Below are 144,179 nucleotides of genomic sequence, written 5' to 3'. Positions count from 1 at the left end.
TTATAGATGAGAAATTAAAAATGCAATCACACCACCTATATGTAGGCTAGCCGTAGTCTCACTCTCTTTCTCTCTCTTTATTTATTTATTTATTTATTTTAAAAAAACATGTGTATGTACAGGTAGTTGTGATTGTGGCTCACATCTTTCCTTGGTTTTACGTCCAAAAACGGCTTAAACGCCCTCTATGGGTCGGGGATAGGCTTCCCATCCAGTTTTCTTAAAAACTGGCAAACAGGGTCTTTTTTAGTCAGATTCCCAAGACTAAGTCGAGCATGTTCTTTATGGAATTGGGGCCATAAATCATAAATTGCATGATGCACATCTCCACTAGGGTGCGTCTCAAGAGTCAATAGAAGATTATCTAAAGACCCCTTACTCAGGCCATCCTTAATGAATTGTATTTTATCTTCACGGTTTACAGATACCATTCCTAAAGAACGACATGTCGCATTACAAGTCCATCTGGCACATCTATGACAGACTTTCAGTCATTTTGCACGACGTTTCTTTGCAAAAGTGCTTTTACTTGTTCCAGGCATGTGTGAAATGAAAGAATTGGAGGACTCACCTAATAACCGGACCTTTGCTTCAATCAGACAACGAATATCTTCAGGAATTCCATGGTTCATTAACAACCTTAATCTTGCACATCTAGCACGGTAAATTTTTGCAATCGCATTTTGAGGCAAAGCGGGAAAATACTTTTTCAATTTTTCAAGAGTGGTGTCCATTTTCAAATGAGAATTGGGTGAGAGATTCAAAGAAAGAAGAAAGAGCAGAGAATTGCACAATTATATACACATATATCAGTTATCATGGGAAACTGAGAGAACCAACTTAAGAGTCACGGAGTACCGTTATCTGCCATTTAATCGGGGTGAGAGAGACTAGCAAAACAAAAGTCACACCAAAAAGGAACACAAAAAAAAATGTGAGAAAAACAAAATAATCAACATTTATCTAAAAGATCATTCAAACCAATGGATTCATTTTCACTAGGAAACTCATCAAAGTAAGCTTTCAAACGATGTCCATTTACCTTCAAAACATTGTCATTCTTTGAATTCTCAATATCAAGAGCCCCATAAGGATACACATGTTTCAAAATAAATGGACCGCTCTATCTTGATCTTATTTTTTCAGGAAATAAATGGAGTCGAGAATTATAAAGCAAAACTTTTTGACCAGTATCAACTTTTTGACAATTTTCACAAGTTTTGCAGAATGCATACGTGTCCTTGAATATGGTGGGCCAATAAAATCCTTTTTGTAAGATTTTTGCAATCGTCTTTCTTGATGAGAATTGACTCCCACATGCTTTAGAATGACAAAGTTTAATGACACTACTTACCTCATTGTCAGGAATGCATCTTTGAAATTTTTTATCAGGACAATATTTGAATAAGTTAGGGTCATCCCAATAAAAGTTCTTCACTTCGTTCAAAAACTTTTCTTTGTCTTCACTACTCTAGTGAGCTGGCAAATCTCCTAAAGCAAGAAAATTGATATTTTTAGTAAACCAAGGCATTGAACTAAGAGAAAGTAGGGATTCATCAGGAGAGTAATCATCGATTGGTGGGATGTCAAATGTCAAATCTGTTGTCACTCTTGACAAAAGATCGGCATCAATATTTTTGGTGCCTTTTTCATCTGTGGTTTCTTCATGAGAATAAATCATTTGCAAATCTTCAGATTCATCCAACTCAATTTTACTCAAAGTAGATTCAAGTTGATCATGAACTAATTCTTCAATATGATCTACTTCTTGTAAATCATTATCATCTCCAGGCTGCTTGCAAATGTTGAAAATATTCATCTCCAATGTCATGTTTCCAAATGATAGCTTCATCAGTCCATTCCTACAATTAATTAATGCATTATAAGTTGCAAGAAACGGACGTCCTAAAATAATAGGAAATGAATTACATGCTTCAACAGGTTGCGTGTCCAAGACAATAAAATCCACTGGATAAATGAATTTATCGACTTGTACTAACACATCTTCAATTATTCCTCTAGACACTTTTACAGATCTATCAGCAAGTAAAAGAGTTACAAAAGTTGGTTTTAACTCACCTAGATTGAGACTTTGAAAAATTGAATATGGAAGTAAATTCACACTAGCTCCAAGATCAAGTAAAGCTCTTTCAATTTTATGTTCTCCAATAAAGCAGGAAATTATAGGACAACCAGGGTCTTTATATTTCAAAGCATTATTGTTATGAAGAATAACACTTACTTGTTCGGCTAAAAAGGCTTTCTTTTTCACATTCAGTTTTCTCTTCACAGTGCATAGATCTTTCAAATATTTAGCATAGGAAGGTACTTGTTTAATAGCATCCAACAAAGGTATATTGATCCTTACTTGTTTGAAAGTTTCAAGGATTTCAGAATTGTGATTGACATTCTTTTGTTTGGTCATGACATGAGGAAATGGAAGTGTTGGCGGAGAATCAGTCTTTTCTTCACAATATTCAACCCCTTCCTTACCCTCAGAGATTGACTCATCATCTTTCTCACAAGGTTCAAGAGTGGGTTTTTCAATAACCTTACCACTGCGAAGAGTGATGACTGATTTGACTTGATCCATGTGTTGGCTTCCGGAACTACTTGCATTTGCATTGTATTGCCCCTTTGGATTTTGTTGTGGTTGAGATGGAAACTTACCTTTCTCTTGAAAACTGAGAGCAGATGTTAACTTTGCAAGAGTATCTTTTAAATCTGTCTTGCCTTGAGCAAGTTGAGTGTTGATTGTCTCTTGCTTTTCAATGAATGCATGCAATGTTTCCTCAAGATTTCTTCTAGGAGGTGGAGCATAAGGAGGTGCATATCCATGAGAATTTTGGAAATTATGGTGTGCTTGAAACGGTGGTTGTGAAGTTTGTGCATTATTGTTATCACTCTTCCAACTGAAATTTGGGTGATTTATCCAACCAGGATTGTATGTTTGCGAGTATAGGTTATGATTGGGCCTTTGAAAACTGTTTAAAGCATGGGATTGTTCATGGAGGCATTCCTTGAAAGAAGGCAAAGTTGGACAGTCATTGGTTGCATGTTCATTTGTTTCACAGATTTGACACACAATGTCTTGAACAGATTTTAATTGACCACTCTTTTTCAATTCTAGTGCCTCGACTTTTCTAACTAAAGATGCAAACTTGGCTTGGAGGTCATGATCTTCTCTAAGGTTATGCATACCTCCACTAGATGTATGGGTTTTACTTGGTGCCTCATAAGTACCTGTTGTGTCCCAATTTTGCGCATTTCCAGCTAGCAAGTCTAGGTACTCCATTGCTTCATTAGGGTCTTTATCTTTAAGAGTTCCATTGCACATCAATTCAACCATTTGCCTACCTTTAGGTGTTAACCCTACTGTCATAACCCAATTTTGGGTTATTCCCCAAAATTCACTTTTTTTCAAAATAAAAATCAAAAAATAAAATAAAAGCTGGAAATGTGGAGAAAGCTGATAAAAAAGGACTGCAAAAATAGGCAAAAATCGAAGGTCAAATTAAATGCAAATTCGAAGGTCAAATTAAATGATTATTGGACGAATTTGCATAAAAATTAAGTCCAATGACGTAATTAAATTTTTAATGGGCCAATTTGATTTAATCATGGGCCAAATTAAATTTTAATTATGTTTAAGAATTAATTTAGGTCCAATTGAAGGATTTAATTAAGTGCAAGGACTTAATTATACTTTAAATGGGTCAAATTGATTTGGGGGCTTAGTTGGTGAAAAATTAAGTTTGGGAGCCTAATTTGGACTCAATTGAAAAGATTGAAATTTTAAGACACCAAATTTAATTTTTACCAAGTGAATTGATTGAAATTAAGGGCCAAACACAAAAATTAAAGGACCAATTTTGAGGCCCGAAAAATACTTTGCCTATAAATAGCAGCCTACAACTCAAATAAAGGGGGGGTAATTTTGGCACTTTCAAAAGAAAAAACACAGAAACCCTAACCCTAAAAAACTCTTTCCTTCACACCAGCCGCCCCCCGCTGGTTTTCATTTTTGGGGCTCCCTGAGCCGCCCCCTGGTTTTAATTTTCTTCTTCCTCAAACCATTTTTTTTCCTTCCCTTCCTTCTCCCTTAGCCCGCGAACCGAACCGTTTCTCCATCCTCATCGATCTCATCCTCCAGCTCACAGAAAAGCTCCCCCATTTTTCCAGGACTCCGCAGCCTTCTCCTCCCAAAAAATCAGAACCGGCCAGCCTCCCCTTCCTTTGGAAACCAAACCGCTCACCTCTTCCTTCCCTCAGCCCCACATACCAGCAGCTAGACCGGCGTCCACCGAACCTCAAACCTCAGCAAAAACGCAGTCGTTCCCCCACTGATTCCATCTTCATCTTCTTCCTCAGCCCTTGCACAGCCCACTGTCCCTCTCCTCTCTCAGCCACAAACCGAACAACGCCCCCTGGCCTTGATTGTTCTCCAGCCGCCGCGAGACAAGCCCTCCACTGGGTGTCGCTCCCCTCGCAGCCAGGACAACATCGCCGCCCGACCTGCCATCAGGGAAGGAGAAAGGAGCAACGGACAGAAAAACTCCTCAGCACCGTCACCGATCTCCCCACAACTGAAGAACCCAGTGACGGCCAAACAACAGCCTTCAACGGTGCCCACGAACGACTGCGTCGCCACCTGATCTGCCACTGGGGAAGGAGAAAGGAGCAACGGGCAGAAGAAGAAAAAAAAAATTAAAAACAAACCTAAAACAAACTAAAATCAACTAATTGTTGTGTCTTGGGGTTGTTTTGTAGGTCACCACCGGCGAGGAAAAGAAGGGGAGAAGAGGTTGAGCCAGGTCCCACCGTTTCCAGCTTCTTCTTCGCGGCGGCGCGTGGGAGGACGCGCTGCTACTGTTCCTGTGCACTGTTCCGGCTTGCAAAAGGGTTTCCCTGTAATTTCATATTGTTTTGGGGGCTATTATTGTAATTTTAATGTAATTTTTGTTTATTTGTTTTGAATTTTGTATTTTGTATAAATATGGATGTAAAAGAAAAAGAAAAGAAAAAAAACAAATAATAAAAAAAAGAGAGATTTGTGTGTGTTTGTGTTTTTTTTATGTCCGTTATTCAATAAGAAAAAGGAATTTAATGTATTTCAATTTTACATGCACAAATATCTAAGGATAGATAAAATCGTGTTGTATTTTCCATGAAAATTTAAGAACATGTTTCTACATATATTCTGGGAATTAATAACCGATTTATCAAAGCCTTAGAAATGGGCTAAAATTTTATTTTTTAAAAATTACATCAAGCTCACGAAGCTTGAACGTGAATGTGTGGTGTGTATTTTGTTTGTGAATGTTTTTTTATGATAAAACTGCAAGAATAAAGAAGGATTTAATGTTTTGATTGGATCACGGTGTAGAAGTACAAACTTGTACGAAAGTTGTAATTCTAAAATCCGATGAAAAACGAAATTTTTAAAACTTCTTTAACACGTCAAGTCCACGAAGCAGCTTACCTCAGGTAGGGTGCATTAGGGGTGCTAATACCTTCCCTAACCACAACTAGTCCCTTACCCGCGAATCTCTGACAAGACCAGTACATCCGGTTTCCTAGTAGCCCTCAATAAATTACTAGGTGGCGACTCCTAACGAACCAATTCCAGCAATGCAACAACGAGAAAAATCACCAGCCGATGCCGCGCGGGATTTTCTGACGTGCGACAGAATGGCGATTCCACTGGGGAGGTACTTTTTCTGACAATATTGGACTAAGCTTTGTGTATTTGATGTGTTTAAGTTTTGCCATTTTTGTCTTGTTCTATTTTATCCATGCATTTTTGGAATTGTTTCATGCATCACTTGTATTTATTTTTGAAAGCACACACAAGCTTCTACGTTAGGTGGGGAGTAGCGGTCTGCCTCATGACTTTCAGTCGAGGTTCAGATTTGTGAAACATCCAACTATGAGCTGAGTGTTTACTCGGTAATGGCGGTCACATTGTGCCCAACCATTCCTTGTAAACCCCTATACTGCCTTCACATGAGGTGGTCACTAGGCAGTTCATAGACCCTTTTGAGACCAGGTAGAAAACCTACCCATGTTCATATAATGAATAGAACCTATCCTTAGGATGTATGTGTTATCGTTATTTACATAAGGCCGAACCCTTCTTGAAGCATCTTGAACTCAAGACTTGTGGGTGACATAATGACCGTCACTTTGAAAATTTTCATTGTAGAGTTTGGGCAAGAATCAAGATTCTTGTTTCATCATGCAAGAGTTGCGATCATATGTCACCCCTTGAAGGGCGAGTTCATCATATAGACTTCATGTTCATACATTTAGCATGCATGCACCTGGATGAAAGATAGGTCCCCTATGAGTCTACAACACCCAATTTTGAGTGAAAAAACATTGGAGATAAAGAGCGTGCTCGCCGCAGCATCCATTTTCAAGAAGAGTTGAGTCTCTGAACAAAAGCTTGACTCACCTCTAGCTTACTCGAGCAAATACTGAAAAATACCTCTAAGGAAGTTCCTTTCAACCGACTTATCATCTTTGTTCAAAACCCAACAAAGACTCAACCCGAATAAATTGGGGGTCAACATGATCAAGAGTCTCAACACAATCTGAAGGGGAATTGCATCACCGTTGCAGAATGGAGCATGTTCTTGTTCTGCCAAAAATATCTACCCCTGTTCAATCATGCCTCCAAAAACTTGATTTTTTGTTTCAACCTATTCCAGTTTTTGTTAGTAGTTTGGCTCAAAATTCCACAAGACTTTCCCTGTTCACTGAGCCTTTCTTGTTAATAAGATCATGTGTTTTCCTGTGTTCATCACATGCCTTCATTTTTGTTGTTGTTTCATGCAAATAACACATTGAGCATAACCTTTAAGCATGAAACCATCGCACCCAAAATCTTGTGGTGCGTTTCCCTTTTCTTCCCAAAACAATGCATGATCATACATGTTCACAAGGATTTTTGGGAATTCAAAGCTTAGTACAAAAACAGAACTCATGCTGGTATTTGTCTGAAACAAACAAGTTCTAAAAATTGAGGTGATTCCTTAGAGAGGTAACCATACACGTAGAAAACCAAAAAAAAAAAAAACACCATGAAGTGACTCTAAAGCTGAGTTTTGATTGCATGAATAATGAGAAATCACTTTGCATACTAGCATGAAAGCAAGGCTTACCGATCCTAAATGCATGCATTTGAGATGAAGAAAGGCCATCTTTGATAATCCTTTCACAAGGCTGAAATATATCATTTGCAGTCCCCTTTTGAGCCTAATAAATTTTTCTTGAAAAAATAACATTGGCTAGGATCACACCCTACACTGGGGGGCAAGTGCAAAAATCCATAATGATTGAAAGTGCCCAAATAACTTTTAGGGGCATGAAAAAGTCTTCAACGATGAAAGTGCCCAAACAATACTGGGGGGCATAAAAGAAAATTCTCAATCATCAAAAAGTGCCCATACAAAGCTAGGGGGCATGAAGAAAAATCCAAAGGATCCAAAAATTTTGAGCAAAAAAAAAACAAGGCCAATGCAATGATGCTCAAAATCAAATGAAGAAAATAAAAACAAAGAGAAAGAGCCCAAGCCCAACACTGGGGGGCACCGTGGACCAATTTACAAATCAATTCCAAGGTCCAGAAATGTATGAACAAAAGAGTTTGGGATATAAGCACTTGTGATCCTTAGTTTTAAAGTCCCTTAAACACCTTTTGAGCCTATAAATATCATTTTCTTCATAGCCAAAAGCCTAAGCTTACATTACGTGCCTAATTAAGCCCTTTCTTATCAAAGGCAAGCAATCTGCATCGGTAGGCAGTGCTTTCTCATGCGAAATAAAATCATTATTCATGCAAATAAAATGAATGCTTTGAAAACGGTTCTCAATAACCCTCAAATTGAAATTTAAACCTTTTGTGACCAACCAGATGTCACTTCGTGTTCTTCACATTTTCACCAACGGTTCTCAATAACCCTCAAATTGAAATTTAAACCTTTTGTGACCAACCAGATGTCACTTTGTGTTCACATTTTCACCAAAATCAAAACAAAAAGTTTTCATCACTTCTGAAAACCTCTCCATAGGAATCACTTGATTTTCTTTAGAATGAGTTTGCTTTGAATCGATGTCAAAATGATTTCTATGTCTGGAATAGCTTTGAAATTAAAAAATTTGGCATGAAAACAACTCCTTGTCAAACCTTCCTTCACATACCTCATCCCTAAACCCGAATTGAATACTTGGGGGCATGATCAAGCTAGGAGGCAATCAAAAACATCTGGTAGAGCTGGCTCCATGATTCCCTTTCTAAGAAATTATTGGGCAAAATTGGCAACCCTTGAGATAAAAGGGGCGGAGAGCAAAGAAGTATGATGATATCAAGTCCTTCCAAGTGGTCAAGATCACAAGATATGACTCAAGTAAGCAAGAGCGAAAAGAGCCATCAAAGCTTACTATTAGAGACTCAAACTTCCGAGAAAAGGAGAACTCCATGAAGAAAAGGGGACCTATATTTCTCAGGTAAGTATACATGCATATTGATCATGATGCATTACTTTCATCCTTGACAGATCGGTGTCTCACCATCACCTCTTTTTGAGTGGGTTGTTGAGTCCTTATCATTTAGATAGTGTGCTTTCTAGCCCTATCTACCTCCTTTTGAGTGCGCTTTAGAGCCCTTAACCATCTTAGGTAGTGTGTTTTCTGACCCGACCTCCCCTTTTGAGTGTGCCTTTGAGCCATCAACCACCTTAGGTAGTGTGTTTTCCAACCCTACCCCCTTTTTAGTGTGCCTTCGAGCCATCAACCATCATAGGTAGTGCGTTTTCTAACCCTACCTCCCTTCCGAGTGCGCCTTTGAGCCCTCACCACTCTAGGTAGTGTGTTTTCTAACCATACCTCTTTTCGAGTGCGCCTTTGAGCCCTCACCACTTTAGGTTGTGCGTTTTCTAACCCTGCCTCCTTTCGAGTGCACCTTTGAGCCCTTGACCACTTTAGGTAGTGCGTTTTCCAACCTTACCTTCTTTCGAGTGCGCCTTCGAGCCATCACTCCTTAGGTAGTGTGTTTTCTAACCCTACCTCCTTTAGAGTGCACCTTGGAGCACTCACCTCTTAGGTAGTGTGTTTTTCTAACCCTACCTCCTTTCGAGTGCGCTCTTCAACCCTCATTCCCCATCGAGTCCGATCATGTTGTCCCTTTTAGACATTTTGCCTTTTCGCCCGGGTAGGTCACCCATTATAATCAGACCTCTTTCAAAACTCTTTTCATCTTCCATTTGGGCCGGTTGCCCATAACAATGAAACCATTTTGAGAAGTCCTTGCATTTCTCCCCATCGTCAAACTTCTTCCATTTGGGTCGGTTGCCCATAACAATGGAACCATTTTGAGAAGTCCTCGCATTTCTCCCCATCTTCAAACTTCTTCCATTTGGGCCGGTTGCCCATAACAATGAAACCATTTTGAGAAGTCCTTGCATTTCTCCCCACCTTTAAACTTTTTCCATTTGGGCCGGTTGCCCATAACAATGAAACCATTTTGAGAAATCTTTGCATTTCTCACCACCTCCAAAATTTTCACCAGGGCAGGTCGCCCATCACAACAAGACCACTTTGAAAAATATTTGCATTTCTCACCACCTCCAAAATTTTCACCAGGGCAGGTCACCCATCACAACAAGACCACTTTGAAAAATATTTGTATTTTTCACCATTTTAAGAAATCTTCACATTTCTCACCACTTTGAAAAATCTTTGCATTTTTCACCACTTCAAAAAAATCTTCGTGTTTTTCACTTGGGCAAGTCGCCCATTACAATAAGACCACTTTGAAAATTTTTGTATTTTTCAAAACCTTTCACCTGGGCAGGTCACCCATTACAATAAGACCACTTTGAAAATTTGTGTATTTTTGAAAAATCTTTGTATCTTTCAAAACCTTTCGCCTGGGCAGGTCGCCTATTACAACAAGACCACTTTGAAAAAAAATCTTTGCATTTTTCACCATTTTGAGAAATTTTTGCATTTCTCACCACTTTGAAAAATCTCTGTATTTTTCACAACTTGAAAAAAATCTTCGTGTTTTTCACCTGGGTAAGTCACCCATTACAATGAGACCACCACTTTGAAAAATCATCATATTTTTCATCTCTTTGAATAAAAAAAAAAACTTTGCGTTTTTCACCTGGGCAGGTCACCCATTACAACAAGACCACTTTGAAAAATCATTGCATTTTTCACCACTTTGAAAAATCTCTGTATTTTTCACTACTTTGAAACATCTTCATGTTTTTCACCTGGGTAGGTCACCCATTACAATGAGACCACCACTTTGAAAAAACATCATATTTTTCATCTCTGTAAAAAACTCTTTTCGTTTTTCACCTGGGTAGGTCACCCATGACAATTCGACCATTTCAAAATCTTTGAATTTAAAAAAAAAAAAATTCTTCCAGTTTTTACTCTAAGTGCGCTTTCTAGCCCTCAAGAGGATTCAGCATTCCTCAACAAGATGAGTCAATCATATCTCATCCTTTTTTTCTTCTTTACAACGCTTATTATCTAAAGTCTCGTAAGAGACTTTCTATCATAAGCATTGTAAAGAGGGGGGCAACTGTCATAATCCAATTTTGGGTTATTCCCCAAAATTCACTTTTTTCAAAATAAAAATCAAAAAATAAAATAAAGGCTGGCAATGTGGAGAAAACTGATAAAAAAGGACTGCAAAAATAGGCAAAAATTGAAGGTCAAATTAAATGCAAATTCGAAGGTCAAATTAAATGATTATTGGACGAATTTGCATAAAAATTAAGTCCAATGACATAATTAAATTTTTAATGGGTCAATTTGATTTAATCATGGGCCAAATTAAATTTTAATTATGTTTAAGAATTAATTTAGGTCCAATTGAAGGATTTCATTAAGTGCAAGGACTTAATTATACTTTAAATGGGTCAAATTAATTTGGGGGCTTAGTTGGTGAAAAATTAAGTTTGGGAGCCTAATTTGGACTCAATTGAAAATATTGAAATTTTAAGACACCAAATTTAATTTTTACTAAGTGAATTGATTGAAATTAGGGGCCAAACACAAAAATTAAGGGACCAATTTTGAGGCCCGAAAAATACTTTGCCTATAAATAGCAGCCTACAACTCAAATAAAGGGGGGGAATTTTGGCACTTTCAAAAGAAAAAACACAGAAACCCTAACCCTAAAAAACTCTTTCCTTCACACCAGCCGCCCCCCGCTGGTTTTCATTTTTGGGGCTCCCTGAGCCGCCCCCTGGTTTTAATTTTCTTCTTCCTCAAACCATTTTTTTTCCTTCCCTTCCTTCTCCCTTAGCCCGCGAACCAAACCGTTTCTCCATCCTCATCGATCTCATCCTCCAGCTCACAGAAAAACTCCCCCATTTTTCCAAGACTCCGCAGCCTTCTCCTCCCAAAAAATCAGAACCGGCCAACCTCCCCTTCCTTTGGAAACCAAACCGCTCACCTCTTCCTTCCCTCAGCCCCACATACCAGCGGCTAGACCGGGTCCACCGAACCTCAAACCTCAGCAAAAAAGCAGTCGTTCCCCCACTGATTCCATCTTCATCTTCTTCCTCAGCCCTTGCACAGCCCACCGTCCCTCTCCTCTCTCAGCCACAAACCGAACAACGCCCCCTGGCCTTGATTGTTCTCCAGCCGCCGCGAGACAAGCCCTCCACTGGTCGTCGCTCCCCTCGCAGCCAGGACAACATCGCCGCCCGAACTGCCATCGGGGAAGGAGAAAGGAGCAACGGACAGAAAAACTCCTCAGCACCGCCACCGATCTCCCCACAACTGAAGAACCCAGCGACGGCCAAACAACAACCTTCAACGGTGCCCACGAACGACTGCGTCGCCGCCCGATCTGCCACTGGGGAAGGAGAAAGGAGCAACGGGCAGAAGAAGAAAAAAAAATTAAAAACAAACCTAAACAAACTAAAATCAACTGATTGTTGTGTGTTGGGGTTGTTTTGCAGGTCACCACCGGCGAGGAAAAGAAGGGGAGAAGAGGTTGAGCCAGGTCCCACCGTTTCCAGCTTCTTCTTCACGGCGGCGAGTGGGAGGACGCGCCGCTACTGTTCATGCGCACTGTTCCGGCTTGCAAAAGGGTTTCCCTATAATTTCATATTGTTTTGGGGGCTATTATTGTAATTTTAATGTAATTTTTGTTTATTTGTTTTGAATTTTTTATTTTGTATAAATATGGATGTAAAAGAAAAGGAAAAGAAAAAAAAACAAATAATAATAATAAAAAGAGAGATTTGTGTGTGTTTGTATTTTTTTTATGTCCGTTATTGAATAAGAAAAAGGAATTTAATGTATTTCAATTTTACATGCACAAATATCTAAGGATAGATAAAATCGTGTTGTATTTTCCATGAAAATTTAAGAACATGTTTCTACATATATTCTAGGAATTAATAACCGATTTATCAAAGCCTTAGAATTGGGCTAAAATTTTATTTTTTAAAAATTACATCAAGCTCACGAAGCTTGAACGTGAATGTGTGGTGTGTATTTTGTTTGTGAATGTTTTTTTTATGATAAAACTGCAAGAATAAAGAAGGATTTAATGTTTTGATTGGATCACGGTGTAGAAGTACAAACTTGTACGAAAGTTGTAATTCTAAAATCCGATGAAAAAACAAAATTTTTAAAACTTCTTTAACACATCAAGTCCACGAAGCAGCTTACCTCAGGTAGGGTGCATTAGGGGTGCTAATACCTTCCCTAACCACAACTAGTCCCTTACCCGCGAATCTCTGACAAGACCAGTACATCCGGTTTCCTAGTAGCCCTCAATAAATTACTAGGTGGCGACTCCTAACGAACCAATTCCAGCAATGCAACAACGAGAAAAATCGCCAGCTGATGCCGCATGGGATTTTCTGACGTGTTGGTGCCTCATAAGTACCTGTTGTGTCCCAATTTTGCGCATTTTCAGCTAGCAAGTCTAGGTACTCCATTGCTTCATTAGGGTCTTTATCTTTAAAAGTTTCATTGCACATCAATTCAACCATTTGTCTATCTTTAGGTGTTAACCCTACATAAAATTGTGAAACCAATCTCCATGTTTCAAAACCTTGATGAGGGTAAGTATTAAGTAAGTCTCGATACCTATCCCAACATTGATAAAATGTTTCACTTGGTTTTTGAGTGAAAATAGTGATTTGTCTTTTGAAAGAGTTGGTTCTATGAGATGGAAAAAACTTCTTTAAAAATTGTTGTTGCATTTCATCCCAAGCACGAATGGATCCTGACCTAAGATTTTGTAGTCATGTTTTAGCTTTATCTTTTAATGAAAAAGAAAAAAAAGCTTTAATCTAATGGTATTCATGCTACAATTTAAGTCATTATATGTGTTACAAACTTTTTCGAAGTCTCTCAAATGCAAGTATGGATTTTCTAGATCTAAGCCATGAAAAGAAGGTAAAAGTTGAATAATGCCTGACTTAAAATTAAAATGGGATGCATCAGGAGAGAAAACAATGCATGAGGGTGCACTTGTTCTTGTGGGATTCATGTGGTCTCTAAGTGTCCTAACATGGTTATTCTCATTATTCTCATTATGAAGTGATTGGTTATCTTCTTCGGCCATAATTTCTAAAAATAATGAGGATACCCTACAAAGTCTACCACTTAATGTACGTGACCAAACATTCATGCACGTGTAGAAAAAGAATAAAAGGAAGAATAAAACAAAACAAAAGGAAACAAAACAAAAGAAACAAAGTTAGATACAAGAAAAGTGAAAAGAGAAAACAAAATAAATACTATAATTTGTACAAGAATTTACCTCCCCGGCAACGGCGCCAAAAACTTGACACGGCCAAAAGCTTGATGTCTTCTCCCAAGTACAAGAGTGTCGAAGTAATAAATAATCCGACAAGACCGGGGTCGAACCACAAAGAGGTTAATTGTATAAATTATAAATAACAAGACAACAATAACAACAACAATAATAACAACAACAATAACAATAACAATAATAATAACAACAATAACAGTAATAGTAATAGTAATAGTAATACTCAGTACGTGGCGTTGTTACACCTGAGAATGATCTAAAAGATCGGGTCACAGGTTTCCAGCCTATATACTGAGTTTATGAAAAGATCAAAGAGATATATTATATAATATAAATATAATGTAAATAATAATAGTAGTAGTAGTAGTAGTAGTAGTAGTAGTAATAGTAATAATAGTAGTAGTAGTAGTAGTAGTAGTAATAACAATAATAATAATAATAAAAGAAGAAGAAGAAGATGAAGAAATTAATGAGAACTTTGAGATGAAAGATTAATGTAAGGATTAAACAATAATAAAAAATAAATGTCAAGGTTAGAGGATCCACCAATGATATTTCAAACAAGTATAGTATAAACTCTTATTACTCAATTTGGAAACCACACACGAAGGAGGTTCCAATCGGCTGATTTGTCATTAATAACTCATTATAAATTATTAACATGATCATATTAATTATCTTATTTACATAACACCAAACTTTTAAATATTGTCAGGAATTCATGATGTTAACTATGTTAACAACAAATCAAGTTCCTTTCATAGCCCAGGTGTAGGTAATACCATACGGTTGGGCTATGAGAGTGCCAAGCATTTGTTGTACCAAGTATTATACAACACAAATCTAGATTAACCATTTAACAAGCAAGGTATTAAGAATTAGTAAGATAAAAAGATAAGACATGTTAATATTAAACATTAAGATCCATATTGAGTTTACACTATATTTATTCTTACACCATTAGTGGAACCTTTTCACCTTGACATAATAAACTTAGCTAAACATAATGAAGAAGAGAAACATAAATAAACAAAACAAGAACATAAAGAAAATACAAGTTAACTAAGTAAAGGAAAGGAAATGAAAAGCATAAACAAGATATTAATGAAAGCAAAACTTAAAAATTACAAAAAAAAATATAAAGAGAGAAATAAAGAGCATGAACTTGATTTGAACAACCAAGCCCTCAAATACATGGCAAATGCCTCCTTTTATAGGCCAAAATTCAGAATTATTGATTTGATGACTAATTGTTGAGTGGGTGACCAACCTTTGACTTGGTGAAAATCCTTATCTTCTTGTCTGAATAAAACAAAATGCTACCATCTGACTGGGTCCACTTGAAAACATGAAAGTTATAGGAAATTGTCTTAGCTTTCCAGAAAAAAAAAAAATGGAGGTCATTTGGACTTCTAGAACTCCAGATATGGGCCAAACATTGAACAGTGTTCGGCCTGCAGGACAGATTCGGACTTCTCCATTGTTGCTATAATTTGGACTTGAAAACGACCTTCTTAGATCTTGATGTCCAAATGAAAGTTGTAGGCCTATGTCTTAAAAAATCTGTGTAAAAATTTGAGATCATTTAGACATTTAGAACTCGAGATATGACCCAATTACCGAACAGTGTTCCAGTTTGGACTGCACCAACGTCTCTTTTCTAAGCTTCACCCTTCTTTATCTTCAAAATTTCAGTAGTTGAATTCATCAATCAATCCTTTGATTTATGTGATATGCATGCATTTAAGATGAACATTTACCATATATTTGGGCATTTTATAGTATTAGACTTGTTATTATAAAACATACTTTAGTTAAGGAGTTATTGATACTTTAAGTGTAAAATGATGATATAAAACCTTGATAAATATGCACTTTTAAATACTAATCATAATCCTATCTCAAGTGGAATAGTTCCGTAGAGTGAATTGTTCGAGAGATTGAGAGCGAGAAGATTAGGGAAGGATGAGAAGTTGAAACTGGTAGAACAATCTAACTAGTTGTTTGTCTGCAATCAAGAATCTCTGAAAGTTCATCAAGACACCAAGTGGAGGAAGCATAGCCCTTAGAGAAAACCACTATCGAAATCTTGGACTCTTTAATTGCTTTGAGGAGGTGTGAGGAGATTTCTTCTCCTTTAGGAAGTTCGTTATCATCTCGAAATGTATGGATTCCTGCATTTTGTAAGGCAGTGTAAAGATGATCCGTAAAATTCTTGCGAGTATCTTCACCTCTAAAACTTAGAAACACATCATAAGGCCATCCAAGTCTAGAGAAAGAAGAAGAAGAAGAGGAAGAAGACATGAGCATCTAGCAGTGGTTTCTGCAGGTCAGAGATAGAGATGGGGCAGTGTGGCTGCTTGTTACAGGTGTGGAAGAGAGAGACACCGACTATGGTGATGAGTCGATCGTTCTGAGGTTGCTGTTTTGGCCTGAAAGGGAGCTGACGCTGTGTTTTAGAGTGTGTTAGTCTTATGGTAAACAAAAGAAGCAGTGGCGGAATTAGGGAGATACGTCTATAAATTAGAAAGAGTGATGAAATGGAGGGGGGTGAAGTTTGAATTTTTTAAAAAAATTAATTTTTTTTATTGTTTTATTATAATGATGATATTAAAAATAAATTTTAAAAAATAAAAAATATAAATTATTTTAATATATTTTTTCAAAAAAAACTTTAAATTACAATAACAACCACACCCATCATAATAAACTTTTTTTTTCTATAGTTGTTACACAAACAAAACAGTAGAACAGAAACTATCACAGCAATTATTTTAATGTTAATAAAATAATAAAAGTAAGAATTTTGGGCAAAGTTGATTAATTGAATCCAGCTACTAAAAAGTTGCTTACAATTATTAGAATATTATACTATTGTTTATCTTGACTTTAATCTAATAATTTATATTATTAAAAAGTTGCTCCACAGCATCGTGCAATTAAAGCTTCACCAGCCAATAACCTGTTAAATATAGTGCTCACTAGGTTATCAAAAAAATTCAACAGTTGGTGAACTTCCTTGGCCCCAGATCGATTGTGCCATGGAAGTCATGTTCTCTTTGGTTTTTCTTTAGTCCAAAGAGTTAAAAAATGATCAAGAGTACTTGTTGAACAGGTGAAACTTTTATATAAAATAACATAATGATCAAGAGTTAAAAAATGTCGGGAATTTGTTGAACAAGATATTACTTGTAAGCTTGCAACTTAGAATGCCTTTTTCCTAAAGGTAACAGTACTTCTTACATATGTTGAACAAGTGAAAACTTTTATATAAAATAACCAAAAATGAATTATAGCAAATGTTGAGATGCTACCCGGGAAAATGATAATCTTATATCAATTAAATTAAAGCGCATCATGAATATTAATTTATAATAAATCAAATGCTCAAAGATTAAATTAAAACAAAAAACAAAAAAAAAACATAGAATTCCCAACATCCAAGAAGGATGAAGGAAAAAAAAAACAAAGAACTAAATATATCTTTAATTGTTAATTTTTGGTTTTGCCCACATATATATTAGATTATGTATTTTGTTACAATTGTTTTTTTTTAATAATAAATTTTGATTAACAATGCGAATATCTAATGAAATAAAATTCATATGCGAATATCTAATGAATTATTAAAAGAGAAAAAAGCCAAATGATTTCTCGAGACAAAGTTGTCATCAAAGATTTTCAAAAGCAAACAAAGTTGCTTTAAGAAAAATGGATTCTATCCGTTTTGATTAGTGGGTTCAAATTATAAACATTGAAAATTGCGTTACTGTAAACAGAGAGCAGCAGCTCTGTATATTCCCCTTTTGCCTTATGTTTAAAACGTTACAGAGTAGTTTTTTTATAGAGAAACCCTTCCCAAGATAATTGTCTAGGTAAATAACATTAATCTCATATATGTCGGGATATATACAATTACAGAATATTGAAATATAATTCTAATATTGGATTCTACAGCTTACACTAACATTAATTCTTAAACTGTATAGCGCATGCTAACACTCCCTCTCAAGTTGGTGCGAAGATATCTTCAATGCTCAACTTGTTAAATGAGTCATGAAAGTCTTTGTTGGAAACAGTCTTTGTAAGCATATTAGCAAGTTGATCTTTTGATCTAACAAGAGGAACGCAAATCACTCCTTCTTCAAGATTATGTTTAATGAAATGTCGATCTATCTCGATATGCTTTGTCCGATCATGCTGAATTGGATTTTGAGAAATTGCAATTGCAGCTTTATTATCACAGTAAAGGTTCATTCTTGACTTAGGAGTGAAATCAATTTCAGAGAGTAATCTTCTAATCCAAAGAAGTTCGCAAAAGCCTTTAGCAATTCCTTTGAACTCAGCCTCAACGCTCAACAAAGCTACTACTTTTTGTTTTTTACTCCTCCATGTAACCAAGTTACCACCAATGAAAGTGAAGTAGTCAGATGTAGATTTTTTATCAAACAAATTTCCTGCCCAGTTAGCATCCGAGTAACCTTCAATATCCAAATGATCATTCTTCGAGAACATCAATTCATAATAAATCAAATGCTCAAAGATTAAATTTAAAAAAAAAACATAGAATTCCCAACATTGAAGAAGGATGAAGATAAAAAACAAAGAACTAAATATGTCTTTAATTGTTAATTTCGTTTTGCCCGCATATATATTAGATTATGTATTTTGTTACAATTGTTTTTTTTTTTAAATAATAAATTTAATTTGATTAACAATGCGAATATCTAATGAATTATCAAAGGACAAAAAAAGCCAAATGATTTCTCGAGATTCGAATCTGCGCCAAAATAAAATATTGATTGCCAAAATTTTGTATTTAACCAAAAGGATTAAAAATTAAAAAAAAAATAATAAAAAAAAAAAACAAAACAACACAGCACATTGCCTCTTGTTACCTAGAATCTTTACACCAATGTGTTGGCAGAAAAATTAGGAAAGAAGATTTTTGGCTTTTAACTTGTTTTCAATTATTTTTATTCAAAAACACATAAAACATGAGATCCAAATAAAACTAGTCTTCAACTCCCTTAGTTGCTTTACAAAGTTGTTTACAATTTCAAGATAATAGTTTTCTGACATGTTAAAACAGTTGATCAAAAATTGTTCTATATTTTAACATACGCATTTAAAATTGTTTAAAAATAACATATAAAAGTTTGAGGAATAGATTAAATTCAAGGAGAGGAATGCTTGTCTTTGGAGTTGAAACTGTATTTTATATATTTTTAAAAAAATATTACTTAAAAATAATATTATTATATTTTTAAATAACTTTATTGATATCAAAAAATAATTCTTAAAACTATTTTTGAAATTGGTTGCATTACTTGGAAATCAATCTTCATTACCCTTGTTTTTTGATCAGGTACTAAGTTGTATTCACGCAATTTGAAATTGCTGGTTCCTTTCTTCGATTGTCCATCAATTGGATTACAAAATAATCTCTATAAACTTAAAATTGATTTCACAGGAAATAAAAACTGCATATTCACATAAAGTCTCGACTTTATATCAGGTCATTCGAGCCAATCCTGATATATTTGACAGTGAGAACTATTTTAGGGAACATATAGTTAAATCATCACCCCAGCTTATAGTCCAAACAGCATAGTTTGGGAAATTTGATGTAGTAATTGAGAACTGGCTGGATAAAGCTGTTTTCATTTAAGAACTTCTCTTGCCTATATAGAATCTCAAGTTCTTTGATCAATTGCCCAAACTCAACATACTACTTCGAAATTTGTCATAAAGTTCATGGTTTGCCTCAAGTGTTTCAGTGCTTACTCCTAAGGAAATTTTGTTAGCTGAGGGTTTTGTAGCAACACAAGAATATACCCCCTTGGTTTCACTCCCTTTAGCCGATTCGCTTGTTCACTCTGTTTTTTTTAGGCAAATGCATTTTGACAGTTTGCTATTGTAGTCCTGTAATCTAAGCTGCACAGAGGATTCTTCAAGAGTTCAGTGTGGAGAACTCTGTGTAGTTGATAGTTTATGTTTTTGCAGCATGATCAGTGTGGATTCATAGTTTAAGTGCAGATGCATAGGATGTGCTGCAATTCTTGGTATATCTCCTTCTAGCAGCCTCTCAGGCTAGTGCTAATGTTTTAGAACATCTTAGGTTGTAGTAGGAGATTATATCTGGACTTGTTTTCTCTATTGATTCTGATTAATCAGTGTGCCAAAATCACTCCTACCATCACCACCATATAGGTTATATCCTATGGGGAAACCATGTGGACAAACGCATAGGTGTCTACGAGAACAAGAGTTGCTGTCTTACAATTTGCTCTAAACGCATAGGGGTGTCTGCACTGAAGAACACATGCAACTATGTCCTCTAAGATCGCTAAACCTTGTCCTTTTCTACATAGAACTATTCACTATTTGATGTTGCTGATAACAATGCCCAATAATATGACTTTGCATGCATATATCCTCACTAGTTAGTCATCAACATGTTCTGAACTCTTATTCACCCAATTACGAATTAATTGAGTGCACTTGTGCTTACAATTTATACATGTTTATTCATTTCAGCTCAATATTGTTTATTACAAGGGATGAAACAGAATCTTGAAACCCAGGTGTCCTCATTATAGCAGAGAGCCTTTATTCACTTTGATTGATAATAATACTGTACTAAAACATATTAATCGTTGAAGAAACAAAATACAAAGCGGAGAAATAATATATAACAAACAAAAGTACATAAGTTGAAACAATCACACTCTTTTGGAAAATTCTCAGCCTGTCACAGCTGTTTGAGGCATCAGATCTTCCAATGTTATTTCAGAGAATGACTTTGGCAGTGGAGGCCATCGAGCTATGAGCTGCGAAGCTACCTGTCGCATGGTTGGCCTAGATTGGGGAATGGCAAGCAAGCATGCAAATGCTATTTTGATAATGTTGACCACACCTTCTGCAACTCGATTTTCCGGAAGTGGGATACGTTGGTCTATCACATCCTTCAACAATGCATGCTGGTTGATTTGAGAGAACGATGAGGAGGAAAAAGCAGATGCAGAAAGAGATGAGATGAGATCACCCGGATGCATTCCCATTATTACTTCCATTGTGACCACTCCAAAGCTGTAGACATCGCACTTCTCGTTCACTCTCATTGTGTAAGCTAGCTCTGCAAAAATTCTAGTCATTGTTTCATGGTACTGGCTGTATCGTACTGCTAATATGACAATTTATTATACATAACCTTTAGAGCATCCGAAAGCAGCCCTCCGTTTTCATCCTTTAGCAATTGATTCATATATATATGTTAAGAAAGAAATCAAGTATGTACCTGGAGCTGTGTATCCGAAGGTGCCAGCAAATGAGGTCCAGTTGGTTGAGTCAGGCATCAAGAGCCGAGCTGTCCCAAAATCCGAAACATGAGCCTCGTATTCCGAATCTAAAAGAACATTGCTGCTGGAAATGTCTCGATGAATGATTGGAGGCGAGCAATCATAGTGCAAATAGGATAATGCATTGGCCACTCCTTTAACAACATTAAGCCTTCTGTTCCAATCCAACTCCATTGCATGTTCTTCTCTTGATAAATTCATCTTCAAACTTCCCCTTTCTATGAACTCGTAAACTAAAAAAGAGTGCTCTATTAATGTACAAAATCCATATAACTTCACAATATTTCGATGTCGAATATCTATTAACATGCGAATCTCATTTCTAAAAGTTTTGAAATTCATAAGCCCGCCATCTCTCGATGGGTGAAGTTTCTTCACAGCAACCACCTGACCTGTTGGCAACATGGCTCGATAAACAATTCCATATCCCCCTTTCCCAATGCAGTTATTGAAGTTGAAATTATTAGTGGCCTGGATGATAGTTTCATGTAGGATCTCTTCCTCATGGCCCCATACTCCAAAACTGTGTGGACTTTGTCGCTCTCCTAAACAGGAAATTCTTTCTCTGCTTCTTTGGTGGAGAAAGTATAAACACCCAACCATGATAAGTAGTAGAAGTAGACTGCCCAGGAGAGGAAAAAGAATCAAAATGATAATTTTATTGCTCTTTCTCCTGCTTGTAAGAAGTGTACAAGGCTTTAGACCACTGGCATTTCCACAGAGACCACTATTATTGATAAAAGCTTCAAATGGAGCTTCAATGAAGCCTTTTATTTTGGGTATAGGGCCCTCTAGTTCATTGTAGGAGATGTCTAAAGTTGTCAAGCTCACCAAATCTATTAAAGCAGCTGGAATCAAACCGGAAAGTTTGTTGTGAGAGAGGTTCATCGTTTCTAACTGTTTCAATTGCCCAATTTGTGATGGTATCTCTCCTGGAAGAAGATTCTCACTGAGATCTAGATTTCCAAGAACATGCAAGAAGCCTATCTCAGATGGGATGCTCCCTATGAACTTGTTATGACTCAAGTTCAACTGTAATAAATTTGAGTACTCTCCCAGTTGTTTTGGGATTGATCCGCCAAGATTATTAGAAGCTAAATTAAGGAATTGAAGTTGAGATAGCATTTGGATTTCAACGGGAAGGACACCAGAAAGATGGTTGTTATGAAGAGCAAGGTTGAACAACGCCTTCAACTGCCCCAATTCTTTTGGAATTGTCCCCTTCAGGAGATTTGACGAGAGATCAATTATTTGTAGCCCAGTAGCCTTTCCAAGCTCTGATGGTATCTCACCTGTGATATTATTGTTTGATAATTTTAGGCTCTTCAAGTTGTGAAAACCTCCCCATTTCCAAGTAAGCTCACCAGACAAATCATTGTGAGTTAGGTCCACATAGTTCAAGTTTGGGTACAGGCCAAAATCTATAGAAATATTCCCTGTCAATTGGTTCCGGTCAAGCCTTAATCTAAATAGACTAGTGCAATTTCGCAAGCTTGGGATTGGACCAGAAAAATGATTGTTGGCGGCTGTAAAATTTACAAGTAACCCACCAAGGCACAGGTCTCTTGGTAAATGGCCAATGAAATTGTTTGAAGACAATTTCAATTCGACAAGGGATTCAAGGTGTCCTATTTCCTGAGGAACAGATCCAGATAAATTATTCTCGTTCAAAACAAGTCTAGTGAGCATAGTCATGTTCCCAATGGAAGAAGGAATAGAACCAGAGAAATTGTTACCTCCTAGATGAAGAATGGATAGGTGTTTCAGAGTTCCAATAGAAACTGGGATCAATCCGGTGAGATGATTTTTATCAAGATAGAGAACGTTAAGACTTGTTAACAATCCTATCTCAAGTGGAATAGTTCCGTAGAGTGAATTGTTCCTGAGATAGAGAGCGAGAAGATGGGGGAAGGATGAGAAGTTGAAACTATGAAGCGTACCTCTCAGACCAAAATGTGGAAGGCTGAAATGCGCGACACTTCCAGAATTGTCACAAGTGATCCCAAGCCACTTGCAAGGGCTGCTGCCAACCCAAGAAGACAGGACAGCTTGGCTGTGGTTGTCATCAAGACTTGCTTTCCATTTTAGGAGAGCCTCCGCTTCTTCATTACCTTCAGCAGCAGCAAATGAAGTTGCAGAGGAATTAGGAGGAAAGGCAAAGAAAGAAGTAATGAACATTAGAAGGAGAAACTTTGAGAATGGTTTCTGTAGTAAGGACATGATCATGTCTAAGGGATATGGTTTCCTATGGCAGATGAAGATAGGTTTTTATAGAAAAAAAAGAAATGGAATGTTTATTGGAATTTTTAATTGTCAAATTTCGTATTCATCTTTGTTCTTATTTTACAGAATTTGACATATATACGCCAACAACAGTGACCTGTAATTTCTAAATCTTAGGAAAACTCATTTCCAAGTCCTGTAATTTCTAAAGATGCTTAATTGTTGGCTCATTTGTTCAAAATCCGTAGCTCATTTCTAAACTAAATAAAAAAATAAAAATAACTAAGAAGAAAATATTTTGTTTTTTTAAATCTCCTGCATCAGTTTTCTCTCCTTTAATTGAATCGGTGAAGAAATAATGCTTAATTAAACGCGGGCTCTCTGAATTAATTGGAATTGCAAGGTAGAGGAATCTTTCATTCTGAAATTTCTAAATAATCTTTGTTCTACCTTTCCAAAGAATATTGTGGGTCATCGTTCCAAATTTGACTTGTCCAAATTTGACTCCCTATTAAAGCTTCACCAACTAATTTTTTTTGTTTAAAATTAATATTATTTTAGTATTTTTAAATTATTATAATACATTAATTAAAAAATATTATTTTAATATATTTAAAATATATATATATATATATATTTTAAATCATAACAATCTCAAAGTAAAGTTAAGCAAACATCTTTGACGAGGCAGATCATTAGTGGCTACCAGTCCTCGAGTAATGACACTTGCATGGACTGATTAACTGATTCCATTCCATGTCTGTTACAAAAATGGCGGGAATATGCTCTCTTAATCCAACAACCTTAATGACTATTAAGGTAACAAAGCAAGGGACCCGCCCTTCCAATTATTCATTCTGTCGAAGTTTCAATTTTCAAGTTGAATTTCTCTCTTCTTTCTGGCCAATTTACTAGCATTAATTTTGCAGAGAATTCATGGAATTAGATGCTGCTCAGGAGCAACAGATAATGAAAAGAAGAGCCAAACTAGAACTAAAACCCCACAGATTTTGAAATTGGTTGTAAGTGGGGTCACAGAGCTTTTAAGGGTTTTCTCCTTCTCAGGCAAAGAGAGGTATCTTCCTTATTATTCTCCCTCTTCAAATTTGAAATTGGATTTTTAGGGATTATGCTGTGTGTGTGTTTGAATTTTCAGGTTTTGATTGTTAATTAATTGTTTATTTTCTCCTTTTGGTTCTGTAGATTAGAGAAAGTGAACAATAAAGATAGAGATGAGATATCTGTTTCTGGTATTGATGATGTTATAATGATCCTCAAGTCTGATTATGAGAATGCTTATTTCGTCACAGGTATTTATCTGCTCATTGAATTGTCTACTGATTGTTTGGTTGCTTTCTTGATTTCCCCTCTCAGTTGAGTGAAGTTTGCATTTTGGGAACCAAGATAAAAACTGGGTTATGGCCTTTTCTAGCAGCTAAGTCTACTCTTGTTTTTACTTTAATGATTAAACTTAAGTTATCTTGATTTTTTTTATTTGTGAAATCCGAATTAGGTGTTGTTCAGCAACTTTTTCCTTCCTGTCTTTAGTGTGCTGGTGTTACTGATTTTGGATTTCTTGGTTTGATTTGAAAGGACTTCATCTCCCTGCATTTTTTTAAGAACAAAAATCAGCTATGCTGTGCCCTTTGTGTTCCTTCCTTTACCTATCTGATTGCTAATTTGATGATAACTGCTGGTTGTGTGTTATTGGGTTAATTTCTATGGAATGAGATTTCTTGAGGGCTGTTGGTTTCTATGTAAGGGGATGCTCTACAGGGTTGTCAGTTTTTTGGCTCATCAGTATTGTGTTTCTTTGCAAGGTTCTTGACATTTTGTCTATTTAGATCTTGCCACGGACCATTTTCTTGCTGCTGAATGACCTTCTCTCTTGTTCCTATATGTTTTTATGTCATTTTTTGTGGGCTGTAGACTTTTTGTTTTTGGATATTACTCTTCTTTCCTGTTTTGGGTTACAGCCACTTCCTTTGTAGCCTTGTCTGGTTTTGGCTTGAACTTTCTTTTTCATTCAGGCTTAACAAAAACGCACCTTGTTCATCAAAAATGAAATAGAAAAGAAAAAACAAAACCTCAGTTTTGTTTGCATTTTATTCTCAAGCATAAGTTTTGGGATTGCATTGGATATGATTCCATGAAAATCCCAACCCTGCTCTCACTAGAAGATCCAGATAATTACTCCTTTAGCACCAAAATACTCATACTGATGCCTGTTTTAATTAGTGCTTTATTATTTATTAAAAGCAGGGGTTTTCACGTCAGCAATTTATGATGAAGATTGTGTCTTTGAAGATCCAACCATTAAATTCCAAGGTATATAAATCATTGAGCTTTTATGTGATTATACATCTTCAGCAGTTTCATTTATGTCAACTCATCAGATACTGAGGAGTTCCCTAACGGATCTGAAACTATATTCAATCAAATTCTCGTCTCTAATTGTTCCATGATGTGCTACATCGTTGATGAAGTCTATAATAGTTTGCTTGCATTACTTGGAATTCAATCTTCATTCCCCTTGCTTTTTGATCAGGTACTAAGTTGTATTCACGCAATTTGAAATTGCTGGTTCCTTTCTTTGATAGTCCATCAATTGGATTACAAAACATTGAGAAGGTAAACATACTCTATAAACTTAAAATTGATTTCACAGTAAATAAAAACTGAATATTCACATAAAGTATCGACTTTATATCATGTCATTCGAGCTGATCCCGATATATTTGACAGTGAGAACTATTTTAGGAAACATATAGTTAAATCATCACCCCAGCTTATAGTCCAAACAGCATAGTTTGGGAAATTTAGTGTAGTGATTGAGAACTGGCTGGATAAAGCTGTTTTTATTTAAAAACTTCTCTTGCCTGTATAGAATGTCAAGTTCTTTGATCAATTGCCCAAACTCAACATACTACTTTGAAATCTGTCATAAAGTTCATGTTTTGCCTCAATTGTTTCTGTGCTTACTTTTAAGGAAATTTTGTTAAGGGTTTTGTAGAAAAATAAGAATATACTCCCTTAAGCCAAATCTCTTGTTCACTCTTTATAATCTTACGTTCTTAGGATTTTAAGGCCCTTTTGGGCATTTTGTTTTGTGATTTGGCTTTACGTGGTCCCTGTGCTTAAGCATAAGTTTTTCCTCGCTTTGCTTTATTATATAATCATGCTAAAATACATATCACTTACCATACCATATACTTCCACGATGCTTATGTTATAAATCATTTATTGGAGACAATGATTTATTGAATTATCAGTAAATTTCTGGATATAATTGAGGACACTACAAATTTGGCTTAAAAGGAGTTTAGGGTTGCCCAGACCTTAAATTCTTAATACATGTACAAGACTTGGTTGGCTTCATCCATTAAAAATGAGCAGCAGTGCTTGGCCCTCCTCCAAGCTTGCTTGTAATGGATTTGGAACTTCTTGTTGTTCACAAAATAATTCTCAGATCTACATTTTACTGCAGCATTTCTTCAACTAACACTCCTTGGTTCCATACTTGATCCCACATGCCCTTTTTTAGGCAAATGCATTTTGACAGTTTGCTATTGAAGTCCTGTAATCTAAGCTGCACAGAGGATTCTTCAAGAGTTCAGTGTGGAGAACTCTGTCTAGTTGATAGTTTAAGTTTTTGTAGCATGATCAGTGTGGATTCATAGTTTAAGTGCAGATATGTGCAGCAATTCTTGGTATATCTCCTTCTAGCAGTCTCTCATGCTAGTGCTCATGTTTTAGAACATCTTAGGTTGTAGTAGGAGATTATATCTGGACTTGTTTTCTCTATTGATTCTGCTTAATCAGTGCTGCCAAAATCACTCCTACCATCACCACCTGATGTAAATGTCACAAAAATGAGAGAATGAAAGATGAAAGGTATCCTATGGGAAACCGTGTGGACAAGCGCATAGGTGTCTACGATAACAAGAGTTGCTGTCTAACAATTTGCTCATGCTAGTTTATAGTTCTAATATGCCCTAAGGGGGGGAGTCTGAACTATTTGATGTTGCTGATAACAATGCCCAATAACTTGCAGGGTGTCAATTCCGAAACATATTTTGTGCTGGCAAGATGGAAACTAAGGTGCTTAAATTGGTTTTGATGAAATCTCCCTTTCCTTTATTGATGGTTTTTATTTGGAATTTCATTTTTGCTTGTAGTGGTTCTTAAAATAGCAAAGAGAATTTTGCCTCGAAAAGAAGAAGAGTTTTGCTCTTGAAATGTTCTGTTTGCATGAGAAATCTAATTATAAGGCTGTCTTAATCTTTTCTAATTTGGAGAAGGGTTATCGATCAGGCATCAATTGAAATTTAACCGCAGTGAATATGTGAATCTGCATAAGCACTGTATGTGCATGTGTCCAGTAGGTCATATGCTACTCTTCAAATCAGGAATCCCATAGATGGTTATTTCACTGTATGTTGCCTTTATAGGTCTTCCTAAATCAATTGTTAGTCTTGTCAAGCTTTTCATTTTATATTTCACACCATCCACCATGGCTCCTGCTTAATTACTGTACTAACCAGTTCATCTAATCTGCAGAACATACCTGAAATTCCCATGGAGGCCTCTCATTTCAATCGATGGAAGCACAGTCTATGAATTAGATAACAAGCTTAAAGTGAGATGAAACCTTCTGCTTTTGACAATATTATTTCCTATGACATGTTTCTATATCGTGGCTCCATTATTAATAAGGGGTTGCAACTTTCCATTTGACAGATTGTTAGGCATGCTGAGAGCTGGAATGTTTCTGCACTTGAAGCTATTGGTCAGATATTCACCCCTAGCTTTGATAGACCTGGTGAATGAATTTGAGGAAACGTCTGGAAATCTAAAGCTGGTGTAATCAGATCTCTGCAATTTATTAAAAAGTTCTTGTGGTTTTAAAGACAATGTAGACTTTCGTATGGATTAAGTTAGCAACCATCTGCTCAAAGCAACTCCATGGTTGGATGGAAAAAAAAAATGAAAGCTATTCCGTTGCCGGGACTACAACGGATTCTGCTAATTCTCCTGTGGCAACTAAAATGCAACTCTTATTGAAATTGCATGGTTTTTTGTGGAATAAAAACACAAAAATCACCGCATGTTCTCTTGCTGATAGAGCATGAAATATGACAGACGGCTGGAGCAGGAGGCAAAGAGAGAGGCTGAGGCTTGTTAAGAACAGAACATTTTCTGCTTGTATGTTTTCTTTCGAGGCTGGCTAGATTATTATAAAGGACAAAAGGTATACTGTTGCAATGATGGTAGGAGCATGGCCACCAAGCACAAGAAGAATATTTGCGTTGTGCGTAAAAGTAGTAATGAGAGCTACTCATGTTTTGGCGCAGAAAGTCTTTCATCACCTTGATAACAAAAAGGAACCAACCTCCTCGAAATTTTCTGTTCTTGTTTGGAGTGAGTGTCTGGGAATCCTAGGTGCTGTGGTGGTGGAGATGGCGGTGGTGCATGCGCGCATGGTTACAATATTCCCTTGCTTTTCAGTTGCTGGTCATGAATCCTAGGTCTTGGTGCCCTGTTTCTTCCTACTTAACGACGGGATTGAAAGAAGAAAGTTATAATTTCCAGTGAAAAGGGACTGATGATTGCTTTCCTCTAGTCTCTGTCGTTCTTAAAATACTCGAGAAAGATTTCTCATCAGTTAGTTACGACAGGGTCCATCAACTGGAAGCCTTTAGGCGAAGGTCCTTGTGTAACCTTTTTGAGCTATGATTTTTATCTTGAGAGCTACTTAATCAGTTTTTTTCCCCTAAAGTTTCAATCACATCCCTGCAGATGTTTTAATATTGAATCAATTAACAAAAAAAAAAATTCAATCCCTAAACTTTCAAAATGTGATCAAATAGAAACTTTTGTGAATTAATAATTAGACGAGATAAAATACTTAAGTTGCAGCTCAAGGATCTAAATGATGCCACAATATATATCATTTATGTTAAAGATATAATTACAAAAATCATAAAAAATAATTTCATGTGTATCAGACTAAAAATTTGATGTAAGAATAAAAGTTTAAACTATGTAGCTCATTAAAAAAACAAATAATTATTCTATTTTTACTTTGATGAGTCAGAGTATTTTACACATTAATTAGTTAATTAAATATATTATTATTTTGTTAGTTGTTGATTATACCCTCGTAGCATTACAAAAGTTTAAAAGTCGTTTTCTTTTTAGTATTAGGCTTTGTAAACTTAAGGTTTTTATCTTTGATGGTCTATCTAATTTAATATATATTCTTAAAATTTTAAATTATCTTTTTATTTTTCCACCATATTAAAAAAGGATAAATTTTAATTTTGTTTTCTTATATTTTTAAACATAAGTGATATATGTGCTATCATTTGAACCTTTTAATCAAAGTAAATATTCGATCACATCAAATTATTTTAAAATGGTTCTATTTGATAAGAGTTTAGAAGTTTAGAGATTGAAAAAAAAAATTTCTCTTACTTTTGGATTACTTGAAGAGGGACATTAATAGTTGATTGAAACTTCAGGATGACATTGCAGCAATCAAAATCTTATGGGGAGAAACCGAATTTGCCTCAAACCTCAAGGGGAAAATTGAAATTAACCTATTTTGTATGCAACATCCTTAAATTTACTATTGTGTTTATGTCAATTATTTATTTTATCTGTGTTTTTAATTTAGTTAATTAACCTTTGAGTTTGCTGAATTACCCCTTGTGGTTTCTAAATTTGTCGAATTAATTCAATAACCAACTTATGATAGTATTAAATATTTTATATCTATGAGATGCATTTTATATTCATCCAAGGCTTAATATATTACCGAATAAATTATCTCACAAAAAATAAATTCAACACAATTCAAAATAATCTACCAAATTAAAAACATAATTGAAATAAATTTTTTTTGCTTTAACTACATTTTTGTTATGAAATTGTGGTGGGATTAAGAATATTCCCCAATTTATGCAAGGGTTCGCCCTTACCAATGTATTAAAAATCTTAATAATCGCTCCTAATTATTGTTTGATTTTGAATTCATCCCATGACTAAAAATTCATTTAATTCATTGCTGTGATTTGAACCTAAGATGATTGAACACTGAATTGTTGACCCTTGCCAATTGCTTTCCTTCAAGTCTCTCTTTCTGTAATATATTTATCTCTATGACATCTCTCTCCAATAATGGACAGACAGCCAATTTAAAGGCTAAACCCGCCAATAGATAGAAACCAAGATTTCTTAAATTTTAATATTATAGTTAAATTGCAAAAAAAAAAAAAAAAAAAAAAAAAAAAAACCTCGACTTTTGAATTTTGATAAATTCTAAATGTTGATAATTTTAAATTGTTCTAAAAATAAGCTAGAAAATCTAAGATCTGAATCTGAATCTCTGAAATTCATATTGAAAGTTATAATACAACTAATATATAATCCAACTAATTCCTTAATGAAGTTATACAATAAAAATCATAACTTGCTTAATTACAGTAGTACACTTCTGTACAATAGTATCATGGCCTGGCTTGACAGACACTTCCAATTCGTCTCCACCTTCTATTGCACCTTGAATCCTGCTAAATGGGATATAGATCACCCAAGAATGACCTCCATCTTCACCTTTATCCCATGAAGAAATGTCCAAGCATGGTCGTGTATAAAACAATTCGTTATCATCTTTCTTTTTTCTGATAGAAGCAGAACAAGGAGAACACCTCGTTGGAAAAGAAGTGCTCCAGGACGGTGGTATCCATCTCTTGGCTGCATAGACAGTCCAAACAATTAGTCCTGGACCTAAACCAGCTGAAATGGGTGGTATACGAAATGTTGAGGAAGATCTATCTCTTTGATACTCCATAAACCAATGCGGTACATCGCTACCCGGGAGAACAACGTCAGGAAGCTTTCCCTTGGACAAAACCTGAAGAAGAATCTCCTTAAAATTGTTTGACAAATTGTAACAGTTTTCCATGCGAATGACCGGTTTGTTTTCTACACTCTCCAAGCCTTGAATCTCAGCTAGTTTTCCACAGCCACCCAGTAACAGATCCGGCGCTGTTTTTGACTGAATTGACACCTTTTCCAATGATCCGCAATCACGTGCCACCAAAGCTCTTAAACTAGAGGGGATCTCTGAGATAAACCGAAGATTTCTACAGCGTGACAGGTCCAGTTTCTCTAGCTTCGCAAGGTTGCCAATGCCGGCAGGCAACTCGGAGAAATAATTTGCTGCCAAATTCAGATCCTGGAGAGAAGATAAACTCCCAAGATTGATGGAAATATCATTGTTAGATAAATCGCGATAACTAATATCGAGTGTTGTCAATGAGCTTAAACCAGAGAGGGAGGGTGGCAGGAAAGGGTGTTGCTTGATAACAAGCACTTCTTCTTCCGAGTAAACGTTTCGCTTGCGAACCGAGCTGTGTCCATGCACCAATAACTTTTTGAGCTTCTTCAAAAATCCAGTGGTAGAGGGTAGATGATGAACTGCGGTTTCATCTAATAGAAGATCAGTTAAGACTCGCAAATTACCCAATCCCTCTGGCAATTTCTTAAGACTAGTGCAGCGCTTCAGGTTCATAGTTTCAAGAGATTTCAACTCAACAATGCTTTCTGGAAGATTCTTTAGCCTGGAACATCCCTTTAAATTCAAGAAAACAAGTTTTTTCAATTCCCCAACAGATTGGTGAATATCAGCTAAACTTGCACAATTTTCTAGAATTAGTCTCTCCAAACCAAGGAGTCCAGAGAAGTTTGGTGTTTTAGCAAAGAACCTAGAATTGCTGAGATCGATGACTTTCAGATTGTTTAGACACTGTCGAAGCCAGAAGAAAAAAAAATTCGAAGTGAGCAAGGGAATAGAAACATAACTTCCACTAATACAAACTATTTAATGGAAACAAAAGACTTATCATCTGCTTCATACCTTGGTCTCCTCCTTCCAGAGTTCTCTGATGTTGCTGTGCTGCATGTCAAGAACAACTAGGCTGTCTAATCGAAATTTGTGTGGTAAGGTTTCTAAAGAGAATTTATGCCAGCAAAGCCATATCAATGCCTTGGAAATATGTTCGTAGTGTCCGCGGACTAGTCCTCCACTGAATTTGAGCAACTGCAAAGACGTCATTGGCGCAAATGATGTGCTTGGAACTACATCTTCTGATTCCTGTGCGTCTAGCACGATACCCTCCACTACCTCTGTGCCCTAAAAAAACAACAAGAATTAAACAGGGAACAATAGTTTATTATCATGGGAAAGCTTCTGTGGAAAAAGTTTTCATCAAATGTTGCCTAAACGAAGAACAATTAGTTATTACCGAACAATATTCATCAAGTACAGCCATTATATCTTCGCGATGCCAAAGTCTGCTACGCTTTCCGGGATGGTTTGGAGCCATTTGATGAATGATCTCCCTTCCCATGTCTCGTAAGAGATTATCCATCTGTAACTCATTCTCACTGTTGACTGTTAGAAGGGATCTCTCCCCGAGAATATCAAAACCCATTTCTGGATAAAAACCACGACCATCGAGTATTTTTCTCACGTAATCTTTATCCATACCATTAAAGAAACACGCAATATCAAGGAACATACCCTTCACTTCACCATCCAAATCATCCAAACTAGTTATAAGTTGCCTCTGAATTTGATGTGGAAGATGTTTTTGCAGTTTCTCTATAAAACTTCTCCAGTGAGTGATGCTTCTTTTAAACAAATTAGAGCCTAGGACTTCAAGAGCCAATGGAACTCCACCAACATAATCAACTACAACTTTAGACAGCTCAACATATTCTTTCATTGGATGGGGTTTCTTAAAGGCATGCCAACTGAAAAGTTGAAGAGACTCATCATTGTTCAGTCCTTTGGCGTGATATTTTTTTTCCACTTCAAGTCGTGTGAGTAAACGTTCGTCTCTAGTTGTAATTACGATTCTACTTCCAGGACCAAACCAGTCTCGCTCTCCTGCCAATCCACGTAAATGTTTCAATTGATCAACATCGTCGAGAATAACAAGTACCCTTTTACGACAAAATTGGCTTTTGATGCGATTGATTCGTTCATCATCATCACCGTGAAGCCAAATATTTCCATCGAAAGCGTCACAAAGAAGCTGTCCTTGTAATTGAACCAGACCTGTGTGTTGATCAAACCTCTCTCTAATATTCAAAAGGCAACGACTTCCTTCAAATTGATGACAAATTTGGTTAAAAACAGCTTTTGCTATGGTTGTCTTCCCTGTTCCTGGCATCCCATAGATTCCCACAATTCGAACTTCATTTGTACCAACACATAACATGGAAATGATATCTTTGACTTGAGAATCAATACCTACTGGAAATGTGGCAACTTTCATGTATCTGGGATTCAATTTACTTATAACTTGTTCGACAATCATTTGAATTAATTTTGATTCATGCCTGTGCATAGTAAAAGAAAGTCATCACTCATCAACGAAACATAAGCTGATTAATTTGGAAATAAGATGGTGAATATGATGCTAGTTTAAATTACAAAATGTAATTGGAGTGAAAGTTATAAGCATCTGCGATCGATATAGGGAAAAGAAAGAAGTACCCATTTGCGATACTGTGAAGATCAAACCCAGATAATGTTCCAGCCTCCTCAAGAGCTTTTCTCCACTTTTGGACCTTCTCCATTTCTTCCTTAAAACGTTCTTCATGTCTATCAAAGGCTTCAGCAAAACTCCTGTTCTGTTTTCTAATATCAGAAGGATCAATATCATAGAAAACTGGTAGAACAATCTGACCAGCTGTTTGTCTACAATCAAGAATCTCTGAAAGTTCATCAAGACACCAAGTGGAGGAAGCATAGCCCTTAGAGAAAACCACTATCGAAATCTTGGACTCTTTAATTGCTTTGAGGAGGTGTGAGGAGATTTCTTCTCCTTTAGGAAGTTCGTCATCATCTCGAAATGTAAGGATTCCTGCCTTTTGTAAAGCAGTGTAAAGATGATCCGTAAAATTCTTGCGAGTATCTTCACCTCTGAAACTTAGAAACACATCATAATGCCATCCAGGTCTAGGGAAAGAAGAAGACATGGACATCTAGCAGTGGTTTCTGCAGGTCAGAGAGAGGGTGGGGCAGTGTGGTTGCTTGTTACTGGTGTGGAAGAGAGAGACACCGACGATGGTAATGATTCGGTCGTTCTGAGATTGCTGGTTTGGCCTGTAAGGGAGCTGACGCTGTTTGTTTTATAGTGTGTTCGTCTTTGTGGTAAAAAAAAATAAAAAACAGCGGCAAAATTAGTGATACCCATCGATAAATTAGAAAGACTCAAATTGGTGAGACCATTAATAAAGTGGTGGTGACAACTTTTCCTTGTGAGATTAATGTGATAGCTTTCTCATTTTTTTTTAAGTTTGTTTTTTATTAAAAATTATTTTATTTATTTATTTTAGTGTATTGATATTAAAATAAATTTAAAAAATAAAAAATTATTTTAATATAATTCTAAATAAAAATACACTTAAAATTGTATGCACAAATATATTTTTCAACAGACTTCAGCATGATAACCTTTTGTTTTTTCTTTCTATAGTTATTACACAAACCATATACACCGCAATTATATAACTGATGCGTGGTTCCATGTTCACAGTTCATGAATGCCGGCCCGAAGCCTTATCAAATGAATTATATACATAATTATAAAGTTGCAGCAAGTTTAATAAAACAATAAAAATAACATTTTAATGCTGTGTTGCTCTAAATATGATATATTAATAATTCAATGCTCAATAATAAAATTCAAAATTATAAAAGTAACACATGCCATTTTTATTCATTTTATTATTAAAATCACTTTTAAAATTTTTTTAATGTATATTTTAAATTCAATCACCTAATTTTTAAAAAATTTATTTTTAAAAAAACTGCAAGATTATAAGCTCCACAATTTGAAACACGTTTTTAATTTGGTGAAAGAGAGCAGTGTTCATTTTGTTAAGACTTTAAATCATCACAGCCTTTGACTTTCAGGGGATAGCATATGGTAGCTTGTTGATTAATAATAATACTAAAACGTGCAGTTAAAGTGGGAGATGTGCCCGTTTCTTTTTGCATTTAAAAAAAAATTATTTTAAATTAATATATTTTAGTATTTTTAAATTATTTTAATATGTTGATATCAAAAATAATTTTTAAAAAATAAAAAAAATTATTTTAATACATTTTAAAATAAAAAAAAACATTTTAAAAAACAACCACAACCATATTGAAATTAGTTTCCTAGCTTTGCTTGGTGAATCAGCCTAATAATTTATTAATTTATAATTTAACTTGAGTTAAATCTCAAAATTAAATTAGATATAAATTAATCATTACAATCCAGTTGACTTTATATAGGTAAATTGGAGAATTGACCTGCACGAGCAAGACTAAATTTCATTTTTAAATTTTTAAATAGTGTGAACGTTATCATGTTGGTGAAGAATTTTGTGCAAAGTTTAAGAACATTTTGATTAATTGAATCCAGCTACTAAAGGTTGATTTGTATTATTTAGTTAGCTACAATCCCATTCTTTATTTCTCTCACACCCACCCTTTCACTCACGTGATTAAAGTATTGGTTTGAGTTCTTTTCTAAATTTTAAAAGGTTATTGGTTAAATTTTAAATTTTTTTTTAATAATTATGAGTTTGAATTTCTTTAAAATCACTAAAAATTTATATAATCATTAACTTTAAAATTATAAAATTAATTAAGAAATACACAACTGACTTAAATATTCATATTAATATATAAAAATGTTATTGATCAGACCACTACTGTTAAAAAATAAATTTGACAATGTGATCATTATAGAATTTTAGTGGAAGGTTGTAAGGCCTGATTTGAAGATCACTAAATACATGTTGATAATGTAATTTTTAATTAAAAAATAATAAATTAAAAAGAAAAATTATTGTGATTTGAAATAAAAATCTCTAGTAAATTAACTTAAAATTCAGATGAAATAAAATAAGAAAATTGGTTAAATAGTAATAAATCGCACAACCTTATTGTAAAGGAATAATTTTTGTAAATCTAGAGTAAGGATATTTAGAAAAATACAAGGAACCTCAAACAAATTAATATATAATTACACACAAATAACACTAATTGTTGGTATAAATTATGTGCTATGACGCAGTTTTTAACCCAAAGAAAAGGAAGTACAAGGGAAACATTTTTTTTATCATGAACAGGGACGAATTGAAGATATTGACTATTTAAATAAATATAGCAACAACCTAATCAAGTATTTCTGTATTTGTTTTGTAATTAAATTAAAAGTTTCACTATCTGTGATATAAAAATAGTCAATAAATTAAAAGGTGTTTGGATTGAGAAAAATTAAAGTCCACACGTCATCACATGCACATTAGATTTGTATTAGTGATGAGTTGCATAATATCCTCAATGCAGCGGAGTTGACGGGCCGGCGCCGACCCCACATTCTCTCTTAGCTACCTGGGCTTCAATTATTTAGCGCCCCTGCGCTTCTCGTGATTTTAATTAATTAATTAATTATTATAACCCTCTCTCCTAGCATCATTCATGTTAACATATAACCCCTTCATGAATATAAAGTTGATAGTCAGATTAATTGTATTTGTAGAATTGTGATAGGTATTGTTTTTTAAATTTTAATATTAAAATGATATAAAAAAAATTTTAAAATTAAAAAATTAAGAATTCTTAAAAACACTTTAATTAAAAATACCATACACTTATCTCGCGTGACATTCATCAATTAAGTTTGTTTTTTAGGAGTTGATAAAAGTTATGCTTGTTAAGATATGTTTGAAAGTATGGTTGTTGTTGTTTTTTAAAATATTTTTTGTGCTGAAATGTATTAAAATGATATTTTTTATTTTTAAAAAATTATTTTTAAGATCAGCGCATTAAATTAATTTAAAATATATAAAAAATTAATTTTTTAATAAAAAAAAATTAAAATTTTTTAAAATATAATTTACATCATATTTTCTAACCGTGTATATACACTATTGTATAAAAGTCAGGCTCGCATAATTAAGTAACATGCATCAATGTAATTAAAAAAAAAAAAAAAACATAGAAAAACGAAGAAGTCAACGTAAAAGAACATGCAAAATGGCATCCTTAATTCTTAGAAAAAGATCAATAGGGCCGACCAAATCTGAAAAGGATCTTTCACAAGATTTTACAAGGATTGAGAATTTGGCAGCTGAAATAAGGTGGCAGCTGCATCAGACGACTGCTCCTTTTTACAATTAACAGCAAGCATTTCCCTCCCCCAATTCCCCAATCTCTTTTATTTTAACCCATAAGTCAAAGGTTAAAAGAATATTTTAATTAACAATGCGAATATCTAATAAAATAAAATTCATATACCCTTTTTTATTTTGATGCAAATGTCCTTTGAATTATCAACCGAGAAAAAAGCCAAATGATTTCTCGAGATTTGAATCTAGGCCAAAATACTAATTGCTAAAAATTTGTATTTAACCAAAAAGATTAAAAATAATAATAATAAAATAAAACAACACATTGCCTACTATCACCTAGAATCTGAACACTAATGTGCTAGTTGAAAAAAGAGGAAAGAAGATTTTTGGCTTTTAAAACTCACCTTCAACTATTTTTATTCAAAAACACATATATAGAGATCTAAATAAATTAATTTTAGCTTAAAATACAAAAAAAAAAAATCATTCTTAAATCCGAAACTAAACTCATTCTCAAAATCTTTACGAGACAATATCTAGTTTTTTAGGCATGATAAAATTCAAATAATATCTTAATAGAACTTTTTTTTATTTAAAAGAACCTTTTTACACTAATACTAAAAAAATTTATTGCTGAAATTTGTTCTTATAACAAATTTTCTCTTTTTAACATCATTTTTATTGAGTCTTTTTTATCCAAGTATTAAAAAATACAGAAAACAAATTTTTGAATCAAAATAAACTTATTTTGTAAATATCAAATTGAACATTCCTTTTCTTCGTGTTTTTAATGTAGTAACCATTCATTGAATTCTTTCAATTCGTTTAGCTAATTGGTCATTAATTAAAGCATATAATAGCGCAATTAAAAAAAATAAGGATGAAAAAAAAATTGCTACAAAGCATATAATAGAAAAAGTGTCAAGCTTGAAGGAAGAAGGAGATTTTTGGGGAAATTGGGCAAGAGGCATAGCAAATTGGGTAAGGTATACTTTTTTTTTTTCTTTTTTTTTGCTTTAACTACATTTTTGTAATGGAATTGTGGTGGGATTAAGAATCCCCAATTTATGCAAGGGTTCACCCTTACTAATTATTGTTTGATTTTGAATTCATCCCATGACTAAAAAATTCATTTAATTCAGTGTTCTGATTTATGCTAGTTTAAATTACAAAATGTAATTGGAGTAAAAGTTATAAGCATTTGCGATCGATATAGGGAAAAGAAAGAAGTATCCATTTGCGATACTGTGAAGATCAAACCCAGATAATGTTCTTCATGTCTTGCAAAGGCTTCAGCAAAACTCCTTTTCTGTTTTCTAATATATTTTTCAATTTTTTTGCTCCTGATTATTTTTAAATTCAATGTTCAAAAGTTATGAATACAGAGAACTTATCAAATTTATTATGTACATGATAATAGTTTAATAAGATAATAAAAGTAATATTTTAATGTTGTATTGCTGTAAATATGTTATATTAATAATTTGATGCACCAAAATGAAATTCAAAACTATAAAAGAATATATGTCATTTTATTATGAAAAATCACTTTCAAAAGTTGTTTTAATAAAAAACTTTTGAATTACTTTTTATTTAACAATAATTTTTATTATAATTTAAAACAAACGCGTATTTTAAATCAATCACTTATAACTAAAAATAAATTTTTAAAAATTACTTTTTTTAATGAAAGATTAAAAGCTGCCATAATTTGAAACACACTTTTAATTTCGTGAGAGAGAAAGAGAGAGCAGTGTTCATTTTGTTAAAACTTCAGATCATTCCAGCAATATTTAATTTTAAATAGCCAGTTTAATAAGATAATAAAAGTAAGATTTTAATGTTGTATTGTTGTAAATATGATATATTAATAATTCAATGCACCATAATGAAATTCAAAACTATAAAAGAATATTTATCATTTTATTATCAAAATCGTTTTCAAAAGTTGTTTTAATTAAAAAACTTGACTATCAGGGGTTAGGAAATGGTAGCTTGTTAGTTAATAATAATACTAAAAAATGACGTGAAAGTGGGAGATCTAAAGCTCATATGGTAGCTTCCACAATGTAAACAAAGGCACTATTAAATTTGGCTCGCTTATAACATAGCAATTTATTAATTAATAATTTAACTTGAATTAAATTTTAAATTAAAATAAATATAAGTTAATTGGTTCAATTCAATTTACTTTATAAGTAAACCAGAGAATTAATCAACCCGATCAAGATTAAATTTGATTTTTAATTTTTTAAAAAACAAAGTTGTTTTATTTTATTCAAAAAAAAATCTTAAATCAATATTTTAATTTAATTGACCTCTCAGCCATAATTGTTATACAAGTGATAACAATAAAACACTCAAGCTTGTTCTATTAGAGAAGACAAATAAGATGCACAGCAATTAATTATTTTGATACCATTGATTTTTTAATCAATGTGGTTTGATGTTCACATAGTCATGGATACCGGTAGCTTTCTCGAATAATTTAATAATTTAATGCACAATAATATAATTAAAAACTACAAAAGTAATACATGTTTATTTTAATTATTGTATTATCAACATGTTTTTTAAAAATCATTTTAACCAAATATTTTTAAACCACTTTTTATTCAACAATAATTTTAATCAAATAAATATTTCAAATCAACGAATCATAACTAAAAATGATTTTTCAAACTGCAATATTAAAAACAATTACAACATAAACACCCTTTTAAATTGGTGAAGGGGTGCAGTGTTCATTTTAAAAAAACTTTAAATCATTACAACCTTGACTTTCAAGGTTTAAAATAGCTAGCATGTGAACTAATCATAATAAAAAATGACGTGAAAGTGGGAGATGCAGAACTCATCTGGTAACTTCCACAATGTAAAAACAGCATATATAAGAATATATTATTAAATCTCGGGATCAACCCAGTTACTAATATATTCTTATGTTGTTAAGTTAATGTTAACAACATAAGAATATATTATGTTGTTAATAATTTGTAAAAGCAATTAATAATAGCTTCCACAAATTATTAATTAAGTTGTTACTTAATAATATTTCAAACTAAACTAATTAAAAGGAGTTCATCGGTGCAATCCAGTTAACTTTATGGGTAAATTGGAAAATTGGTCACCTGATCAAGACTAATTTGATTTTTAAATATTTTTAAGCAATGTTTTATTAAAACAAAAACAGCTTAAAACAATATATTTTTTTAATTGAGCTAGATAAACCATATATTTTTATGGTATTTTGATTTAGTACCTTATTTGATTAATTTTAAAAATCAAAAGTTAGAGTCCAACTTGCGAGGACAATCTTAGAAAAATAGTGATGCGTAGTTTCATGGAAGCATCTTATTAAGAAAACATTGTTTCGTGTACCACAAAAAATAGTGTGGTATTATATGATTAATTGAATCCAACAGCTACAAAGCTGTTTACTTTACAACAACTACAAAGGGTGTGAGAAAATGCTTTAAAAATATATCAAAGTCAACCTAAGCTAAGCAAATCTTAAAAAATAAAGAAGTAAGATTTATAACCAAATAAATATTGAAGGAAAAAATTAAGGAAAAAAACAATGCAAAACAAAACAAATAGCAATTAAAAAAATTAAGATCAAATTCAACATAAAAACCAACTAAAATTAAATGTTAAGGGAAATTTAAATGAAATCAAAAGTTTATGGATGGAATTAAAAAAAAAAACAAATCAATTAAGCAAATGATTAAAAAAAATAACAGTTAAAAAAACTGACACCACCAAACTTGACATAAAAATTCAATGAAAAGAAATGCTCAAGGAGAGAATTGAAAAAAAAAAAACAAATTAATCAAGAAAATGATTGAAAATAAAAAACAAATAGCAATTAAAAAAATATGATTAAATTAAAAAAAAGAAATAAAATCAAATAGCCATGGACGAAATCGAAAATTAAATTCAATTAGAAATAATCAATGTAAATAGATTAAATGCAATTAAGAGAAGAATGACTGAATCAAAAGAAAAAAGAAATGGAAGGGCTGGTATAATTTTTTACATGGCTAGCACATAATCCGAGTAAGAAAGAGAAGGAAAAGAAAAAAAAAATCAATCAGCGTCAAACCATATCTCAAAATTGTACACACTCCACTCAATAAGGAAGAGGACGTTGAGACGCATTAAATGATGTGGTGAAAGCTTGATTTCAACTACCATAGTCAGCCGCACGCACGTTAGCATCTTTTTTTTACTTGCTCAAAACCAAAAATGTTTCAATGACCAAATAATAATAACAAAAAACAACCTTATAAAATTACAATCAAGCCTTTGAATTCAAGGCTAACAAATTCGCATAGTAAAGGTAACGGTGCAATTCAACTGTTCATGGCAAAACTAAAATTACCACACGCCTCCTGGATCAAAGGTTTTGATTGTTCACTCTCCAAAGACAACATAATAATTACACTATTATTGAAAAAAAAAAAACAAATAGACTATATTGTCCCCAAATAAATCAAGAATGATAAATTGGTCACATGCGAAGACCATCTTACTCCTCCAATAAAGCTTTAAAAATTATAGAATAAAGGGTAAAAAGATAATTTTACTATAGCCCAAGACACATTTCACCATGGATGTGCTATAGTGAAAAACCCACATGGTTTAGTAAAATTATAATGTTTGCAAAGAATTTTGTAAAAAGTTTAAGAATACATTGATTTATATTATATGATAGTTTGATTAATTGAATCCAACAACTAAAAAGTTGTTTCCTTTACAGTTTGTTTACAATTAGAATATTACTAGTTAGGTTGTTCGCACTATGCAGCTGATCAATTTTTTTTTGGCATTAAGAATATCAAAAAAAGCTAAGATTCAAAAGCGTTAGGTCTATCTGCAAAGCTAGACCCAAGAGCCTTGGGTCTGGCTGTAACGCCTGATCCAAGAGTAATATTTATAATATTAATTATATTACTAATAGTAATATTTATAATATAAATAATAATATTTTTAATATTAATAATATTAAACTTGTCTGACCTACATTCTTATAGTTTTTATTCCTTAAAATCAAATATATGGTTTTTCTTCAATAATAATAATATATTTTCTTCAATAATACTAATATATTTTTAAAAAATTTTATTAGTAGTAATAACAATAATAATTATTATAAATTTGGGTCCGACGCTTCATCTCCAAGCTTCTAGGGCCTAGTTCTCCTAATAATAATAAAATAATAATATTTATAATATTAACCTTATTCAAATTAAATTTATGGTTTTTCTTCGATAGTAATAATAAGCTATGTTGTGCCCTTTGTGTCCCTTCCTTTACCTATCTGATTGCTAATTTAATGATAACTGCTGGATAACTGCTGGTTGTGTGCTATTGGGCTAATTTCTATGGAATAAGGTTTCTTGAGGGCTGTTGGTTTCAATGTAAGGGGGCTGCTCTACGGGGTTGTCAGTTTTTTGGCTCATCAGTATTGTGTTTCTTTGCAATGTTCTTGACAGTTTGACTATTTAAATCTTGCACCGGACCATTTTCTTGCTGCTGAATGACCTTCCCCTCTCAGTATTGTGTTTTTTAGTCTTTGTTTGTGGGTTGTAGACTATTTGTTTTTGGATTTACTCTTCTTTCCTGTTTTGGGTTACCGCCACTTCCTTTGTAGCTTTGTCTGGTTTTGGCTTGAACTTTCTTTTTCATTCAGGCTTAACAAAATTGCACCTTGTTCATCAAAAATGATATAGAAAAGAAAAACCAAAACATCAGTTTTGTTTGCATTTTATTCTCAAGCATATGTTTTGGGATTGCGATGGATAAGATTCCATTTTCTTGCCACAGACCATTTTCTTGCTGCTGAATGACCTTCTCTCTTGTTTGTGGGCTGTAGACTTTTTGTTTTTGGATATTACTCTTCTTTCCTGTTTACGGTTCGCCACTTCCTTTGTAGCCTTGTCTGGTTATGGCTTGAACTAGAAAATTGCACCTTATTCATCAAAAATGAAATAGAAAAGAAAAAACAAAACCTCAGTTTTGTTTGCATTTTATTCTCAAGCATAAGTTTTGGGATTGCGTTGGATATGATTCCATGAAAATCTCAACCCTACTCTCAATTGAAGATCCAGATAATTACTTAAAAGCAGGGGTTTTCAAGTCAGCGATTTATGATGAAGATTGTATCTTTGAAAATCCAACTATTAAATTCCAAGGTAAAAACCTTTGATCTTTTATGTGATTATACATCTTCAGCAGTTTCATTTATGCTAACTCATCAGATACTGAGGAGGAAACTATATTCAATCAAATTCTCGTCTCGAATTGTTCCATGATGTGCTACATCGTTGATGAAGTCTATAAGAGTCTGCTTGCATTACTTGGAATTCAATCTTCATTCCCCTTGCTTTTTGATCAGGTACTAAGTTGTATTCACGCAATTTGAAATTGCTGGTTCCTTTCTTCGATTGTCCATCAATTGGATTACAAGCAATTGAAAAGGTAAACGTTCTCTATAAACTTAAAATTGATTTCACAGTAAATAAAAACTGCATATTCACATAAAGTCTCAACTTTATATCAGGTCATTCGAGCCAATCCTGATATATTGACAGTGAGAACTATATGTTTTTGGAAACATATAGTTAAATCATCACCCCAGCTTATAGTCCAAACAACATAGTTTGGGAATTTTGGTGTAGATATTGAGAACTGGCTGGATAAAGCTGTTTTTATTTAATATCTTCTCTTGCCTGTATAGAATGTCAAGTTCTTTGATCAATTGCCCAAACTCAACACACTACTTTGAAATCTGTCATAAAGTTCATATTTTGCCACAAGTGTTCCAGTGCTTACTTCTAAGGAAATTTTGTTAGCTGAGGGTTTTGTAGCAACACAAGAATATACCCCCTTGGTTTCACTCCCTTAAGCCGAATCACTTGCTCACTCTCTTTTTTCAGGCAAATGCATTTTAACAGTTTGCTATTGTAGCCCTGTAATCCAGGCTGCACGGAGGATTCTTCAAGAGTTCACTGTGAAGAACTCTGTGTAGTTGATCAGTGTGGATTCATAGTTTAAGTGCAGATGCATAGGATGTGCAGCAATTCTTGACAATTTTTGAAATTGCTTGCATTACTTGGAATTCAATCTTCATTACCCTGGCTTTTTGATTGGGTACTTAGTTGTATTCACGCAATTGGATTACAAAACGATCTCTATAAGCTAACGATCAACTGCATTCAAACTTCATTATTGTGAAGATAGTTGGCCACTTGCCAACTTGGCCACTTGGCCAACTTGGCCACTTGGCAACTTGCTCCTTCATGGATGCTTGCCTATAAATAGGCAAGCATCCAAGCATTACACACACACAAAAAAAAAAAAAAGAAGAGAGAAGGAAGAGAGAGTGAAGAGGGAAATCCCACTAAATTGTGAGGAATTTGTGAGAGAGTAAGTGAGGTGTTTTCTCCTAGTAATAGAGAGATTCTTAGTTGTTCTTCTATTATCTGAGAGAGGTTGTAATTCCCACATTACTAGTAAAATCCTTCTATACTTGCCCGTGGACGTAGCCTAATTGGGTGAACCACGTAAATTCTTGTGTGTCTCATTTCTCATTTATCTTGTCCCTTACCTTTTGTCTTGTCGGGTTTGCATGCCAGTATCCTAACAGTGGTATCAGAGCCTTCTTGGTTGGTGTTGTTAACACACAAAAGTTATTCGTGTATACGGTCACTATTCACGTCTACGGTACTATTCACCTATACGGCACTATTCATACATACGGTACTATTCACTTACTGTTGGCGTATATAGAAAATCAGTGCGGTGATTAAATACAGTCTAGGAAGTTCTGTCTAAGGAGATTGGGTTTTAAGCGGGACCGTTTGTGACCCCTCCAATCTTTCCTGGGAACTTACTTAGTGAAGTATTATTCACACGATACTATTTCTATATACGTTACAGATCTGTGAAACGGTGATAGCTGAATAGATCTCGGTGAATACAATGGCAGCAAAGTACGAGATTGAGAGGTTCAAGGGGAGCAATTTCTCACTGTGGAAAATGAGAATCAAGGCAATCTTGGAAAGACAATTGCTTGGCAGCAATTAGGGATCGGCCCGCGGAGATCACTGATAATGCAAAATGGAATGAGATGGATGGCAATGCTATTGCTAACATACATTTAGCATTAGCTGATGAGGTATTATCAAGTGTGGCGGAGAAGAAAACAGCTAAGGAGATATGGGAGACTCTAACAAAGCTATACGAGTCCAAGTCTTTGCACACTAAGATTTTCTTAAAGCGGAGACTTTATACCCTTCGAATGGCAGAAACCACGTCAGTGACTGACCACATCAACACAATAAGAACTCTATTTTCACAACTCACTACGTTGGGTCAACAAATAGAGGAAAATGAACGTGCAGAGCTTCTACTTCAAAGTCTTCCTGATTCGTATGATCAGCTCATTATCAACCTGACCAATAATATCCTCTCAGACTATTTAGTCTTCGATGATGTTGCAGCCGCTATCCTGGAAGAAGAAAATAGGCGCAAAAACAAAAGAGACAGAAACAGTTCAAACCATGCAGAGGCGTTATTGGTGTCAAGAGGAAGATCAACGGAACGTGGCTCCAGTGGGAGTCAAAGGCAGGGGAGGTCCAAATCAAGAAGTAAGAAGATGGTGAAATGCTACAACTGTGGTAGAAAAGGGCACTTCAAAAAGGATTGTTGGTTTAAAAAGGGTATAGAGAATACTGCAGAGTCATCAAGACCTCAAGGATGTGTTGCAAGCACCTCAGAAGATGGAGAGGTTCTATATAGTGAAGCAGCAACAATCTCTACAGATAGAGAAGAGCTCGCTGAGGTCTGGCTAATGGATTCAGGAGCAACATGGCATATGACCCCTAGACGAGATTGGTTCCATATATATGAACCTATCTCTGGAGGCACGGTGTTCAAGGGTGATAATCATGTTGTAGAGATTTCTGGCATTGGCACCATCAAATTGAAGATGTATGATGGCTTAATTCGTATTATTTCAGGAGTGCGACATGTTTGTATTAATGGGAGAAACACATCAGGGGGCAGAAGCATCAATCGCATCAGCCAGTCCTGCAGAAGAGAAGACGATGATGTGGCATCAAAAACTAGGCCACATGTCAGAGAAAGGTTTAAAGGTTCTCTCTGATCAGAAGTTACTCCCTGGGCTTACAAAGGTTACTTTACCTTTTTGTGAGCACTGTGTTACAAGTAAACAACACAGGTTGAAGTTTGGCACGTCAACAACTAAGAGCAAATGCATCTTAGACCTGATTCACTCTGATGTTTGGCAAGCACCGGTTGTATCCTTGGGAGGAGCAAGATACTTTGTATCATTCATAGATGACTTCTCTAGGAGATGTTGGGTGTATCCGATTAGAAGGAAGGCAGATGTGTTCGCAGTTTTTAAAACCTTCAAAGCGCGGGTAGAACTTGAATCTAAAAAGAAGATCAAGTGTTTGAGGACTGACAATGGAGGAGAATATACCAGTGATGAATTTGATAACTTCTGTCAACATGAAGGTATCAAAAGGCAGTTCACAACAGCATACACTCCACAACAAAATGGAGTGGCAGAGCGGATGAACAGAACTCTATTGGAAAGAACAAGAGCAATGTTGAAGGCTGCAGGTCTAGAAAAGTCATTCTGGGCAGAAGCAGTCAATACCGCCTGTTATGTGATAAATCAATCTCCATCTACTGCAATTGAGTTGAAGACACCAATGGAGATGTGGACTGGAAAGCCGGCTGATTACTCTCGATTGCATATATTTGGAAGTCCTGTGTACGTGATGTACAATACTCAAGAGGTCAACAAGCTGGATTCAAAATCCAGAAAATGTGTATTCTTGAGATATGTTGATGGAGTGAAGGGGTATCGCTTGTGGGATCCCACTGCCCACAAGGTAGTCATCAGCAGAGATGTCATATTTGCAGAAGATAAAATGCAAATGGAAGAAAATAATAGCATTTTAAAGGAGACTACAGAAGTCCAGATGGAAAATACTCAGAATCGTACTTCTCCTGAAGCTGTACCAGAGCATGAAGAACAAGAACAAATAGAGTCTGAAACTCCTGAAGTTCGACGGTCAACTCGTGAAAGAAGACCACCGGCTTGGCACTCAGAATATGTTACTGAGAGCAACATTGCATACTGTCTTCTAACAGAGGATGGAGAGCCATCAACTTTCCATGAGGCTATCAAAAGCACAGATGTATCTATGTGGATGACAGCAATGCAAGAGGAGATTGAAGCTTTGCACAAGAATAACACTTGGGATTTTGTTCCACTACCACAAGGAAGAAAGGCCATTGGCAACAAATGGGTTTACAAGATAAAGCGTGATGGCAATGATCAAGTGGAGCGGTATCGTGCAAGATTGGTGGTGAAAGGATATGCTCAGAAAGAAGGAATAGACTTCAATGAGATATTTTCTCCGGTGGTACGACTTACTACAATCAGAGTAGTCTTGGCAATGTGTGCTATATTTGATCTTCACTTAGAGCAGTTAGATGTGAAAACTGCATTTCTTCATGGAGAACTTGAAGAAGAAATTTATATGCTCCAACCAGAGGGTTTTGCTGAAACAGGCAAGGAGAACTTGGTTTGCAGGTTGAACAAATCTCTATACGGTCTCAAACAGGCGCCGAGGTGTTGGTACAAGAGATTTGATTCCTTCATAATTAGCCTTGGGTACAACAGACTCAGTTCAGACCATTGTACGTATTACAAGAGGTTTGAAGAAAATGATGTTTTCATCATTCTGTTGTTGTACGTGGATGATATGTTGGTAATAGGCCCCAACAAAGATCGAGTCCAAGAATTGAAGGCACAGTTGGCTAGGGAGTTTGATATGAAGGACTTGGGACCAGCAAACAAGATTCTAGGGATGCAAATTCACCGAGACAGAAGTAAGAGGAAGATTTGGCTTTCTCAGAAGAATTATTTGAAGAAGATCTTGCGATGCTTCAACATACAAGATTGTAAGCCAATTTCCACCCCACTTCCTGTTAACTTCAAATTATCCTCAAGTATGTCTCCTAGCAATGAAGCAGAGAGGATGGAGATGTCTCGAGTACCGTATGCATCAGCAGTGGGAAGTTTAATGTTTGCCATGATATGTACAAGACCAGACATTGCACAAGCAGTGGGAGCAGCTAGTCGATACATGGCAAATCCTGGTAGAGAGCATTGGAATACTATCAAGAGGATCTTGAGATACATCAAGGGTACCTCAGATGCCGCATTATGTTATGAAGGATCAGAATTCACTGTCAGAGGTTATGTTGACTCAGATTTTGCTAGTGACCTTGAGAAAAGAAAATCCACTATAGGCTATGTGTTCATAATTGCAGGAGGAGCTGTGAGCTGGGTCTCTAAACTTCAGACTGTTGTAGTGTTATCCACAACAGAAGCTGAGTATATGGCAGCTACACAAGCTTGTAAAGAAGCAATATGGATGAAGAAACTTATGGAGGAACTCGGGCACAAACAAGAGAAGATTCTTTTGTATTGTGATAGTCAGAGTGCCTTGCATATTGCAAGGAATCCGGCGTTTCATTCAAGAACAAAACATATAGATGTTCAGTATCACTTTGTTCGCGAAGTGGTGGAAGATGGAAGTGTGGATTTTCAGAAGGTTCATACAAAGGAAAACCCAGCAGATGCTTTGACCAAACCAGTCAACACTGATAAGTATATATGGTGCAGATCCTCTTATGGCCTAGCAGAAACGTAAGCAGCATGAAGATGGCAAGTATTGAAAAGATAGAAGAATCACAATGATCAAGTGTGAAGACTTGATTAAATCATCAAAGTCTTCAAGTGGGAGAATGTGAAGATAGTTGGCCACTTGGCCACTTGGCAACTTGCTCCTTCATGGATGCTTGCCTATAAATAGGCAAGCATCCAAGCATTACACACACACAAAAAAAAAAAAAAAAAAAAGAGAAGGAAGAGAGAGTGAAGAGGGAAATCCCACTAAATTGTGAGGTATTTGTGAGAGAGTAAGTGAGGTGTTTTCTCCTAGTAATAGAGAGATTCTTAGTTGTTCTTCTATTATCTGAGAGAGGTTGTAATTCCCACATTACTAGTAAAATCCTTCTATACTTGCCCGTGGACGTAGCCTAATTGGGTGAACCACGTAAATTCTTGTGTGTCTCATTTCTCATTTATCTTGTCCCTTACCTTTTGTCTTGTCGGGTTTGCATGCCAGTATCCTAACAATTATTGGTATATCTCCTTCTAGCAGCCTCTCATGCTAGTGCTAATGTTTTAGAACATCTTAGGTTGTAGTAGGAGATTATATCTGGACTTGTTTTATTTATTGATTTTGATTAATCAGTGTGCCAAAATCACTCCTACCATCACCACCATATAGGTTATATCCTATGGGGAAACCATGTGGACAAACGCATAGGTGTCTTACAATTTGCTCTAAACGCATAGGGGTGGTGGGGAGGTCTGCACTGAAGAACACATGCAACTATGTCCTCTAAGATAGCTAAACCTTGTCCTTTTCTACATAGAACTATTCACTATTTGATGTTGCTGATAACAATGCCCAATAATATGACTTTGCATGCATATATCCTCACTAGTTAGTCATCAACATGTTCTGAACTCTTATTCACCCAATTACCAATTAATTGAGTGCACTTGTGCTTACAATTTATACATGTTTATTCATTTCAGCTCAATATTGTTTATTACAAGGGATGAAACAGAATCTTGAAACCCAGGTGTCCTCATTATAGCAAAGAGCCTTTATTTACTTTGATTGATAATAATACTGTCCTAAAACATATTAATCGTTGAGGGAACAAAATACAAAGCAGAGAAATAATTTATTATAAACAAAAGCACGAAAGTTGAAAGGAACATGAGTCGAAACAATCAAATACTAATTTATTCATTTCAGCTCAATATTGAATTGAAGATTTCTTTTATTACAAGGGATGAAACAGGATTTTGAAACCCAGGTCTCCTCATTATAACAAAGAGCCTTTACTTAATTTATTTGATAATAATACTGTCCTAAAACATATTAATCGTTGAAGAAACAAAATACAAAGCAGTGAAATAATTTCTTACAAACAAAATACATAAATCGAAACAATCACATACTAATTATAAAAAATCTTTTGGAAAATTCTCAATCTGTCACAGTTGTTTGAGGCATCAGATCTTCCAATGTTATTGCGGAGAATGACTTTGGCAGCGGAGGCCATCGAGCTATGAGCTCCGAAGCTACTTGTCGCATGGTTGGCCTCGATTGGGGATTGGCAAGCAGGCATGCAAATGCTATTTTGATAATGTAGACCACACCTTCTGCAACTCGATTTTCAGGAAGTGGGATACGTTGGTCTATCACATCCTTCAACAATGCATGCTGGTTGATTTGTGAGCTCGACGAGGAGGAAAATGCAGATGCAGAAAGAGATGAGATGAGATCACCCGGATGCATTCCCATTATTACTTCCATTGTGACCACTCCAAAGCTGTAGACATCGCACTTCTCGTTCACTCTCATTGTGTAAGCTAGCTCTGCAAAAATTCTGGTCATTTTTTCATAGTACTGGCTATATCGTACTGCTAATATGACAATTTATTATACATAACCTTTAGAGCATCCAAAAGCAACCCTCCATTTTCATAGTACTGGTTGTATTGTTCTGCTTATATGTGTGTGTGTGTGTGTGTGTGTGTATTAAGAATGAAATCAAGTATGTACCTGGAGCTGTGTATCCGAAGGTGCCAACAAATGAGGTCCAGTTGGTCGAGTCAGGCATCAAGAGCCGAGCTGTCCCAAAATCCGAAACATGAGCCTCGTATTCCAAATCTAAAAGAACATTGCTGCTGGAAATGTCCCGATGAATGATTGGAGGCGAGCAATCATGGTGCAAATAGGATAATGCATTGGCCACTCCTTTAACAACATTAAGCCTTCTATTCCAATCCATGTCCATTGCCTGTTCTTCGCTAGATAAATTCATCTTCAAACTTCCCCTTTCTATGAACTCGTAAACTAAAAAAGAGTGCTCTCTTAATGAACAAAATCCATATAACGTCACAATATTCCGATGTCGAATATCTATTAACATGCGAATCTCATTTCTAAAAGTTTTCAAATCCCCAAGCTCGCCCTCTCTGGATGGGTGAAGTTTCTTCACGGCAACCAGCTGACCTGTTGGCAACATGGCTCGATAAACAATTCCGTATCCCCCTTTCCCAATGCAGTTATTGAAGTTGAAATTATTAGTGGCCTGGATGATAGTTTCATGTAGGATCTCCTCCTCATAGCCCCATACTGCAAAACTGAGTGGACTTTGTCGCTCTCCTAAAAAGGAGATTCTTTCTCTACTTGTTTGGTGGCGAAAGTATAAACACCCAACCATGATAAGTAGTAGAAGTAGACTGCCCAGGAGAGGAAAAAGAATCAAAATGATAATTTTGTTTCTCTTTCTCCTGCTTGTAAGAAGTGTACAAGGCTTTAAACCACTGGTATTTCCACATAGACCACTATTACTCATAAAAGCTTCAAATGGAGCTTCAATGAAGCCTTTGATTTTGGGGATAGGGCCCTCTAGTTCATTGTAGGAGATGTCTAGAGTTGTCAAGCTCACCAAATCTACTAAAGCAGGTGGAATCAAACCGAAAAGTTTGTTGTGAGAGAGGTTCATCGTTTCTAACTGTTTCAATTGCCCAATTTGTGATGGTATCTCTCCTGCCAGTAGATTCCCACTCAGATCTAGATCTCCAAGAAAATGTAGGCTCCCTATCTCAGATGGGATGCTCCCTATGAACTTATTATGACTCAAGTTCAACTGTAATAAATTTAAGCACTCTCCCAGTTGTTTTGGGATTGATCCACCAAGATTATTAGAAGCTAAATTAAGGGCACGAAGTTGAGATAACATTTGGATTTCAACAGGAAGGACACCAAAAATATGGTTGTTATGAAGAGCAAGGTTGTACAACGCCTTCAACTGCCCCAGTTCTTTTGGAATTGTCCCTTTCAGGAGATTTGACGAGAGATCAATGACTTGTAGCCCAGTAGCCTTTCCAAGCTCTGATGGTATCTCACCTGTGATATTATTGTTTGACAATTTTAGGCTCGTCAAGTTGTGAAAACCTCTCCATTTCCACGTAAGCTCGCCATACAAATCATTGTGACTTAGGTCCATATAGTTCAAGTTTGGGTAGAGGCCGAAATCTTCAGAAATATTCCCCGTCAGTTGGTTCCATTCAAGCCTAACTCTAAATAGACTAGTACAATTTCGCAAGCTTTTAGGGATTGGACCAGAAAAATGATTGTATCCGGCTGAAAAATTTACAAGTAACCCACCCAGGCACAAGTCTCGTGGTAAATGGCCAGTGAAATTGTTTGAAAGCAATTGCAATTTCATCAAATGTGTGAGATTATTCATCTCAGGGGGTAGAGAACCATTGAGATTATTAGTGTGCAAACCCAATTCAACAAGGGATTCAAGTTGTCCTATTTCTCGAGGAACAGATCCAGATAAATTATTCATGCTCAGATCAAGTCGAGTGAGCATAGTCATGTTTCCAATAGAAGAAGGAATGAAACCAGAGAGTTTGTTTTCTCCTAGATAAAGAACGGATAAGTGTTTCAGAGTTCCAATAGAGGCTGGGATCAAACCGGTGAGATTATTTTTACTAAGACGCAAATCAATGAGCTTATTCATGTTCCCTATAGAAGAAGGAATGGAACCAGAGAGTTTATTATCCCAGAGAAAAAGAATTGATAAGTTTCTCAGATTTCCAATAGAAAAAAGGATACTACCAGTTAAATCATTACTCGATAAGTCAAGGAAACTAAGAGACTGTAGCAATCCAATCTCTGGAGGTATCAAGCCAATGAGTTTGTTACCCCATAGATAGAGAACAAGTAGGTGTTTTAGATTTCCAATAGAGGTTGGGATCAAACCGGTGAGATTATTTTCATTAAGACGCAAGTCAATGAGCTTAGTCATGTTCCCAATAGAAGAAGGAATAGAACCAGAGAGTTTGTTTTTCCAGAGATTGAGAGTGGATAAGTTTTTCAGATTTTCAATAGAAGAAGGAATGGAATCAGAGAGTTTGTTATCCCAGAGAAAAAGAAATGATAAGTTTCTTAGATGTCCAATAGAAGAAGGGATCCTACCAGTTAAATTATTGCTTGACAAGTCAAGGGAACTGAGAGATTGTAGTGATCCAATCTCTGGAGGTATCCAGCCAGAGAGTTTGTTACCCCATAGATAGAGAATAGATAGGTTTTTTAGGGTTCCAATAGAGACCGGGATCAAACCGATGAGATTATTTTCACAAAGGTACAAAAAGTTAAGACTTTTTAACAATCCTATCTCAAGTGGAATATTCCCAGTGAAATGATTATCACACAGGTCTAAATAGGTGATTTTGGTCAGGTTACTAATGTGGGATGGAATAGTTCCATAGAGTGAATTTTTTGAGAGAATGAGAGTGAGAAGATTGGGGAAGGATGAGAAGTTGAAACTATGAAGCGTACCTCTCAGACCAAAATGTGGAAGGCTGAAATGCGCGACACTTCCAGAATTGTCACAAGTGATTCCAAGCCACTTGCAAGGACTGCTGCCAACCCAAGAAGACAGGACAGATTGGCTGTGGTTGTCATCAAGACTTGCTTTCCATTTTAGGAGAGCCTCCGCTTCTTTATTACCTTCAGCAGCTACATATTTGGCAGCACCAAATGAAGTTGCAGAGGAATTAGGAGGAAAGGCAAGGAAAGAAGGAAAGCACATTAGAAGGAGAAAAAAAAGGACTTGGAGAAACATTGAGACTGGTTTCTGTAGTAAGGACATCATGTGGAATGGATATGGTTTGCTATGGAAGATGAAGATCCTAGGCTCCAATGATAGGTATTTATAGAAAAAAAGAAATGGAATATTTGTTGGAATTTTTAATTACAAAATTTCCTATTCATCTTTGTTCTTATATTACAGAATTTGATATACGTCAACAACACTAACATCAGTTTTTTATTGGGAGGAAGATTTGGTAAATCCTGGGAAAATTCATTTCCAAGTCTTATAATTTCTAACGATGCTTAATTGCAGGCTCATTCGTTCAAAACCTTCAGTTGTTCATACTAGTAATTTTGTAGGATATTGTTAAAATTCATGCAGATTTTTAATTATTTAAATTTGTCTGTTAAGTTCATTTTTTTTATTTGTTCATTCTAACTATCAATTTTTTTATCCATGATTTTGTACTAATTCAATAAGTTGTTTTCGTATAAGAGACTGCATATATTTATATATAAACCCTGAAAATAAAGTAAAAGTAGTAAACAGGCTAAAAAAATTTAAATTATTAAATATAATATTTAATTTTCTAAATTAAATAATAAAAACAAAACTAAGAAAACATATTTTTTAACCATAGGTTAACTTAGGTTGGATTTAGGTTGACTTGGGCTTGGATTTGGACCAAAATTTTGAATCTTACATGAGCAGAAGCCACAAAAAAAGTCATCAAAACACAATAATGAGGTTAAAAAATAATTTAGAGATGAAAACTTCTCATATACTTGAAAAAAGATGGCAAAGAGGTCTACAAACCAAGATCCAATTCAGAAGGATGTGGCATGTGAACAATATGCTAGTACAAAAGAATGATGCTAAACAATACATCTTACAAAGAGAATAAGTTTTGGAATCATAAAAGAATAGTCCTCTAATAAAAATCAACAACAATAAACACTTGTTAGAATATTAACAAGTTGTGTTAATGATTGATCATGAACACAATCATTACAAGATAAGATCTATTACAAAAACAATCTAACCACATAGTTTAATGGTCAATTTATCAAATAATTGAAGTATAAAAGATAGATCACTGTTTCTTCATTTATCTTAACTAAAGAAATATGGGGTTATTTTTCTAAATGAAAAAAAAAAGCATCCAAACTAAGTAAGACCAGTAGTTATTCATTAGCAAACAAAAAATGAAAGGCTAAAATTCATTTATTGTGATGAAATCAACCAGTAGTCATACCAAAGGTCAGATGATAATTTTGGTATTATAAAAAAGATTTCGATGTGATAAATCCAACATTATTGAAGAAAGTTACCAATTGTATTATTTCCTTAAAATCTTCTTATCTTTGGCTTCTATTATTTTGAGGAAACCAACTTCTTCCTTGTCAAGTTTTTTTATTTTCAAGTTTCAAAATTAGTTGTTCTTAACAGTTGGGATGGTTTGGTTTTTACAAGGATCGTCTATTGGTGAGTATTGGATGTAGCTATTAATGTCAGTAGGATAATAGTCTTATGACATGTTAAGACAGTGGATCGAAAATTGTTGTATGCATGTATATCTACACTTAGGATTAGTTATCTCTTCTATTTATATCTATTTTTTCTTTAAAATAAATCTAAAAGATAATTAATAAGATATTATTGCAGGTTAGTCTCTTGGCAGTATAAAGTTTCCGATATTGCCTGTGATATCATGTGTGGATCTGTTGTAAGTTGTTTTTGTGCGTAATTAGCAAAGATGAATAGATCGCTAGCTAGTGTTGAATCAGTCAAGAAAGGTCACAACTTGTCGTGTTAATTGCTTCTTGTTACGTCACAGCATTATGCCATTAAAGCTTCACCAGCCAATAACCTGTTAATCATGCTCATGGAGTAGATGCATCATGAACATGGAAATGCAACAGCTAGTAAACTCCCTTGGCCCCAGATTGTGCCATGGAAGTCATGTTCTCTTTGGTTCTTCTTTAGTCAAGTGGACGGAACGTACGTATCACTGCCAATCACGTTAATTTTGGTTTTTCTTTTTCCTTTTTTTCCAGTGCAGCTTTATTGTGGTTTTCTTTGCTTTCACATTCCAGAATTTGACAGCTTTGTAGCTTTTTTATCGTGGTTGAATGGTCCGAGACGACCTTTCTTTTCTTTTCTTTTCTTCTACAATGAAATGTCACAAACTGTCGCATTGGCGGCCTCTCTGTATATGACATGAAAGCTTCACCAACCAATAACACGTTTATCGTGCTCATTGGGTTTGAACTTGCTAATTAATAGAGTAGATGCATCATGAAGTACTTGGAAATTCAGTAGTTAGTATGCTCCCCTTCATTTGCCACAGATTCCGGTGTGGATTCTCAGCAAGTCATATAAAATAGCAAATGTTAAAACATGTTCATACGATACCATATTACGAATCAAATTGAAACATATTACGAATATGGGTTCAAAATAAATCGAATGACAAATTCAAAAAAAATATAAGAATCCCAACATTGAAGAAGGATGGAGAAAAAAGACAGAATTCAGTATATCTATCTTTAATTGTATAAGTACAGAAACAAAGAATTTAACGAATTGAATTAATCTGTGGGCTTAACAAAGAATCGTTTTAAGATTTCAAGAATTATTTTATATTTCTCTTTAACAACATAAACACAGAGATATTATTGAAAATAGAAACTCATTAATGCATCGAGATATTTATAACAATGATAAAGTGTTTATGGAAAACGTGTTGTGATGGAATCATAATGTATAATTGTATACAGTCAAGCTATCTATTCTCACATCCGACATGTGGGCTGTTGTTTTCCGTGTCTTTTTCTACCACACACACACACATATATATGTGTGTATCTTATTTTATTTTAATAAATTTATAGATGTGGTCAGTTATAGTGTGATTCATGATGAACTACTTTAATTGTAGGTTGATTGGTTATACTTTCTTTCTTTTGCAAGTGTAGGTTCACGGGAAGTCATATAAATCAAATTGAAATATATTAAGAGTCAGTGGTGGAGCCAGAGTTTTTAAGATGAGGACACAAATTAATAAGAAATATTATATAATTTTTTAATATAATTTTTCTTTGAAGTTGATTGAGTTACATAATTTAAAATTTTAAAAGATTTTTCATTCTTAAAGTATTTACGCTTGAAATACTTGTCTAATGATATGTTAATTTTATTTATGAATCTTCTAGTTTTTTTATTATTATTAGTGTCTACATAATAATTAACAGAACTACACAATAATTCGTTGTTAAACAATAGTCAATTGAGTTATACAATAATTCTAGATTTTTCATATGAAATTCATAGCAAAATACACATCAATTCATCAAAACTCATTTCAATTCATATCTATATGCATATAATAAGTATGTTAATTAAATTATACTTAATCATTTCTAGACATTTAAATTATTTCTAAAACACACAAAAGTTTTATGAACTCACCAAGTCAAATATATAAAACAAGTTTTAATATTATATTCTAGTTTCAAATAAGAGAAAATGCCGAGAGAGAAAAATTATAGCTTATAGAATTTAAACTTATGCATCTCCTAACTCCAAGCATCTCATTAACAATTAATTACAAACAAATATGTGATATAAAATGACAATCAATATATGTACATTATAAATTAAGAGACCTTAATTAATAATTAATCCAAGATTATAATGAATTAAGAGATCTCGGTTAAATAATTTCAATAATATACTCTATCAATACACGAGATGTCAAAAATAATGGTTTTGTATGAACATTAATTTATTCATTTATAATAAAAAAGAAAATATTTAATTAATTAAATTAGTAAATTCAAACATTTATTTTGAATACATTCATATCAAAACCCCTAAATTATCATAAATCCTAATGTTTTTAATGACTAATTATAAAAAAAAATATAACTAAAATCAGATAATGAAATAAATTTAAAAAAAAAATTACCTCATAAAGCTAAAAAAAGAGAAATTTGCATGAGAGTGAGAGAGGCATTCAATAACATATCAAAATGTAAAGAAGCTTTATGTTAATTAGTGAAAGAAAAAAACAAATTGAGTGAACTAGCTGTTTATAAAAATTTTGAGTCAATGAGCTGTACATATATATTATATTAAAATATAATTCAACAATAACTTTTCATTTTTTTTACTTTTCCGTGTATCAAACTCTCATCAACCTATTATATTAATATCTTAATATTAAAAAATTAAGGGGGCAATTGTCCTCTTTTGTTTCTACGTGGCTCCACCACGGTCAAGAGTGCAGGTTCAAAATAAACCGAATGATTAAATTTGAAAAAATCTAAAAAAAAATACAAAAATCCCAACATTAAAGAAGAATGTAGAAAAAAAGACAAAGAATTTAATATATATATATCTTTAATTGTTAATTTGGTTTCGCACACATTTAGATTATGTATTTTGTTACAATTATTTTGAAAAAATAATATATTTTGTAATTTTAGCCAATTTTTTATTTTGATGAAAATACCCTTGACTTTAATACCGATATTTTTTGTCACTGAAATTGTTCTAATTATCAATTTTCTTTTTTTAATGCTATTTTTCAACGAGTTTTTCTCATCTAAGCACTGAAAAATACAAAAAAATAAATATTTAATTCAAAATAAACTTATCTTATGAATTTAAGATCCGACAATCGTTTTCTTTGTTTTTTCTAATGTTTTCCTCATTCATTGAATTCTTTCAATTTGACTAATTATTGGTCATTAATAAGAGCATATATAAGGAATAATGGTACTGGCAAATTAAAATCGAGAATTTTGATTCTTAAGAATCATTTCTTATTTTTTTAAAAATATTAAAATACCAACAATTGGTTGTCAAAGATTTTCAAAGACAAACAAAGTGGCTTTAAGAAAATTGGATTCTAACCGTTTGATTGTGGGTTCAAATACACATTTGTCTTCGTTTCAAGCTTCTTTTTTTTTTTTTTTTTTTTTGGGGCCTAGACTGCGGCTAACTGTGTTTAAAAAATGGGTCTTAAAGGCCCGTGTAGAAAATTTTGTTTCATGGAGCAGGCCCAGTTCATGCCTGAGCTAGGACCACACACGCAACCCAATATTTTATATCATTTTCTTTTTCTTCCTTTGTTTTTTTTTTTTTTTTTGTCATTGATTGATTCATTTATTTATCAAAAATTAAAAAAAATATATATTCTTCCTTTTAAAATATCTTGATTCAGTTATTTTGATATGTTTTTATTTTATTAATTTTTTTTTTCAAAGAATCTTATACAAATTCATCAACTATATTAAAGAAATAAATAGATAGATGGGATATGGGAGTAGATTCGTTATACTTAAAAAAAAAATACATTTCAAATAAATATATTAAAAATATATATTTTAACACAAACATTTAACATTATTAAAAATTAACATATAAAAGTTGGAGGAATATGTTACATCCAACTAGATGAGTATTTATTTGTGTGATTAAAATTGTATTTTATATATTTTTAAAAAATATTTTTAATTGAAAATAATATTTTTATTTTTAAAATTATTTTGATATATTAATATTAAAAATATTTTTTTTAAAAAAAATAATATTATTATCTATTTTCAAATAAAAATATACTTTAAAAAATAATAACTTTCATACTCCCCCAACAATAGCCGAAAGAAAAGCTAAGCTTCCTTTTTGTTTGCTGGAAAGTAGTTTATTTTTGGAAAGTAAATTCTGGGAAAAGTGAATTCCAGGAAAGTGAATTTCGAGAAAATATTTTCCGATATTTGGTAGTGTAATAGAAAATAAGTTGGAAAACACTTTCTAGTGTTTGGTTATGTAATAGAAAATGAGCTAGAAAATAACTTATTAATATTTTATTTTTCTCAAGTTTATTAAAATAATAAGGAACAAATCTTACAAATTAAAAAGTTGAATGAGAATGAAATTGAAAAAAAAATATAATTTCATAAATTATCTCAAATAAAATAAATAATAATCAAAATAATAGAGATCAAATTTAAAAAATTAAAAAAAAAAATGAAAGATGAAGAAATTAAAAATAATAATAATCAACATTTCATAAATTATTTCAAATAAAATAAGTACCAATCAAAAGAATGAGGACCAAATTTGATAGATAAAAAATTTCAATAAAAAAATGATAAGGAAAAAGCAAATAATAATTGTAAAAATAAGGACCAAAGTTAATATAAAAATAAAATTTTAAGAGATGAAATTGAAAAATAAATATTCAAAACAAAATATATATAGTAATCAAAAGTTTGAGGATCAAATTTGATATAATCAACAAATAATGACATTTCTAAATTTTTCACAACATTCGGAAAGTGTTTTCCACTTAAAGTTTTCAGGAAAACACTTTCCTGAAAACCAAGCCAAATTTTACTTTTACTGGAAAGTATTTTCCATTGACCAATTTTTCTAATGACAAACAAACACAAGAAAGTTTGGAAAGTGATTTCCCGAAAACCACTTTCCGGAAAACAAACACAGCTAAAGGGAAAATATTTTCTTGAAAACTAAGTCAAATTTTTCTTTAACTGAAATTGATTGGAAAGTATTTTACCGAATAATGTTTTTCGTTGATTAACTTTTTTAATAATAAATAAATACAAAAAAATTTTAAAAATAATTTTTCAATAACTACTTTTCAAAAAACAAACAATAAAAAATTCTTGAACAGGCAGCTCATTAGTGGCTACCAGTACTCGAGAACTACCAGTACTCGAGAAATGACACCTACATGGACTGACTAACTGATTCCATTCCGTGTCTGTTACAAAAATGGCGGGAATATGCTCTCTAATCCAACAACCTTAATGACTTTTAAGGTAACAAGCAAGGGACCCACCCTTCAAATTATTCATTCTGTCAAAGTTTCAATTTTCAAGTTGAATTTCTCTCTTCTTTCTAGCCAAACTAGCATTAATCTTGCAGAGAATTCATGGAATTAGATGCTGCTCAGGAGCAACAGATAATGAAAAGAAGAGCCAAACTAGAACTAAAACCCCACAGATTTTGAAATTGGCTGTAAGTGGGGTCACAGAGCTTTTAAGGGTTTTCTCCTTCTCAGGCAAAGAGAGGTATCTTCCTTATTATTCTCCCTCTTCAATTGCGTTTTCTGGTTGTTTCTTGGGAAGATGTCCGGAAACAAACAAAATGAAACAAAACCCTCTTCCAAAATTGCTTCTTTTAAATGTTGTTCTTCGTGTCGAAGATGAATTATGACATTGACATGTCAAAAGGATGAACTTTGATTATGTTTTTTTTTTTTTTTTTCTAAGAGGGGACAAGGCCCAAATCTACGGATGTTGAGGGGTTATGTGTGTGTAGTTTAGGGTTTTGAGAAAAAAATGGAAACCAAACAAAGAAACTCAAAGCCCTCTTTGAAAAAATTGCTGCTTTTGGATGCTGTACTTCGTGGGAAAGAAAATTGATGACATTGGCAACATAAAAATATTGACTTTTAATTAGAGTTTTGTTTCTTGTTATGAGGTGTTATTTTCGTGGATTTTTAGGGATTATGCTGTGTGTGTGTTTGAATTTTCAGGTATTGATTGTTAATTAACTGTTTATTTTCTCCTTTTGGTTCTGTAGATTAGAGAAAGTGAACAATAAAGATAGAGATGAGATAACTGTTTCTGGTATTGATGATGTTATAATGATCCTCAAGTCTGATTATGAGAATGCTTATTTCGTCACAGGTATTAATCTGCTCATTGTTTTATACTGATTGTTTGGTTGCCTTCTTGATTTCCCCTCTCAGTTGAGTGAAGTTTGCATTTTAGGAACCAAGATAATAATTGGGTTATGGCCTTTTCTTGCAGCTAAGTCGACCCTTGTGTTTTACTTTACTTGAATTAGGTGTTTTTCATCTCTGCATCCTTTGAACTTTTTCCTTCCTGTCTTTAGTGTGCTGGTGTTGCTGATTTTGAATTTGTTGGTTTGACTTAATGGACTTCATCTCCCTGCATTTTTTTAAGAGCAAAAATCAGCTATGCTGTGCCCTTTGTGTCCCGTACTTTACCTATCTGATTGCTAATTTGATGAAACTGCTGGTTGTGTTCCATTGGGTTAATTTCTATGCCATAGGTTTCTTGAGTGGTTTTGGTTTCTATGCAAGGGGTTGTCAGTTTTTTGGCACATCAGTATTGTGTTTCTTCGCAAGGTTCTTGACAGTTTGTCTATTTAGATCATTTTCTAGCTGCTGAATGACCTTCTCTCTTGTTCCTATATGTTTTTCTGTCATTGTTTGTGGGCTGTAGACTTTTGGTGTTTGGATATTACTCTTCTTTCTTGTTTTGGGTTACAGCCACTTCCTTTGTAGCCTTGTCTGGTTTTGGCTTGAACAAAATTGCACCATGTTCATCAAAAAAGAAATAGATGTGAAAAAAGGAAACCTCAGTTTTGTTGGCATTTTATTCTCAAGCATGAGTTCTGGGATTGCATTGTGTATGATTCCATGAAAATCTCAACCCTGCTCTCAATAGAAGATCCAGATAATTACCCCTTTAGCATCAAAATACTCATACTGTTGCCCGTATAAATTAAAAGCAGGGGTTTTCACGTCAGCGATTTATGATAAAGATTGTATCTTAGAAGATCCAACCATTAAATTCCTTTGAGATTTTATGTGATTATACATCTTCAGCTGTTTCATTTATCCCAATTCATCAGATACTGAGGAGTTCTCTAACTGATCAGGTACTAAGTTGTATTCACGTAATTTGAAATTGCTGGTTCCTTTCTTCGGCTGTCCATCAATTGGATTATAAAACATTGAGAAGGTAAACGATCTTTATAAACTTAAAATTGATTTCACAGGAAATAAAAGCTGCATATTCACATGAAGTTTCAACTTAAAATTGTTGATAATTTAAAATTGGATTATAAAAAAAAACTCGACTTTTGATAAATTCTAAATGTTGATAATTTTAAATTGTTCTAAAAATAAGCTAGAAAACACTATGTATAGTAGTCTGAGATCTGAATCTGAATCTCTGAAATTCATATTGAAAGTTATAATACAACTAATATATAATCCAAGTAATTCCTTAATAAAGTTATAGGATAAAAATCATAACTTGCTTACAATTGTACACTTCTTTATAATAGTATTATCGCCTGGCTTGACAGACACTTCCAATTCGTCTCCACCTTCTATTGCACCTTGAATCCTGCTAAATGGGATATAGATCACCCAAGAATGATCTCCATCATAACCTCGTGCCTTGAAGAAATGTCCGGTCGTGCAGAACAAAGAGAAAAGCAAGTTGGAAATGTAATGCTCAAGAACGGTCCTGTCCATCTGGCAACTTCAATGGCTGCATAGACAGTCCAGACAATTACCAAGCGTTTGGTAGCATAAGAAAAGCTGTTTTTTATTTGATGGGTCCATAATTTTTTCCATCAAACCATGGTTTTGCAAAAGCAGCTGGGAGCTGCTTCTCTTCCGCTGCTTCTTTTTATTTACCTGTACACTATTCGTAACAGTGCCCAGGTGAATTATAATTCACCTGTAATGCGAGAAGCCTCGCATTAACCTGTCGCTGTTGAATTTTTTTCACTATTCACACGAACATAATTCATTGGACCGTGTCCGACCCGGTAAAAAAATTTTAATTTTTTTAAAATTATGTTTTACTCAAAAAAATAATATTTAATATTATTTAATAATACTACATAAATTAAAAGAATATCGCATGATGATGTAATATTTGTGGAATTTGATCACAATTCTAATTTTGTTTCTGATGATATTTTACCTGATTTTGTTGCACGCTAAAAAAACCATGGAATCTATAGTCCTTATCGGATGAATTTTGTACGTAATAGAATTATAAATAGTTCAATGGAATAATAAATAATATTTTATATAAAGTATTATTTATTTCATGATGTAATAGGAGTAATTAATTTTACAATATTTAAATTTAAAATCATCAATATTAATATATATTTTTTAAAAATTATTTTATAACCTCAATTTGAAAAGCATTTTTTTAACCAAATACATTAAACTATTTTTTCTTCAATCTCAATTTCAACCACAGTTTTAACCAAACACTTATTTTTTCAAACCAACCTCAACTAAAAGTACTTTTTATAAAAACAACTTTTTTCAAATCATAACCACAAAAGCTACCGCAATACCAAACACACTCTTAGTCCTCGACTTAAACCAGCTGAAATGGGTGGTATACGAAATATTGAGGAAGATCTGTCTCTTTGATATTGCATAAACCAATGCGGTAAATCGCTACCCTGGAGAACAACGTCAGGAAGCTTTCCCTTGGACAAAACCTGAAGAAGAATCTCCTTAAAATTGTTTGACAAATTGTTACAGTTTTCCATGCGAATGACTGGTTTGTTTTCTACACTCTCCAAGCCTTGAATCTCAGCTAGTTTTCCACAGCCACCCAGTACAGATCCGGCGCTGTTTTTGACTGAATTGACACCTTTTCCAATGATGTGCAATCACGTGCCACCAAAGCTCTTAAACTCGAGAGGATCTCTGAGATAAATAGATTATTTGGACAGTCTGACAGGTCCAAATTCTCTAGCTTCGCAAGGTGGCCAATGCCGGCAGGCAACTCGGAGAAATCATTTCCTGCCAAATTCAGATCCTGGAGAGAGGATAAACTCCCGAGATTGATGGAAATGTCATTGTTAGGTAAATAGCGAGCTTAAACCAGAGAGGGAGGGTGGCAGGAAAGATTGATGGAAATGTCATTGTTAGATAAAAGTCCTTATGTATTGATGCTGACGAGTTCAGGCGGTGCAGCAGTCCTGCAGTCATCTGAATCTCTGAAAAAGATTTGTTACGCACTCCTTCAGACTCAGACATTACGCGGTTTTTGGATTGCTTAATCATCACACACAATTCTGAGAACATGAAACTTGAAAGAACCTACTATGATAAGCAAGAGTGTGTAAGTTCTGCTACAAACTTTAAAAGTGGCAAACATTGATAAAGAAAAACGACAAAACAAGATGGTGTGAGCTTGAGGAGAGAATTACTAGAATGATGAGAAAATAAGAAGGCCTAACAATTGCCTTCAGAGATCGAAACCTCACCGTGTTGAACTTCATTTTTGCAGCTAAATATTTGTGCTCTGATTCCTGCATTTCAAAGCAACATAGGAAAATTACGTAAGTGTTAAAACAAATAAAACATTACAGTATCAACTCACTGTATCATCAGAATGATGCCATGGCTAAGCTCTGTCCTTAGTGACATCTACAAGGTTTGAGCATAGAAGTTAGCTTCACAAGTAAAATTCCTAATCAATTATTCTGTTTTAATTTTGGTTCACTCTTCCACTTGATCACTCAAGAAAAGGATGAGATTTTGTATATCTTTTAAGAACAAAAACCTTTCGCTCCTCGCAAGAAGTACATTTTCTTTACTTGCCCATGGCAGGCAGGATGTCCAGTTTTAGCTCAATGGTCCCAGAATCAGGAAATTATAACATGACAGTGCAGGAATGATATTGAAACTGAGTAGAGCTAGCCTTTCAAGCTTGATGATCAGAAGATGAGACTTGGTTCTTAATAATATCAGAATTCAGATTCAGGACTCTTTGCATTCTTTGCATTCTTTGCAAACATTATTTGAACATTGTGCAAAGGTAATTAGTTGTTCATGCACGCATGAAATTAGTTCTTCTTCTTCCTCTTCCTTCAAAAATATTCAATTCACGGTGTATAATTAATTTAGCGTTCATTACGAATTGTATATGCTCAAACATACATTACCGAAGCAGTGTATAATGAATAGAAAGAAATCAAGCTCTAAAACTAAAACTAAACGGTAAAAAAAAATATTTTTGATAAATTTTAAATGTTAACAATTTTAAATAAATAAGCTAGACATCACTTTTTTTTATATTAGTTTTAGATCTAAATTTTTATAAAAAACAAATATTGAAAGATATACAATTATTTCGGATCTAACTACTTCACGATGTGATAAAAATAATTATTTAAAAAATCATTTTATCATAATCTAATTTTTAAATTTTTAATAGAAAAATGAACGATCGAATAAAAAAAATTAAGGCAACACAATTGAAAATTTAAGGCTGAAATTATTAAATTTAAAAGTTAATTTGGTCAATTAATAAGTTTAGGGACTTAATTAAACTTTGGATTAGTTTAATTAATGAAATCAGGAGCTTAACGAAAAATTGATAAGTTTGGAGGCTTAATAAAACTTTGATTTTAATTAATTAATGAACTCGAGAACTTAATTGAATAAATACCAAAATTTGAGGTTGATTCAAGCAAAAATTGAAAAATTTATGGGGGTACTTTAGGGATTTTAATTAATTTATCCAACGGGAAATCCGGTGTGATCATCGACCACGATGCCCACAATCCCTCACGGAACGTGCCTCAGAAATGAACAGACGACCTTCTAGCCTCAAATAAATAAAAAAAAAGGAACTAGGACAAATGGACTAAAAAAACAAACAGAGAGAAAGACAGAGACGAAAAAAAACAGGAACAGCGAAGGAGCTGAGAATGAACAAAAAAGGAAGAAAGCAAGAAAACAAAAAAAAAAAGGCAGAAAAATAAGAACGACCCAGAATCAAAGACCACCAAAGAGAATGTTCACCATCGTCTTCATTCCTTCATCTCTAAAAAACCAAAACTAAAGAGGAGACGAACGAACAAGAGAGGAAGAGAAAACCAGAGAAAACAGTGGGCACAAAAGGAACACAGAGACAAGCAGAAGGAAAGAACATAAGCAGACGAAAATCACCGAGACCAGAACCAACGTTGCCATTGTCTTCGACGTTTCCAGAACCAGGTACGCCCATTTTCCTTTCATTCTTTGCAAACATTACTTGAACATTGTGCAAAGGTAATTAGTTGTTCATGCACGCATGAAGTTAGTTCCCGCATGTCTCTTGTTTGCCCAGCCGGATCACGGGCTTGGGACAGTGATCCGGCTAAGCTATCTGCTTAGACTCAACCTAAAAAAAACCAAAAAATAGTTGGGATTCGGTCGGGCCAGGCCCCAGGATTAGCTGACATTATTGATTTGTATTAGCCAAGAAAGTGTTTGGTAAAACACATTTTTTTTATGCATTATCATTTTATTTTTATCCTTTTATATTTTGATATCTAGTCAAATAGACTTTTTCAAATATTAAAAAATTACAAAACAATTCGTTGATCCTTTTGAATTTATTTACGAGTTCCTTATATTTTTTATTGATATTTCACTGTATAACTGATATGTGGATTTTTATTATGAAATGCAAATATATATATATATATATATATATATATATATATATATATATATATGCACATATTGATTTTATACAGTCAGAAATACTATATATTTTTTTTTACTATATAATATTTATCAACACTAAAATTAAAAATATCATAGAGTTAAAAATATTACAAGCAAAGCATCATAGCTTAATAAGCTAGAAAACACCAGGTATAATACAAATAATATATAATCCAAGTAATTCCTTAATAAAGTTATAAAATAAAAATCATAACTTGCTTACAATAGTATACTTCTTTACAATAGTATTATCGCCTGGCTTGACAGACACTTCCAATTCGTCTCCACCTTCTATTGCACCTTGAATCCTGCTAAATGGGATATAGATCACCCAAGAATGATCTCCATCATAACCTCCATGCCTTGAAGAAATGTCCACGTATGGTCGTGTATAAAACAATTCATGATCATCTTTCTTTTTTCTGATAGAAGCAGAACAAAGAGAAATGGATGGTATACGAAATCTGGATTTTCGAATGGACGCATAGACAGTCCAAACAATTAGTCCTGGAATTAAACCATCTGAAATGGGTGGTATACGAAATGTTGAGGAAGATCTATCTCTTTGATATTGCATAAACCAATGCGGTACATCGCTACCCGGGAGAACAACGTCAGGAAGCTTTCCCTTGGACAAAACCTGAAGAAGAATCACCTTAAAATTGTTTGACAAATTGTTACAGTTTTCCATGCGAATGACTGGTCTGTTTTCTACACTCTCCAAGCCTTGAATCTCAGCTAGTTTTCCACAGCCTCCCTGTAACAGATCCGGTGCTGTTTTTGACTGAATTGACACCTTTTCCAATGATCCGCAATCACGTGCCACCAAAGCTCTTAAACTCGAGGGGATCTCTGAGATAAATAGAAGATTTCGACAGTCTGACAAGTCCAATTTCTCTAGCTTCGCAAGGTGGCCAATGCCGGAAGGCAACTCGGAGAAATCATTTGCTGCCAAATTCAGATCCTGGAGAGAAGATAAACTCCCCATATTGATGGAAATATCATTGTTAGATAAATAGCGATTACTAATATCGAGTGTTGTCAATGAGCTCAAACCAGAGAAGGAGGGTGGCAGGAAAGGTTGTTGCTTGATAACAAGCTCTTCAGAGTACAAGGCTGAAGGATAATAAGCTGATTCACAAAAAAAACTAACACCAGGTCCAAGTCCACGCAACAATAACTTTTTGAGCTTCTTCAAAATTCCAATGGAAGAGGGTAGATTGTCAACTGCGGTTCCATCTAATAGGAGATCCTTTAAGACTTTCATATTACCCAATTTCTCTGGCAATTTCTTAAGACTAGTGCAGCCCTGCAGGTTCATAGTTTCAAGAGATTTCAACTCAAAAATGCTTTCTGGAAGCTTCTCTAGCCTCCCACATCCCTTTAAATTCAAGAAAACAAGTTTTTTCAATTCTCCAACAGATTGGTGAATATCAGCTAAACTTCCGCAATTTTCTAGAATTAGTCTCTCCAAACTAGGGAGCCCAGAGAAGTTTGGTGTTTTAGCAAAGAACCTAGAATTGCTGAGATCGATGACTTTCAGATTGTTTAGACACTGTCGAAGCCAGAAGAACAAAAAAAAAACCGAAGTGAGCAAGGAAATAGAAACATAACTTCCACTAAAACAAACTATTTTATGGAAACAAAAGACTTATCATCTGCTTCATACCTTGGTCTCCTTCCAGAGTTCTATGATATTGCTGTGCTGCATGTCAAGAACAACTAGGCTGTCTAATCGAAATTTGTGTGGTAAGGTTTTTAAAGAGAATTTATGCCAGCAAAGCCATATCAATGCCTTGGAAATATGTTCGTAGTGTCCGCGGACTTGTCCTCCACTGAATTTGAGCAGCTGCAAAGATGTCATTGGTGCAAATGATGTGCTTGGAACTACATCTTTTGATGATTGAGCGTCTAGCACGATACCCTCCACTACCTCTGTGCCCTAAAAAACAACAAGAATTAAACAGGAAACAATAGTTTATTATCATGGGAAAGCTTCTGTGGAAAAAGTTTTCATCAAATGTTGCCTAAATGAAGAACAATTAGTTATTACCGAACAATATTCATCGAGTACATCCATTATATCTTCGCGATGCCAAAGTCTGCTACGCTTTCCGGGATGGTTTGGAGCCATTTGATGAATGATCTCCCTTCCCATGTCTCGTAAGAGATTATCCATCTGTAACTCATTCTCACTGTTGACTGTTAAAAGTGATCTCTCCCTGAGAATATCAAAACCCATTTCTGGATAAAAACCACGACCATCGAGTATTTTTCCCACGTAATCTTTATCCATACCATTAAAGAAACACGCAATATCAATGAACATATCCTTCACTTCACCATCCAAATCATCCAAACTAGTTATAAGTTGCGTCTGAATTTCATGTGGAAGACGTTTTTGCAATTTCTGTATAAAACTTCTCCAGTGAGTGATGCTTCTTTTAAACAAATTAGAGCCTAGGACTTCAAGAGCCAATGGAACTCCACCATAATCAACTACAACTTTAGACAGCTCAACATATTCTTTCATTGGATGGGGCTTCTTAAAGGCATGCCAACTGAAAAGTTGAAGAGACTCATCATTGTTCAGTCCTTTTGCGTGATATTTTTTTTCCACTTCAAGTCGTGCGAGTAACCGTTCATCTCTAGTTGTAATTACTATTCTACTTCCAGGACCAAACCAGTCTCGCTTTCCTGTCAAATCACGTAAATTATTCAATTGATCAACATCGTCGAGAATAACAAGTACCCTTTTACGACGAAATTGGCTTTTGATGCGGTTGATTCCTTCATCATCATCGTGAAGCCGAATATACCCCTTGGAAGCATCACGAAGAAGCTGTTGTTTTAATTGAAGTAGACCTCTTTTTTTATGTAACCTTTCTCTGATATTCAAAAGGCAACTACTTCCTTCAAATTTATGACAAATTTGGTTAAAAACAGCTTTTGCTATGGTTGTCTTGCCTATTCCTGGCATCCCATAGATTCCCACAATTCGAACTTCATTTGTACCAACACATAACATGGAAATGATATCTTTGACCTGAGAATCAATACCTACTGGATATGTGGCAACTTTCATGTATCTGGGATTCAATTTACTTAAAAATTCTTCGACAATCATTTGAATTAATTTTGATTCATGCCTGTGCATAGTAAAAGAAAGTCATCACTCATCAATGAGAAATAAGCTGATTTGGAAATAAGATGGCGAATATGATGCTAGTTTAAATTACAAAATGTAAATGGAGTAAAAGTTATAAGCATTTGCGATCGATATAGGGAAAGGAAAGAGGTACCCATTTGCGATACTGTGAAGATCAAACCCAGATAATCCTCCAGCCTCCACAAGAGCTTTTCTCCACTTTTGGACCTTCTCTATTTCTTCCTTAAAACGTTCTTCATGTCTATCAAAGGCTTCAGCAAAACTCCTTTTCTGTTTTCTAATATCAGAAGGATCAATATCATAGAAAACTGGTAGAACAATCTGACGAGCTGTTTGTCTGCAATCAAGAATCTCTGAAAGTTCATCAAGACACCAAGTGGAGGAAGCATAGCCCTTAGAGAAAACCACTATCGAAATCTTGGACTCTTTAATTGCTTTGAGGAGGTGTGAGGAGATTTCTTCTCCTTTAGGAAGTTCGTTATCTTCTCGAAATGTATGGATTCCTGCATTTTGTAAAGCAGTGTAAAGATGATCCGTAAAATTCTTGCGAGTATCTTCACCTCTAAAACTTAGAAACACATCATAATGCCATCCAAGTCTAGAGAAAGAAGAAGAGGAAGAGGAAGAGGAAGAGGAAGAAGACATGAGCATCTAGCAGTGGTTTCTGCAGATCAGAGATAGAGATGGGGCAGTGTGGCTGCTTGTTACAGGTGTGGAAGAGAGAGACACCGACTATGGTGATGAGTCGATCGTTCTGAGGTTGCTGTTTTGGCCTGAAAGGGAGCTGACGCTGTGTTTTAGAGTGTATTAGTCTTATGGTAATAAAAAGAAGCAGTGGCGGAATTAGGGAGATACGTCTATAAATTAGAAAGACTGATGAAATGGAGGGGAGTGAAGTTTGAATTTTAATAAAAAAAATTATTTTTTTTATTGTTTTATTATAATGATGATATTAAAAATAAATTTTAAAAATAAAAATATTTTTTAAAATTACAATAACAACCACCACCCATCATAATAAACTCTTTTTTTTTCCTATAGTTGTTACACAAACAAGACAGTAGAACAGAAACTATCACAGCAATTATTTTAATGTTAATAAAATAATAAAAGTAAGAATTTTGGGCAAAGTTGATTAATTGAATCCAGCTACTAAAAAGTTGCTTACAATTATTAGAATATTATACTATTGTTTATCTTGACTTTAATCTAATAATTTATATTATTAAAAAGTTGCTCCACAGCATCATGCAATTAAAGCTTCACCAGCCAATAACCTGTTAAATATCGTGCTCGGGTTATCAAAAAAATTCAACAGTTGGTGAACTCCCTTGGCCCCAGATCGATTGTGCCATGAAAGTCATGTTTTTTTTGTCAAAGAACTTAAAATTTTAGGTGAAGTTTCAGGATATGATTTATATTATTCTCTAATATATCTCTTCAAGTGAAAGCCTTTTGGACTTGAAACTTGCACGGGCCCATGTTATCTTATGCTTAATTTTTATCAAATAAATGAGAATGGTGAGATTCGAACTCGTGACCGTTGGTCATTAAGGCTCTGATATAATATCAAAAAACCATCTCAACTTAAAAACTTAAACTTTTAAATAAAATTACTTGATATAATTTATATAATTCTCTAATATCTTTAGTTTTTCTTTAGTGCAGAAGACGGAACGGACCACAGCCAATGATCAAGAGTTAAAAAATGTCGGGAATTTGTTAAACAAGATATTACTTGTCAGCTTGCAACTTAGAATGCCTTTTTCCTAAAGGTAACAGTACTTCTTCCCGCAAATGTTGAACAGGTGAAACTTTTATATAAAATAACATAATGAATTATAGCAAATGTTGAGATGCTATCCGGGAAAATGATAATCTTATATCAATTAAATTAAATCACATCCATGAACATCAATTTATAATAAATCAAATGCTCAAAGATTAAATTAAAAAAAAAACATAGAATTCCCAACATTGAAGAAGGATGAAGAAAAAAACAAAGAATTAAATGTCTTTAATTGTTAATTTCGTTTTGCCCACATATATATTAGATTATGTATTTTGTTACAATTGTTTTTTTTAAATAATAAATTTAATTTGATTAACAATGCCAATATCTAATGAAGTAAAATTCATATGCGAATATCTAATGAATTATCAAAGGAGAAAAAAGCCAAATGATTTCTCGAGATTCGAATCTGCGCCAAAATAAAATATTGATTGCCAAAAATTTGTATTTAACCAAAAGGATTAATAATAATAATAAATAAATAAATAAAACCAACACAGCACATTGCCTCCTGTTACCTAGAATCTTTACACCAATGTGTTGGCAGAAAAATTAGGAAAGAAGATTTTTGGCTTTTAACTTGTTTTCAATTATTTTAATTCAAAAACATAAAACATGAGATCCAAATAAAACTAGTCTTCAACTCCCTCAGTTGCTTTACAAAGTTGTTTACAATTTCAAGATAATAGTCTTCTGACATGTTAAAACAGTTGATCAAAAATTGTTCTATATTTTAACATACGCATTTAAAATTGTTTAAAAATAACATATAAAAGTTTGAGGAATAGATTAAATTCAAGGAGAGGAATGCTTGTCTTTGGAGTTGAAACTGTATTTTATATATTTTTTTAAAAAACTATTACTTAAAAATAATATTATTATATTTTTAAATAATTTTTAATGATATCAAAAATAATTCTTAAAACTATTTTTGAAATTGGTTGCATTACTTGGAAATCAATCTTCATTACCCTTGCTTTTTGATCAGGTACTAAGTTGTATTCACGCAATTTGAAATTGCTGGTTCCTTTCTTCGATTGTCCATAAATTGGATTACAAAATAATCTCTATAAACTTAAAATTGATTTCACAGGAAATAAAAACTGCATATTCACATAAAGTCTCAACTTTATATCAGGTCATTCGAGCCAATCCTGATATATTTGACAGTGAGAACTATAAGTTTTTGGAAACATATAGTCCAAACATAAAGGCTGGATAAAGCTGTTTTCATTTAAGAAGTTCTCTTGCCTATATAGAATCTCAAGTTCTTTGATCAATTGGCCAAACTCAACATACTACTTTGAAATCTGTCATAAAGTTCATGGTTTGCCTCAAGTGTTTCAGTGCTTACTCCAAAGGAAATTTTGTTAGCTGAGGGTTTTGTAGCAACACAAGAATATACCCCCTTGGTTTCACTCCCTTTAGCCGATTCGCTTGTTCACTTTGTTTTTTTATAGGCAAATGCATTTTGACAGTTTGCTATTGTAGTCCTGTAATCTAAGCTGCACAGAGGATTCTTCAAGAGTTCAGTGTGGAGAACTCTGTCTAGTTGATAGTTTAAGTTTTTGTAGCATGATCAGTGTGGATTCATAGTTTAAGTGCAGATGCATAGGATGTGCAGCAATTCTTGGTATATATATCTCCTTCTAGCAGCCTCTCATGTTTTAGAACATCTTAGGTTGTAGTAGGAGATTATATCTGGACTTGTTTTCTCTATTGATTCTGATAATCAGTGCTGCCAAAATCACTCCTACCATCACCACCATACAGGGGATGAGAAAATGGAAGATGAAAGGTTATATCCTTTGGGGAAACAGGAGTTGCTGTCTTACAATATACTGTCTTACAATTTGCTCTTGCTAATTTATAGTTCTAATATAGTCTACAAATTATACTTTGTGTTTATTCATTTCAGCTCAATATTGAATTGAAGATTTCCTTTATTACAAGGGATGAAACAGAATCTTGAAACCCAGGTGTCCTCATTATAGCAGAGAGCCTTTCTTCACTTTGATTGATAATTAATAATACTGTACTAAAACATATTAATCGTTGAAGAAACAAAATACAAAGCAGAGAAATAATTTACTACAAACAAAGCTACGAAAATTGAAAGTAACATAAGTCGCAACAATCACATACTAATTATAATAAATCTTTTGGAAAATTCTCAGCCTGTCACAGTTGTTTGACGCATCAGATCTTCCAATGTTATTGCGGAGAATGACTTTGCCAACGGAGGCCATCGAGCTATGAGCTGGGAAGCTACTTGTCGCATGTTTGGCCTCGATTGGGGATTGGCAAGCAAGCATGCAAATGCTATTTTGATAATGTTGACCACACCTTCTGCAACTCGATTTTCAGGAAGTGGGATACGTTGGTCTATCACATCCTTCAACAATGCATGCTGGTTGATTTGTGAGCTCGACAAGGAGGAAAAAGCAGATGCAGAAAGAGATGAGATGAGATCACCCGGATGCATTCCCATTATTACTTCCATTGTGACCACTCCAAAGCTGTAGACATCGCACTTCTCGTTCACTCTCATTGTGTAAGCTAGCTCTGCAAAAATTCGGTCATTACGAGTTGATATCGTGTGTGTGTGTGTGTGTGTGTGTTAAGAATGAAATCAAGTATGTACCTGGAGCTATGTATCCGAAGGTGCCAGCAAATGAGGTTCAGTTGGTCGAGTCAGGCATCAAGAGCCGAGCTGTCCCAAAATCCGAAACATGAGCCTCGTATTCTGAATCTAAAAGAACATTGCTGCTGGAAATGTCTCGATGAATGATTGGAGGCGAGCAATCATGGTGCAAATAGGATAATGCATTGGCCACTCCTTTAACAACATTAAGCCTTCTATTCCAATCCAAGTCCATTGCCTGTTCTTCGCTAGATAAATTCATCTTCAAACTTCCCCTTTCTATGAACTCGTAAACTAAAAAAAGAGTGCTCTATTAATGAACAAAATCCATATAACTTCACAATATTCCGATGTCGAATATCTATTAACATGCGAATCTCATTTCTAAAAGTTTTCAAATCCACAAACTCGCCCTCTCTGGATGGGTGAAGTTTCTTCACGGCAACCACCTGACCTGTTGGCAACATGGCTCGATAAACAATTCCGTATCCCCCTTTCCCAATGCAGTTATTGAAGTTGAAATTATTAGTGGCCTGGATGATAGTTTCATGTAGGATCTCTTCCTCATGGCCCCATACTACAAAACTGTGTGGACTTTGTCGCTCTCCTAAACAAGAAACTCTTTCTCTACTTGTTCGGCGGTGAAAGTATAAACACCCAACCATGATAAGTAGTAGAAGTAGACTGCCCAGGAGTGGAAAAAGAATCAAAATGACAATTTTGTTGCTCTTTCTCCTGCTTGTAAGAAGAGTACAAGGCTTTAGACCACTGACATTTCCACAGAGACCACTATTATTTATAAAAGCTTCATATGGAGCTTCAATGAAGGCTTTGATTTTTGGAATAGGGCCCTCTAGTTCATTGTAGGAGATGTCTATATCTGTCAAGCTCACCAAATCTACAAAAGCAGTTGGAATTAAACCGGAAAGTTTGTTGTGAGAGAGGTTCATCGTTTCTAACTGATTCAATTGCCCAATTTGTGATGGTATCTCTCCTGCCAGAAGATTCCCACTGAGACTATGAAGCGTACCTCTCAGACCAAAATGTGGAAGGCTGAAATTCGCAACACTTCCAGAATTGTCACAAGTGATTCCAAGCCACTTGCAAGGGCTGCTGCCAACCCAAGAAGACAGGACAGCTTGGCTGTGGTTGTCATCAAGACTTGCTTTCCATTTTAGGAGAGCCTCCGCTTCTTTATTACCTTCAGCAGCACCAAATGAAGTTGCAGAGGAATTAGGAGGAAAGGCAAAGAAAGAAGGAAAGCACACTAGAAGGAGAAAAAAAAGGACTTGGAGAAACATTGAGAATGGTTTCTGTTGGAAGGACATCATGTCTAAGGGATATGGTTTCCTATGGCAGATGAAGATCCTAGGCTCCAATGATAGCTACTTATAGAAAAAAAAAATGGAATATTTATTGGAATTTTTAATTGTGAAATTTCCTATTCATCTTTGTTCTTATTTTACAGACTTTGACATATATACGTCAACAACAGTGACATCAATTTTTTTGGGTGGAAGATTTGGTAAATCTTAGGAAAATTCATTTCCAAGTCCTATAATTTTTAAAGATGCTTAATTGTTGGTTCATTTGTTCAAAATCCGTAGCTCATTTCTAAACTAAATAAAAAAATAAAAATAACTATGAAAAAAATATTTTGTTTTTTAAATCTTATGCATCAGTTTTCTCTCCTTTAATTGAATCGGTGAAGAAATAATGTAAGAGACTGCTTAATTAATTGTGCGGCTCTCTGAATTGTGGGTCATCGTTTTCCAAATTTGACTTGATAATATTTAATATTGTTTCATTACTCAATAATCATGATATTTTTCTCGATGTTGCCTTTGCAAATTGCTAGTGAGCATGTCAGTATTTTTATGCCTTTCACACAGCCTATGGTTATTTTTATAGTTACTAAACTCAAGTTGGGATCAATCTAGGATAAAATATGAGTCCTTTTTTTTTTCTTTCTAAAATAGATAAAAATAATGTTGTTTTGAAAAAATTCAATAGGTTTTATGATCGGATTTCACTAAGTTGCAGGTTACTCGAGTTAGCCTAATTTGGGTTTTGTAATAGGTATTGAATCTACCCTTTCTCTATAGCTTTTCTACCTTCCATGTAACTAAGTCTGTAATGTGACAAATTTAAAAGAATATTTCTCTTTGCACCAGAATTGTCTAATGTGGAATACCTCTCATTAACAGCAATCCATCTAGCAGAATCTCGTTAAATTCAGCAAGTAAATGCTTGATTGCCTTGTAAATATCTATCATTTATTTTTCTTCTTTTTCTCTTACCTGCTTACTTCTCACGCTCTAAATTGGTAACAGTAGGGAAATAATTTCCCTCTGCTTTATAAGCTTTGATATTTTTCAAACGTATACAAATTATCTCTATACATGTGCTTAACATCTAAGTCATACAAACAAGTCCTACTAACTATAAAATTACAAGAATACATTTCTACTGCATCATTTTATATCTCTTCTCTATACTTCACAATGAAAAATTTATTTTCATAATATTGTGTTGCAATCCATTATTTTTAGTCTCTAATCACGGTAGTCTCTTTTTCTTTCTTTCCTCTAATTTCGAACCATAAACACTTTTTTCTTTCTTTTTTCATTATCAACATTGTCGCACCCCCCCAAAAATCCGTCTTGCGGGTTCGACTGGCGAATTTTTTATTTTTGGTTTGTTTGATTTGGTTCTTTGGAGTCGCCACCTAGTATTTTGGTCACTAGGAACCCTAACCGGTCTCAGAGATTGAGTACGGGGACTGGTTGCGTAAAGGGAAGGTATTAGCACCCCTAACGCACCCTACCTGAGGCAAGCTGCTTCACGAATTTGATGTGTTAAAGAAGTTTTAATAATTATCTTTTCATCGGAAATTAGAAATATCACTTACGTATAAGTTAATAATTCTTAACCGTGATCCGATCAAAATATTAAATTCTTCTTTAATATATTTGCAATTTTATCCTGAAAAAATAAAATAAATAAAATAACAAATTCATAAAACAAATACAACCACACACATACACTTTCACTGTTTTTATTTCTTTTCTTTTCTTTTCTTTTTGTTTTTTCTTTTCTTTTACATCCATAATACAAATACAAATTACAAAAAACTCAAAACTAAATAAAATATTACATTAAAACAATTTGGAAATTACAAAATGAACCAAAACATTCCGGAACAGTGCTGGAAACCTCTAACTCGCCGGAACAGTGTTGCGAAGCCGCTGGGACAGCAGTGGCAGTGGTGGCGCGTGGATCTCACGCGCCCCGTGAAAACAAGGCGAAAACAGGGGGGGTCTGCAACGACCTCTTCCCTCCTTCTTTCCTCGCCGGCGCCAACCTGCAGATCAATCAAAGAACAACACAGCAGTCGATTTTAATTTTTCTTAGTTTTCCAGATCTGTTTTATTTTCTCCACCGTTCGGGTCTGCTTCCGTTTTACTTTCCAGCCGTTGTTCTTCCTTCTTCTTCTGTGGCCGACCTGCTGTGGAGTGAGGAGTGGCTCAAGGCTGGAGGCCGGAGCTGCGGGTGCAGCCGTGCGTGGTGGAGGAGCTGCTGCTGGGTCGTCTTTGCTGCGGGAGGCAGAAGACGAGCAGATCGGTGGTGTCGGCCAGGTGGGGGAGACCCACGGGTCTGAGGGGAGAAGCTGGGTCTGCTCGGGTCGTTCTGGTGGGAGAGAGGAGTTGTTGTTGTTGGAGGGTGACAGCTCGATGAGGATGGAGAAGGCTGTGTGCGGTTGCAGCGGCTGGGAAAAAAAATTTCAAACGGGGAAGATGGTCGGCTTGGGGAATGGATCAAAACCGGGGAAAGGGGGGAAGTGAAACGGCTGCTCTGGTTTCCCTTTTTGGCAGAGAAGTCGTCGCCGGCGTGGGTTGGAGAGGTGAGGGGCTGAAGGAAGAAAAAATAATCCGGGTGGATTTGAGGGAGGCTGTTTGGCCGGTTAAAGAAAAAAAGTCAGATGGCCGGGGGAGGAAGAAGGGAAAAAATAAAAAATCCAAAGGGTGGGGGCTCCGGCGGCTGCCTTTGGTTAGAGATGGATTTTAGGGTTTTTTTGTTGTATTTTCGGGTGTTTCCAAAATTAGCCCCCCCCTTTGTTTGAGTTAAAGACCAGTATTTATAGGCAAAAATGTTGCTAGGTTTTTCAACTTGGTCCCTCAACTTCTTTCTTTTTGTAAATTTTGATTTTTCTTATTTTTTTTGTATTTTTTGAAACGAGCAATATCAACGTCGACTCAAATGCGGAAAATCAATGATTTAAAAATGACGCGTGAAAAGTCGAACACGTTTGAAAATCTTTTAACAATTTAAATTCTTTTTTTAGACGACGTTAAAAATGCTAAAATGATGAAAATATATTAAAAAAACATATTTTTTGGATTTTCATTGTTTTTCTCTATTTTTGGATTTTTTGAAAATATATCAAAAGCATGGGTCAAAAATTGGGTAGTAGCAGATGCCCCCTCTTTACAATGCTTACGAAGCAAAACTCCTTAAAATTTTGCATAGTAAGCTTTGTAAAGAAAACAAAAGGAAAATGATTTCATTATCTTGGGCGACCTGCCCACACACTCACACTGATCTGTTTTCACGGGCGACCGACCCACACGTACTCACTCAAGTCTATTTTCACGGGCGACCGACCCACACATACTCACCCTAGTCTATTTTCACGGGCGACCGACCCACACTCTCCCAATAGTCTATTTTCACGGGCGACCTGCCCACACATTGGGTTTACCTGAGATCCCATCTGGCGACCTCATTCAACTGGGACGAAAATATGTGTAACTCGGTTAACCTGAAATCCCATCTGGCGATTCCCTTTAACCAAAGTTACATGAGATCCCATCTGGCGACCTCATTCGACTGGAACTAAACTGTGTGTAACTCAGTTAACCTGAAATCCCATCTGGCGATTCCCTTTAACCAAAGCTACATGAGATCCCATCTGGCGACCTCATTCAACTGGAACTAAACTGTGTAACTCGGTTAACCTGAAATCCCATCTGGCGATTCCCTTTAACCAAAGCTACATGAGATCCCATCTGGCGACCTCATTCAAATGGAACGAAAATATGTGTAACTCGGTCAACCTGAAATCCCATCTGGCGATTCCCTTTAACCAAAGCTACATGAGATCCCATCTGGCGACCTCATTCTGGTCTCATTGTACGGGTGACGAACCCTGGTGCTGGTCTCATTGTACGGGTGACGAACCCTGGTGCTGCTGGTCTCATTGTACGGGTGACGAACCCTAGTGCTGGTCTCATTGTACGGGTGACTAACCCTAGAAAAATGCTGGTCTCATTGTACGGGTGACTAACCCTGGAAAAATCCTGGTCTCATTGTATGGGTGACCGACCCAAAAATGAAAAAAATGAAATGTGGTCTCATTGTAATGGGTGACCAACCCAGCTGGAAAAAATATGATGAACGGTCTCGTTGTGATGGGCGACCTACCCAAATAGAAAGAATATGAAGTGCGGTCTCATTGTAATGGGTGACCTACCCAAAAATGGAAAAAATATGAAGTGTGGTCTCATTGTAATGGGTGACCAACCCAGATGGAAAAAATATGAAGAACGCGGTCTCATTGTCATGGGTGACCAACCCAGGTGGAAAGAATGTGAAAAAAAATGGTCTCATTATGATGGGTGACCTACCCAAGAAAAATGTTGGTGAGGGCTCAAAGGCGCACTCGAAATGAGGTAGGGTTAGAAAACGCGCTACCTGAGAAGTGAGGGCTCAACGGCGCACTCGAAATGAGGTAGGGTTAGAAAAAACGCACTACCCGAGATGATAGCTCAAAGGCGCACACAGAAAGAGGTGAGAGCTCAAAGGCGCACTCAAAATGAGGTAGGGTTAGAAAACCACTACCCAAAAGATGATGATGAAACACCGACCTGACAATGTTAAAAGCAATGCATTATGATCAATATGCATGTATACTTACCTGAGAAAAAATAGGTCCCCCTTTCTTCATGATGTCTCTTCTTTTCTCAAAAGTTGGAGTGTTGGCAGTGAACTTCGATGGCTTCTTCGCTCTTGCTTACTCGAGTCATCTCTTGTGATTTTTACCTCTAGGAAAGACTTGATATCATCGTACTTCTTTGTCCTCCGCCCCTTTATCTCAAGGGTTGCCAACTTTGCTCGACATTTTCTTAGAATGGGAATCATGGAGCCTGCCCTATCATATGTTTCTTTATTGCTCCCTAGCTTGATCATGCCCCCAAGTGTTCAATTCGGGTTTGTGGACGAGGCTATATGAAGGAAGGTTTGACAAGGAGTTGTTTTCATGCAGAATTTTTGAAATTCCAAAGTTATTCCAAACACAAAAATTATTTTGACATCGATTCAAAGCAAACTCATTCTAAAACATTCAAGTGATTTCTATGGAGAGGTTATCAGAAGTGATGAAAACTTCTTGTTTTTGGGTTTTGGTAAAAAAATATGAAGTGACCTCTGGTTTGTCAGAAAAGGTTTAAATTTCAATTTGAGGGTTATTGAGAACCGAGGTTCAAAGCATATATTTTATTTGCATGAATAATGATTTGGTTTACATGAGAGAGCATTGCCTACCGATCCAGATTGCTTGCCTTTGATCAGAAAGGGCTTGATTAGGCACGTAATGTAGGCTTGGGCTCTTGGTTATGAAGAAAATGATATTTGTAGGCTCAAAAGGTGTTTAAGGGATTTGAAGACTAAGGATCACTTGTGCTTATTTCTTGACCTTTTGTCATTTGACTGTCTTTCAAAAATTGTCTATCGTGCCCCCTTGTATTGGGTTTGGGCTTACTCTCTTTGTTTTTGTTTTCTTCATATGGTTTTGAGCATCATAATATATTTTTTTTTTTTTTTTTTTTATGCTCAAAACTCTTGATCCTTTGGATTTTTCTTCGTGCCCCCTAGCTTTGTTTGGGCACCTTTAATGATTGAGAATTTTCTTTTATGCCCCCTAGTATTGCTTGGGCACTTTCAATCATTGAAGTTTTTTCAATGTCATCGCACTTGCCCCCAGTGGGGTGTGATCCTAGCCAAGGTTATTTTTCAAGAAATATTTATTAGGCTCAAAAGGGGACTGCAAATGATATATTTTAGCCTCGTGAAAAGATTATCAAAGATGGCCTTTCTTCATCTCAAATGCATGCATTTAGGATCGGTAAGCCTTGCTTTCATGCGAGTATGCAAAGTGATTTCTCATTATTCATGCAATCAAAACTCAGCTTTAGAGTCACTTCATGGTGTTTGTTTGTTTGTTTTTTTTTTCTTTCTTTTTTTTTTTTTTTTTGGGTTTTTCTAGGTGTATGGTTACCTTTCTAAGGAATCACCTGAATTTCCAGAACTCGTTTGCTTTGGACAAACATCAACATGATTTCAGTTTCAGTACTAAACTTTGAATTCCCAAAAATCCTTGTGAACATGTGCGACCATGCATAGTTTTGAAAAGAAGGAAACACACCCAAAGATTCTTGGTGTGATTGTTTCATGCTTAAAGGTTATGCTCAATGTGTTCTTTGTATGAAACAACAACAAAAATGAAAGTATATTATGAACACAGGAAAACACATGATCTTATTAACAAGAAAGGCTCACTTGACAAGGAAAATGTTGCGGAATTTTGAGCCAAGTTACCAACAAAAACTGGAATAGGTTGAAACAAAAATCAAGAAATTTTGCAGGCATGATCAAACTAAGAGTTTTTTTTTTTTTTTTTTTTTTTTTTTTTTGACAGAACAAGAATAGGCTCCATTATGCCCCGGTAGTGCAATTCCCCTTCGGTTGGCTCTTTGACAAATTTTGCCCCCAATTTCTTCGGGCTGAGTCATTGTTGGGTTTTGAGCAAAGATGATAGGTCGGTTGGAAGGAACTTTCCTAGAGTTATTTTTCAATATCTGATCGAGTAAGCTAGAAGCGAGTCACACACGTCTCCAAAAATTATGACGAGCATACTGTTCATCTTCCGTGTTTTTCTTCATTCAAAGTCGGGTGTTGTAGACTCGTAGGGGACCTACTTTTCATTCTGGCGCATGCATGAAAAATGTATGAACATGTAATCTATATGACGAACTCACCCTTCGAGAGGTGACAATATGGTCGTAACTCTTGTATGATGGACAAGAATCGTGATTTTTGCCCAAACTCTACAATGAAAATTTTCGGAGTAACGGCCAATGTGTCACCCATAAGTCTTGAGTTCAAGATGCTTCAAGAAGGGTTTGCCCTTATGCAAATAACAATAGCACATACAACCTAAGGACAGGTTCTATTCATTATGTGAACAGGGGTAGATTTTTGGGTCCCCCTAAAAAAATAAAATAAATAGCCAAAAGAGGTTAGAAAATAACCGTAGGCAGAAGCGCCCGAAAAAAAGTCAGAAAATTGGTCAAGGAATTTAAAAATACAAGGATTGAATTTTTGACAGTATATTCTTGAAGGATGAAAGCCCTATTGAGAAGGAAAATTTGAATTTTGAGGAGAAAAGCCCAAATTTGAATGTTTATGGACTTAATTGGATTTTTGATTGAATTTATAGAAGATTTGATGGCAAGAAAAATTGATTTTTAAGTCAATTTGGGCTTTAATTTGGAGAAATTTAAGTTCTTGGGCCAAAATATATTTTTTAGGAATTTATTGGGTCAAATCAGGGGCTCAATTGCATAAATATTGAAGTTTAAGGGCCAATTAGGGATTTAATTAAGAAAATCCGAAACCAGGGACCAAATTGGAAGAGGCGCGTAAATGGAGGGGCTGCACTTTTTCGGTTCAGGGGCTTAATTGAAGAAATTGAAAGTTTATTGATCAATTAGGGGCTCAATTGCTTAAATCAGAGGCCAAGGACCAAAGTGAAAAAGGCGGCCAACAAGAGGGGCGGGGACCAAATTTGGGGGACTGATTTGAAGTTTGGCCATTTAAATGAAACGGCGCGTTTTATCCAAAACGACGCCGTTTCATATATTAAAAAAAAAAAAAAAAAAAAAAAAAGAGGACCGGAACGGTGTCGTTTTGAACGACACTGTTCCTCTTCTTCTTTTCCCCCCCGAACCTGCAACAGAAGAAGAAAACCGTTTTCAAAAACCATCCCGCGCCTCTCTCTCTCCTCGCCCCCACCACCTTTAGATGTTGGCCGACCATCCGTTACACCCGATGGTCCCCCACGGTTCTGCCCCTATAAAAAGAGAAGAAAACCGAGAGGAAAAAAGGGGAGACCCCGAGAGGAATAGAGAGAGAGAGACCCGAAGGGAGGAGAGAGAGAGAAAACCGCCTGAACCGCCGTCCGTAAGCCAAGCTGCCACCGTCTCCGCAGCAGCACCGCCACCAAGCCGTCGTCTCCGCCGTGCCAGGTACGCTTCTCTCTCCCCTGCACATTTTTTTTCTTTTTGTTTCTTAAATTTCGTCTCCTGCATGCAGAGGCGTTCTGCATGCAGGGGACGAGGGGGGGAAATAATTCCCCCCCCTGCGTTTTTTAATTGCTCTGGGCCAGATGTTGTCTGGCCCAGAATTATGTGGACCGGGCCAGAGAGATCTGGCCCAGTCCGGAGTCTGGGCCGGGTCCGGCCCAGACCGAGGTTAATTATTTTTTGGGCCGAGTTCGGCCCAGTACTTTTGGCCGAGGTCGGCCGGTACTTGTTGGGCCGAGGTCGGCCCAACGACTGTGGCTGGGTCCGGCCCAGTTTAGTTTGGGCCGGCCCACCCCTTTTAATATATAAATATATTATAATTATATTTTATTATTATTATTATTATTATTATTATTATTATTATTATTATTATTATATATGTGTATATATGTTATATATATAAAAAATGTATTTATATATATAAAAAAATAAAAATATTGTTGATTTTTCTGCATATGTTTGTCAAAAATGTTTTAATTCTGGTTTGTATTTTTATACTGTAAAGATACAAAACCAGTGTTATAAATACCCGGTTTTCGTCAAAACATCAAAGATTTTCAGAATAAAAAAATGTTTTTGCTTTCAAAAAAATTCTAAAAAAGTCCCTAAAAATGTTGTTGATTTTTCTGCATATTTTTATCAAAAAATGGATTAATATTGGGTTGTATTTTTATACCGTAAGGATACAAGCTCAGTATTAAAATACCTGATTTTCGCCAAAGCATAAAAAAAATAATATTTTCCAAAAATTGTTTTTGTTTTAAAATACGGCCTAGTCTCTCCAATATATACATATAAATATTATAACATCATATTTTCATACAACAAAGAAAATTTTCAAAACAATATATGTATTAACATGCATTTTGGCTTTAATAACCAGTTTATTCAAGCCATGAGAACTAGGCCAATATTTCAAAAATTCTAAAAAAAATCTTTTTGTTTTATTTTAATATTTGGGATTACGAATTTATACGTAAAACGTATTCCTAAGTATTATTAATAAAATTTTGGTATGGACGTTAGAACGGTTAGGATTTTTACCCGATAAGATAAAAGACCTTCTTACCGAGGAGGATTTTTCTTGAACCATAAACAGACCAACGACTAGAAGTATAATAACACCTTAGTTTTTATCAGACAATAAAACAATGCAGCTTACCTTAGGTAGGGCGTATTTGGGGTGCTAATACCTTCCCTTTACGCAACCAGTCCCCGTACTCAATCTCTGAGACCGGTTAGGGTTCCTAGTGACCAAAATACTAGGTGGCGACTCCAAAGAACCAAATCAAACAAACCAAAAATAAAAAATTCGCCAGTCGAACCCGCAAGACGGATTTTTGGGGGGGTGCGACAGAATGGCGACTCCGCTGGGGACCTTGTAGACTAAGCTTTGTTTTTGTCTGATTTATTTGTGTTTGCATGTGCTTATTTTTTATATGCCTTTCCTTTTATTTAATCGTGTATTTGTTTTTATTTTTACGCGTATTTATTCATGCATTATATACAATTGTCTCATGCATCACTTGCCTTAATTTTGAAAAGCACACACAAGCCTTAAGTTAAGTGGGGAATTAGCGATTTACCCTAAGACTATTGGTCAGGGTTTAAATGCGTGAAACACCCAACTCATATCTGAGTGCCTGCTTGGTAATGGTGGACATACGTGTCTTAACTGTTCCTTGCAACGCCCCCATACTGTCTTTACGAAGAACGTCACTGGGCAGATATGAGACCCTTCAAGACCAGATAGAAAACTTACCCACTCTAACTTAATAAATAGAGCTTGTCCTTAGGTTATGTATCTTTTTGCAATATTATACTCATCGCGCATCACTTATGCATCACATGCATTCCAGATCGTGAAACATAGGTCCCACATCCAGAGTCCACCAAACCCGGTCCATATCAAGAATGGAAAACGAAGAAAGAGCTTAATTAGAGTCGCATTACCAGACCGAGTTGGAATCTGTGAAAAATGAAGTTTCTCGACTGACCAATCTGCTTGAGCAACTTTTAAGAGTCAAGAACGGGAGGGAACGTCTACCCAACCACCATATGAGCACCATCAGTTCATGTTCCGGGGGCATCTCAGAACTTTGGGGGCAGAATCAGTGACGGGGCAGCACTTTGCACCTACCATTCCCATTCAGCCCCCTCAAGCTCACATCACTGTGGAAAGGCCTCCCGATAATAGGTCCACCAGATTTATGAACGATGACAAGATATCAGCCTTGGAAGAAAGGTTAAGAGCAGTCGAGGGAAATGACTGGTTTGACCCCATGCGAGCATCTGAAAATATGCTTGGTACCAAACATCACGGTACCAAAAAAATTTAGGATACCGGAGTTTATAAAGTACACTGGGTTGGAATGCCCAAACACTCACCTTCGATCTTATTGCAATAAGATGGCTGAGGTGATTCATGACGATAAGTTACTGATCTACTTTTTCCAAGATAGTCTATCGGGGTCGGCGCTAAGTTGGTACATGAGGCTGGATAATGCCAAGATCAAGAAATGGAAGGATTTAGTTGAGGCTTTCCTTAAGCAATACAAGTTCAATTTGGAAATTGCTCCAGATCGAACGAGCCTTATGTCAATGGAAAAAAAGAAGCCAAGAATCAGTAAGGGCTTATGCGCAAAGGTGGAGGGACGAGGCCATTCATGTGCAACCCTCTTTGATAGAAACAGAGATGGTGACTTTGTTCGCCAACACATCCAAGGCACCCTACTATGAGCATTTAATGGGTAGCTCATCTCAACATTTCTATGATGTTGTACGCATAGCGGAAAGAATAGAGCAAGGGATTAAAGTTGGACGCATAATTGAGCCATTGGAGACAAAGGGTATTTTCGGAAGAAAAATGAAAGGTCCCGTTAACAACTTCGAAGGTGGGTCCAATGACAAGATAACAGATTCATATAACCCACAAATACCTACCTCTCATGTGGCCCACATAAAACTTTAACAAACCTTTTTCCCCTAATCGAGCAAATGGCCAGTCAAACACCCAAAACAACCACCAACGACCAAACACAAGATACATTTCAGAACAACTACCGCCATTACCCATGCCTCTAAAGGACATATATGCCAAACTACTAAGCATTGGACAAATAGCTCCTATCCCTACATTACCACTACAGCCACCATTCCCCATCTGGTATAAGCCTGATTTGACTTGCGAGTACCATGCTGGTATTCCCGGGCATTGTCTTGAAACGTGCTATGGTTTCAAGAACAAGTTGTTGAAGCTCATCAAGATAGGATGGGTGTCATTTGAAGACGCACCCAATATCAGTTCAAATCCATTGCCTGGTCATTACAAAAGTGATAGGGGATAAAGGTTGGAAAACCTTGGTCAAGAATCGTTAATAATGAAGAAGGCGAGATCGAAGGAGAAGACAAGGAAACGCAAATGGGGAAGGAAGATGAAGCATTGCCTCGGTTGACTTTCCACACACTAGAAGAAGTTTCAGAACGGGTTGACCCAAGAACTTCTCGTAGTTTTCAAAATGTAAAACAACTTTATTTGCCTTAGCATGCTTTTGTCTTTGCTTTTTATTTTCTCTAGTGAGCATTCAGAGCTCATTTTATCAGCCAGATTTTTTATTTTATCTTTGAGCCTACCTTTTCTTTAAATAAATGATGAGATTATGCACTTTTGGAACAAGTTGAGTGGTTACAAATAAAGTATCATAAAATGGTTTAATATGAAATTTAAGAAAAGCTACCCTTGAAATACAACCTCACCTCTGGATAACATAATGAATTGATACATCACCTGTAAAATTTTCTTTCAAGACAAAAATAGAGTTTATCAATCCTAAACAATGTGCATTTTTTGAAAAAAAAAACACATCATTATTGTCCTTTCACTCTCTAAAGAGTTTTTTGTTGGTGGTTTTGTTTTGAGTCGAAATGAATTTCTTCTCTATATAAAAAACCCAGACTAGGATCGCACCCCTACACTGGGGGCAAGACGAGATGTTTTATGAAAAGTTTTACGAAAGCCTACGATTTGAAAACCAAGCTAAAACATTTGACAAAAGCATGACAGAGAGGCAAATACAAGTCATACATTTTGAGAAAAGGACTACTTGAAGAAAGTCAAAGACCTTTTCTCCAAGAATATGATAGGCAACACGAGAGATAAGTCCAGCATACGACTTCAAAAGCAAGTTCATGTTAAGAGGGAGTCTCATGAACTAGAAGAAGAGGCTGGGACCTATGTTTCAAAAACCAGGTATGAATGCATGCATTGCATCTAATCATAAATCATTGCATATATGTTTTTTGGATCGTTACAGGAGGAGATCGTAGCGCATTCCAACAAGATTATGGACGAAGAAAGAATCATTGAGTTGATTCTAGAACAACAAGAAGAGAAGATAATGGTTTTCAAACCCTGCCAGCAGGAAGAACGACATGGACAGCATTCGGTAAAAAGGAATCACCAAATGGGATTCCAAGTTGTTGAGATCGACAGAAGGGATCTCGTATTTCGATGAAGGTCGCCAGAAGGGACCTCATATTTCAGCTTTGAATAAAAGGAATCGCCAGATGGGATTCCAAGTTGTTTGAGATCGCCAGAAGGGGTCTCGTTTTCGATATTCATCAATGGAGGTCGCCAGAAGGGACCTCAAATTTCAGCTTTGGTATAAAAGGAATCGCCAGATGGGATTCCAAGTTGTTTGGCTAAAGGAGATCGCTAGAAGAGATCTCATATTTCGATGAAGGTCGCCAGAAGAGACCTCATATTTCAGCTTTGAATAAAAGGAATCGCTAGATGGATTCCAAGTTGTTTGAGATCGCCAGAAGGGGTCTCGTTTTCGATATTCATCAATGGAGGTCGCCAGAAGGGACCTCAAATTTCAGCTTTGGTATAAAAGGAATCGCCAGATAGGATTCCAAGTTGTTTGGCTAAAGGAGATCGCCAGAAGGGATCTCATATTTCGATGGAGGTCGTCAGAAGGGACCTAATATTTCAGCTTTGAATAAAAGGAATCGCCAGATGGGATTCCAAGTTATTTGAGATCGCCAGAAGGGATCTCGTACTTCGACATTCATCAAGGAAGGTCGCTAGAAGGGACCTCATATTGAAACCATTTCTTAGAAAAGCATGGAGTTTACAGAATTCTTCCCCTTGGGTTCGTCACCCATACAATGAGACCATCATTTTTCTTGGGTTCGTCACCCATACAATGAGACCATCATTTTTCTTGGGTTCGTCACCCATACAATGAGACCATCTTTTTTCTCGGGTTCGTCACCCATACAATGAGACCATCACTTTTCTTGGGTTCGTCACCCATACAATGAGACCATCTTTTTTCTCGGGTTCGTCACCCATACAATGAGACCATCACTTTTCTTGGGTTCGTCACCCATACAATGAGACCATCATTTTTCTTGGGTTCGTCACCCATACAATGAGACCATCATTTTTCCTGGGTAGGTCACCCATACAATGAGACCATCATTTTTCCTGGGTAGGTCACCCATACAATGAGACCATCATTTTTCTTGGGTTCGTCACCCATACAATGAGACCATCTTTTTTCCTGGGTAGGTCACCCATACAATGAGACCATCATTTTTCTTGGGTTCGTCACCCATACAATGAGACCATCATTTTTCCTGGGTAGGTCACCCATACAATGACCATCATTTTTCTTGGTTCGTCACCCATACAATGAGACCATCATTTTTCTCGGGTTCGTCACCCATACAATAAGACCATCATTTTTCTTGGGTAGGTCACCCATACAATGAGACCATTATTTTTCTGGGTAGGTCACCCATACAATGAGACCATTCTTCATCTTTTTTTTACCTGGGTAGGTCACCCATAATAATGAGGTCATTCTTCCCTCTGGGTAGGTCACCTAAAGAATGAGACCACTCTTTCCCTTTTCCATTCGGGCAGGTCACCCATCATAAAGAGACCACACACACATTTTTGTATTGGTTATGAGTAAAGGAATCGCCAAATGGGATTCCAGGTTAAAGGAGATCACCAAATGGGATCTCAGATGGATTTCCATGTTGATCAAAACTAAAGTAATAATTCAGAGGATCGCTGGATAAGGATCTCGAGATGACTAAGTTTGGATCATAGTTTTGGGCTAAGGAGGATTGTTGTAAAGGACAAAGTTTCAGATAAATCAAGCTTCGACCATATCAGTTTCGGAGTTCCGTTTTGGGTTTATCTTTATAACACTTACTGCGCAAAACCCATGCTCCGTAAGTATTATAAAGAGGGGGCATCTGTTGTAACCCATTTTTGGGTCCCCCTAAAAAAATAAAATAAATAGCCAAAAGAGGTTAGAAAATAACCGTAGGCAGAAGCGCCCGAAAAAAAGTCAGAAAATTGGTCAAGGAATTTAAAAAATACAAGGATTGAATTTTTGACAGTATATTCTTGAAGGATGAAAAGCCCTATTGAGAAGGAAAATTTGAATTTTGAGGAGAAAAGCCCAAATTTGAATGTTTATGGACTTAATTGGATTTTTGATTGAATTTATAGAAGATTTGATGGCAAGAAAAATTGATTTTTAAGTCAATTTGGGCTTTAATTTGGAGAAATTTAAGTTCTTGGGCCAAAATATATTTTTTAGGAATTTATTGGGTCAAATCAGGGGCTCAATTGCATAAATATTGAAGTTTAAGGGCCAATTAGGGATTTAATTAAGAAAATCCGAAACCAGGGACCAAATTGGAAGAGGCGCGTAAATGGAGGGGCTGCACTTTTTCGGTTCAGGGGCTTAATTGAAGAAATTGAAAAGTTTATTGATCAATTAGGGGCTCAATTGCTTAAATCAGAGGCCAAGGACCAAAGTGAAAAAGGCGGCCAACAAGAGGGGCGGGGACCAAATTTGGGGGACTGATTTGAAGTTTGGCCATTTAAATGAAACGGCGCGTTTTATCCAAAACGACGCCGTTTCATATATTAAAAAAAAAAAAAAAAAAAAAAAAAGAGGACCGGAACGGTGTCGTTTTGAACGACACTGTTCCTCTTCTTCTTTTCCCCCCCGAACCTGCAACAGAAGAAGAAAACCGTTTTCAAAAACCATCCCGCGCCTCTCTCTCTCCTCGCCCCCACCACCTTTAGATGTTGGCCGACCATCCGTTACACCCGATGGTCCCCCACGGTTCTGCCCCTATAAAAAGAGAAGAAAAACCGAGAGGAAAAAAAGGGGAGACCCCGAGAGGAATAGAGAGAGAGAGACCCGAAGGGAGGAGAGAGAGAGAAAACCGCCTGAACCGCCGTCCGTAAGCCAAGCTGCCACCGTCTCCGCAGCAGCACCGCCACCAAGCCGTCGTCTCCGCCGTGCCAGGTACGCTTCTCTCTCCCCTGCACATTTTTTTCTTTTTGTTTCTTAAATTTCGTCTCCTGCATGCAGAGGCGTTCTGCATGCAGGGGACGAGGGGGGGAAATAATTCCCCCCCCTGCGTTTTTTAATTGCTCTGGGCCAGATGTTGTCTGGCCCAGAATTATGTGGACCGGGCCAGAGAGATCTGGCCCAGTCCGGAGGTCTGGGCCGGGTCCGGCCCAGACCGAGGTTAATTATTTTTTGGCCGAGTTCGGCCCAGTACTTTTGGGCCGAGGTCGGCCCGGTACTTGTTGGGCCGAGTCGGCCCAACGACTGTGGGCTGGGTCCGGCCCAGTTTAGTTTGGGCCGGCCCACCCCTTTTAATATATAAATATATTATAATTATATTTTATTATTATTATTATTATTATTATTATTATTATTATTATTATTATTATATATGTGTTATATATGTTATATATATAAAAAATGTATTTTATATATATAAAAAATAAAAATATTGTTGATTTTTCTGCATATGTTTGTCAAAAAATGTTTTAATTCTGGTTTGTATTTTTATACTGTAAAGATACAAAACCAGTGTTATAAATACCCGGTTTTCGTCAAAACATCAAAGATTTTCAGAATAAAAAATGTTTTTGCTTTCAAAAAAATTCTAAAAAGTCCCTAAAAATGTTGTTGATTTTTCTGCATATTTTTATCAAAAATGGATTAATATTGGGTTGTATTTTTATACCGTAAGGATACAAGCTCAGTATTAAAATACCTGATTTTCGCCAAAGCATAAAAAAAAATAATATTTTCCAAAAAATTGTTTTTGTTTTAAAATACGGCCTAGTCTCTCCAATATATACATATAAATATATATAACATCATATTTTCATACAACAAAGAAAAATTTTCAAAACAATATATGTATTAACATGCATTTTGGCTTTAATAACCAGTTTATTCAAGCCATGAGAACTAGGCCAATATTTTCAAAAATTCTAAAAAAAATCTTTTTGTTTTATTTTAATATTTGGGATTACGAATTTATACGTAAAACGTATTCCTAAGTATTATTAATAAAATTTTTTGGTATGGACGTTAGAACGGTTAGGATTTTTACCCGATAAGATAAAAAGACCTTCTTACCGAGGAAGGATTTTTCTTGAACCATAAACAGACCAACGACTAGAAGTATAATAACACCTTAGTTTTTATCAGACAATAAAACAAATGCAGCTTACCTTAGGTAGGGCGTATTTGGGGTGCTAATACCTTCCCTTTACGCAACCAGTCCCCGTACTCAATCTCTGAGACCGGTTAGGGTTCCTAGTGACCAAAATACTAGGTGGCGACTCCAAAGAACCAAATCAAACAAACCAAAAATAAAAAATTCGCCAGTCGAACCCGCAAGACGGATTTTTGGGGGGGTGCGACAAACATAATTAAATTAAATATAAAAAAATCAAATTTAAAGTTGAAAGTTTTAAAAATTTAAATTGTCAGCCATCTACAAGCTGCTACAGCCGACCAACCATTTACAAGCTGCTAGTGGTGTTCTTCGACAACAACTGCAGCCTTCACTTGCAGAACACGCCAATGACTCCTCCTCACATGTTTCTGTCGTTCCTCTGCACATTATAGGAACACAAACTCCAACTATCGTCGCTCTATTCAACACCCACCAAGTTATTTCATTGAAACTTACGAACACAAGTTATCTCTATTGGCGAATGCAGATGAAGCCCTATCTTTTTTATCAAGGTGCTTTTCACTTCATTGATGAATCAGTATCATGTCCTCCATCCCATGTTTCTAACATTTCTATTGGTTCTTCCTCTACAATCAGCCCTTCTTTTCTTCATTGGAAGCAATAAGATCAACTTATTTTGAGTGCATTACTCTCCTCTCTCTCCGTGGATGTGTTGCATCTCGTGGTAAATTGTTATACCTCGCAATGCCTTGGTGCACTCTTGAGAAAGCTCTTGCGTCTCCGTCTAATTCTTGCATCATGCAACTCCATGGTTCCTTTCAAGATCTTCAACAAGGTGACTCATCGGTTAGTATATACATGCAGCAAGTCAAATTGTTATTTGATGAATTGGTTGTTGCTGGTTAGCCCATGTCTCTTGAAGAATTTAATTTATATGTTTTTCATAGTCTTCACAGTGAGTTCAAAGACTTGGTGATGAGTCTTATAACCAAGATAGAATTGCTATCGTATGCTGACCTTCACAGCCACCTTCTTACCCATGAAGTTCTGCACAAGAACTCCCTTCATTCTATGGACGCAAATCCCTCTCTGCTATTTTCATCTCTACTGTTGTAGTCATCACTGCTGCCAACACCACATCCCTCTTTACCCATCTCGTTATGTCGCATCACAACTCAAATTTCAGTCGCAATAGGGGGCGTTCTCGTTGCAATTGGCATCCCAACAACAACTGCTACAATCACCAGAACAGGTTCCAATCTGCTGCCGACTAGAGGCCAAATAATTGGTAGCAGAACAGACGCAACATAGGGGTTGGACAGTGGTCTAGACAATAGAATATATGTTGCCAATTGTGCTCAAATTTTGGTCACACAACTACTCATTGTCTCCAGTTTCACGGCAGTACCTAGTAGCTCTATGCTCATCTTACTGTTGGGAACGTTCTTGCTGCAACTTGGTTCCCCGACACCAGCACGAATCAACACATCACACCTAATCTTGCAACTTTGATCGATTTTGCACCCTATCTTGGTAATGATCATTTGCATGTTGGTGGCGGTAAAAGCATATTTTCACATTATCTAATATTTTTCATGTGCCCCATATTACCAAACCGTTATTATATGTTTTAATTATGTCATGATAATCATGTTTTTTTAAATTTCACGCTTCTATGTTGTATATCAAGGATCTCATCACCAAGGAAGTTCTCCTTTCCGGTCAAAATAATGATGGTCTCTATGTCCTATCCGAGTCTTTTGTCATGTCAATTCCTCAAGTTTTTTGGTGTCCTCACCTCTCCGTGACTGCCAATATGTGGCATCGTTGTTTGGGTCAACCAACCCCTTGCATTTTAAATTTTTTACTTTCCAATAATAAAATAGTATACACTTCTAGACGTTCTCTTACTCAGTGTCAAGCTTGTCCTTTAAGCAAGTCGTTGCTACTTACGGGTCACAAAACCACTACCCCCACTTGATTTAATATTAAGTGATGTTTGGGGTCTTGCCCCTATGTTTTCTTTTGATGGTTTCCATCACTTTGTTATATTTATCGATGCTCATACAAAACATTTATGGTATTATCCTCTTGTTTGCCAAATCTGATGTGTTTTCCATTTTTCATCGTTTTCAAACACTTGTAGAGTGTTAGTTTTCATGTAAGATTAAATTTGTTCAGACTTAATGGGTGGTGAATATTGTAAGTTAAATCAGTTTTGTTCTTTCAGACTATTGGTATTCATCATCGGTTAATCTGTCCTTATACTCATGAACAAAACGACACCATTGAGCGTCATTATTGGCATATTGTCGAAACCAACCTCACTCTTTTAGGCTAATGTAGGGCACCATTACAATTTTAGAACTATGCTTTTGAATCATCAGTATATCTTATTAATTGCATGCCTACTCTTGTTCTCCAAAATAAATCTTCGTTTGGGTGTCTTTGTTTCCCCTTTTTGCGTCCATATCATGCTCACAAATTGGATTTTCATTCCTCTTCATGTTTCTTCTTAGGGTATAACTCATCTCATCTTGGCTATCATTGTCTTTATTTAGCATCTCAACATATTTATGTCTCTCATCATGTTTGTTTTCATGAAGATTCTTCCCTTTTATGAATTTTGAATGGATAACACATACACCAGTACCCTCCACACAACCTACACACCTTTTACCCTTGAATCCTCTCTAAATTTTTTAGCCTATTGCTTCACACCCTTGCCAAACCAGCACCCCTGTCTTGCCTTCTGTTGCACCCCAATAGACCCTCCACTTGCCCATAGATTTTGTAACCACTTCATCACCGGCCAACCATGCTATATTGTTACCATCTGCTTGTTTTTCCAATGATCATTATGTAGGAATAGGTTCTCCATCAATAGATGTTCAGACCAGTTCTACAGCAGGTTCGCCGGTATTTGTTGTGCCAACCAGTCCCTTTACAGACTCTTCAGCCGGCCTGTAGCTCTATGTAGATCTCTCCTCTTATCCTCTCCATCAACTTACAGGTAGAGGCTCTTCTCCTCCATGACCAGCTACTCGTCAACATCACATGGTCCTCCGTCCTAGGCAGCCAAAGACAACACTGTCCACAACAACTACCATTGCCACTACTACTTCCATCAGTCGCATAGTATCTCCTCCTACTTATGAAACAATTATTTTTAATGATGTTAACAGGTATAAGGCATGGCATAGTGCTATGAGTGAGGAAATTCAGGCCTTACGCGCTAACAAAACTTGGACCTTGGTGTCGTTTCACCCTTCGATGATTGTTATTGGTAGTCGGTGGGTGTACAAGATTAAACGCAGAGTTAATGGCAGCATTAAGAGGTATAAGACGCGCCTAGTTGCTAAAGATTTCACTTAGCAAGAAGGTATTGATTACTCTGAAACCTTTAGTCTGTTTATCAAGCAGGCGACCGTCAGATTAATCTATTACAGTTTCGTGTGATTGGAAAATTCATCAGCTTGATATCCATAATGCTTTTCTCAATGGAGTTCTTGATGAAGAGGTCTACATGAAACAACCTCTAGGTTTTGTTGATTCTGCTCTCCCCTCTCATGTGTGTAGACTGCATAAGTTTTTATATGGTTTAAAACAGGCTCCGTGAGCTTAGTACACTCGTCTGAATGACTTTCTACTATCAATTGGTTTTCACGCCTCCAAAGTGGATACCTCATTATTTATCTTCTCTGTTGATACTGATATTTGTTATGTTCTGGTCTATGTTGATGATATTCTGCCTACGGGTAGTAACTCTCTTTTGCTTCAACACCTTATACAGCTATTGAGATAAGAATTTAAGCTTCACAACTTGGGTAATGTTCATTACTTTTTGGGTATTGAGGTTCAATCTATTGGTATGGGTTTTATGCTACGACAACATAAATATACACTTGACATCCTCACTAGGGCTAGTATGATATTTTGCAAACCTGTTGATACTCCTATCTCTACATCCAAAGCTATCATATTGCCAGATCCTTTGTTTTCTAATGATACACGCTTTTGTCAAATTGTGGGAGCTCCTCAATATCTCACTTTTACGAGACCAAATATTTGCTTTGTTGTTAACAAAGTCTGTCAATTTATGCATGCTCCTACAGATTTTCATTGCGCTGCCTTTAAACGCATTTTATGTTATCTTAAAGGTACAACAACACATGACCTACATATTACTTGTAGTTCTTCCTTTGCATTACATAGCTTTACATATGCAAATTGGGTAGGTAGTATTTCTGATAGAAAATCTACAAGCAACGTACAGTTGCTCGCTCCTCTACTAAAGCCTTAGAAAATGGCATTGATGAGGTAATTTGGCTTCAATATTTATTAACAAATCTTTAAATTTCATTTGTTTCTGCTCCTATCATTTGGTGTGATACCTTAGTGCTACTTATTTATTTGTGAATCCTGTTTTTCATGCTTGCACAAAACATGTTGAGGTTGATTATCATTTTGTCCGAGACACAGTTGCGAAGAAGGAGATTCAAATTCGTTTTATTTCCTCTCAGGATTAACTTGCAAATGTCTTTACTAAGCCACTTCCTACTGCTTCGTTTACTGCTTTTTATTTCAAGCTTCGAGTTGATCCTCTACCCTTAACTTGAGGGAGCATATTATAGAATGTATACTATATAGAAAATATTATAGGCATTATTATACTAGTGTTGTATTCTTTATCTTAACTATTGTATATTACTATTATTCTATATATATAAATTAAAAAACATTTGGCTAAACTAAAGGTTAAGGCTTATTCTCAACTAGAAATGACACCGACCAATAACCTGTTTATCGTGCTCATTGGGTTTAAACTTACGAATGGACTTGATGCATCATGAAGGTGGAAATCCAATAGCTAGTAAACTCCCTTGGTCCCAGATTGTGCCCTGCGGTCTCAGGAAGTCATGTTCTCTTTGTGTTTTCTTTAGTCTTGTCGACGGAACGGGTCATAGTAAATCAAAAGTTCAGAATATCAGAAATTTGGTGTTGGTCTTTATCCTCAAATTTATATAGGCCACAAATTTATCATAAATACCTGGTCGATAGTTAATGTGTTATTGTGGTTTTCTTTGCTTTCACTTTCTTGAATTTGATTGCTATTATGTCCGTTTGAAATCAACCTTTTATCGTGGTCAAATGGTCCGAAACAGCTTTTCTTTGCTTAATGAATCCGTCATGAATGGTCACAAACTGTCACATTGTAGGATGTGGACTCTTGCACTATCGTGTCCGACATTGCAATGATCTTAAAATAATTAATAAAAATAAAAAAAAAGTATATTTTTGAATTTTGTTTTTTTGATGGGAAAAGATTTTGTTTTATAAGTCGTCACCTACTATTATAATTACTAGGAATCCTAACTATTAACAAAGATTCTATTATACGGGACTGGTTATATAAAAAGAAAGATTTTATTACCCCCCTAAATATCTTGCTTGAGGCAGACTGCATTACTGGTTTTTGTCTTAAATTGCTAAAATTTTATTGGTTTATGCTACGATGATTTACTTGTAATATTCCTGACTCTGACATCAATAAATATTCAACTACAAATACTTCTAACTCTAACGGTGGTAAATATTACATAGTAAAAAAAAACATATAGTATTTATGGCTCAGACGTTAGTGAATAAACAATAAAATAAATTTAAATCAATGCATGTATTTTTTAAGGAAAAAAAATATATCATACACCGAATTTGTATTTCACAATAAAAATTCTTAGATCAATTATACAGTGAATTACCTAAAAAATATGTGAATGACCTATAAATAAATTCAAAAAGGCTCCACGAATGTTTTTATAATTTTCTAATATCCGAAATGATATGTTTGGCTAAATATCAAAATAAAAAGAGATGAAAATAAAGGGATAAGATATAAGGACGTGTTTTGACATAAAAAGTGATTTTGCCAAACACACTCTCAGCCCGAAACATATTGGGTTGGCTGTGCTTGAGGACCAGCCCGGCCTAATCTCATTCTTTTTAGGCTGTGTTTGACCCATCCGACCTAACCCAATCACGGCCAAGCCAATGACCCGGCTTGCCACAAGAAGCACGCTTGAATCAACTCACGCGTGCATCAACAGGGACCGGTGAATTAAAATTCACCCTGAACAGTAAGGAATGAAATATATTTGAAGAGTGGGAGAAGAAGCTAACCTGAAGGCGAAAACTGCAGAAATGAGATTATGGAATGGTTGTTTCTGGTATTGATGACGTTATAATGATCCTCAAGTCTGATTATGAGAATGCTTATTTCGTCACAGGTATTTATCTGCTCATTGAATTTTATACTGATTGTTTGGTTGCTTTCTTGATTTCCCCTCTCAGTTGAGTGAAGTTCGCATTTTAGGAACCAAGATAATAATTGGGTTATGGCCTTTTCTTGCAGCTAAGTCGACTCTTGTTTTTACTTTAATGATTGAACTTAAGTTATCTTGATTTTTTTATTTTTGAAATCCGAATTAGGTGTTGTTCATATCTGCATTCATCATCCTTTGAACCATTTCCTTCCTGTCTATAGTGTGCTGGTGTTACTGATTTTGGATTTGTTGGTTTGACTTGAGGGACTTCATCTCCCTGCATTTTTTTTAAGCACAAAAATCAGCTATGTTGTGCCCTTTGTGTCCCTTCCTTTACCTATCTGATTGCTAATTTGATGATAACTGCTGGTTGTGTGCTATTGGGCTAATTTCTATGGAATAAGGTTTCTTGAGGGCTGTTGGTTTCTATGTAAGGGGGCTGCTCTACGGGGTTGTCAGTTTTTTGGCATCAGTATTGTGTTTCTTGGCAATGTTCTTGACAGTATGTCTATTTAGATCTTGCCACAGACCATTTTCTTGCTGCTGAATGACCTTCTCTCTTGTTTGTGGGCTGTAGACTTTTTGTTTTTGGATATTACTCTTCTTTCCTGTTTACGGTTACCGCCACTTCCTTTGTAGCCTTGTCTAGTTATGGCTTGAACTAGAAAATTGCACCTTATTCATCGAAAATGAAATAGAAACAAAACCTCAGTTTTGTTTGCATTTTATTCTCAAGCATAAGTTTTGGGATTGCGTTGGATATGATTCCATGAAAATCTCAACCCTACTCTCAATTGAAGATCCAGATAATTACTTAAAAGCAGGGGTTTTCACGTCAGCGATTTATGATGAAGATTGTATCTTTGAAGATCCAACTATTAAATTCCAAGGTAAAAACCTTTGATCTTTTATGTGATTATACATCTTCAGCAGTTTCATTTATGCTAACTCATCAGATACTGAGGAGGAAACTATATTCAATCAAATTCTCGTCTCGAATTGTTCCATGATGTGATACATCGTTGACGAAGTCTATAAGAGTCTGCTTGCATTACTTGGAATTCAATCTTCATTCCCCTTGCTTTTTGATCAGGTACTAAGTTGTATTCACGCAATTTGAAATTTCTGGTTCCTTTCTTCAATTGTCCATCAATTGGATTACAAGCCATTGAAAAGGTAAACGTTCTCTATAAACTTAAAATTGATTTCACAGTAAATAAAAACTGCATATTCACATAAAGTCTCAACTTTATATCAGGTCATTCGAGCCAATCCTGATGTATTGACAGTGAGAACTATATGTTTTTGGAAACATATAGTTAAATCATCACCCCAGCTTATAGTCCAAACAACATAGTTTGGGAATTTTGGTGTAGTGATTGAGAACTGGCTGGATAAAGCTGTTTTTATTTAATATCTTATCTTGCCTGTATAGAATGTCAAGTTTCTTTGATCAATTGCCCAAACTCAACACACTACTTTGAAAGTTCATATTTTTCCACAAGTGTTTCAGTGCTTACTTCTAAGGAAATTTTGTTAGCTGAGGGTTTTGTAGCAAGAATATACTCCCTTGGTTTCACTCCCTTAAGCCGAATCACTTGCTCACTCTCTTTTTTTTTAGGCAAATGCATTTTGACAGTTTGCTATTGGAGTCCTGTAATCTAAGCTGCACAGAGGATTCTTCAAGAGTTCAGTGTGGAGAACTCTGTAGTTGATAGTTTAAGTTTTTGTAGCATGATCAGTGTGGATTCATAGTTTAAGTGCAGATGCATAGGATGTGCAGCAATTCTTGGTATATCTCCTTCTAGCAGCCTCTCATGCTAGTGCTCATGTTTTAGAACATCTTAGGTTGTAGTAGGAGATTATATCTGGACTTGTTTTCTCTATTGATTCTGATTAATCAGTGCTGCCAAAATCACTCCTACCATCACCACCATACAGGGGATGACAGAATGGAAGATGAAAGGTTATATCCTTTTGGGAAACCGTGTAGACAAACACATAGGTGTCTGCGATAACAAGAGTTGCTGTCTTACAATTTGCTCTTGCTAATTTATAGTTATAATATAGTCTACAAATTATACTTTGTGTTATTCATTTAAGCTCAATATTGAATTGAAGATTTCCTTTATTAGAAGGGATGAAACATAATCTTGAAACCCAGGTGTCCTCATTATAGCAGAGAGCCTTTATTCACTTTGATTGATAATAATACTGTACTAAAACATATTAATCGTTGAAGAAACAAAATACAAAGCATATAAATAATATATTACAAACAAAGCTACGAAAATTGAAAGTAACATAAGTAGAAACAATCACATGCTACATAATTATAGAAAATCTTTTGGAAAATTCTCAGCCTGTCATAGTTGTTTGAGGCATCAGATCTTCCAATGTTATTGCGGAGAATGACTTTGGCAGCGAAGGCCATCGAGCTATGAGCTTCGAAGCTACTTGTCTCATGGTTGGCCTAGATTGGGGATTGGCAAGCAAGCATGCAAATGCTATTTTGATAATGGAGACCACACCTTCTGCAACTCGATTTTCAGGAAGTGGGATACGTTGGTCTATCACTTCCTTCAACAATGAATGCTGGTTGATTTGAGAGAACGATGAGGAGGAAAAAGCAGATGCAGAAAGAGATGAGATGAGATCACCCGGATGCATTCCCATTATTACTTCCATTGTGATCACTCCAAAGCTGTAGACATCGCACTTCTCGTTCACTCTCATTGTGTAAGCTAGCTCTGCAAAGATTCTGGTCATTTTTTCATAGTACTGGCTATATCGTACTGCTAATATGACAATTTATTATACATAACCTTTAAAGCATCCAAAAGCAACCCTCCATTTTCATAGTGCTGGTTGTATTGTTCTGCTTATATGTGTGTGTGTGTGTTTGTTAAGAATGAAATCAAGTATGTACCTGGAGCTATGTATCCGAAGGTGCCAGCAAATGAGGTCCAGTTGGTCGAGTCAGGCATCAAGAGCCGAGCTGTCCCAAAATCTGAAACATGAGCCTCGTATTCCAAATCTAGAAGAACATTGCTGCTGGAAATGTCCCGATGAATGATTGGAGGCGAGCAATCATGGTGCAAATAGGATAATGCATTGGCCACACCTTTAACAACATTAAGCCTTCTATTCCAATCCAAGTCCATCGCCTGTTCATCGCTAGATAAATTCATCTTCAAACTTCCCCTTTCTATGAACTCGTAAACTAAAAAAGAGTGCTCTATTAATGTACAAAATCCATATAACTTCACAATATTTCGATGTCGAATATCTATTAACATGCGAATCTCATTTCTAAAAGTTATGAAATTCATAAGCTCGCCATCTCTTGATGGGTGAAGTTTCTTCACAGCAACCACCTGACCTGTTGGCAACATGGCTCGATAAACAATTCCATATCCCCCTTTCCCAATGCAGTTATTGGAGTTGAAATTATTAGTGGCCTGGATGATAGTTTCATGTAGGATCTCCTCCTCATAGCCCCATACTGCAAAACTAAGTGGACTTTGTCGCTCTCCTAAAAAGGAGATTCTTTCTCTACTTGTTTGGTGGCGAAAGTATAAACATCCAACCATGGTAAGTAGTAGAAGTAGACTGCCCGGGAGAGAAAAAAGAATTAAAATGACAATTTTGTTGCTCTTTCTCCTGCTTGTAAGAAATATACAAGGCTTTAGACCACTGACATTTCCACAGAGACCACTATTATTCATAAAAGCTTCAAATGGAGCTTCATTGAAGCCTTTGATTTTGGGGATAGGGCCCTCTAGTTCATTGTAGGAGATGTCTACAGTTGTCAAGCTCACCAAATCTACAAAAGCAGTTGGAATCAAACCAGAAAGTTTGTTGTGAGACAGGTTCATCGTTTCTAACTGTTTCAATTGCCCAATTTGTGATGGTATCTCTCCTGCCAGAACATTCCCACTGAGATCTAGATTTCCAAGAAAATGCAGGAAGCCTATCTCAGATGGGATGCTCCCTATGAACTTATTATGACTCAAGTTCAACTGTACTAAATTTGAGCACTCTCCCAGTTGTTTTGGGATTGATCCACCAATATTATTCGAAGCTAAATTAAGGAATTGAAGTTGAGATATCATTTGGATTTCAAAGGGAATGACACCAAAAAGATGGTTGTTATGAAGAGTAAGGTTGAACAACGCTTTCAACTGCCCCAATTCTTTTGGAATTGTCCCCTTTAGGAGATTTGATGAGAGATCAATCAGTTGTAGTCCAGTGGCCTTTCCAAGCTCTGATGGTATCTCACCGGTGATATTATTGTTTGACAATTTTAGGCTCGTCAAGTTGTGAAAACTTCCCCATTTCCACGTAAGCTCTCCAGACAAATCATTGTGACTTAGGTCCACATAGTTTAAGTGTGGGTAGAGGCCAAAATCTTCAGAAATATTCCCTGTCAATTGGTTTCGGTCAAGCCTTAATCTAAATAGACTAGTGCAATTTCGCAAGCTTTTAGGGATTGGACCAGAAAAATGATTGGAGTGGGCTGTAAAATTTACAAGCAACCCACCAACGCACAAGTCTCGTGGTAAATGGCCAGTGAAATTGTTTGAAGACAAGTGCAAAGCCATCAAATGTGTGAGATTATTCATCTCGGGGGGTAGAGAACCATTGAGATTATTATTGAATAAACTCAATATAACAAGGGATTCAAGTTGTCCTATTTCCCGAGGAATAGATCCAGATAAATTATTACATCCTAGATAAAGAACAGATAGGTGTTTCAGAGTTCCAATAGAAACTGGGATCAAACCGGTGAGATTATTCTTACTAAGATACAAGTCAGTGAGCTTACTCATATTCCCAAAAGAAAAAGGAATGGAACTAGAAAGTTTGTTTCTCGAGAGTTTGAGAATAGATAAGTTTCTTAGATCTTCAATAGAAGAAGGGATGAAACCAGAGAGTTTGTTATCCCTAAGAGAAAGAATTGATAAGTTTCTCAGATTTCCAATTGAAGAAGGGATCCTACCAGTTAAATCATTGCTTGACAAGTCAAGAGAACTGAGAGACTGTAATGATCCAATCTCTTGAGGTATCAAGCCAAAGAGGTTGTTACCCCTTAGACAGAGAATGGATAGGTGTTTCAGGGTTTCAATAGAGACTGGGATCAAACCGACGATATTATTTTCATGAAGGTAGAGAAAGTTAAGTCTTGTTAACAATCCTATCTCATGTGGAATATTTCCTGTGAAATGATTATCACTCAAGTCTAAATTGGTGATTTTGGTCAGGTTACTAATGTGGGATGGAATAGTTCCGTAGAGTGAATTGCTCGAGAGATTGAGAGCGAGAAGATTGGGGAAGGATGAGAAGTTGAAATTATGAAGCGTACCTCTCAGACCAAAATTTGGAAGGCTGAAATTCGCGACACTTCCAGAATTGTCACAAGTGACTCCAAGCCACTTGCAAGGGCTGCTGCCAACCCAAGAAGACAGGACAGATTGGTTGTGATTGTCATCAAGACTTGCTTTCCATTTTAGGAGAGCCTCCGCTTCTCTATTACCATCAGCAGCTACATATCTGGCAGCACCAAATGAAGTTGCAGAGGAATTAGGAGGAAAGGCAAAGAAAGAAGGAATGCACATTAGAAGGAGAAAAAAAAGGACATGGAGAAACTTTGAGAATGGTTTCTGTAGTAAGGACATCATGTCTAAGGGGTATGGTTTCCTACGGCAGATGAAGATTCTAGGCTCCAATGATAGGTATTTATAGAAAAAAAAAAAATGGAATGTTTATTGGAATTTTTAATTGTGAAATTTCGTATTCATCTTTGTTCTTATTTTACAGAATTTGACATATATACGTCAACAACAGTGACCTGTAATTTCTAAATCTTAGGAAGACTCATTTCCAAGTCCTGTAATTTCTAAAGATGCTTAATTGTTGGCTCATTTGTTCAAAATCCGTAGCTCATTTCTAAACTAAATAAAAAAAATAAAAATAATTAAGAAAAAAATATTTTGTTTTTTTAAAATCTCCTGCATCAGTTTTCTCTCCTTTAATTGAATCGGTGAAGAAATAATGCTTAATTAAACGCGGGCTCTCTGAATTAATTGGAATTGCAAGGTAGAGGAATCTTTCATTCTGAAATTTCTAAATAATCTTTGTTCTACCTTTCCAAAGAATATTGTGGGTCATCGTTTCAAATTTGAGTTGTCCAAATTTGACTCCCTATTAAAGCTTCACCAACTAATTAATGAAGTACTTGGAAATTCAGTAGTTAGTATAAGATAGCAAATGTTGAATATCGGCTCAAAATAAACCGAATGATAAATTAAAAAAAAAAACAGAAAAAATTAGAAAAATCGTAACGTTGAAGAAGGATGAAGAAAAAAGACGAAGTCAATATATAGCTTAGACAGGTAATAAAGTCTTTCACATGGAGCAAACGACCGTGTAGAAAAATCTGTCACAAGGTGCGAGCAAGCGACCGTGTAGAAAAATCTGTCACAAGGTGCAGGCCCAGTTCATGCCTGAGCCCTATAAAAATGGCCCATTATCCACTCCACTGTCACTTTTCTTTTCCTTTCTTTTCTTTGTGTCGATTAATTGATTCATTTATTTATCAAAAACTTAAAAAGGATATATTCTTCCTTTAAATACCCGAAAGCTAAGCTAAGCAAAAATACTTGACGAAGCATATCATTAGTGGCTACCAGTACTAGAAAAATGACACCTACATGGAGTGACTAACTGATTCCATTCCATGTCTGTTACAAAATGGCGGGAATATGCTCTCTGAATCCAACGACCTTGATGACTTTTAAGGTAACAAAGAAAGGGACCCACCCTTCAAGTTATTCATTTTGTCGAAGTTTCAATTTTCAAGTTGAATTTCTCTCTTCTTTTTAGGCAATTTACTTGCATTAATTTGGCAGAGAATTCATGGAATTAGATTCTTCTCAGGAGCAACAGATAATGAAAATAAGAGCCAAACTATAACTAAAACCCCACCGATTTTGAAATTGGCTGTAAGTGGGGTCACGGAGCTTTTAAGGGTTTTCTCCTTCTCAGGCAAAGAGAGGTATATTCCTTATTATTCTCCCTCTTCAATTGCGTTTTCTGGTTGTTTCTTGGGAAGATGTCCGGAAACAAACAAAATGAAACAAAACCCTCTTCCAAAATTGCTTCTTTTAAATGTTGTTCTTCGTGTCGAAGATGAATTATGACGTTGACATGTCAAAAGGATGAACTTTGATTATGTTTTTTTTTTTATTTTTCTGAGAGGGAACAAGGCCCAAATCTATGAATCTTGAGGGGTTATGTGTGTGTAGTTTAGGGTTTGGAGAAAAAATTGGAAACCAAACGAAGAAACACAAAGCCCTCTTTGAAAAAAATTGCTGCTTTTGGATGCTGTCCTTCGTGGGAAAGAAAATTGATGACATTGGCAACATAAATATATTAACTTTTAATTAGAGTTTTGTTTCTTGTTATGAGGTGTTATTTTCGTGGATTTTTAGGGATTATGCTGTGATCTGAACTATATTCAATCAAATCCTCATCTCAAATTATTCCATGATGTGCTACATCGTTGATGAAGTCTATAAGAGTCTGCTTGCATTACTTGGACTTCAATCCTCATTACCCTTGATTTTTGATCGGGTACTAAGTTGTATTCACGCAATTTGAAATTGCTGGTTCCTTTCTTCGATTGTCCATTGATTGGATTACTAAACATTGAGAAGGTAAACGTTCTCTATAAACTTAAAATTGATTTCACAGTAAAAAAAAGCAGCATATTTTCAAAAAGTTTCAACTTTATATCAGGTCATTCAAGCCAATCCTGATATATTTGACAGAGTTTTATTTTAGAAAACATATAGTTAAATCATCACCCTAGTTGTTGGAAACATCATACCCGAGATATAATTTGCACCTGTGTATGATCATCAATGATAGAAGATAGCCTAACCTATTAAAAGATTGGGCTTTAGCTTATATTTTTTGTTTTTAGATTTAATTTATTATTTTTAGTTTAGTTTTGTAATAAAACTTGATATTATTTTATTTTAGATTTTAGTTTCATTTATGTAGGTCTTTGGCCTAATTGTTAGTTGTTTTATGGGGGAATTATTGATGATGAATTAAATAATTTGTGAGTTGCACACTTTTCCAGCCCTCTTTCTCTTTTTCTTTTTCAGCTTCTCTCACCTTCAGGTTTTTTTTTTTTTTTTGGCTTCTTTTTTTTCTCTTACTTCTTTCAATTTTTGTTTATTATCCAATATGGTATCAAAGCATGACTTTTAATTGTTCTTACGAGTTACTCTTATTCATATTCAATCCAGTTTATAAACTCTATATCTTGTCGGAAGCTTTCAACAGTGAGGAAAAAAAAATGGAGCCAAGATGGGAGCAGAGTACAGGATTGAGTTTTATATCAAGGATTCCTCTCCTCCAGGGATTTCTTATCTCCTCTGGTACTAGCTAATGTAGGGAAGACTAGTTTGTTCTTTTTTCTTTTCATTACACCAAAAAAAAAAAATTATGCTCGGTAATTTTATCTTTTTTATTTAGTTTAGAAAATTCATGGAATAACTCTATAATTATTTATTAGGATTTCTTTCCTTTTTAAGATAGGCCTAGTACTACTATAAAAAAGGTTTTTTTAACTTGTATTTTAGCAGAACACTTGAAAAGAAAATATTTAATAATAAAATATTTTTATTATTTAATATAATTATTAATTGTTTTTTAATTTTTAACTTTTAATTTTGTTATTGTCATTTGCATCAGAGATTTTATAGTACAAGACTGGTTGTGTAAAATAAAAAATATTATTATCTCTTAAATTTTTTAGCTGAAACAGGTTGATTACTAGTTTTATTTTAAATTATTAAGGATTTATTGATTACTAGCTAAAACATACTAATGCGCATTAATAAATCAGTAAAATAATTTTAAATCAATCCATATATATTTATATGGTCTTCTTCTGTCCCCCGTGTTGCTGCTATTCTTCCGTCCCCTGCCTCAGTCCTCTAGTGTTTTCTCTTCTGGAAGAGCCCCCCTCCCAATTCCTTGGAATTTCCTTTTGTTTGCGTCTTCCCCCAGAGTTTTTCTCTGTTTATGTTCTCTGTTTTTCGTTTGTCCCTCTCTCTCTCTCTCCTGGTTTTTCTGTCTCTCTCCTCCCTGTTTCCTTGGTCCGTTCCCCTGTTTCCTCTGGTTTTTTATCTCCTTCGTTCCCCCCTGTTTTAATAAATAAGGCCAGAGAATGCCATGCGGTGGTAACGGCCGGCTTGGTAACGGCATGCAGCGAGGGATAGTAGCAGTGAGACGTGCCCCATAACTGAAGCACCAAGTAGGACAAGCCTCGAAGAAAAAATCATTTTAGGAGTTGGTTTCGGTGATGCGTAGTTTCTTGGAAGCAGCTTATTAACAAGTTACCTACTTCGTACACCCAAAAAAAACAGAAAAAAAAGTTTTTAAACATTTTATGCAAAGTTTTAAAACAGGTTAATTTGTATTATATGATAGTTTAATTACTTGAATCTCACTATTACTAATTTCATAAACTAAGTCGTTTACTTTACATTTTGTTTACAATTAACATTAGCACTAACTTGTTGTCAAGCTCGCATGGCTCGTGTTTATATTGAATAAATCTAACTTAGCCTTCAATTAGTAAAAGAAGATAATTCTTAGAAAATGAAATTTGATTTTTTTTTAATTAAGAAAGAGAAATGATAAATTTATCCCATAAGCTCCATTAAAGTAATCAAGCAAAAGAAATATAATTAGCTAAGAAAAACAAATAATATTTTTTTGATGAAAAAGAAAAATAATTTTAAAATTGGTTACATGAATATTTTTTTTTAAATAATTCAAAGTATAAAAACTCGAATACAATTTGCCTAGTATTGTTTCATTTACAGATTAAAGATCTTCAGACATGTTTGAGATTATGATAGCAGTTACGGTTCAAAGTATTTTTCGTTTAAAAATGCATTAAAATAATATATTTTTTTATTTTCTTAAAATTATTTTTTTAATCAACATATCTAAATGATTTGAAAATATTAAAAAAAAATTAACATTTTTTTTTTTGAAATTTAAGTTTTAAGTAAAAAATTAGCGAATACATGTTGGTTATGTCCATGAAATCACAAAGATCTGTCCAATTAGTTAATGTTATCTGTTAAGAGAATAAACAAGTCATGAGTCATCAATAGCTAGCACCACGAAGGTGTGGTACCGGAGGAGCTCCACCGAAGATAAAGATGAAACCAAATTTGAAAAGACTTAATTTACAGAGTAGCGAGAGAGTTTTTGCTTGCCTTCAATGGTCGGGTTCTTTCCAGCACAGCTGAAAAAGATTCGTAGTTGTCTCTTTGAAGGGCAGAAAGCATTTTCGGGATTCAAATTACTGCTCTTGTAGCAAATGTCATTTTCAAAATCTTCAAGAGAGAATGGCTAAAGCATTTCTTCCGGTTCCACTGACACACACCTTCAGTCTTTTGGGGTCAAGAGGACGGTAGATATGAACATGAAAATCTGGAGTTAAAGCATTGTATAGATTAAGTAATATCAAAGAAGAGCGTCAATCAGAAATTCAACTAGTAAATTGGTTGTAGTACATTGTATAGATGAATATATATGTCCTCACTTCCACATTCGGAAATTCACATCAATAAAACAGCAATAGAAGGACCAATTAAAGCAGTGAAGACATGTTCATCATAATTAGGAATTCATTTGTTATGCAGCTCAGAAAGTGATAACAGTAAAGGCACACAGCTTACAATATGGTGGTTTCCAGGTGCGCAAATGTTCCAGTTTAATTTATGGTATTCCAATTTGTATAAAATTTTAATGTCCTGTATTTAAGGAGACAAACTAAAAGTCACTCTGGTTTTGGCAAGCGTAGAGCTCCCTGGAGTCCAGGAGGAGATAGTGGCCCCAGTCAAACTAATGGAAATAATGAACCGATGGATCGTCGAATTAGTTTATTTTCTGTAGGAAAAGGACGCAAAGAATTCAGGCTGACTAAATACAGAGAGCATGTGAACAGGATTTCGATACATTAATATAGTTATCTGACTAAATACAGAGAGCTGACTAAAAATAATTTAGGAGTTGTTTTTAGCGATACGTAGTTTCATGGAAGCATCTTATGAAGAAAACATCGCTTCGTGTACCTTAAAAATAGTGTGAACGTTATCATGATTTTTATTTATGTGAACTAACCGGAGCTCATATGGTAGCTTCCTATTAACCCAATATAATTTAATTGACGCAGTCAACCATATATTCTTATGGTTTTTTTTTTAGTACCTTATTTGGCTTTAAAAATCATGGGATGGAGTCAACTTGCAAGGTGATTTTCAAGAAGGAATGAAAATTGGAAAGGTTGCTCATGTCTAGACGCCGTGAAGTGTGGGGTGGGAGTAGGACCTTAATTAACCGTCAAGGTAAAAATCATTTAGGAGTTGTTTTCAGCTGTACCGTACGTAGTTTCATGGAAGTATCTTTTAAAAGTATATTTATTTTTGTATTTTAAAAATATTTTTTTAAAAAATTGAATTGTTTTATTTTTTAAAAAATTAATTATTTTAATGTTTTCAGATCATTTTAATATGTAATGTTAAAAATAATTTTGATAAAAAAAAATATTTTGATATATTTCAAAATAAAAAATATTTATAAAACAATTGTTGTAGCATTTCCAAACATCTTTTAAAAAAACATCATTGTGTGAACAAAAAAAAAATAGTGTAGGTTTTATTATCTCTTCTATTTGTATTTATTCTTTTTTCTTTAAAATAGATCTAAAAAATAATTAATAGCAAGTTAATTACAAAAACAGAAAGCAAATGACACCACCTGTTAATAAGAACAGCTAATTTTGAAGAAAAGCAAGATACAGATCAGAAAAACCAAAAGCAATATACAAAAAGACCAAAAGCAAAGAAGAAAAAAAAATTACAATTAAAAACAGAAAGCAGATAAAAAAATATACAAAGCTAACAGATACAGATTAAAAATAAAAATTTAAAACAGCATCATGCCATTAAAGCTTCACCAGCCAATAACCTGTTATCGTGCTCACTGGGTTTGGACTTCATGAACATGGAATTATTCAACAGTTGGTGAACTCCCTAGGCCCCAGATTGTGCCATGAAAGTCATGTTCTCTTTGGTTTTTCTTTAGTCCAAAAGACGGAACGGACCCCAGCCAATGATCCAGAGTTAAAAAAATGTCGGAAATTTGTTGCCTTTTTACTTGTAAGCTTGCAACTTAGAATGCCTTTTTACTAAAGGTGACAGTACTTCTTCAAGCAATATCATTACATATGTTGAACAAGTGAAACTTTTATATAAAATAACCAAATGAATAGCAAATGTTGAGATGCTATCTGGGAAAATGGTAATCTTAAAGATTAAATTAAAAAAAAAAATCCAAAAAACAAAATAGAATTCCCAACATCCAAGAAGGATCGACGAAGATAAAAAAACAAAATAATTAAATATATCTTTAATTGTTAATTTTTTATTTTGCCCACATATATATTAGATTATGTAGTTTGTTACAATTGTTTTTTTTTAAATAATTAATAAATTTTGATTAACACTGTGAATATCTAATGAAATAAAATTCATTTGCCATTTTTTATTTTGATGAAAATGCCCTTTGAATTATCAAAGGAGAAAAAAGCCAAATGATTTCTCTGAGACTCGAGTCTGCGCCAAATTAAATACTGATTGCCAAAAATTTATATTTAACCAAAAGGATTAAAAAAAAAAAACAACACAGCACATTGCCACCTATTACCTAGAATCTGGACAACAATGTGGTGGCAATACAATTAAGAAAGAAGATTTTTGGCTTTTAAAACTTGTTTTCAATTATTTTTTATATAAAATAACATATAAAACATTATAGAGACTTAAATAAAATTATTTTTAGCTGTAGAACACTAAAAAACTATTTTTAAATCCGAAACTCAACCTAATTCTCAAAATCTTTACTAGGCAAGATCTAGATATTTAGACATGATAAACCTAAATAATATCTTAATAGAACTCTATGTCTAAACAAACTTTTTGACATCAATACTATTTTTTTGTTGTTGCTAGAATCTATTCTAATTAAGGATATTTATCGTCTTAACATCATTTTTCTCTGAATCTTTTTCATTCAAGTACTGAAAAATATAAAAAATTAAAATAAAATTAAAATAAACTTATCTTATAAATATGAGATTGGACATTCATTTTCTTCGTGTTTTTGAATGTACTACCATTCTTTGAATTCTTTCAATTCATTTAACTAATTGGTCTTTAATTAAAGCATATAAGAGCACAATTAAAAAAAATAATTAAGGATGAAAAAAAATTGATACAAAGCATATCCTAGGTGTTCCAGTTTACGTGATAATTTTTTTATTTTTCTGAATGTTATGCTTCAAAGGAAAGAGGAATAATGGTACTGGCAAATTAATTAAAAACGTGAATTTTGATATCATTTCTGTTTTGGTTTTAAAAATATAAAATACCAACATTGGTCGTCAAAGATTTTCAAAAGCAAACAAAGTTGCTTTAAGAAAATTGGATTCTCACCGTTTTGATTAGTGGGTTCAAATGATAAACCTTAAAAACTGTGTTCCAACTTGGATTCTGTTGTTTTTGTGGTGAGTAGTTATTTTTTAAAAAAATTTATAATGTAGCTGATGCGGGTGACCAGCACAGCTCTTTACATTGTATTGTTAGAAATAATGCAATTTAATGGTCTTCTTTGTTCCTAAAAGTGCAATTATTATTTTTTTAAAATATATTCAAGTCGTGTTTATAAACTAGATAGACAAAACAAATCACATGTTTTAGGAATTTGTCACTCAACAAATCTTAACAAGTTTCATTTCGTTCATAAAATAATAATAATAATAATTAAGTTTTAAGGTAACAAACAACACATCTTTAATAGGATATGATAAATCGAGTTTTTACTATATCTGTATTTATTTATTTCATATAAAAAAGTTATAAATTCATGCTTATTCATTATACTTTAGTTATTCATATAAAATAATACACACGCAGAAATGAAAGAGAGAGCACATGTAATAGGATTTCAAGTCTAATTTAATAATATCTGTAAATCATTTATATTTAATGTAACTATTTAAAAAACAACTCACTTGTTCGAATTGATTTAGAAATATGATAGCTTTTTTTTTTTTTGTAACATTTAAAAAGTGTGTTTTTCTTGAAAGAATATTAAATTGATGTATTTTTAATGATTTTCAATAACTTTGATATGTTAATGTTATAAATAAATAAAAATTTAATATTTTTTAATTAAAAACTAATTTTAAAAATATTATGCACCATTATACCTCAAGTCTTTATAATGATATTTTAAAACTAATTTTAAAATAACTTTGATTATGATATTTTAAAACCAACAATATACTAAATGAACACAAATTCTGAAATCTTTGTCTCAACTTCCTCAAGTCTTTATAGATATTAAGGAGCATGCAAATGACCCGTGTAGAAAAATCTGTCTTACGGAGCCGGCCCAGTTCATGCTTGAGCAAAGGCACAACCTAATCTCTTGTGACAGAGCGCGGCCATTCAAAATGGCTTTTGCCACCACATGCCTGTGTGAAGTACAAAAATAAAAGATTATTTTTTTCAGTCAAAACAGATAAAGTTGGAAAGAATAAATTTTGCTAGATTTAACTAAGAGAGGGGGATTATCACAGAACTTGCAGGGTCAAAAGAATCATAAAGGGGAGGAGGCGAGGATGGAGAACATTTGAATCTATTGACCGTTGGAAGATGTTTGAATCCTACGTTAGAAGATCGCAGGGGTATGACGTCAGAAAACACACCGTTTCAATTACTACCTAGACACGTCGTTTAAATGTTGGTGTTTCTTTTATTTAGCAGAGACTCTTGCCACGTGTTGGCTATTGCTTGATAATTGGAAGTTGTTCTTAGCCGCTCTTTCAGTTAGTATTTGTAACAGAATGCCAGCGTGAAAATAGTAGAATGAAAAATGTTGACTTAACCGATTTATGTCCTTCTCTCTCTTCTTTATTCCCTATCATCCAGTGTTTATGTTATTCATCGCCGGCGAGTTTACTGATCCCTGTGATTAGTAGACTCCATTGTAGCTTTTGAACATGGCTCCTGACACTAGATCTCAAGACATCAAAAAGCTGGAGAGCTCCCTTGAAGCTGTCAGCAAGGATCAAGCATAAGATTATGAACAAATGATGAAAATGTTGGAGTCTTACAATCACAAACTGGTGACCACAAAAAGCAACCATGAAGCTAAGTTTAATGAACTCAGGGTCTCATTAGGGGAATAGCTTATCAATAAACATCCCTTGTTCAAACACTACAGCTTTCCACAGGGGAGGCTAATACTACCCGAGACAAACAAACAACTCATAAGTTTCAATAACCTGATTACCTAGTGAAGGTGAGCACTCTCAGTTTAGGATGCACAAACCGATATGTGACTTTCCCAGCTTTGATGGGGAAGATGCCCGTAAGTGGTTGTATTTGTATAGATGCAATCAACATTTTGATCATGAAAAGATTGGAGATTCTGAAAAACTCCCTTGATGGAATAGCATTATATTGGCACCAGAACTTTGAGGAGTTTGGGAGGCAAGAAGTAACGTTGGAAGGTTATGTAGAAGCTTTGTGTGCCAGAGTTAGAGGCAAGAGTATAGTCATGTTCGAGCACTCTCCCACTTGTTCTGGGATTGATCCACCAAGATTATTAGAAGCTAAATTAAGGGCACGAAGTTTAGATAGCATTTGGATTTCAACGGGAAGGACACCAAAAAGATGGTTGTTATAAAGAGTAAGGTTGTACAACGCCTTCAACTGCACCAATTCTTTTGGAATTGTCCCCTTCAGGAGATTTGACGAGAGATCAATCAGTTGTAGACCAGTGGCCTCTCCAAGCTCTGATGGTATATATCTCACCGGTGATATTATTATTCGACAATTTTAGGCTCGCCAAGATGTGAAAACCTCCCCATTTCCATGCAAGCTCACCAGACAAATCATTGTGACTCAGGTTCACATAGATCAGGTTTGGGTAGAGGCAAAAATCTTCAGAAATATTCCCCGTAAATTGATTCCATTCAAGCCTAACTCTAAATAGCCTAACTGTAAAATTTACAAGTAACCCATCAAGGCACAACTCTCGTTGTAAATGGCTAGTGAAATTGTTTGAAAACAATTGCAAACTCATCAAATGTGTGAGATTATTCATCTCGGGGGGCAGAGAACCATTAAGATTATTGAAGGACAATATCAATACAACAAGGGATTCGAGCTGTCCTATTTCCAGATAAATTATTCATGCCTAGATCAAGTTTAGTGAGCATAGTCATGTTACCAATATAAGAAGGAATGAAACCAAAGAATTTGTTACCTCCTAGATAAAGAATGGATAGGTGTTTCAAAGTTCCAATAAAAATTGAAATCAAATCGGTGAGATTATTTTCACTAAAACACAAGTTAATGAGCTAGTCATGTTCCTAGTAAAAAAAAGAATGGAACCAGAGAGTTTTTTTGAGAGATGGAAAGTGGAGAAGGTTCTTGACAGTATGTCTATTTAGATCTTGCCACAGACCATTTTCTTGCTGCTGAATGACCTTCTCTCTTGTTCCTGTATGTTTTGTGTCTTTGTTTGTGGGCTGTAGACTTTTTGTTTTTTGGATATTACTCTTCTTTCCTGTTTTGGGTTACCGCCACTTCCTTTGTGGCCTTGTCTGGTTTTGGCTTGAACTAGAAAATTGCACCTTGTTCATCAAAAATGAAATAGAAAAGAAAAAACAAAACCTCAGTTTTGTTTGCATTTTATTCTCAAGCATAAGTTTTGGGATTGCGTTGGATATGATTCCATGAAAATCTCAACCCTACTCTCAATTGAAGATCCAGATAATTACTTAAAAGCAGGGGTTTTCACGTCAGCGATTTATGATGAAGATTGTATCTTTGAAGATCCAACTATTAAATTCCAAGGTAAAAACCTTTGAGCTTTTATGTGATTATACATCTTCAGCAGTTTCATTTATGCCAACTCATCAGATACTGAGAAGTTCCCTAACTGATCTATAAGAGTCTGCTTGCATTACTCGGAATTCAATCTTCATTCCCCTTGCTTTTTTATCAGGTACCAAGTTGTATTCACGCAATTTGAAATTGCTGGTTCCTTTCACCAAGTTTCCTTTTTTATCATTTCAATTGGATTACAAGACATTGAGAAGGTAAACGATCTCTATAAACTTAAAATTGATTTCACAGTAAATAAAAACTGCATATTCACATAAAGTCTGAACTTTATATCAGGTTATTCCAGTCAATCCTGACATATTTGACAGTGAGAACTATTTTAGGAAACATATAGTTAAATCATCACCCCAGCTTATAGTCCAAACAGCATAGTTTGGGAACTTTGGTATAGTGATTGAGAACTGGCTGGATAAAGCTGTTTTTATTTAAGAACTTCTCTTTCCTGAATAGAATATAAAGTTCTTTGATCAATTGCCCAAACTCAACATGCTACTTTGAAACATATAGTGTTTCAGTGCTTACTTTGAAGGAAATTTTGTTAGCTGAGGGTTTTGTTGCAACACAAGAATATACCCCCTTGGTTTCACTCCCTTAAGCCGAATCGGTTCTTCACTCTCTTTTTTTTAGGCAAATGCATTTTGACAGTTTGCTATTGTATTAGTCCTATGACAATTTATTATGTTTCCATTTTTAGTTAAATCATTTTATTGCAGACAATGATTTATTGAATTATTACTAAATTTCTGGATATAATTGAGGACACTTAAAATTTGGCTTAAAAGGAATTATAATCATCGAGGCTGCATGGAGGATTCTTCAGGAGTTCAATGTGGAGAACTCTGTGTAGTTGATATTTTAAGTTGTTGTAGCATGATCAATGTGGATTCATAGTTTAAGTGCAGATGCATAGGATGTGCAGCAATTCTTGGTATATCTCCTTCTAGCAGCTTCTCATGCTAGTGCTTACAAATTATGTAAATTGATAAGAGAAGAATAGAATTTGCTGGAATTAGAATTATTATTGATTGCATCGTATATTTATACAAGAGTATATACAGTTTATTCATTTCAGCTCAATATTGAATTGAAGATTTCCTTTATTACAAGGGATGAAACAGTATCTTGAAACCCAGGTGTCCTCGTTAATACTGTAGCAGAGAGCCTTTATTCACTTTGATTGATAATAATACTGTACTAAAATATATTAATCGTTGAAGAAACAAAATACAAAGCGGCGAAATAATTTATTATTTGAGTATTGAATTATCATTTGATGAATCCATTTATTGTTGTGCAATATTCTCATTGTTTGCTCTTATTTTTTTAATTTAAATAACCAGGTCCTGGCTTTATTCCCGTCATCCCAAGGTCTAGAAGTAACTTGGTCATCCGTTGTAAAAATTGCGCAATCTTTGTATCGTGAAGGACCTGGCAAAGATCTCTTTAGACCTGATCAGAGGACACCTGTGAAGAATTTCTTCCTTGCTGGTTCATATACAAAACAGGTAACTCAAATTTCCCTAGACCCCTTAGCTTGATAGAAAAGTAGCTTTAGTGCTTGCCTCCACAGCTTTCAGTATAAAAACAACCTGTTAATTAAAAGGGAGCAACAAAAGCAACCGGAGAGATAAGCAATACTTGCTTTATTTGAGTGAAAATGTGAAAAAAAATCTAATAAATTAAGCATGGTTTCTGCATTGAACAGGATTACATAGACAGCATGGAAGGAGCGACCTTGTCCGGAAGACAAGCTTCAGCATATGTATGCGGTGCTGGGGAAGAGTTAGTAGCTTTGAGGAAGACACTTGCAGCTGTCGAATCTCAAGATGGCACAAAATCTCATAATTTAATTGATGAGCTCAGTCTTGTATGATCCCATCACAAATCACACATCAAAGCTTTATGTGTATGGTCTCAAATGGCTGTAATAAATAGGTTTAAGTTTATGATTTATGTAATTCTAAACGCTGCCTATGTAAATATTAGTTTCAATTATGAGGCAATCTAGGTGTTTATGCTATATCCCTTTGATGTCCTGTCATCGGCTTTGGTCAGATTCGAACTTGCTTCATTAAAGCTATCGGATATATAATTGTTAAATTAATTTTAATTGATTATGATATTTAGTGTTTGTTTGATTTACTGTAGTATATGGTTTGAAAAACTAAATGTAATAAAATATATAAATTATAGCTTCTTTTTTTTGAAGATTTTGAGAGATATTGTAGTGTAACTTGTGTAAAATTATGATGAGTGTTTATTAACTACAAATTTTCAAATCTATAATCTTGGTAAAATACAGATTGTCCTACACCGAATCATAGAAACAAAAACAAAAGAGCAAGACAGATATTGTGTCTGCAATGGTGGGTTTATTGAGGGTTTTTTATCTAACTGTTTTGTTACGAAAAATTGGTTACTTAACTTCAACAAAAATCAACCTCTGCTATTTTCAAGATCCATGGAGCCTCCCTCGGCAATTTCAAGCCACCAGACAGATATTATTTGGAATCCTGGAAATAGCTGATTAACATTTTGCCACATGGAAAGACAACAGACTTTGAATGGCAATGGCAAGGGAAGGGGCAACTTCATACATATATGTGTTCATGAGAAAGATGGCCTAAACTCAAATTACTTGAAAATATTCTTGCTGCTGCAGGTTTTGAGATGACAAATGGTTCATTTCTCTTGCTCTCATTTTCTCTCCTAGAGCAAGGAAGCTGGCCAAAGAAACAGATTCTTCTCTTGAAAATCTGTCACCAACTCAAATAATCTCGAAGTTGTTCATCTTCACAAGAAATACTGCAGTAAAAAAATTAATACAAAAAATAAATGAAAAACTTCAAGGATTAGTGGGAGTTGAATGAATTCAAAATTACCTTCATGAGAATTTTTTAACAGGTTCATAAACTTTGACTGTTTTTCTTTAATCAAAACGATAAAAATCTTATTACCACAACTACATGGTCAATTATGTTTGTTCCTTATTTTAAAAAAAAAAAAAAATGTTGAAATTATTACTTACAAAAATTATTTCGTTACCCCTCATTTTTTTTTGAATGCAGAATTTACAGTCATATTAGATAATAGATATACATATTTTCAATATCATGGAGTATCATAATACTACGAGAAAGGGCAGAGAAATAATACAGTACTAAAATATATTAATCGTTGAAGAAACAAAACACAAAGCACAGAAATAATTTATTACAAACAAAGCTACGAAAATTGAAAGTAACATAAGTAGAAACAATCACATACTATATAATTATAGAAAATCTTTTGGAAAATTCTCAGCCTGTCACAGTTGTTTGAGGCATCAGATCTTCCAATGTTATTGCGGAGAATGACTTTGGCAGCGGAGGGCATCGAGCTATGAGCTCTGAAGCTACTTGTCGCATGGTTGGCCTAGATTGGGGATTGGCAAGCAAGCATGCAAATGCTATTTTGATAATGTTGACCACACTTTCCGCAACTTGATTTTCAGGAAGTGGGATACGTTGGTCTATCACATCCTTCAACAATGCATGCTGGTTGATTTGTGAGCTCGATGAGGAGGAAAATGCAGAAAGAGATGAGATGAGATCACCCGGATGCATTCCCGTTATTACCTCCATTGTGACCACTCCAAAGCTGTAGACATCGCACTTCTCGTTCACTCTCATTGTGTAAGCTAGCTCTGCAAAAAATTCGGTCATTTTTTCATAGTACCGGCTGTATCATACATCTAATATGACAATTTATTATACATAACCTTTAGAGCATCCAACCCTCCATTTTTTTTTTTTTATGACCCTGGGTGTCCGGGCCAGCTTACGCGCACCACAACTAATCCTAGAGCCTACTGAACATCCTGTAAGCCCAGTAGGCAGGTAAGGCACCGCAGGGGTGACAGGCTGATACTCTTGAGGATCGAACCCAGGACATTCACAAAGACAAGCCTTGCAGTTGACCAATGGGCTAGACCCTTAAGTGTAACCCTCCATTTTCATAGTATTGGTTGTATTGTTCTGCTTATGTGTGTGTGTGTGTGTATTAAGAATGAAATCAAGTATGTACCTGGAGCTGTGTATCCGAAGGTGCCAGCAAATGAGGTCCAGTTGGTCGAGTCAGGCATCAAGAGCCGAGCTGTCCCAAAATCCGAAACACGAGCCTCGTATTCCAAATCTAAAAGAACATTGCTGCTGGAAATGTCTCGATGAATGATTGGAGGCGAGCAATCATGGTGCAAATAGGATAATGCATTGGCCACTCCTTTAACAACATTAAGCCTTCTATTCCAATCCAAGTCCATTGCCTGTTCTTCGCTAGATAAATTCATCTTCAAACTTCCCCTTTCTATGAACTCGTAAACTAAAAAGGAGTGCTCTATTAATGAACAAAATCCATATAACTTCACAATATTTCGATGTCGAATATCTATTAACATGCGAATCTCATTTCTAAAAGTTTTCAAATCCAGAAGCTCCCCCTCTCTTGATGGGTGAAGTTTCTTCACGGCAACCACCTGACCTGTTGGTAACATGGCTCGATAAACAATTCCGTATCCCCCTTTCCCAATATAATTATTGGAGTTGAAATTATTAGTGGCCTGGATGATAGTTTCATGTAGGATCTCCTCCTCATAACCCCATACTGCAAAATGGAGTGGACTTTGTCGCTCTCCTAAAAAGGAGATTCTTTCTCTACTTGTTTGGTGGCGAAAGTATAAACATCCAACCATGGTAAGTAGTAGAAGTAGACTGCCCAGGAGAGGAAAAAGAATCAAAATGACAATCTTGTTGCTCTTTCTCCTGCTTGTAAGAAGTGTACAAGGCTTTAGACCACTGGCATTTCCACAGAGACCACTATTATTCATAAAAGCTTCAAATGGAGCTTCAATGAAGCCTTTGATTTTGGGAATAGGGCCCTCTAGTTCATTGTAGGAGATGTCTACAGTTGTCAAGCTCACCAAATCTACAAAAGCAGTTGGAATCAAACCGGAAAGTTTGTTGTGAGAGAGGTTCATCGTTTCTAACCGTTTCAATTGCCCAATTTCTGATGGTATCTCTCCTGCCAGTAGATTCCCACTGAGATCTAGATCTTCAAGAAAATGGAGGAAGCCTATCTCAGATGGGATGCTCCCTATGAACTTATTATGACTCAAGTTCAACTGTAATAAATTTGAGCACTCTCCCAATTGTTTTGGGATTGATCCACCAAGGTTATTAGAAGCTAAATTAAGGTATTGAAGTTGAGATAGCATTTGGATTTCAAAGGGAACGATACCAAAAAGATGGTTGTTATGAAGAGCAAGGTTGAACAATGCCTTCAACTGCCGCAATTCTTTTGGAAGTGTCCCCTTTAGGAGATTTGATGAAAGATCAATGACTTGTAGCCCAGTAGCCTTTCCCAGCTCTGATGGTATCTCGCCGGTGATATTATTGTTTGACAATTTTAGGCTCGCCAAGTTATGAAAACCTCCCCATTTCCACGTAAGCTCACCAGACAAATCATTGTGACTTAGGTCCACATAGTTCAAGTTTGGGTAGAGGCCGAAATCTTCAGAAATATTCCCCGTCAATTGGTTCCATTCAAGCCTAACTCTAAATAGATGAGTACAATTTCGTAAGCTTTCTGGGATTGGACCAGAAAAATGATTGTAGTCGGCTGTAAAATTTACAAGCAACCCACCAAGGCACAAGTCTCGTGGTAAATGTCCAGTGAAATTGTTTGAAAACAATTGCAAATTCATCAAATGTGTGAGATTATTCATCTCGGGCGGCAGAGAACCATTGAGATTATTAGTGTGCAAACTCAATTTAACAAGGGATTCAAGTTGTCCTATTTCCCGAGAAACAGATCCACATAAACTATTCATGCTCAGATCAAGTTTAGTGAGCATAGTCATGTTCCCAACAGAAGAAGGGATGGAACCAGAGAGTTTGTTACGCCATAGATAGAGAACAAATAGGTGTTTCAAAGTTCCAATAGAGGATGGGATCAAACCGGTGAGATTATTTTCACTAAGACGCAAGTCAATGAGCTTAGTCATGTTCCCAATAGAAGAAGGGATGGAACCAGAGAGTTTGTTATCAAAGAGATAAAGAATTGATAAGTTTCTCAGATTTCCAATAGAAGAAGAGATCTTACCAGTTAAATCATTGCTTGACAAGTCAAGGTTACTGAGAGATTGTAGTGACCCAATCTCTGGAGGTATCAAGCCAGAGAGTTTGTTACGCCATAGAAAGAGAACAGATAGGTGTTTCAGAGTCCCAATAGAGGCTGGGATCAAACCGGTGAGATTATTTTCACTAAGACGCAAGTCAATGAGCTTAGTCATGTTCCCAATAGAAGAAGGGATGGAACCAGAGAGTTTGTTATCAAAGAGATAAAGAATTGATAAGTTTCTCAGATTTCCAATAGAAGAAGGGATCTTACCAGTTAAATCATTGCTTGACAAGTCAAGGTTACTGAGAGATTGTAGTGACCCAATCTCTGGAGGTATCAAGCCAGAGAGTTTGTTACGCCATAGAAAGAGAACAGATAGGTGTTTCAGAGTCCCAATAGAGGCTGGGATCTAACCGATGAGATTATTTTTATTAAGACTCAAATCAATGAGCTTAGTCATGTTCCCTATAGAAGAAGGAATGGGACCAGAGAGTTTGTTATCCCAGAGAGAAAGAATGGATAAGTTTCTCAGATTTCCAATAGAAGAAGGGATCCTACCAGTTAAATCATTGCTTGACAAGTCAAGGTTACTGAGAGATTGTAATGACCCAATCTCTGGAGGTATCAAGCCAGAGAGTTTGTTACGCCATAGAAAGAGAACAAATAGGTGTTTCAGAGTTCCAATAGAGGCTGGGATCAAACCAGTGAGATTATTTTTACTAAGACTCAATTCAATGAGCTTAGTCATGTTCCCTATAGAAGAAGGAATGGGACTAGAGAGTTTGTTACCCCATAGATAGAGAATGGATAGGTGTTTCAGAGTTCCAATAGAGGATGGGATCAAACCGGTGAGATTATTTTCACTAAGGTCCAAAAGGTTAAGACTTGTCAACAATCCTATCTCAAGTGGAATATTTCCAATGAAATGATTATCACTCAAGTCTAATTTGGTGATTTTGGTCAGGTTACTAATGTGGGATGGAATAGTTCCATAGAGTGAATTGTTCCAGAGATTGAGAGTGAGAATATTGGGGAAGGATGAGAAGTTGAAACTTTGAAGCGTACCTCTCAGACCAAAATGTGGAAGGCTGAAATTCGCGACACTTCCAGAATTGTCACAAGTGATTCCAAGCCACTTGCAAGGGCTGCTGCCAACCCAAGAAGACAGGACAGCTTGGCTGTGGTTGTCATCAAGACTTGCTTTCCATTTTAGGAGAGCCTCCGCTTCTTTATTACCTTCAGTAGCTACATATTTGGCAGCACCAAATGAAGTTGCAGAGGAATTAGGAGGAAAGGCAAAGAAAGAAGGAAAGCACATTAGAAGGAGAAAAAAAAGGACTTGGAGAAACATTGAGACTGGTTTCTGTAGGAAGGACATCATGTCGAAGGGATATGGTTTGCTATGGAAGATGAAGATCCTAGGCTCCAATGATAGGTATTTATAGAAAAAAAGAAATGGAATATTTGTTGGAATTTTTAATTACAAAATTTCCTATTAATCTTTGTTCTTATTTTACATACTTTGACATACATACGTCAACAACAGTGACATCAGTTTTTATTGGGTGAAAGATTTGGTAAATCTTGGAAAATTCATTTCCAAGTCCTATAATTTCTAAAGATGCTTAATTGTTGGCCCATTTGTTCAAAATCCATAGCTCATTCCTAAACTAAATAAAAAAAATAAAAATAACTTGGAAAAAAATATTTTGTTTTTTTTTAAAATCTTTTGAATCAGTTTTCTCTCCTTTAATTGAATCGGTGAACAAATCAAAATCTTTCATTAATCGCGGGCTCTCTGAATTAATTGGAATTGCAAGGTAGAGGAGTCTTTCGTTCTGAAATTTCTAAATATTCTTTGTTCTACCTTTCCAAATCATAGGACTCCCTATTAATTGGAAAGTACTATGCATATTGGGGGTTATCGTTCCACATTTGACTTGTCCAAAGATTCATGATGTATCTTTTTAACTGCCTTTAGCGCAAGAAAGCAGCTCTGGAGTTGGACAAACCAAATTGCTATAATATAGAAATTCACATGGATTATATACCATATGAATTGCTATAATATTTAATGTTGCCTTTGCAAATTGCTAGTGAGTATGTCAGTATTTTTATGCCTTTCACGCAGCTTATTGTTATAACCCATTTTTGGGTCCCCAAATAAATGAAATAAAATAAATAGCCAAAGGAGGTTAGAAAAATAATAGGAGGTAGAAGCGCTCAGCAAATGATCAGAAAAATCGGTCAAGGAGGTTAAAAATACAAAGATGGATTTTTGACAATATATTCTTGAATGATGACAGCCCTATTGAGAAGGAAAATTTGAATTTTGAGGAGAAAAGCCCAAATTTGGATGTTTATGGACTTGATTGGATTTTTATTTGAATTTATAGGAGTTTTGATTGCAAGAAAAATAGTTTTTTAAGTCAATTTGGGCTTTAATTGGAAGAAATTTAAGTTTTGGGGCCAAAATATATTTTTTAGGAATTTATTAGGTCAAATCAGGGGCTTAATTGCATAAATATTGAAGTTTAATGGCCAATTAGGGACTTAATTGAGAAAATCCGAAACCAGGGACCAAATTGGAAGAGGCGCGTAAATGGAGGGGCTGCAATTATTCAGTTCAGGGGCCTAATTGAAGAAATTGAAAGTTTATTGATCAATTGAGGGCTTAATTGCACAAATCAGAGGCCAAGGATTAAAATGGAAAACGTGGCAAACTTGAGGGGTGGAGACAAAAATTAAATAGGATGCAATTGAAAAGAACAAAGATCAATTGAGGACTGATTTGGAAAACATATTCTGGCGCCCTTTTTTTAAAATGAAACGGCGCGTTTTATCCAAAACGACGCCGTTTCATACAAAAAAAAAAAAAAAGAAAAGAGGACCGAACGGTGCCATTTTGAACGGCACTGTTCCTCTTCCTTCTTCCTCCCTGCAAGCGTTACAGGGGAAGAAAGAAAATTGGTTTTCTTCTTTAAACTTGTCACTCTCTCTCCTCGCGCCCACCAACACAATGCCCCACGTCTTGGACCACCGAAACCGAAGCTACTGGCCGACCGGCCGCTCGCCCGGCCGAAAGCAAAGGAGCGGCGCCTTGCTGTTGCGGGTGGTGGCCGACCAGCCGCCCGCGAAACCCGCTCCCTAGGCGCACTAATGAAGGGCCCGGCACACTTTCTCTCCTATAAATAGAGAAAAAAAACCGAAGGCGCAGGGAGGAAAAAAGAGGAAGAAAAGGAGAGGAAAGACTGAAGGGAAGAGAGAGAGGGAAGAGAGAGAACGAACCAGAGAGAGGAAAAGGAGAGAAAGAACCGAACAAACAAAAAACGCTAACAAACCTGTACTGAGAGTGAGGAAGCCACCGAAAACAGAGGAAGCCATACGGAGGAGAAAGGGAAGAGCAACAACCGCACCCTCTGCCGTTCGAACAGCCCAAGCACCGCCCGGAGCCACCGTTCGTGAGCCACGCCACCGCAACACCACCAGTGACCGCCTCCTCCTCGCCAGGTACGCTTCTTCCCCCTGCATTTTTTTTTTCTCGCTGCCTAAGGTTTCCTCCTGCATGCAGAATTGTTTCTGCATGCAGGAGGTGGGGAGGGAAAATAATTCCCTCCCCCCGTTTAGTTCGCTGGGCCAGGCTGATGCTGGTCCAACGTTGTTTTTTCCTCTGGGCCAGACGGGTTCTGGCCCAGAAATTTTTTTGGGGTGGGCCAGAATGGTTCTGGCCCAGCCCTGCGATCTGGGCCGGGTCGGGCCCAGACTAAGGAGTGATTTTTAGTTGGGCCGAGATCGGCCCAGTTTTATTTTGGGCCGAGGTTGGCCCAATGTTTTTTTCTTCTGGGCTGTCCGACCCATTTATTTGGGCCGGCCCACCCACTTAATATATTATATTATATATGATATGATATGTGTGTATATATATATATTATAAAAATAAAAAAAAAATATTCTGAAAAAATCTTTAAAAATATTGTTGATTTTCCTGCATTTTGGTCAAAAGTGTTTAATGTTGGTTTGCATTTTTATACCGTAAAGATACAAATCCAGTATTAATATACCCGTTTTCGTCAAAACATCAAAGATTTTTCAGAATAAAATTTTTTTTTTTGCTTTCATAAAAATTCTAAAAAGTCTCTAAAAAATGTTGTTGATTTTTCTGCATATTTTTATTAAGGTGGATTAATATTGGGTCATATTTTTATACCGTAAGAATACAAACCCAGTATTAAAATACCCGATTTTTGTTAAAAACATAAAAAAAAAAAATTTTCCAAAAAATGTTTTTGTTTTAAAATATGGCCTAGTCTCTCCAATATATATAAATATCATAACACCATATTTTCACACAAAAAAAGAAATTTTTAGCATGCATTTTGGCTTTAATAACCAGTTTATTCAAGCCATGAGAACTAGGGCAATATTTCAAAAATTCTAAAAAATCTTTTTTTTCTTTTAGTATTTGGGATTACGAATTTATACGTAAAATGTATTCCTAAATATTGTTAATAAATTTTTGGTACAGACGTTAGAACGGTTAGGATTTTACCCGATAAGATAAAGACCTTCTTACCGAGGAGGATTTTTCTTGAACCATAGACAGACCAACAATTAGAAGTACAATAATACCTTAGTTTTTATCAGACAATAAAACAATGCAGCTTACCTAAGGTAAGGCGTATTTGGGGTGCTAATAGCTTCCCTTTATACAACCAGTCCCTGTGCCCGATCTCTGTAACCAGTTAGGGTTCCTAGTGACCAAAACACTAGGTGGCGACTCCCATTCCATTTTCTACCAATAAAAGACAAGAATTTTCTTGTCTTCCCAATCCGTGCCACATAGAAATAGAGATACATTTTTATTAAAATGGAAACAAGAGTTTTTTCGCCGCGACGCCGCACACGTGCGACACTTATGATTATTTTCACATGGATAAAAATGCATAAAACAAAATTTCTACCTTCTCCTCAATTTCTAACCAAGTCTGTAATGTGGCAAATTTAAAAGACTAGCTCTTCGCACCAGAATTATGTAATGTTGAATACCTCTCATTAACAACAATCCATCTCGCTAAATTCAGCAAGTAAATGCTCGATTGCCTTAGAAATATCTATCATTTATTTTTCTTCCTTCACAATTAATGCGTGATTCTGTCTACTTTTTCACTTAGCTGCTTACTTCTCACGCTCTAAATTGGTTACAGTAGGGAAATAATTTCCCTCTGCTTTATAAGCTTTGATATTTTTCAAACGTATACAAATTATCTCTATACATGTGCTTAACATCTAAGTCATACAAACAAGTCTTACTAAATATAAAATTACAAGAATCCATTTCTACTGCATCATTTTATATCTCTTCTCTATATATATTTTACAATGAAAAAAAAAAAAAAACAAACATTTCATAATATTATTGTGTTACAATCCATCATCAGTAGTCTCTTTTTCTTTCTTTCCTCTAATTTCGAACCATAAACTCTTTTTTACTTCTTTTTTCATTATCAACATAATTAAATTAAATATAAAAAATTATTTTTTCTGAAAATATAATTTTGAAAACACAGAGAAATTAAAGGTAAAAAAGGTGTTCTAACACCATGCATGCCTTACATTGACTCGTTGACTCAGAAAATCTTCACGAGGGTGTTAACTTTCTAGAATTTATAAACTGACAAGCTATGCCTGTGATATCATGGTGGATCTGATGTAAGTTGTTTTCATGCTTCGCAAGGTTGAATAGTCTTAGAGTAATATAAAATTATTTTTTAAAATTCACATGATAGCTTAAATATCTTGATTGAAATGATTATTTAATATAATATTAGAATTTTAATAATCAAATAATAATTATGAGTTTGAATTTTAATATCTTTATTCTAATTAATAAAATTAAAGATAAAATAATGTTGATATATATAAGTTTTAAATTTAAAAAATTTTTATTAAAAAAATTATATTAAAAAATAATATAAATTTATTCTCGAAAAAAAAAAACACAACTATTGTTGCACCAGTCAAGAAATGTCACAACTAGCTTCTCATGTTAATTAATTACTTAATTATAGTACGCCCACAGCATTATTCCATGAAAGCCTCACCGACCAATAACCTGTTTATCGTGCCCCATGGGTTCAAACTTACTAATGGACTTGAAAGCATTATTCCATGAAAGCATCATGAAGTTGGAAGTTCAACAGCTAGTGAACTCCCTTGGCCCCAGATTGTGCCATGGGGTTTCAGGAAGTAATGTTCTCTTTTGTTTTTTCCTTGGTCTAGTGGACGGAACGGGTCATATATAGCAAATCAAAAGTTCAGAATATCAGAAATTTGTTGCTTGTCTTTATTCTCCAATTTATACAGGCCATAAATTTATCAAAACTACCTGGTCATCATTTTGATTGCTTTGTTCTTTTCAATATATTCTGGATGATTATTCAAAATAAATAAATTGACTGCTTTTGTCCGTTTTTAATCAACCTTTTATCGTGGTCGAATGGTCCGAAGTAGAGCTTTTCATTGCTTAATGAATCCGTCATGAATGGTCACAAACTGTCACATTGTAGGATGTGGACTCTCTGTATAATTGCTTCATGGTACATTTACGTGATCATGCAATGAAAGCTTCACCAGCCAATAAACTGTTATCGTGCTCGTTAGGGTTGAATTTTCAAATGGACTGATGCATCATGAAGTTGGGATTTCTGCAGTTAGTATACTCACTTGGATTATTGGATATAGATTAAGATATGGTGTCTCATTATACAACTTGTTTCCCTACCGCTACTTGTGGCTGATAATTATTTGTCAAGGCTTTGTAAACAATAAACATGAAGTCTGCTTTTTAATGTATTTTGAGTTCATTAAAAGTTATTTTTATGAGTTTAACATTTTTAATAGACTTTGTTTATTAATTGCTAAAAGATAAGAATTTTTATATTTTATGTTTTAGATTTTATTTTCTGTGATAGGTTTTTAACCGTATTATAATTTTAAAATATAAACATATGATGAATCAAAGTTAAAGTACATATATTAAGTTTTTTTTAGAAAAGTAATATGAAAAGAAATTTGAGTTTTTTTTGTACCTCTAATCAGAAATTTGATACTTGTCTTTATTCTCCAATTTATATAAGCCATAAATTTATCATAAATACCTGTTCATGATTTTGATTGCTTTGTTATTTTCAATATATTCTGGATGATTATTCAAAAAAAAAAATTGAATTTGATTGCTATTATGTCCGTTTGTAATCAACCTTTTATCGTGATCGAATGGTCCGAAGTAGAGCTTTTTTTTGCTTAATGAGTCCGTCATGAATTGTCACAAACTGTCACATTGCAGGATGTGGACTACTCTCTGTATAATTGCTTTATGGTACGTTTACGTGATCATGCAATGAAAGCTTCACCAACCAATGAACTGTTATCGTGCTCGTTAGGGTTGAATTTTCAAATGGACTGATGCATCATGAAGTTGGCATTTCTGTTGTTAGTATACTGATCACTTGGATATAGATTATGATATGGTGTCTCATTATACAACTTGTTTCATTTTTATGAGTTTTACATCCTAAGAGATTTTGTAAATTAATTGTTAAAAAATAACAATTTTTATATTTTATGTTTCATACCTTGTTTCTTGTGATAGCTTTTTCACTGTGTTATAATTTCAAAATACAAATATATGCTGAATCAAAGTTAAAGTACACATATCAAGCTTTTTATGAAGGTATTATGAAAAGAAATCCAAGTTTGTTTAAACCTCTAATCAGACCTGCAAAATTAGATATATGTACACATCCAAGACTTCAACTTTTATTAAGAATACCAAGTCAGATAAAATCAATTTGAAGAAGGAAATCCAGATGCAATCTAAAGGACAAGATTGGTCTCCTGATTTGATGAGAAAACTAACAGTGTCGAACATCCCACTATAGCTGGGAGTCTATTATGGAAATAATAGGTCTTAGGATCCTCAGCAAAATTAGGCTGAAATTATACTTGCAACAGAATTTTCTACTTTGACACTACATATTTAAATGAGTATATCTTGAGTTTTAGACATAAAAAACGTACGATTCTAAAATCCAAAATCCTCTACACATCTAAGACTACATCTTTTATGAAGAATACCAGGTTAGATAAAATCATTTTAAAGGCAAAAATCCAAACATAATATGAAAGACGAGATTAATCTCTTATCTGATGATAAAACCAATGATGTTTGGTATCCCACTATAGCTGAGAGTCTGATATAAAAGTAGTGAGTCCAATTAAAGCCTATATAAAAAAAAAAGCTGATGAATCCTATGCCACAAAATGTGATGATTTGTAATTGTTGATCCCCTAAATTTTCATTTCACTAAAATGAAAAATATATGAATCACTTTTTAAAGGTGGCATATATCATATCTCTTATCCTATTAGGTTTGGTAGCACAATACGTGGTGGCATCAAACACAACCATATAACTAGCCATGAAGTACACTCCTTTAGCTAGCCACATATTGGTCATCAGGAAGTCATATTCTCTTTGATTTTCCTCTAGTCCAGATGGAACGGACCACAGCCACTCAAAAGTTGAGATTAATCCTACGGCCTTAATGAGTTTCTCGACGAAGTTTACAGGATCAATGCCTCTCTCACTAATCAATTTGATTTTGCAGAGGATTCATGAAAGTAGACACTGTTCAGGACACTATATTATAAAAAAACACGGACACAAGTCAGTTTACAGCCGTTATTTTTAAATATTCATTCAAATATTATTTAGCCGAGGACTATTTATTGGCTATATATATATATATATATATATATATATATATATATCGCAATAGAATTTCGAGTAGAATTTAATAATATATACTAACTACTGAATTTAAAAAAATATATATATTCTTTTCTTTTAAAATATCTTGGTTCAGTTATTTTGGTATGTTTTTATTTTAGTAATTTTTCTTTTTTTAAAAGAATCTCATATAAATTCATCAATTATATTAAAGAAATAAATAGATAGATGGGAAATGGGAGTATATTTGTTATTCTTGAAAAAAATACATTTCAAAGCAATATTTTAAAAAATATATATTTTAATACACTCATTTAACATTGTTCAAAATTAATATATAAAAGTTGAAGGAACATGTTAGATTAGAGTAGATAGATGTTTATTTTTGTGATTCAAATCGTATTTTATGTATTTTAAAAAAACATTTTTGATTGAAAATAATATTTTTATATTTTTAAATTGTTTTGATATATTAATGTTAAAAATATTTTTTTAAAGAAAATAATATCTTTATTTATTTTTAAATAAAAAAATACTTAAAAAAATAATAACTTTCATCCTCCCCAACACTACCCGAAAGAAAAGCTAAGCTAAGCAAAAATCCTTGACGAGGCAGATCATTAGTGGCTACCAGTACCGGAGAAATGACACCTCCATGGACTGACTAACTGATTCCATTCCATGTCTGTTACAAAAATGGCGGGAATATGCTCTCTGAATCCAACAACCTTAATGACTTTTAAGGTAACGAAGCAAGAGACCCGCCCTTCAAGTTATTCATTTTGTCGAAGTTTCAATTTTCAAGTTGAATTTCTCTCTTCTTTCTAGGCAATTTACTAGCATTAATTTTGCAGAGAATTCATGGAATTAGATGCTGCTCAGGAGCAACAGATAATGAAAAGAAGAGCCAAACTAGAACTAAAACCCCACCGATTTTGAAATTGGCTGTGAGTGGGGTCACGGAGCTTTTAAGGGTTTTCTGCTTCTCAGGCAAAGAGAGATATATTCCTTATTATTCTCCCGCTTCAATTGCGTTTTCTGGTTGTTTCTTGGGAAGATGTCCGGGAACAAAACAAAATAGAGTTTTGTTTCTTGTTATGAGGTGTAATTTTCGTGGATTTTTAGGGATTATGCTGTGATCTGAAACTATATTCAATCAAATCCTCATCTCAAATTATTCCATGATGTGCTACATCGTTGATGAAGTCTATAAGATTCTGCTTGCATTACTTGGAATTCAATCTTCATTCCCCTTGCTTTTTGTTCAGGTACCAAGTTGTATTCGCGCAATTTGAATTTGCTGGTTCCTTTCTTTGATTGTCCATCAATTGGATTACAAAACATTGAGAAGGTAAACAATCTCTATAAACTTAAAATTGATTTCACAGTAAATAAAAGCAGCATATTCTCAAAAAGTTTCAACTTTATATCAGGTCATTCAAGCCAATTAATCCTGTTATATTTGACGGAGAAAACTATTTTAGGAAACATACAGTTAAATCATCACCCTAGTTGATGGAAACATGGAAACATCATGCCCGAGATGTAATTTGCACCCGTGTATGATTATCTATGATAGAGGTAGCCTAACCTATTACGAGATTGGGCTTTAGCTACTTTTATTTTTGGGTTTAATTTATTACTTTTAGTTGAGTTTTGTTATTAAACTTGATATTATTTTATTTTAAACTTTAGTTTTATTTTTGTAGGTTTTGGCCTAATTATTATTAGTTGTTTTATGGGGAATTATTGATGATGAATTAAATAATTTACGAGTTGCACACTTTTACAACCCTCTTTCTCTTTCTCTTTCTCTTTCTCTTTTTCAGCTTCTCTCACCTTCAGTTTTTTTCTTTTTTTTCTCTAGCTTCTTTTAAATTTTGTTTATTATTTAATATGGTATTAGCGCATTACTTTTAATTGTTCTTATGGGTTGCACTTATTCATATTCAATCCTGTTCATAAACTCTATATCGTCAGAAGCTTTCCATAGTAAGAAAAAAAAAATGGAGCCAAGATGGGAGTAGAGTGTAAGGATATCAACTATCAAGATCATGCAACATGTCAAGAGATTATAGGATGAAGCGGTTAACATTCTGTTACACAGTTAAAGTAGTTAATAATGTTAGGCAATTAGTAATAGTTAAAAAAGCTGTTAAATATTGGAGAGAGCAACTGGTTTATGTCTGTAGTTTAGTTATAAATACAACTCCAATAATGTAACATTGTACTCATCAAATATAGTGAATACATTAATCTTCTTCCTTTAACTATCAATTGCTCTCTCTATATTTTTCATTTCTCTTCTTAAATCTCTGAATTCTTTTATTCAATTATGTTATCTTAAAATGGTATTTGAGCAGAATTCCTAATCCTCTACTTCCGCACATTTTACACTGCCTCTGTTTTTTTCTCTTCTCTCATCAATGAACAAATCTTTCCAGCTGTTTCTCTGTTTCATCAGCTCTCTCTACATTCCAAAAACAAAATGGTGACATCTTCTCAACTTCAAATCGTCCAATCTCCTATAACTTCCTTACTTTCTATAGTTGTTACTGCTGTAACAGTTAAGCTTGATGATACCAATTATCTCACATGGCACTTTTAGATGCAAATCCTTCTTGAAAGTCATGGTATTTTAGGTTTTGTTGATGGTTCAAGGCAGTGTCCTAGCTGATTCAATGCAGACTCTGACCTTGAGGGAACTGAAACTAATGACTATCAAGTGTGGAAAATGCATGACCGAGCATTAATGCAGTTGCTCATTGCCACTCTTTCCTCTACTGCAATTTATTATGTTATTGGATGTGTTAGTGCCATTGATATGTGGATTCAGTTGAAGGATTGATTCTCTACAGTCACCAAAGCAAGCATTTTTCAAATGAAAAGTGAGCTTCAGAATATTAAGAAGGGATCAGAACTAGTTTCTCATTATTTGCAAAAAATTAAAGATGCAAGAGATTATCTTTCTGCAGCAGGAGTCTCTTTTGAGGATGATGACATTGTAATCTTGGCTCTCAATGGCCTGCCTTCTAATTACAACACCTTTAGATGTATGATTAGAGGCAGAGATAATACATTATCTCTTAAAGATTTTTTATCTCAGTTACTTGTTGAAGAAGCCACTCTTGAGCACACTCAATCTGCATCTTCCTTTGTTTCTGCAATGTTGGCTCAAAATCAAACATTTCAAGCCAAGGATCTTGTTCTTGATGAAGGATCTTCTCCTTCTTATTCTCATCTTCAAACTTAGGGATACTCTTCAAGCTCAAAGACCTTCCCATCTTCTCACTTGTCTTCTGGATTTAATGGAGGTTTTAATGGTTCCATAAGTGGTGTTAATAGCCACTCTAACAATAAAGGCTCTTATTTTAAAGGACGTGGACGAAGTCGTGGCAATTATCAATCTACTCCACGACCTTACCAAGTTCCTTCTTTTAGTCCTGGTATTCTTGGTCCAGGTACTGACATTCCCATCTATCAAATCTGTAGCAAGAAAGGCCATGTAGCCGCTGATTACTATCAACGACATAATCCATCACCTTCTTCTACCTCTTCAGTCCAATGTCAGATTTGTTGGAAATTTGGCCATTCGGCTATTTAGTGCTATCACAGAGGAAATTTTTCATATCAAGGCAAACCACCTTCCTCTAATCTCAATGCAATGCATGCAAATTTTCCTTCTTCTAATTCTACCGAGTAATTTTGGGTTGTTGATACTAGAGCAACTACTCATATGACTTCTGATTTAGCTCACCTCAACCTAGTCACTCCTTTCTCAAGATCCAAAACTGTTGCTACTGCAGATGGTTCAGGTTTGAGTATTTATAATATTGGTTCTTCTATTTTGAATGTTCCACAGTGCTCATTCAAATTACCAAAAGCTTTACATGTGCCTAAGCTATCATAGCACTTGCTATCAGTTCATAGGTTATGCAAAGACAACAATTGCCGTTTTATTTGTGATGCCTTTGGTTTTTGCATTCAAGACAAGCTTACAGGGAGGGTTCTTCTTCAGGGACTGCGTAGAGATGGTTTATATCATATCCCTTTATCCATCCCACACTTTCGACTATCACAGTCCTTCTCCCTTTCAAAGAATCAGTTCTGCTATCTTGGTCACCAAGTAAACACAAGTCTCTAGCACAAGCATTTTTGCCATCTTTCCAACAAAATCACTTCAGCCTTTTTACATCAATCTAAGATTCCTTTTACTTCAGACCATACCAAATATGTCTACACTGCTTGTTTAGAAGGAAAATTTACAAAACTTCCTTTCCCTTATCCAGCAATCAAGTCTGCAACACCTTTAGAAGTCATTCATAGTGATGTGTGGGGACTTTCTCCTACTGTTTCTATTGATGATTTTTGTTGCTACCCAAATTTTGACCCATGTTTTGATATATTTTTAAAAATCCAAAAAATTGAGAAAAACAAAGAAAATCCAAAAAAATATGTTTTTTAATATATTTTCGTCATTTTTGCATTTTCAACGTCGTCTAAAAAGAATTTAAATTGTTTCAAACGCGTTCGACTTTTCACGCGTCATTTTTAAATCATTGATTTTCTACATTTTGAGTCGACGTTGATATTGCTCGTTTTCAAAAAATACAAAAAAATAAGAAAAATCAAAATTTACAAAAAGAAGGAAGTTGAGGGACCAAGTTGAAAAACCTAGCAACATTTTTGCCTATAAATACTGGTCTTTAACTCAAACAAAAGGAGGGGGGCAATTTTGACAACATCTAAAAAAACACAGAAAACCCTAACCTAAACCCTCTCATACACAGCCGCCCCTACCCCGTGCATTTATTTTACCCTGCCGTTTCCCATCTTCTCCGCCAACAGAGTCGCCCCCCCCTTCCCCGGTTTTGAATTTTTTTTAAACATTGGAACCCCCTTTTCTTCTTCTTCAGCCCCCGGATCCAAACGGAACGGCCCCCCGCCTTTACATTTGATTTTTTTTTATACCAGTCGTCGCCTCAATCTTCAACCCGGCGCCCCCCCACTATTTTTTTTGATTTTTTTTTCCAGCCATCTGAACCTCCACCAAAACAGCAGCAACCCGATCTGATTTTAATCCTCTCCCAAAACAGACACAAGCTCTTCTTCTTTCAGCCGGCCACCATCCTTTTCTTCTCCCTCAGGAGAACCGATCGCCACCCACTCACCCTCCTCAGCCACGGCTGCTTCCCCTTCGGTTTCCTTCCTCAGTGACGGCCGAACAGCAGCGCCGGGGCAACACTTTCGCCCGCTCCACTGCCTTCAACCGGCCACCGAACAACAGCTTCAGTAGCCACGGAGCAACCACCCGAAGCAGAGGAGAAGAAGACAAAACCCAGCGACCACCGACAGCTCCTCCTCCACGACCGATCTGCCACCGGAGAAGAAGAAGAAACCCATAACAGACCGATCCGTAGAAGAAACAGATCCGAAACCGAGAAGAAGAAAAGGAGAAGCTGATCTGATGAAAAGAAAAAAACGAAGCAGATTTAAAGAAAACGGAAATAAAATCTAAAATCTACTGTTGTTGCGTGCTCTTGACTTTGCAGGTGGCTTTACTTCACACCGCCGGCGACGAAAGGATGATGGGAAGAAGTCGATTCAGTCCCCCCTGTTGCAATGTTTTTCTTGCGGCGGCGCGTGAACCCACGCGCCGCCAGTGATGGGGGCGCGTGGGAAGACGCGTCGCCAGTGCTCCCAGCACTGTTCCGGTGGTGCAGAAGGTCTTCAATGCAAATTTCTGGAGTTTTAAGGACCACTTTGTAATTTTTAAATTAATTGATGTAATTTTTATTTATTTGTTTTGAATTTGTATTTGTATTTGTATTGTGGATGTAAAAAGAAAAGAAAAAGAAAAGAAAAGAAAAGAAAAGAAATAAAAATAGTGAAAGTGTATGTGTGTGTTTGTATTTTGTTTTATTTATTTGTATATATTTTTAATGATAATGGCTCGGCCCTCAACGTGTTGCCAAAGTACATTCTGGAGGAAATGCCGGTTGATGAATCTCATATGAAGCCAAGTACTATGCTGGCCAGAGCGTACGACGGCTCACCTAGGCCAATACTTGGGACTTTAGAAGTGGAGCTAAATGTGGGACCACAAATGTTCTTAGTGACACTTCAGGTAATGGATATTCACCCTTCCTATAGCATGTTGTTAGGAAGACCTTGGATCCACGCAGCGGGGGCGGTAGCTTCGTCATTGCACCAATGCCTGAAGTATATCATGAATGGGATGTTGGTAACTGTCAAGGCCGAGGAGGCAATATCCATGATAAAGAATGTGGATGTGCCTTTCATCGAAGCGGACGATTGCAAGGACAACAATATCCATGCTTTCGAGATCGTGAACACCGACTAGGTGCCGGAGAACACTGTGTTAAGAAGGCCAAGGATCTCAGAAGCAGCCAGGATGGCAAGCCTGTGCTTCTTAGAACACGGGATCCCATTTCAGTATAACTTCACTGTCGGGATACCAGAAGGGGTTAATTCGGCAAGATTGGAAAATGCTGCTCAAGGATTTGGGTTAGGATATCAACCTAACCAAAAGGATTATCGGCGGGCTGCTGGTCGGAGAAGGGCAAGAAGGATAGCTAGAATTAAAGGAAGAGAGCCTGAGGAAGACAAGCTAGAAATCCCTCACCTTAGTGTATCGTTCACAAAAGCTGCATACGTAATGCAACCTGATAAAGGAGCTGGAAGCCTGGGCCTAGAACTGGCTCATATGATCATAAACACCTTGGAGGGAAACGAGAAGAAAGAGGATGACGTAAAAGCAGTGGGGGGAAAAGAGGATGAAGCGCTGCCACAACTGACGATTCATACACTAGAAGAAGTCTCCGCCAAGACCGTCGTGCGCAAGTTGGCTCCGGGCGAAAAGTTTCAGAATTGGGTGACCCAAGAAGCTCCAGTGGTTTTCAAAATGTAAACCAACTTTGTTTGCCTTAGCATGTTTTTGTCATTGCTTATGTTTTGCTTTTGTTTTCTCTAGTTGACAATCAAGGCTCATAATGTCAGCTAGATTCTATATTTGTCATAGAGCCCACTTTTCTTCCTTTGAATGAATGTGAGATCATGCACTTTTTCAGAAATTGTTTTATATATATATGCATTTACACCAAGCACTTCCCGCTTTCAGGAATCCTGAAAGCGGATCTCCAACGACATCACATACATTTAGCATCAAGAATAAATGGCCAAATTTGAACGAGCATGTAATAGCTATGGAAGAAGAAGAGTGGGATGAAAGCAATATCAGTGAATTCACTAGGCTAGTAGAACAACAGGAACATACTTGGAAGCCTGCCACCGAGGAACTCGAAACCATCAATGTGGGCAATGGTCAGCTCAAGAAAGAGTTGAAAATAGGTACCCTAGTTACTTCTGAACAAAGGATAAAAATGATCTCCCTATTACAAGAGTATTCAGACGTCTTTGCTTGGTCCTATGAAGATATGCCCGGTTTGGATACAAGTATTGTAGAGCACAAGATACCATTGGAAGAAGGTTATAAGCCAGTCAAGCAGAAGCTAAGGAGAGCCCACCCGGACGTCTGGATCAAGGTCAAGGCAGAACTTGAAAAGCAGTGGGATGCTGGTTTTTTAGAAGTAGTTAGATACCCACAATGGGTGTCTAACATTGTTGTGGTGCCTAAGAAGGAAGGGAAGATTCGAGTTTGTGTGGATTTTCGGAATTTGAATAAAGCTAGCCCTAAGGATGATTTTCCTCTACCACACATAGATGTTTTAGTGGATAATGCTGCCCGAAGTTCCACTTATTCCTTTATGGACGGTTTTTCAGGATACAACCAAATAAAAATGGCTTTAAAGGATAAGGCGAAAACAACTTTTGTCACACCTTGGGGGACCTACTGCTACAAGGTCATGCCATTTGGGTTAAAGAACGCGGGTGCAACATATCAAAGAGCGATGGTGACTCTATTCCACGACATGATGCACAAAGAAATTGAGGTGTATGTAGATGATATGATTGCCAAGTCTAAAAAAGAACAAGATCATGTGGAAGTTTTAAGGAAGTTATTTGAGAGGTTGAGGAAGTATGAACTAAGGCTTAATCCTGCAAAATGTTCATTCGGAGTTAAATCGGGCAAGCTGTTGGGATTTGTGGTAAGTGATAGGGGTATAGAGGTGGATCCGGATAAAGTAAGGGCCATCCAGGCCATGTCGTCCCCTAAGACGGAGAAAGAAGTAAGAGGATTCTTGGGAAGATTGAATTACATTGCTCGGTTTATAGCTCAGCTAACAACAACATGTGAGCCTATATTCCGACTACTAAAGAAAAAGAATCCCGGGACCTGGAATGAGGAGTGTGAGGAGGCATTCAATAAAATCAAGCATTATTTACAAAATCCACCGTTACTGGTTCCTCCTGTATCAGGAAAACCTCTAGTATTATATCTAACCGTTACTGAAATAGCCATGGGTTGTGTGTTGGGTCAGCATGATGAAACCGGAAGGAAGGAAAGAGCTATTTATTACTTGAGTAAGAAATTCACTGAATGTGAGTCCAGATACACGGAGATAGAAAGGCTTTGTTGTGCGTTGGTATGGGCGGCAAAGAGGTTGCGACATTACATGTTATACTATACCACTTGGTTGATTTCGAAAGTGGATCCTCTGAGGTATATTTGTAATAAGCCTTTTCTCTCAAGTAGAATTGCAAGGTGGCAAGTCTTATTAGCAGAATATGACATAGTGTATATGACAAGGAAAGCCGTAAAAGGGAGTGCAATCGCAGACCATCTGGCCGATAATGCTGTTGAAGATTACGAACCTTTGGATTTTGATTTCCTCGATGAAGATATATTGTCAATAGAAAAGGAAGAAGAAAAGACAGATTGGTGGACCATGTTTTTTGATTGGGCGGTAAATGTATATGGTAACGGGGCAGGGGCGGTAATAATCTCTCCTGATAAGAAACAATACCCAGTTTCGGTCAAACTACACTTCGAGTGCACCAACAATACAGCTGAGTATGAAGCTTGTACCCTCGGTTTAGAAGCAGCATTGGAGCTGAAAATAAGGAAGATAGATGTATATGGGGACTCAATGTTGATTATTTGCCAGGTAAAAGGGGAATGGCAGACCAAAGAGGAAAAGTTGAGGCCTTACCAGGAATACCTATCCATGCTAGCAAAGGAATTTGAAGAAATTAGGTTCACCCATCTGGGAAGGGAGGGGAACCATTTTGCGGATGCTTTGGCCACATTAGCTGCTATGACTACCATTGATCTCAAGTGCAAGGTACAACCGGTACACATTGATATTAGAAATGATCCAGCTCACTGTTGTTTGGTTGAGGGAGAGATAGACGGACAACCTTGGTATTACGATATCAAGAATTTGATGCAGAATCAGGAATATCCAGTGGGAGCTTCTAAGACGGATAAGAAAACCTTGAGAAGGTTGGCCATAGACTTCTATTTAGATGGAGAGATTTTATATAAAAGATCATTTGATGGAACCCTGTTAAGGTGTTTGGATGAGGCAGATGCTAGAAGGGCATTAAGAGAGGTCCATGAGGGGATTTGCTCAACCCATGCTAGCGGGCATATGATGGCGAGGAAAATCCAAAGGGCTGGTTATTTTTGGATGACATTAGAAAAAGACTGCATAGACTATGTCAGAAAATGTCACAAATGTCAAATTTACAGTGACAAGGTCAATATGCCACCAGCTCCTCTGTTTAACCTAACATCTCCATGGCCCTTCGCGATGTGGGGAATTGATGTGATTGGACCTGTAAACCCAAAAGCGAGCAATGGTCATAGATTTATCCTCGTGGCTATTGACTACTTCACAAAATGGGTAGAAGCCGGGTCATTTGCTCATGTGACGCAAAAAGTGGTGAAGAAATTTATTGAGAGAGATTTGATATGTCGATATGGCCCACCAGAAAAGATTATAACTGATAATGCCCAAAATTTCAACGGCAAGATGATAATAGAGCTCTGCACTAAATGGAAAATCAAGCATTCCAATTCTTCGCCATACAGACCAAAGATGAATGGGGCGGTAGAAGCTGCTAACAAGAATATCAAAAAGATTATTCAGAAGATGGTAGTCACCTATAGGGATTGGCATGAGATATTATGCTTGATGTAAGCCCTTAAATCAATAAAGCAAAGTCTGGCCATTGACTCCTTTCTTCTTGCATTGATCTCACAACATTCATTTTCGCATTAATCCAAACAGTGCATGTCTTGGTGTTATTCTCATCACTTATTAAAAAAGTTTAGCATCGGCTGAACGCATTTCTTCTCTATATAAAAGCTCAGACTAGAATCACACGCCTACACTGGGGGGCAATACAAGATGTTTTTATAAAAAAGTATTACGGAAGCCAATAGATTTGAAAACCAAGCTAAAGCATTTGACAAAAGCATGACAAAAAGGCAATAACAATTCATACATTTTGAGAAAATGACTACTTGAAGAAAGTCAAAGAGTTATTCTCCAAGAATATGATCGGTAAAAAAGAGGCGACACGAGAGATGAGTCCAACATACGACTTCAAAAGCAAGCTCGTATCAAGAAAGAGCTTCGTGAACTAGAAGAAGATGATGGGGCCTATGTTTCAAAAAAAAAAAAAAAACCAGGTACGAATGCATGCATAGCATCTAATCATAAATCATTGCATATTGTTTTTTATCGTTACAGGAGGAGATCTTAGGGCATTCCAACAAGATTGGGGATGAATAATGAATCAGTGAGTTGATTCTAGAACAACAAGAAGAGAAAATAATTTTCAAACCCTGCCAGCAGGAAGAGCGACATCGATAGCATTTGGAAAGGGGGGGAATCGCTAGATAGGATTCCAAGTTGGAAAGGAGATTGCCCGAAGGGATCTCGTGTTTCACTATTTGCAGGTCGCCAAATGGGACCTCGTATTTCATGTTGGTTAAAAGGGGAATCGCTAGATGGGATTCCAAGTTGATTAAAGGAGATCGCCAGAAGGGATCTCGTGTTTCACTATTTGCAGGTCGCCAGATGGGACCTCGTATTTCATGTTGGTTAAAAAGGAATCGCCAGATGGGATTCCAAGTTGATTGAAGGAGATCGCTAGAAGGGATCTCGTGTTTCACTATTTGCAGGTCGCCAGATGGGACCTCGTATTTCATGTTGGTTAAAAGGGGAATCGCCAGATGGGATTCCAAGTTGATTAAAGGAGATCGCCAGAAGGGATCTCGTGTTTCACTATTTGCAGGTCGCCAGATGGGACCTCGTATTTCATGTTGGTTAAAAAGGAATCGCCAGATGGGATTCCAAGTTGATTGAAGGAGATCGCCAGAAGGGATCTCGTGTTTCACTATTTGCAGGTCGCCAGATGGGACCTCGTATTTCATGTTGGTTAAAAAGGAATCGCCAGATGAGATTCCAAGTTAATTAAAGGAGATTGCCAGAAGGGATCTCGTGTTTCACTATTTGGAGGTCGCCAGATGGGACCTCATATCTCATATTTCATATAGGAATCGCCAGATTGGGTTCCAAGTTGATTAAAGGAGATCGCCAGAAGGGATCTCGTATTTCGATAGTTGTCAAAGGAGGTCGCCAGAGGGGACCCCATTTTTTATTATTTTTCAGGGAATCACCAGATGGGATCTCAATGTTTGAGGCCGAAGAGGATTGCTGTAAAGAAAGAGTTTCAGATCGATCAAGCTTCGACCAGATCAGTTTTAGGAGTTCAGACTGGGTTATCTTTATAAAACTTACTACACCTTTGCTCCGTAAGTATTATAAAGAGGGGGCATCTGTTGTAACCCATTTTTGGGTCCCCACAATAAAAATAATAATAAATAAATAGCCGAAGAAGGTTAGAAAATAACAGGAGGCATAAACGCTCAGAAAATGGTCGAAAGATTGGTCAAGGAGGTTAAAAAATACAAAGATTGGATTTTTGGCAGTATATTCTTGAAGGATGAGAGCCCTTTTGAGAAGGAAAATTTGAATTTTTGAGGAGAAAAGCCCAAATTTGGATGTTTACGGACTTAATTGGATTTTATTTGAATTTATAAAGGATTGGAGTGCAAGAAAAATTGATTTTTAAGTCAATTTGGGCTTTAATTAGAAGAAATTTAAGTTCTGGGGCCAAAATATATTTTTTTGGAATTTATTAGGCCAAATCAGGGGCTTAATTGCATAAATATTGAAGTTTAATGGCCAATTAGGGGCTTAATTGTGAAAATCCGAAACCAGGGACCAATTTGGAAAACGCGGGTAAATAGAGGGGGCTGTCTTGATTTGATCCAGGGGTGTAATTGAAGAAATTGAAAGTTTATTGATCAATTGAGGGCTTAATTGCATAAATCAGAGGCCAAGGACCAAGGTGAAAAACGCGGCCAACTATGGGGGCGAGGACCGAAATTGGCAGGGACGCAATTGAAAGAATCAAAAGATAATTGAGGGCTGAGTTGAAATTTTGCGTTTTTGGCGCCTTTTTTAAATGAAACGGCGCGTTTTCCCCAAAACGACGCCGTTTCATATATAATAA

General features: G+C 35.4%; 9 protein-coding genes, 2 long non-coding RNA genes and 1 pseudogene across 17 annotated transcripts; 4 read left to right on the top strand and 8 right to left on the bottom strand.

Annotated features, from left to right (window-relative positions):
- Nucleotides 1–20,410: 20,410 nt before the first annotated feature.
- On the bottom strand, nt 20,411–23,515 carry LOC118053221 (uncharacterized). The gene is made up of 2 exons (XM_035064410.2): nt 21,123–23,515; nt 20,411–20,960 (listed from the first exon to the last, which is right to left on the bottom strand). Exons 1-2 carry the CDS (start codon nt 23,407–23,409, stop codon nt 20,569–20,571), a joined length of 2,679 nt encoding a protein of 892 aa, XP_034920301.1. The 5' UTR covers nt 23,410–23,515; the 3' UTR covers nt 20,411–20,568.
- Nucleotides 23,516–24,079: 564 nt separating this feature from the next.
- Nucleotides 24,080–28,320, top strand: LOC118053222 (uncharacterized). 2 transcript variants are annotated; one of them, XM_035064411.2, is made up of 8 exons: nt 24,080–24,225; nt 24,336–24,481; nt 24,610–24,716; nt 25,669–25,734; nt 25,955–26,037; nt 27,461–27,507; nt 27,967–28,045; nt 28,147–28,320. In XM_035064411.2, exons 1-8 carry the CDS (start codon nt 24,163–24,165, stop codon nt 28,234–28,236), a joined length of 681 nt encoding a protein of 226 aa, XP_034920302.1. In that variant the 5' UTR covers nt 24,080–24,162; the 3' UTR covers nt 28,237–28,320. The 2 variants fall into 2 exon arrangements, with proteins under 2 accessions (XP_034920302.1, XP_073260247.1); XM_073404146.1 differs by having other exon boundaries at nt 25,666–25,734.
- Nucleotides 28,321–32,201: 3,881 nt separating this feature from the next.
- On the bottom strand, nt 32,202–34,564 carry LOC140954315 (disease resistance protein Roq1-like). The gene is made up of 2 exons (XM_073404145.1): nt 32,718–34,564; nt 32,202–32,605 (listed from the first exon to the last, which is right to left on the bottom strand). Exons 1-2 carry the CDS (start codon nt 33,825–33,827, stop codon nt 32,324–32,326), a joined length of 1,392 nt encoding a protein of 463 aa, XP_073260246.1. The 5' UTR covers nt 33,828–34,564; the 3' UTR covers nt 32,202–32,323.
- On the bottom strand, nt 33,910–34,467 carry LOC118053306 (TMV resistance protein N-like). Its single transcript, XM_035064532.2, has one exon. The coding sequence runs from the start codon at nt 34,465–34,467 to the stop codon at nt 33,910–33,912; it is 558 nt and encodes a 185-aa protein (XP_034920423.2).
- A 15,960-nt stretch (nt 34,565–50,524) lies between the features above and the next one.
- Nucleotides 50,525–54,495, bottom strand: LOC118053307 (uncharacterized). The gene is made up of 2 exons (XM_073404144.1): nt 51,372–54,495; nt 50,525–51,184 (listed from the first exon to the last, which is right to left on the bottom strand). Exons 1-2 carry the CDS (start codon nt 54,481–54,483, stop codon nt 50,793–50,795), a joined length of 3,504 nt encoding a protein of 1,167 aa, XP_073260245.1. The 5' UTR covers nt 54,484–54,495; the 3' UTR covers nt 50,525–50,792.
- A 6,841-nt stretch (nt 54,496–61,336) lies between these two features.
- On the top strand, nt 61,337–63,063 carry LOC118053308 (uncharacterized). Its single transcript, XR_012167604.1, has 3 exons — nt 61,337–61,526; nt 62,041–62,147; nt 63,001–63,063. It is a non-coding gene; the product is annotated as an uncharacterized lncRNA (long non-coding RNA).
- A 4,843-nt stretch (nt 63,064–67,906) lies between these two features.
- On the bottom strand, nt 67,907–71,725 carry LOC118053309 (disease resistance protein Roq1). Its single transcript, XM_035064536.2, has 4 exons — nt 71,056–71,725; nt 69,807–70,902; nt 69,423–69,695; nt 67,907–69,308 (listed from the first exon to the last, which is right to left on the bottom strand). Exons 1-4 carry the CDS (start codon nt 71,571–71,573, stop codon nt 67,962–67,964), a joined length of 3,234 nt encoding a protein of 1,077 aa, XP_034920427.2. The 5' UTR covers nt 71,574–71,725; the 3' UTR covers nt 67,907–67,961.
- Nucleotides 71,726–74,887: 3,162 nt separating this feature from the next.
- LOC118053312 (MDIS1-interacting receptor like kinase 2-like) lies at nt 74,888–76,686 on the bottom strand (annotated as a pseudogene).
- A 22,799-nt stretch (nt 76,687–99,485) lies between these two features.
- Nucleotides 99,486–101,048, top strand: LOC118053313 (uncharacterized). 6 transcript variants are annotated; one of them, XR_012167664.1, is made up of 4 exons: nt 99,486–99,608; nt 100,469–100,534; nt 100,601–100,820; nt 100,903–101,048. XR_012167664.1 is itself a non-coding variant. In XM_073403908.1 (4 exons), the coding sequence occupies exons 1-4, from the start codon at nt 99,536–99,538 to the stop codon at nt 100,999–101,001; spliced, it is 321 nt and encodes a 106-aa protein (XP_073260009.1). In that variant the 5' UTR covers nt 99,486–99,535; the 3' UTR covers nt 101,002–101,048. The 6 variants fall into 6 exon arrangements, 2 of the variants coding, with proteins under 2 accessions (XP_073260009.1, XP_034920429.1); XM_073403908.1 differs by having other exon boundaries at nt 100,738–100,820; XR_012167662.1 differs by having other exon boundaries at nt 99,523–99,608; nt 100,445–100,534.
- Nucleotides 101,049–101,789: 741 nt separating this feature from the next.
- Nucleotides 101,790–105,372, bottom strand: LOC118053287 (uncharacterized). Its single transcript, XM_073403907.1, has 2 exons — nt 102,574–105,372; nt 101,790–102,394 (listed from the first exon to the last, which is right to left on the bottom strand). The coding sequence occupies exons 1-2, from the start codon at nt 105,323–105,325 to the stop codon at nt 102,003–102,005; spliced, it is 3,144 nt and encodes a 1,047-aa protein (XP_073260008.1). The 5' UTR covers nt 105,326–105,372; the 3' UTR covers nt 101,790–102,002.
- A 12,602-nt stretch (nt 105,373–117,974) lies between these two features.
- LOC140954384 (uncharacterized) lies at nt 117,975–118,739 on the top strand. Its single transcript, XR_012167585.1, has 2 exons — nt 117,975–118,224; nt 118,425–118,739. It is a non-coding gene; the product is annotated as an uncharacterized lncRNA (long non-coding RNA).
- A 1,124-nt stretch (nt 118,740–119,863) lies between these two features.
- On the bottom strand, nt 119,864–124,273 carry LOC118053288 (uncharacterized). Its single transcript, XM_073403806.1, has 2 exons — nt 120,785–124,273; nt 119,864–120,404 (listed from the first exon to the last, which is right to left on the bottom strand). The coding sequence occupies exon 1, from the start codon at nt 124,254–124,256 to the stop codon at nt 123,285–123,287; it is 972 nt and encodes a 323-aa protein (XP_073259907.1). The 5' UTR covers nt 124,257–124,273; the 3' UTR covers nt 119,864–120,404; nt 120,785–123,284.
- Between the last annotated feature and the right edge of the window lie 19,906 nt (nt 124,274–144,179).

The sequence above is a fragment of the Populus alba genome, chromosome 13, assembly GCF_005239225.2.
Source record: "Populus alba chromosome 13, ASM523922v2, whole genome shotgun sequence".
In the NCBI taxonomy this organism is placed as follows: Eukaryota; Viridiplantae; Streptophyta; class Magnoliopsida; order Malpighiales; family Salicaceae; genus Populus; species Populus alba.
The sequence above is the reverse complement of the archived record's forward strand: the minus strand, read 5'-3'. Positions and strand labels throughout refer to the sequence as shown.

Excerpts from the sequence above, each read along its gene's own strand:
- LOC118053221 (XM_035064410.2), bottom strand. The coding sequence starts at position 23,409 with ATGATCATGTCCTTACTACAGAAACCATTCTCAAAGTTTCTCCTTCTA. Across the intron at positions 20,961-21,122 it reads CTTCGGATACACAGCTCCAG|AGCTAGCTTACACAATGAGA; the intron begins GTACATACTTGA and ends GAATTTTTGCAG.
- LOC118053222 (XM_073404146.1), top strand. The coding sequence starts at position 24,163 with ATGTCTGTTACAAAAATGGCGGGAATATGCTCTCTTAATCCAACAACC. Across the intron at positions 24,717-25,665 it reads GAATGCTTATTTCGTCACAG|CAGGGGTTTTCACGTCAGCA; the intron begins GTATTTATCTGC and ends ATTTATTAAAAG. Across the intron at positions 28,046-28,146 it reads AATTAGATAACAAGCTTAAA|ATTGTTAGGCATGCTGAGAG; the intron begins GTGAGATGAAAC and ends TCCATTTGACAG.
- LOC140954315 (XM_073404145.1), bottom strand. The coding sequence starts at position 33,827 with ATGCACAGGCATGAATCAAAATTAATTCAAATGATTGTCGAACAAGTT. Across the intron at positions 32,606-32,717 it reads TACTTGATGAATATTGTTCG|GGCACAGAGGTAGTGGAGGG; the intron begins GTAATAACTAAT and ends TTGTTTTTTTAG.
- LOC118053306 (XM_035064532.2), bottom strand. The coding sequence starts at position 34,467 with ATGTCCATGTCTTCTTCTTTCCCTAGACCTGGATGGCATTATGATGTG.
- LOC118053307 (XM_073404144.1), bottom strand. The coding sequence starts at position 54,483 with ATGATGTCCTTACTACAGAAACCAGTCTCAATGTTTCTCCAAGTCCTT. Across the intron at positions 51,185-51,371 it reads CTTCGGATACACAGCTCCAG|AGCTAGCTTACACAATGAGA; the intron begins GTACATACTTGA and ends GAATTTTTGCAG.
- LOC118053309 (XM_035064536.2), bottom strand. The coding sequence starts at position 71,573 with ATGCTCATGTCTTCTTCCTCTTCCTCTTCCTCTTCCTCTTCTTCTTTC. Across the intron at positions 69,696-69,806 it reads TACTCGATGAATATTGTTCG|GGCACAGAGGTAGTGGAGGG; the intron begins GTAATAACTAAT and ends GTTGTTTTTTAG. Across the intron at positions 69,309-69,422 it reads AACTCTGGAAGGAGACCAAG|TGTCTAAACAATCTGAAAGT; the intron begins GTATGAAGCAGA and ends TGGCTTCGACAG.
- LOC118053313 (XM_035064538.2), top strand. The coding sequence starts at position 99,536 with ATGGTTGTTTCTGGTATTGATGACGTTATAATGATCCTCAAGTCTGAT. Across the intron at positions 100,535-100,737 it reads TCCAACTATTAAATTCCAAG|GTACTAAGTTGTATTCACGC; the intron begins GTAAAAACCTTT and ends CTTTTTGATCAG. Across the intron at positions 100,821-100,902 it reads GATTACAAGCCATTGAAAAG|GTCATTCGAGCCAATCCTGA; the intron begins GTAAACGTTCTC and ends ACTTTATATCAG.
- LOC118053287 (XM_073403907.1), bottom strand. The coding sequence starts at position 105,325 with ATGATGTCCTTACTACAGAAACCATTCTCAAAGTTTCTCCATGTCCTT. Across the intron at positions 102,395-102,573 it reads CTTCGGATACATAGCTCCAG|AGCTAGCTTACACAATGAGA; the intron begins GTACATACTTGA and ends GAATCTTTGCAG.
- LOC118053288 (XM_073403806.1), bottom strand. The coding sequence starts at position 124,256 with ATGATGTCCTTCCTACAGAAACCAGTCTCAATGTTTCTCCAAGTCCTT.